Source organism: Euleptes europaea, chromosome 3, assembly GCF_029931775.1.
Source record: "Euleptes europaea isolate rEulEur1 chromosome 3, rEulEur1.hap1, whole genome shotgun sequence".
NCBI classification, from domain to species: domain Eukaryota; kingdom Metazoa; phylum Chordata; class Lepidosauria; order Squamata; family Sphaerodactylidae; genus Euleptes; species Euleptes europaea.
Window position 1 is genome coordinate 20,773,742 of NC_079314.1, and position 131,081 is coordinate 20,904,822.

Here is a 131,081-nt window from a genome sequence, read left to right on the forward strand (position 1 = left end):
CAATGCCATAGAGTCCAATTGCCAAAGCGGCCATTTTCTCCAGGTGAACTGATCTCTATCGGCTGGAGATCAGTTGTAATAGCAGGAGATCTCCAGCCACCACTTGGAGGTTGGCAACCCTAGTATCAGACTACCATCTGGTACACCCAAGTTTGAACCCATACTCTGCTTTGGAAGTTTGCTGGGTGTCCTTGGGCCAGTCACTCATCCTAACATACCTCACAGGTTGTTATGAGAATACAATTGAGGAGAGAACCGCAGTGTAAGCCCCCGCTGGGGAGAAAAGTGGGGTATAAATATCTCAAATCACCCCCAAATGGGTACATGTTTGGTCAATAGGTTGGGTGACTGTAGCTATCCAAGAAATGTGGTGCCAACGTTTACCAGAAGCAGGGTGAAGGGTCTTTTCCTCATATGGCTGCTTCTCCTCACATTATAGAGTCGTCTGTGTCCAAAATAATGTGCTACCACTTGGTATCCTTCATGGCTACAGGCTAGTCAAACAAACACTTTATTACGGCCTTGCCAGAAAAATACATATGGTTAGTTCAACGGGCAAATATACTCATATACATACTATATGCTGTTACAACATAATCCTTCTTTCTGGAAAAAGGTAAAGGTCCCCTGTGCAAGCACCGGGTCATCCCTGACCCATGGGGTGACATTGTGGGAATTGGAAGAATTGAGACGAGGCATTATGACATCACATCCCAACGTTTCCTAGGCAGACTTTGTTTTACAGGGTGGTTTGCCAGTGCCTTCCCCAGTCATCTTCCCTTTACCCCCAGCAAGCTGGGTACTCCTTTTACCGACCTCGGAAGGATGGAAGGCTGAGTCAAGCTTGAGCCGGCTACCTGAAACCAACTTCCGTCGGGATCGAACTCAGGTCGTGAGCAGAGGTTGGACTGCAGTACTGCAGCTTACCACTCTGCGCCACGGGGCTCTTTCTGGGAACTCAATCCTAAATAGTCTGAATACATAATTACATAACCGATGGATGCCCTATTGAGGTTAATCCTTACACTCCTTAGGAATACTCTTAGATTGACAAATTTTAATCACTAGTGCACAGAACCCGGCAGTGGAGGATGTAACCTCCACTAGTCCTCTACCATTAATTCCACCATTTTGTTATAAATGGAGCTAGCTGGCAATTATCTTTTTACCAACATACTCCACTGACTGGAATCATAGAGTTGGAATGGACCCTACAGGCCATCTAGTCCAACCCTCTGCTCAATGCAGGATCAGCCTGAAGCATCCCTAACAAGTGTTTGTCCAGCTGCTGCTTGAAGACTATCAAAGGGGGAGCTCACCAACTCCCTAGGCAGCCGATTCAAATGCTGAACTATTCTTACAGTAAAAAAAATTCTTCCTAATATCCAGCTTACTTTCTGACCTTTCTGTCCGCAGTTCAAAGCCATTATTGCGAGTCCTATCTTCTGCTGCCAACAGGAACAGCTCTTCACCCTCCTCTAAGTGACCGCCTTTCAATAGACGGCAGGCTATCAATAGATGGCATTTTAGTACCTTTGTAAATATATTAACCAGTGGAAATAGTATATTGTGCCTTTCCAAAACAAGGCCTGTAAAGAGTTATTAAAGGGCTTCGTCCAACTATATTTTGTCTTTCTACTCTTGACATTTTATTACATGTATATGTACTTTTCTGATTCAATACCATTTTTAAAGACTGAAGAACACCATTTAGTTTACCACCTTTGCTCTACATGATTTTTATCTAAACATGGTCTTACTTTGTACGAGATTTTATGTTTCTAACTTATATGTCTTGTGTATTTATTAAGACAGAATTGTTTTACTGGCCCTATATATCTTCTCGTAACGGATTTTATCTGTTCCTCAACCTTTCTGAATTATTGTGTGGTGTGCTGTGGATAGGTTGCAACCACCTTTTTCTGACTCTACAAAATAGAAACATGCACAATTTTAAATAAAATTAAACACATAAATTAGAATATATCACACTAAAACAGCAACATGAACACTGCCAGCTGCCAGAGAACTTCATTCACCATTGATATTGTACTTACATAGTAATTTTTTAAAATATTAATACCAGGAAGATTATTTGTTTCCACAGAAGAAGAAGACTTTCTCTACCACTTAAGGGAGACTCAAACCAGCTTACAATCACCTTCCCTTCCCCTCCCCACAACAGACACCCTGTGAGGTAGGTGGGGCTGAGAGAGCTCTAACAGAGCTGTGACTAGCCCAAGGTCACCCAGCTGGCTTCGTGTGTAGGAGGGGGGAAACAAATCCAGTTCACCAGATTAGCCTCCGCCGCTCACGTGGAGGAGAGGGGAATCAAACCCGGTTCTCCAGATCAGAGTCCACCACTCCAAACCACCGCTCTTAACCACTTCACCATGCTAGAGCTTTGGAGGTGTTGGAATAACTTCATGCAATTCCTTACTTCCTTTTAACCAAAACTTCTGTTTATCGGGAGCTGTCCATCAGCTTTTAGAAGGAGATTGACCGGGCTTATTTACAGATCCCTTAATGTATTTGCTACTAATTAAGGTTTCAAACACAAGTTCTATCTCTTCAGTTGCCATGTTTTCTGAGGAGAGGATGTTGTAATTGGAAATATCGACAAAGTGTTGATCGATAACTCTCCCATCCTTTTGACTGACTCATCATCAGGAAGACTTTGGGTATGTCCCTTTTAGTCTCTTCTGTTACTAGATATTTTCCCCCAGCCAGATAAACCCCTTAAGATATCGTCAATATTTATACCTTCATTATGCTAATGGAGAGAGGACAGATCATAGCTCTGATGGAAGCGATTTGTCACGAAAGCTCGAGGGCAACTAGGGAAGGATTAAGAGTTGTTTTTGGACCTGCTCCAGCATCCTGACTGCAGGAAAGTTTGCTTTAGAGATACGTTAGAGCAGAGTTGTTCCAATTTTACTCCTTCACCCATTTCTGACCAATAGGAGAGCTCTATTTTTCCCCCCAATCTGTGTGACGTCAGTGTGGTATAGTGGTTAGAGCATAGGACTAGGATCCAGGAGACAGGTTTGACTCTCCACTCTGCTATGGAAGCTTGCTGGGTTATTTTGGTCGAACCCTCTGAAACCAACCTCATTGGGGCCAAAGGAGATTGGAGAATTGGAGCGAAAATGCATGGTCGCTTTAGCCTCCTTTATTCCCTGTTTCAGCTAGGATTCAGCCAGGATCAAACGCATGCATTTTGCCGAACGTGCATTCGATCCTGGCTGAATCCTGGCTGAAACAGGGAATAAAGGAGGCTAAAGCGGCCATGTGTTTTTGCCCGGTCTCCTCCTTGTACCCTCAGAGCTGGAGAGAACTTAGAAACCTCTTGCATTCTTCAGAACATTAAGGGAAAAGAAGGGAGTGTTTCTTCACACAATGCATAGTTAAATTGTGGAACTCCCTGCCCCAGGATGTGATGATGGCTGCCAACTTGGAAGGCTTTAAGAGGGGAGTGGACATGTTAATGGAGGAGAGGGCTATCCATGGCTACTAGTCAAAATTAATACAAGTCATGATGCATACCTATTCTCTCCAGGGTCAGAGGAGCATGTCCTTTATATTAGGTATTGTGGAACACAGGCAGGACGGTGCTGCTGCAGTTGTCTTGTTTGGGGGCTTCCTAGAGGCACCTGGCTGGCCACTGTGTGAGCAGACTGCTGGACTTGATGGGCCTTGGTCTGATCCAGCATGGCCTTATGTTCTTATGAGAAAGGGAGAATTGCAGCTTGGTAGTAGACTACATTCTTGGCATGCAGAAAGTCTAGGGTTTGATCCTTGTCATCTGTCACCAAAGTATGTCAGGTTGAAGGTGTTGGGAAATGCCTTTCTCACTCTGCAGTGATACTGCCAGTCAGATCAGACAATATTAAGTTAGATGGACCAATGGTCTGACCGGGTAGACGGCAGCTTCATACGTTCGAAAATCCCTCTCAGCCCCATCTTAGGTATATGGGGATAATGCTGCTAGCCTCTTTATAGGATTGTTAGGATTGCTAGTTCCCTCTTCGCCACCGGCGGGAGTTTTGGGGGGCGAAGCCTGAGGAGGGCGGGGTTTGGGGAGGGGAGGGACTCCTGCTAGGTTAGTCTTTACAGATCTTTAGATTTCTATAAATTGGTAGAAATGTTGCCAAAGGGAAACAATTTTCAATATGAAAATGGGGGCAAGGGGAAAGACACCTCTTCTCCTTCAAATTGCTGCTTTTAAGGCTGTGAAAATAAAAATTAAAAACTCTTTAGAAGAAGAAGAGTTGGTTTTTATATTCCGACTTTCTCTGCCACTTAAGGGAGAATCAAACCGACTTACAATCGCCTTCCCCACCCCACAACAGACACCCTGTGATGTAAGTGGGCCTGAGAGAGCTGTGACTAGCCCAAGGTTACCCATCTGGCTTCATATAGGAGTGGGGAAACCAACCCAGTTCACCAGATTAGCCACCACCGCTCATGTGGAGGTGTGGGGAATCAAACCCGGTTTTCCAGATCAGCGTCTACCGCCCCAAACCACCACTCTTAACCACTACACCACGCTGGCTCTAGGGGAAAGATCATGGACCTTTACATCAAGTCCCACCCTCCCCATATAAACCCAAGGCTATTACGTTTCTCAGAGAGATATTGCAAACAACCCCCCCCCCTCTAGAAGCCTGCTGTTCTTCTCCTTCTGCCCGTTTGTGTGTCCCAAAGATATTTTGTTAGAAGGAGGGAGGCCAGAGTTCGTTTTATGCAGCCAATTTTATCTTCCGCAATATTCAGCCCTCTGTCCTTGCTGATCCCCCCTTTATGCACTCTTAGATGGGACTTAAAACCCCGGTGAAATATACACTCTGCCTGCAGCGTCTTTCGGCTTTATTAGCCGTTGCCGAAGGAAGAAGCCCTTGAGACCGAATCCTTCCCATGCGACCGTGCCCTTGCGAGGCAGCTGCCTTTACGAGTAATTACCTGATATAAAAACATAACAACCAAACAATAAATGTGAACAGTGTGCATCTTATTAATTAAATCACCCGGACAGGGACTGCAGGAGTAATTAACTGCTGAGCGGGAGAGGCAGGTTTAATTCAAGTAGGCTCCAGAGATACTGTGCTAAGAGCATCCTTGGCGCAACAAGGCAAAGCTTGGTCAAAGATAGGATTGCCATCCTCCAGGTACTGGCTGGAGATCTCCCGCGATCTCAACTGATCTCCAGCCGATAGAGATCAGTTCCCCTGGAGAAAATGGCCATTTTGGCAATTGGACTCTATGGCGAAGAAGAGGAGGAGGAGGTTTTTATATGCTGACTTTCAATCGTCTTCCCCTCCCCACAACAGACACCCTGTGAGGTAGGTGGGACTGAGAGAGAGTGACTAGCCCAAGGTCGCCCAGCTGTCTTCGTGTGGAGGAGTGGGGAAACAAATCCAGTTCACCAGATTAGCCTCTGATGCTCATGTGGAGGAGCGGGGAATCAAACCCGGCTCTCCAGATCAGAGTCCACCACTCCAAACCACTGCTCTTAACCACTACACCACGCTGACTCTCTACACTACACATCGGGAACTGAACTCCCCGCCATTGGAAGTCTCCACGTCTCCCATACGACTACACCATGCTGAAGTCCCTCCCCTCCCCAAACCCTGCACTCCTCAGGCTCTGGCCCCCAGTGACGAAGAGGGACCTGGCAACCCTAGTCAAAGATGGTGTATCTGTACACAGCAGCCCAAGGTAACCAAACCCTTGCCAACCACACATGGGGGCCCCTTCATTGGCAGAGGTGGGGAGTATTCTCTGAGTTCAGGTCTATGAGTTATGGACACCAAGGGAGGCCTTTGAACAGTCTTCAAGGGCGGCCCTCCCCGAGGCTGTAGTCAAGCTGTGAGCTTATGAAGCTTTGGTGCAGGCTGAGGAGGTAAAGAAGTTTCTTAAAGCCAAAAGCCATGTGGAATATTTTAGCAGTCGCATACTGTATTATACAATGGGCACCAGACGCCCATGTGTTCCTGGGCATTGACCAAAGTGCTGATTTTTACCTTTAGAACCTTTTAACCTTTAGAACACATGCACATTCATAAAAAGGAAAATATGCAGGTGTGCTTTGCCGCATGTACTATGGGTAGGGTTTGCCAGCTCTGGGTTGGGAGATATCTGGAGATTTTGGGGGTGGAGCCTGAGGAGGGCGGGGTTTGGGGCGGGGAGGGACTTCAGTGAGGTATAATGCCGTAGAGTCCACCTTCCGAAGTGGCCATTTTCTCCAGGCGAACTGATCCAGGGAAATCAGTTGTAATAGTGGGAGATCTCCAGCCACCATCTGGAGGCAGGCAACCCTAACTATAATGCATGAGTTATAACCACTGTGCAGTTCCAAACTGTCCTTTTAAAAAAGCCTCTAACTGGGCCTACAATTGCTTATCCTGTAGTCCAGTCGCATTTGAAGTCCACAAGCTACCCATTCCTGTTAATATTTTTTTGTAATCTCCAGGAAACATGCTCAAACTCATGGCTGTGGACCAACGACTGATTTTAAGGTCTCTCGGCTACAGGTAACGTAGTCCGTCGCCTATGCAGCGAATGTATGAGGCTCTTTCAGAAAGCGGGGGCAATTATCAGGGCCCGGGACGGGCCAACATTTTGTTACGACTCCCCGGAACAGCATCATGCCCCTGCGCACGGCGCGAGTTATTCTGGGCCTGGAACCGTGGGAGGAGGTTGCGTGGGAGTCGATAAAAGGCAGGATTGGACTCTTTGCTTATCGTCTGAATTCTTGACAGGATTCCTTGTCAGTGTTTTCTGTTTTATCAGCCCCCCCCCTCCTGGGACCACCGGCTCTTCAGAATAATGGGCATCCTCTCCGGCTTGTCCATTCTCAAAGCGGCTTCCTCGCGCTTTGGCTCGCAGCGAAGGAGCGGCGTTCGCGCCGGCAGCCTGGGAGGAGAGATATGTCTTGGTTGTCATCCGAAACAGCCGTTCGGAAATCTCCAGGGGCCTTACAGCCGCAAACTGCTCAATGCATAATCCCGGTGCAGAGAAAATTGTTTTCTTAAACAGCTTGATTCTTTGAAAGGGAGGCATTTGTTTAAGAGATTTCCCACTATAAATTAAATCTGTCGAGGGATCTACATAAACGGCTGGTGTGGCTGGGAGCGACTTCTTCAAGAGCTTGCCTGCTATTAACTGCTTGCTATTTCAAGAGTGGGTTTGAGTGTCCCACTGACTGTCTGCCCCCTCTCTCCCCTCCCTATTACACACCCGCTTGCAGGAAGGTCAGGGCTTGCTATGCAGTGTGGCGTAGTGGTTGAATCCCCACTCTCCCATGGAAGCTGGCCATAGTCCCAAACACATATACAGTACGCTAATCCAACAAGTAGTGTTCTGTGTTACATATATTGTTCTGTGTAGTATATCCTCAAATCACAAGTCAAATAATATATTCCAAAATAATTTCCAAATATAATATACCTGTTGGATTAGCGTGCTCTATATATGTTTGGGACTGTCATTGTATTAACTCTGATGTGTTATCTGTAAGTTTTCTGTTTTAATTATAAATGTAAAATAGCTGAAGTTGAAGGTGTATTTTAAGTTGGAACGGTCCCTGGTGAATTAGCAACCTGAAAATTGGTAATTTCATTTAAAGAGAGTTATTATAAATTATTAACAAGCTACATTCCTAGACAGAAGGTACTACTTGACATTGGTTAGGTCTCTTGTTATAGCAGGAGACCTCCTACTGGCAACCCCCTGAACCCTGGCACTGCTCAGTAACCTAGAATTGATGTCACACCGCTCTGGAAGTGATGTCTAGGAAGTGAAGTCACACCACTAAGAGTTTCTGCCGAATCATAGAGCAGCGTGAACTCACTTCTGGGTTCTGCCCAGAAATGATACCATACTATCAACATGATGGTGCAACCCCAAGGTTGCCAGGTCCCTCTTCGCCACCGGTGTCCGGTGGGAGTTTTGGGGGGCGGAGCCCGAGGAGGGCAGGGTTTTGGGAGGGACTTGAATGCCATAGTGTCCAAATGCCAAAGTGGCCATTTTCTCCAGGGGAACTGATCTCTATCGGCTGGAGATCAGTCGTAATAGCGGGAGATCTCCAGATAGTACCTGGAGGTTACAAGAAACCTATGCTGAAATAGTATAAAAAGGTAAAGGTCCCCTGTGCAAGCACCAGGTCATTCCTGACCCCTGGGGTGACGTCACACCCTGACGTTTCCGAGGCAGACTTTGCGGGATGGTTTGCCAGTGCCTTCCCCAGTACAGACTAATGAAAAATGAGCCTCGTGCTGCTTTTTTCATTAGTTAGTACCTGGAGGTTGGCAACCCTATGCAACCCCCCCAGACTCCTGCTGGGTGCCAGCTGCTGGCTGGTAACGCTGCCCGGGTTGGGGGGGGGGGAGAGCTGTCCCTTTAACAGAGGATGAATTGGATGTTATCTCCCTCCAAGCCTTGAATAGTTTCAGTCGCCCATTTCCACAATTCAGCTTTTATTCAAGGGGCAGGGCATTCTCCCCCCACCCTGGCCTGTTGCCAAGTTAGGTCGCCAGCTCAGCTGCTCTTTGCCCTGACAGCACGTGCCCTGGTATCCTCCACACTTAGAGTTAATAAGCGACCCTGTCCAATTATCATTAGGTTACAAGGCCTCTTGGCTAGAGAGAAAATGGACAAACAAGCTCCAAAGGGCAGGGAATATTGATTGGTCTGAGTTTCCGTGATGGATGGCGCTGCTTCTCAGCAAGCAGTTCCTCTGCAGTGATTAAACACAGTCAAGGGTAGGCAGACAGAGGCGTTAAAAATAGGGTTGCCAATCTCCAGGTACTAGCTGGAGATCTCCTGCTGTTACAACTATCCAGCCGATAGAGTTCAGTTCCCCTGGAGAAAATGTGTAGCGTCGCCGGTCCCTCGTCGCCACCAGTGGGAGGTTTTTGGGGCGGAGCCTGAGCAGGGCGGGGTTTGGGGAAGGGAGGGACTTCGGTGCTATAGAGTCCAATTGCCAAAGCAACCATTTTCTCCAGGTGAACTGATCTCTATTGGCAGGAGATGGGTTGTAATAGCAGGAGATCTCCAGCTAGTACCTAAACTCCTGGGAGGAGGAAAGTGGGGACTTCGGGGTATGGAGGGTGCAATTGGTGTCGTATGGGAGACGTGGGGACTTCCAATGGCGGGGAGTTCAGTGCCCGATGTATGGTGTAGAGAGTCAGCATGGTGTAGTGGTTAAGAGCAGTGGTTTGGAGTGGTGGACTCTGATCTGGAGAGCCGTGTTTGATTCCCCACTCCTCCACATGAGTGGTGGAGGCTAATCTGGTGAACTGGATTTGTTTCCCCACTCCTACACATGAAGCCAGCTGGGTGACCTTGGGCTAGTCACAGTTCCAATAGAGCTCTCTCAGCCCCACCTACCTCACAGGGTGTCTGTTATGGGGAGGGGAAGGTGATTGTAAACAGGTTTGATTCTGCCTTAAGTGGTAGAGAAAGTTGGCATATAAAAACCAGCTCTTCTTCTTCTTCTGGCATGACCCAGAAAGTTCACCATCAGGCAGGGGACAATGCTATAACATTCGCCCCAAACTCTGGGTCAAACCAGAAGCAATATCATTATACCAAGGATGCCCCGCCCCCAATTTTGCCCTGATGTTTTGTCCTGCTGCCCAGATGAGGAGCTGGGGGCAACAGGAGCTGGTACACCTAGTAATAGGTTTGTCAACCTCCAGGCACTAGCTGTAGATCTGCTATTACAATTGATCTCCAGCCAATAGAAATCAGTTCCCCTGGAGAAAATGGCCCCTTTGGCAATTGGACTCTATAGCATTGAAGTCCCTCCCCTCCCCAAACCATGCCCTCCTCAGGCTCCTCCCCAAAAAAACCTGTCGCTGGTGGCGAAGAGGGACCTGGCAACCCTACTTAACAATGGCCCATCTATTCCAGCAGTCTGTTTCCCACATGGTTCTCACTATTTTCTTCCTTCTTGCCATCTAGACAGGAAAGAAGTCGTGAACTTTAACTAACAGACGGTAAAAGAGTGGAAATGGGCAGCTGAGGCTTTGCATAGCATGAAATTAAAATAACGTTACCTGATGATTGCTGGCAGATCAAATTGATATTAAAGGGACGATCAAAAGCCGGCAACCCTAGGAAGGAGGATTTTAGGATTGGCTGGCCATAGAGTTCTGATTCCAAACCGTCTGACAGACGAGGGACTATCTAGACATCTGTGCCTATAGTTCTCCTTTAGGGTTGCCAACTCTGGGTTGGGAGATTCCTGGACATTTTGGGGGTAGAGCCTAGGGAGGGTGGAGTTTGGGGAGGGGAGAGACCTCAGCGGGGTATAATGGCATGGAGTCCATTCTCCATAGCAGCTGTTTTCTCCAGGAGAACTGCTGTCTGTAGTCTAGAGATCAGTTGTAATTCTGGGCAATCTCCAGGACCATCAGGAAGTTGGCCAACCTATTTTTCCAAAGTACTGACCTCTACAACTTTCTCTGAGCTATCTATGGGAAGTTTGCAATGACTTATAAATCCTCCAGAAATCCAGGGGCAGTTCTCCCCCCCTTTGCAACCAACTGTAGATCATGCAAATCTGGCGAGTACTCACTTTAGGCCATGGGTTCTCAACAAGGGGATCGGGGGGGGGGGGATTGGGACCACTCTTTAGCAAAGTGTGATGTCCTGTAGATTATGTACAATCTGTAAAAGCGTAGTTTGATTTTTAATTTAATCTGCGACATTCAATAAAGTTTATGACTATCTTGGGAAGGGGGGAATTATATTCTGAACCATGGCAAAAAAAGTTGAGAACCACAGCTTTAGGCACTGTCGTAACCAGGAACATGGTAAGCAGTGTTATAGACTAAGCTTTGCTCTCCTTTAGGCCCCAGGTCAAAACCTAGCCCCCCCTTAAAACTGTGGGGTTCCATCTTTTTAATCTGTTTTTATGGTCTGCTTCTAGCCTGAGGATTGTTTAGGCTTGCTATAGCGGGTGATCTGATGGCACACCTGCGCTTTGCCAGCTGGCATATGAATGCCAGCAGGAGGAAATAGGGGAAGGGGGATTCGGGAGCGGGCTGGCATTCTGCTGGCATGCGGACGTCACTTCTGATAAAACCCAGTGAAAAAAGGAAGGCTGAGCTAAGTTGTTCTCTGGGGGAATCTTCTTTTCTGCTTCCAGTTATCTTATATCCAATAGTAAAATGTGAGCCCATCTGCGGATACTTAAATCTGAAGATCGGGACCACTCTGACACAAAACGGATAGTTCTGCAAACTTGAGGAACCTCTGAAAACCTGAAAGCCGTAAAACATTAGATTGGCTGCAGCAGTGTACAGGAGCTGCGCTGGGCCGTGAGGCATTTTCAGGAGGTGCACCTCAGCTCAATGAGCAAGGGTGGGGGGAGCATGGGATTCCCCCCATAGGTTTTGCAGGACCCCACTTGTGCTGGTATATATGTAAATCCAGTACAAAGATACTACAAGTCTTCAGTGTTCTCTCTTGCAAAAGGAGCTAAGCATGTTAGTAACTATCCCTGGAATGTGTGACTATTCAGGGAAGCTAGGAGCAGGTTGTATTTTTTTCTACCCAAACAAAGTAATTTTTCGTTATGAATTAACTATATGTATTCATTTTAATTCTGACGTAGGACTTCTCTGTTCCAGGAAATGTATTAACGTTCCCTCTTTCCTTCCATGGGCATAAGCAGAGATTGTGTGTTTGCATCTCTCAGTGATCCATGATCGATGCCAATGTGCGCTTAAAATTTCCTGTTGTTTAGCACAAAGGCTGAGAGCAATTAAAAAAGCATGACAGATGGCAGTGTCCCCCGTCCCACCCCCCAGCACACACACACACCATCTAAATCTGGCTAGTTTCAAACCAGCCCAATGATAACTCTCATCCGCAGCGTGGAAACGAGGCTGAGATCCACAAATGTTCCCTTCATACCATGATTTTGTCAAAACAACAACTGAGTCTATGCCGAGCAGCTCGAGAAAAAAACCTGGACAGTCTATCAACCTTAGTCCCAGTAGGTTTTCCGCAGGAGAGGGTCTCGAGGCAACGACGTTGAACGACTTGGCCAGCTTTTATTGTCTCGCCCTGAAATGAAAACCGCATCGAACTGAAGACATATTTCATTCCCCCTGCTAGGGGGAAGAAATGAGGAGCCTTGCCCAGCAGACACCTCCGTGCCAAAGATGTCTGACAGATGGAAGCCTATGCAGATGCCGTTGCCCGGAGTCCGTGGATGGACAAATACAAAGCAAAGATTAACCCATCCTAGCATCAAGATGCTCGGGGACACTCTGGGGAGTGCATGCCTCTAAGCCCCCATGAAATCAGGTTGGCAGCTTATGAAAGATGCAACATGACTCACATGTGTGACTCGCGCAAAAAAAAAAATTGCAACCCACAGCACAGGAAATCACACTCTATATTTATTCTGCAAGGCCTGGTCCGAATGAACAAAGACTTCAGCCTGCCGCCTTTGCTGATATTACTCAAGGGACATTGCTAAGAGAACCTACTGACTCAATTAACTTTCCAGTATGACAACATACCCAAGACAGCCAGTGTGGTATAGTGGTTACAGTGTTGGATTATAGAATCATAGAGTTGAAAGGGACCACCAGGGTCATCTAGTCCAACCCCCTGCACAATGCAGGAATTTCACAACTACCTCTCCCACACACCCCAGTGACCCCTACTCCATGCCCAGAAGATGGCCAAGATGCCCTCCCTTTCATGAACTGCCTAAGTTCATAGAATCAGCATTGCTGACAGATGGCCATTTAACCTCTTCTTAAAAACCTCCAGGGAAAGAGCGCTTACCACCTCCCGAGGAAGCCTGTTCCACTGAGGAACCGCTCTAACAGTTAGAAAATTTTTCCTAATGTCTAAATGGAAACTCCTTTGATTTAATTTCAACCCATTGGTTCTGGTCTGACCAGAATCAGTTAGGAGCTAGAGGGCCCAGATTCAAATCCCCTCTATGACACAGAAGGACACCCAGTGACCCCAGGGCAACCTCACAAGTTTGTTGTTGCAAGGATAATATGGAGGAGGAGAGAAAGTTGTTGTAAGCCACTTTGGGGAGAATAGCAAGGAATAATAATCTAAGAGCGAGATTTTCCTACTTCTCCATCCCGATGCAACCCACCAGACCCCCCTGAAATTTTGTTCTCAGGAACAGCATCGATGGCAAATCGCAGAAGAGGCGAATGGCAGAAATCACCGCCTTTACTTCCCCAAACAGAAATGTTGTTCTGCTAAAGGAGCTGCCTAGGTGGATACATGTCATTGGCTCCAGTAAGAAACCCTAATCCACTTGCTATTATTCAGGGTGAAAGCTAAGCGGGATGCTAGGGAATCTGTCTTCCGATTCCTCTGCAAGCATAAATAAGCTACAGATATCATCTTGAGGTGGTGATGATTTGTATCTTGGCCATGATGCTAGAGAAAAGAGGCTTATCTCTTTTCTATGCACTATTTCCCCAATCAGAAATTACCTCCCCAGGCTACTTGAAAAGGCAGTCACAACAGCTACCTGTCTTTTTTCCCTTGTAATGGTTAAAGTGAGGAGCCCCCGTGGGGTAGAGTGGTAAGCTGCAATACTGCAGTCAAAAGTTCTGCTCACAACCCGAGTTCGATCCCGACGGAAATCTGTTTCAGGTAGTGTTAGCCGGCTCAAGGTTGACTCAGCCTTCCATCCTTCTGAGGTCGATAAAATGAGTACCCACTTGCTGGGGGTAAAGGGAAGATGACGGGGGAAGGCACTGGCAAACCACCCCATAAAACAAAGTCTGCCTAGGAAACGTCGGGATGTGACGTCACCCCATGGGTCAGGAATGACCGGGTGCTTGCACAGGGGAGTTTTACCTTTTTTTTAATGGTTAAAGTAATCCCAGGGGAGGTATACCCTATCAGAGAAATAGAATATGTTTGGGTGGGAGGAACGGCCCCTTCCTTTCCCAATGCCACAGCCCTGATCAATTTCACCCTCTGTACCACCATGTTACTATGTATTCCCTTCACAGGAAAGATACTGGGGCTTGCACATCCCCTCCAAGGTCTTGTGGAGTTGTGTTCAGATACACTAATCAACCTGAGTTAGTGCAGGAAATGTATAACAAAAGTGGGTCGGGGAGACAACGCGCAAAAGAGGTCACGTGAAGGCGAGGCCAGAAGCAAGAAATGTGTTTATATGTTCTTGACAAAAAACCAAAGGTTATAACCATCTCAGAATAGTACAGAACAGCCCCCTTCAGCAATGATCTCCATAACAACCAAACTCATTAGCGTCCCCTCGTTTTTTTCTTTGTTCGTTAGGTTTATGTTTTGATTCCCAACCGTGAAAGCCAACCTCCCCCAGCACAATCCAACACAGGGATAAACAAAATATGTTAGGGAGGTGTGTGCGTGTGTATACGGTGTGCTGTTTTAAGCCATTGGGGACCTCATCTGAGTCCTAGGCTCTTTCGTCCCCATGGAGTAGGCAGGTGGACTCATGGCGAACCTAAGAACATAAGAAAAGGCCCTGCTGGATCAGACCAAGGTCCATCAAGTCCAGCAGCCTGTTCACACAGCGGCCCAACCAGGTGCTTCTAGGAAGCCCACAAACTAGACGACTGCAGCAGCATCCTTCCTGCCTGTGTTCCACGGCACCTAATCTAATAGGCGTGCTCCTCTGATCCTGGAGAGAATAGGCATGCATCGTGACTAGTATTCGTTCTGACTAGTAGCCACGGATAGCCCTATCCTATGGCGGGTGATGGTAAAGAAACCATGGAGTTTCTGGGACTCTGGCATAGGGTCATCTGAGTGGCTGCGCAGATTAAAAGGCATCCTGTTAAACAGAACTTCTACCTGAAATGTTGAAGAGGTACTATTAGAGTTATATATAACCTTGCTCCCTGATGTTTTGTACTTGGCTCCACCTCCTGTGGCAGCCATTTTATTACTGGCTCCACCTCCTGTGGCAGCCATTTTATTATTGGCTCCACCTCCTCCTGCAGCCATTTTTGTTATTGTGCCCATCCTCTGTCAGAATCCCACAGGTGCCTGCAGGCTCAAAAAGGTTGGGGACCCCTAGACTAGGTCCTCTTCCTTATGAGCAACTTAAATAGGCAGGGGTTTTTTAATACACACACACAAAAAACAGAAGGTAGATATGACTATTTGGGGAAGAGAATCGGAGAATGAAGGCTTTTTATTAGTTCCAGAGGGGTAGCCGTGTTAGTTTGAGGTAGCAAAACTACACGGGAGTCTGATAGCATCTTACAGACTTACGAAATTTATTTCAGCGTGAGCTTTCCAAGGATTTTATGTTCAGCCTGGCATCCTAGTAATAACTGCAAATTCCCCAGCCAGCAACTAGTTTTACTGGAGGGCCGTTTCGAGGATCCTTAGGCTGCTGAGCCAGTACATAACACAACGCTTAATAGCTATGTGCAAAGCCTTACGTGATGTTTCATCAGCATTATAGCGCTATTTCCCCACCGTCGCATGCAGATATGCCAGAACAAATGTTTCATATTCAGGTCCTATCATATCAACCGAATATCTCAGTGATCATTGTTTTAGCTGATGTGGCTCAGGTTTTTTTAATGAGGATATCATGTGGATCTAGACCAAAAGACAACGTCTAGGTTTCTCTGCATTGTCTTTCTACTAAGATATCTTTCCAGTGTTGGAAGCCAAAAATTTCCAACATCACTTGCTCCTGGTATAACAACCCTGATTACCTTTCCTTTCCTTCTTTGCTCCTATGACCCATAGGCTCTGATCAGTTATTTCGTAGAGGAAAATATGATGGGGAGATATTTGGCCACGGCCAGTGTTATATTTGGATCTCTCTCTGTGTGTGAAGAGCCGAGTCACAGACGACTTATGGCGACCCCTTTTTGGGGTTTTCATGGCAAGAGACTAACAGAGGTGGTTCGCCAATGCCTTCCTCTGCACAGCAACCCTGGTATTCCTTGGAGGTCTCCCATGCAAATACTAACCAGGGCTGACCATTTGGATCTCTATCCATCAGCAAAAAGGGGACTATTTTATCTCTTGCTATTGGGGCAGGAATTCTCGCCAATATGGGGGTAATCCATTAATATCGGTGGTGATTAAAGAGGGGGCATTCCATCATCTTATGAGATAATATGTCACTTTTATTTGAATTGCATGGGCAAAGTCTGTCAGAATATGGTAGATTTCGATATCTTCCGTTTAATACTGCTGAGGGTGCAGCATTTAAATGTGCGAGCATAAAGGCTCTTCGGAATCCTGATTACTAACAATTAGGGTTGCCAGGTCCCTCTTTGCCACCGGCAGGAGGTTTTTGGGGTGGAGCCTAAGGAGGGCGTGGTTTGGGGAGGGGAGGGACTTCAATGCCATAGAGTCCAATTGCCCAAGTGGCCATTTTCTCCAGGTGAGCTGATCTTTATTGGCTGGAGATCAGTTGTAATCACAGGAGATCTCCAGCTAGTACCTGGAGGTTGGCAACCCTATTTGGAAGTTCAGGGTAGGGTTTGGTTGCAGAGTGTGGGGGAATGAGCATAGAGTAGGGTTGCCAGCTCTGGGTTGGGAAATACTTAGAGATTTTTGGGGTGGAGCCTAAGGAGGGCGTGGTTTGGGGAGGGGAGGGACTTCAATGCCATAGAGTCCAATTGCCCAAGTGGCCATTTTCTCCAGGTGAACTGATCTCTATCGGCTGGAGACCAGTTGTAATAGCGGGAGATCTCCGGCTAGTACCTGGAGGTTGACAACCCTAGCATAGAGACAGAAATATATAGAGTGCCACGCACCTTTCAATTTCCAGTTTGGGTTGGGAAAGGTCTCAACCTCTGCCTGCTAGGGGGAAAAGGTGGCACAAAATGGCAGGTGGGGCTGGCTGGGATTGATGTGATAGTGTAAACCAGGGGTGTCGAACTCAATTGTTTGGAGGGCTGGATATGACATAAATGTGACTTGGTTGGGCCGGGCCATGCCTTGCCAGCCCAGATCGAAAGTGGAGTGGGTGGATGGCTGCCTCATGGGCCACAAAAGAACTCTCCAGAGGCCGGATCTGGCCTGCGGGCCTTATGTTTGACACCCCTGGTGTCAACTCAGCAGTATGAGGGCACTGCTGTTCACTAGTCACCTATGACCCCGAACCGCACATCCCTGATTCTCCTGGCTGTGATCTCTGTGCCTTTGATTTGCCCAAGGAGCTCATGCCAGGATTTTGGATGTATCAAATCAGCCACAAATGTGTCACGAAAATGGCTTTTTGACAACGGCTCCTCTCACCCCGGATTCCGTCTCCACACTCTCCTCTGCCTTGCTTTCTGTCTTCCACATCTCTTCGCTCAGGGGTGTTGCTTGCAAGGCAGAAGCTGTCCTCCCTCTCCCTTGGGACTCCCCCCCAGCCCATTCATTGCTTATCCAGCTTGATGGAGCGTGGCCGCGCATTAGCCTTAACAGCTGCAGCAGCGCAGCTGAGATATAATGCTTAGGGTGGGGGAGATCTTGCAAGCTCCCCTAAGATCGCCAGGTACCTAAGGGGGTTATGGAATTTCCCAGCTCCTTGTTGTTGTTTTTAATTGCTTTTCATCTCCGACTCACATTTAAGAGGCAGGCTTATTTGCATATGTTTACTCCATGGCTGGCTTGCAGAACAGTCCCAAGTAAATGTCTCTGTGCAGCCATGGTAACTCAAACTGCTGCAAACTCCACTGTCTTCCAGTCCTTTGGCAAAGTCTAGATCCAACGATCCATCCTGGAGACCCGCTGGGGCTGACAGCCAGAGATGGTGAACTGCTGGTTCCATATCAGAAAGCTTAGGGTTTAAGGCTGTCAACCTCTGGGTACTAGCTTGGGTAGGGCTGCCAACCTCCAAGTGGTAGCTGGAGATCTCCTGCTATTACAACTGACCTCCAGCCGATAGAGATCAGTTCACCTGGAGAAGATGCCCGTTTTGGCAATTGGACTCTATGGCATTGAAGTCCCTCCCCTCTCCCAACCCCACCTTCCTCAGGCTCCACCCTCAAAATCTCCAGGTATTTCCCAATCCAGAGCTGGCTACCCTAAGCTGGAGATATCCTGCTATTACAACTGATCTCCAGCCGATAAAGAACTGGGTGTGATTCCCCACTCCTCCACATGAGTGGTGGACATTAATCAGGAGAACCGGGTTTGATTCCCCCTCTCCTCCACATGAATGGCGAACACTAATCTGGTGAACTGGGTTGGTTTCCCCACTCATATACATGAAGCCAGCTGGGCTAATCACCGCTCTGTTAGAGCTCTCTCAGCCCCACCTACCTCACAGGATGTCTGTTGTGGGGAAGGGAAGGGAAGGTGATTGTAAGCCGGTTTGATTCTTCCTTAAGTGGTAGAGAAAGTCAGCATATAAAAACCAACTCTTCTCCTCCTCCTTGAATTGTCATCAGTAAAGTCCTTCTGATCACTGTGAGCTGCTTTGGGGGCCATTTTTGAGTGGGAAAGTGCGATACAAATCTAATAAATAAATGCAATTCAGATGGATGAATTTGTAAGGCCACGAGGTTGTGCTGTGACAGAATACAGATGAGGAGCTGTATTTTTAAATGCTCTCCTTGGGGGTGGGGGGAACCACAAATGGAAAACTAGCACAATAAGAAAACAGCTACACTAGAAACCTTATTCTGCTATTTTGTTTTTTTACTTGCACAGTCTTTAACATGAGGGTAGCATTCAAAAATTCTTCCTTCCTTCCTTCCTTCCTTCCTTCCTTCCTTCCTTCCTTCCTTCCTATCTTTATCTCTCCCTCCCTCCCTCCCTCCCTCCCTCCCTCCCTTTCTTTCTTTCTTTCTTTCTTTCTTTCTTTCTTTCTTTCTTTCTTTCTTTCTTTCTTTCTTTCTTTCTTTCTTTCTTTCTTTCTTTCTTTCTTTCTTTCTTTCTTTCTTTCTCTCTCTCTCTCTCTCTCTCTCTCTCTCTCTCTCTCTCTCTTTCTCCCTCCCTTTCTTTCTTTCTTTCTTTCTTTCTTTCTTTCTTTCTTTCTTTCTCCCTCCTGTGAAACCTTGCGCTGTCTCAGGCGAAGAACCTTTTCAACCCCCCTCCCTTTCATGCCATCTTTGCGCGTCTTTCTGGAGGAAGCTGAAAACATCTTTATTCCAGAAGGCCACTCTGAATTACTGATCCACGGGACGGCTTATTGTTTTATCCCGTGACCTTTTAAATTAATGTTATGTACGAGTTTCTGTCTCTGTCCGTCTGTTCGGCGTGTGTGTGTTTCTCTGAACCGCCTGAGGTTTCTTTTGAGGAGAACAAAGGCGGCCAAGAAATAAGCCGTGTACGTAACAAAATATTTCTGTCGGCTGGTCAGACCATTTGTGTCCCGGAGCAGTTCCTGTCAATCAAGAGGGACAGACCCTTGCCCTCTGGCTGACAGAAGACAAAGACACATGAGGGAACAGGATGGGGGGGGGGGAGAGAGACTGGATTAACAGTGACAGTGACAGGAAAATGTTTGAATGTTATATCCTGTTGCCTTGCTTGGGCTTTTCCTCATGAGGAACCACCAACCTTTTCAGGGCAACCAGGTTGTTTCCTTGCCCGGCCTCTCTTACCTTTGCCGTAGCAATGGCGTCACTTTGGGCAGAATGATACTGTTGCCCTAGTAATGGCAGACGGCCTTTTCCGTCTGCTCTGCGTTTGCGGATAGGTCTCCTTACACTCCTGAGAGCCACCTTTCCTCCCCCCACAAAGATTCCCACTGAGCCCCCTCACGTCACTGAGACCCAACCCAGACATTGCATAGAAACAAGTTACGGGGGGTGCCCAGCTCCACGGACTTCCCCAGGGTGACCATTTCCTCCAGAAAAAGACCCTCCGGTCACATGAAGCTCCTGAAGTGCCTGTATTATTGTATTAATTCCCAATGGCAATAACACAGTAGGAGGTTGAGAGTTCAAAGCAGTTTGTTTATTAGGCCCAATATACACACCGGGTGAGAACTGCCCCAAATGCACAGGACAATTCACACACCAGAACAAAGGATGGCAACAACGTTTATAACTTCTGGTCAGGTGTGTTACAAAATACGTAATATAGTGCGTAGAGACACAAAGACCCAATAATGGATACATTTGGATTGGCAGATCCTATCAGTGTGGTTTTGAGGCATGGGTTTAGGTGGCCATATGATCTCTAATGGAGAAACGAAACTTAACGTTCCTATCTGACACTCCTAAATCACTGCCTTGGGCCTCATTAGGGTGGCTAGCTGTACCAGGCCGGCACCTGATTCATAATGGCTGCTAGTTTATGCTAACTCAGTGATCACACAGGAGTGAATAGGAACCAAAGAATAATACTTGACCCCTTATACATGGGGTATTGCCATTATATATATGTGCAGAATGTGGTATTGTGCTAGATGCTAACCCTTATACCCCGGGCTTAGCATCTTTATAAGTGGGAGTATGCGGACTGAGTATAAAAGCATACATTTCCAGTAATCATAAAGATTATAGGCATTACACTCCCTCATACTGAATCAGACCTTTGGCTCATCAAGATCACTATTGTCTACTCTGGCTGGCAGCTGCTGTTCATGGTCTCAGGCAGAGGTTTCTCACATCACCTACTGCCTGGTCCTTTTAACTGGAGGTGCCAGGGATTGAACCTGGGGCCTTCTGCATGGAAAACAGAGGCTCTACCACTGAGCCATGGCCTCTGCCCTAAGATATTAGGGGAAAGGCAAGAAAATAAAGCTTGTGTCTTCTACATGGAGAGGATTGTACGAAAGCTGTTCTTAGGAGCCGTTTCCTCACATCCACCTACAGCGATACGTTCCTCTCTGTAAAGGTCAAAAATGCACGCTTTATTCCCTGTTTCAGCCAGGATTCACCCAGGATCGAATGCACTTTCGGAGAAAACACGTGTTCGTTCCTGGCTGAATCCTGGCTGAAACAGAGAATAAAGGAGGCTAAACGACCATGCGTTTTCGCCCTTTGTCTGCAGTGGAATTTCAACACCACGTTTGCTTTAAGAAAAAACTGAACAGAATAAAACATTTTCTTCATCTCTCTGTATTCAGGGTGTATATAATGTTACACACTCTGTTCTCTTCTGAGTGGTAAGAAATTCCCTGGGCTGTCCCTTGTGGGTTTGGGTTTCTGTGGATGTGAGTGTACTGGAGGCTTGAGATGTTTTGTAATATTTGCTTGGTTTACAAATGGTGTCGGTGGAAGCAAAGGATGGGAACAGATGAGACACTAGGAGACCTGTCTTTCTAGGACATTTTTTTTATCCCACCTTTCCTCCATGGAGCTCCAAACAGCATACATGGCTCTCCCTACCTTGTTTGATCCTCCCCACAGCTGTGAGGTAGCTTGGGTTGTGTACGTGTATGTATATCTGTGTGAGAGAAAGACAGAGAGAATGAAAAAACAAACAAATGGGGCTGGTCCAAAGTGTCCTAGGATGTTTGACTGGGGATTTGAACCCAAGACTCCCAGTTCTAAGCCAATACTCTAACTACTTCCCTCCCACAACACACTTTCCCCCATAGTTAAATTGTGGAACTCCCTGCCCCAGGATGTGGTGATGGCTGCCAACTTGGAAGGCTTTAAGAGGGGAGTGGACATGTTCACGGAGGAGAGGGCTATCCATGGCTACTAGTCAAAATGGATACTAGTCATGATGCATACCTATTCTCTCCAGGATCAGAGGAGCATGCCTATTACATTAGGTGCTTTGGAACACAGGCAGGACGGTGCTGCTGCAGTTGTCTTGTTTGTGGGCTTCCTAGAGGCACCTGGTTGGCCACTGTGTGAACAGACTGCTGGACTGGATGGGCCTTGGTCTGATCCAGCATGGCCTTTCTTTTGTTCTTAAGGATGCCGGCCTCCTGGAATTACAGCTCCTCTCCAGGCTACAGAAATCAGTTTCCCTGGAGAAAATGGATGCTTTGGAAGGTGGACTTTATGGTATTGTACCCTACTTAGGTGTCTGCCTCCCCAGGCTCCATCCCCAAATCTCCAAGAGTTTCTCAGCCTGGATCTGGCAACCCATACTCCCCACCCCATACCCCAGCATCTTTTTTTTTGTTTGTCTTTCAGGAAAAGCAGAAACATAGGAGCTGAAATGCCTACTATCTGCCAGTTAAGATCTGCCTCTCAAACCTTCCTCTCTGTGCCCTGGCCGTAACAGGTGAGGTGGGCAGCAACCAGAGACAGGGTCTTTTCTGTAGTAGCCCCTTGCCCTTGGAATGCCCTCCCCCTTCAGGCTTGTCTGCCACCTACTTTAAGGACAAAACACATTTATTGTTTTAACCCTGGAATTTAATTATGGGTTTTTGTCTTATCAGCGTTTTTATAGTCTGCTTCTGTTTACAGATAGTTTTTGTGCTGTTTATGTCTAATGGCTTATATTTTAATGTGGTTTTCAACTGTAAGCTGCCTAGAGCAGGACTCTGAAGAGGCGGCACAGAAATATTCGAAAGGAAGGAAGGAAGGAAGGAAGGAAGGAAGGAAGGAAGGAAGGAAGGAAGGAAGGAAGGAAGGAAGGAAGGAAAGAAAGAAAGAAAGAAAGAAAGAAAGAAAGAAAGAAAGAAAGAAAGAAAGAAAGAAAGAAAGAAAGAAAGAAAGAAAGAAAGAAAGAAAGAAGGAAAGACAGACAGACCCATCTGGAATCTAAAAACACAAAGACACATACCTTTTATTAGGACTAAACAAAATGGCACTGACTAGTGCGCAAGCTTTCAAGTTCACCAGAACCCTTCATCAGGCTAGATGTTACAAAAAAAAAACACCATATGTGCAGCCTGATGAAGAGTTCTGGCAAACTTGAAAGCTTGCACACTTTTTGTATTCATTTTGGTGGATCCTGATAAAAGGTATTACATGTGGTTTTTTTGCTCACTTTCTTGGAGTTTGCTTTGGAGCAATGCAGCTGCCTACAACTTCCTGCTGGGGTCTGCTTTCCGAAGCAACTTCCCCGTCTTGGGCTCGCTGCTTGAAGGTGCCCTCAGTTTTCTTCTGCCACCTTTCCGATTACCCCTTCTTGCCTTAAAGAGTTCCCTGCTCCTCCACTTTCCTCTGACATTCAAACTCCCAACCATTCCACTAGGTGTCGCTTTACAGATGTTTCTTTTTATTGTGACATTTACCTTGGTCCGGTTGAGTGTGATTCTCCCCTTTCAGTAAATTGGTAACCCTGGTCTGGTCAATTTGTGACTTTGCAAATGAAACACAGTGTCCTCTGGGGAGAAATCTCTTATTCAATCTCATTGCCTGCCTGGGACTTCAGAAAACGGGGGATTGTCAGCCATCAGGCTGGTCTACAAAATCCCACCTTGCATACATAAGTGCTGTCAAGTCACAACAAACTTTTGGCCAACCCAGTAAGGGGCTCTCAAGGTAAGTGAGAAGCAAAGGTGGTTTACCACTGCTTTCCTCTCCAAAGTCTTCCGTGGTGGTCTCCCATCCAAGTACCAACCCTGCTTAGCTTCTGAGATCTGATGAGATCAGGCTATACCATGCCACCATCTCTTCCCTACAGAATCGTACTCAAGCCTATTCAATGGGGCTTATTCCTAGGAAAGTGTTTTTAAGAATGTAAAAAGTCCCATTCTGGATTAGGCCGGTGGTCCATCTAGTCCAGCTTCTTGTTTCACAGGATCGCACCGTTTCTTGGGATTGCAATGTTAGATACATAAAGGGAAAGTCACTCTCTGCAAGAAACAAAGTCTGTCATAAGTAGCCCCAAAGATATATTCAATATTAATTATATCCGTATTTTGCAGGGACACAATTTGGTGCTGACAGGAATTCTACATGAGAGCTGATGCAAAAAGTGTGGGGACATCACATCTTTTTTGAAAATAGTGGGATTTCCCATCTATTGGCACAGGTGAGTTTATATATTATGGTAAATTTCCCAGTTTTTCAGTGCAATCTTCTGCAAGGCTACTCAGAAACAAATCCTGTTATGGTCAATTAGGACTTATTCCCGGGTAAGTGATTAGGATTGCAATCCTAAACAGCGTTACACCCTTCCAAGTCCATTGACTTAAGTGGATTTAGAAGGATGTAACTCTGCTTAGGACTGCACTGTTTGTTTCGAGAGATGTTTTTGAAAAGAGGCTTTTGGGGAGTATTGGGGCTATATGTGAAAAAAACATAACTGTTTTGCATACATTCTAATGCAGGCAGTATTAAATTATGTGATTTTGTGGTTTTGGGGGGTGATCGATTTTGGAATCTCTTAGAGAGGCAGTGTGGTTAGAGTGTCAGACTAGGATCTGGGAGATCCAGGTTTGGATCCCCTCTCCAGAGGGGTAGCTCTGTTATTCTGTTAAAGCAAAAATGAATGAAGTGTCTAGTTGCGTATGTGTAAAGTGCCATCCAGTTACAGCTGACTCATGGTAACCCCAGCAAGGGGCTCTCAAGGCAGGTGATTAAGCAGAGGTGGCTTGCCATTGCCTTCCTCTGCATTTTCCTTGGATTCGGTTTGAATTGTTCAGAATTCTAGTCCACCCTGTACTTGCCCACATTTCATGGCCTTGTGACCCTGCTGTTTGCCACACAATGCAGAGTTAAATTGTGGAACTCCCTGCCCCAGGAATGTGGTGATGGCTACCAACTTGGAAGGCTTTAATAGGGGAGTGGACATGATCATGGAGGAGAGGGCTATTCATGGCTACTAGTCAAAATGGGTGCTAGTCATGATGCATACCTGTTCTCTCCCGGATCAGAGGAGCGTGCCCATTAAATTAGGTGCTGTGGAACACAGGCAGGATAATGCTGCTGTTGTCTTGTTTGTGGGCTTCCTAGAGGCACCTGATTAGCCAGCATGGTGAAGTGGTTAAGAGCAGTGGTTTGGAGAGGTGGACTCTGATCTGGAAAACCGGGTTTGATTCCCCACTCCTCCACATGAGCGGTGGAGGCTAATCTGGTGAACTGAATTTGTTTCTCCACTCCTCCACATGAGTGGGTGACCTTGCTGGGTGACCTTGCTCTAGTCACAGCTCTTAGAGCTCTCTCAGCCCCACCTACCTCACAGGGTGTATGTTGTGGGGAGGGGAAGGGAAGGTGATTGTAAGCCGGTTTGATTCACCCTTAAGTGGTAGAGAAAGGCGGCATATAAAAACCAACTCTTCTTCTTCTCACTGTGTGAACAGACTGCTGGACTTGATGGGCCTTGGTCTGATCCAGCATGGCCTTTCTTATGTTCTTCTCTATCCCCCCTGGGGTCTGGAGACCAAGTCCTATGAGGAAAGGTTGAAGGAGCTGGGTATGTTTAGCCTGAAGAGGAGAAGACTGAGAGGTAATATGATAACCATCTTCAAGTACTTAAAGGCCTTCATATGGAGGATGGAGCAGAGTGGTTTTCTGTTGCCCCAGAAGGTCAGACCAGAACCAATGGGTAGAAATTAAATCAAGAGTTTCCGTCTAGACATTAGGAAGAATTTTCTAACAGTTAGAGCAGTTCCTCAGTGGAACAGGCTTCCTCGGGAGGTGGTGAGCACTCCTCCCCTGGAGGTTTTTAAGCAGAGGCTAGATGGCCATCTGTCAGCAATGCTGGTTTTATGACCTTAGGCCGATCATGAGAGGGAGGGCATCTTGGCCATCCTCTGGGCATGGAGTAGGCGTCACTGGGGGTTTCGTGGGGGGAGGTGTTTGGGAATTCCCTGCATTGTGCACGGGGTTGGACTAGATGACCCCGGCGGTCCCAACTCTAGGATTCCTCCGCAAAATGCTAACAGCGAGGAGTTCTCGCGTCGCATCTGCAGAAGCCCACCAATCGTTTCCGCTAGGCCAAAATCTGGTCCGCCCCAAAGAGTCGTGGGGGGGGGGGAAGCAAAGAGCCCAGCTTAATTTTGCATCCCCCTCCCCTGCTCCCCAGCCCCCAGGATGGCCAAGGGGCGGGGCTTCGTGCCATCCAATTCCTTTAATTGGGCGAGGGGAGAGGGGAGGCGGGGTCGCCATTTGGGGGGAGGAGGGGGGGAGGAGGGGGGGAGGAGGGGGGGGCTTGGAACTCGGCTCTTGCCCACGCCCCGCGATCCGCCGGAGCCACGTGGTGGTGGGCAGGGGCGAGGCGCGGCCGCGGGTCTCCTCCGCCCGGGCGGGGTCGGCTCCGGCGGCGCGGGTCTTCGCGCCTCCCCTCCCTCTTTTGTGCGCGGCGTCTCCAGCGACGGCGCCGCCCTTCCCCTTGCCCACCTCCGCCCCGGGGCACGGCTCGCGGGGTGTGTCCGGCTGGGAACAATGGAGCGGAGCCGCTGAGCGCTCCTGGAGGGAGGAGGAGGAGGAGGAGGAAGGCAACCCGCTCGGCCCGGCCCCTCCGCGAGCCATGGGGCGCGGGTCCGGCTGGGGAGCGCCGGCCAAGCTGGGGCTGCAGCCGCGCACTCCTTCGCCGCCGGGGCGCTGAGCGGAGAGGCCGGCCGCGGACAAAAGGTGCGGACCGACGAGCCCGTCCGTCCGGGCGAGGATGGCTGGCTGCCGGCGGGGGCCCCGGGAGTGAGGTTGTCGGAAGCCGGGGCGAAGAGCGCCGGGCAAGCCAGCCATGGGGAAATGCAGCGGGCGCTGCACGCTGGTCGCCTTCTGCTGCCTGCAGCTGGTAAGCCGCCGCGCCTCCCTCCCTCCCTCCGGGGGTGGGGTGCGCGCCCAGTCGGGTGTGACCTTGCTGGGTGGGGTGGGGGGGGTGCAGGAGCCCGCGCCCCTGCTTGGAGAGGGGTGCCCTAGGGGGGGTCGGGGAGGGGGTCACCGAAGCAGGGGCGATCTCGTGGTGAGGGGGTGGGTGGGCGGGGTGGCTCAGAGCCTCGCTTGAACGCACGAGGCTGCCTTCTGCCGAATCCGACCCTTGGTCCGTCGGAGTCAGTCTTGTCTGCTCGGACCGGCAGCGGCTCTCCGGGGTCTCAGGCAGGGGCCCTTTTACATCACCTATCTGCCTTGCACTGGGGATGCCGGGGATTGAACCTGGGACCTTATGCATGCCGAGCGGATGCTCTTCCGCTGAGCCACGTCCCCTCAAAAGTATTTGAACACATGAAGCTGCCCTATACTGAACCAGACCATCAAGGTCCATCCAAGTCAGTCTTGTCTACTCAGACGGGTAGCGGCTCTCCAGGGTCTCAGGCAGGGGTCTTTCACATCACCTATCTGCCTAGCCCTAGTCCCTTGCCCTGGGGATGCGGGGGACTGAACCTGGGACCTTCTGCATGTCAAGCAGATGCTCTACCACTGAGCCCCGACCCCTTTCAAAAGTATTTGAACACATGAAGCTGCCTTATACTGAACCAGACCGTCAAGGTCCATCCAAGTCAGTCTTGTCTACTCAGACGGGCAACGGGTCTCAGGCAGGGGTCTTTCACATCACCTGCTTGCCTATTCCTTTTAACTGGAGAGGCCGGGGATTGAACCTGGGACCTTCTGCATGTCGAGCGGATGCTCTACCGCTGAGCCACAGCCCTTCAACCAACCAGGGACTTCCTTTGGGGGGTCTGCGGAACCTCAGACAAAAAGGGTCTGGGAACACATGAAGCTGCCTTATACTGAACCAGACCCTTGGTCCATTGAAGTCAGTATTGTCTACTCTGACCTGCAGCAGCTCTCCAGGGTCTCAGGCAGAGGTCTTTCACATCACCTACCTGCCTAGTCCCTTTTACTGGAGATGCTGGGGATGGAACCTGGGACCTTCTGCATGCCAAGCAGGTGCTCTACCACTGAGCCACGGCCCCTTTCCTTGAGCTCAAACTTTAAATGGCTGGGGAGGGGTAAGAGAAAGAGGAGGAAGAAAAAAAGGACCATGTTGTGGGGGTTTGCAGTGGGGATCAGTGAGAAACAGTCGCCTTTTGGATCCAGAACGGAGCTCTGTCCTTTGGACAGAGGTTGCGCCCAGGGGAAGGAGGGAAGATGATTTTGGATCCTCCAGAATCCTCAGGGTGGATTTGAGAGTGGGCTAGAGGGAGGCGTTTTCTAGCAAGGCTGAGCGACACAGGAAGGGATCCCCATGAAGCACCGTGATCGCTGAGGCTGCGGTCCTAAGGATGGTTCTCCCGGGAGTAAGCCTCGTCGACTGACACAGGGCTTACTTGTGTGTAGGCCCGCTTAAGAGCGCTCCCTGAGCCAAGGAAATGCCTCATGGGGAAGAATTGTGGGACATCAAGGGAAAGCCAGGATTTGATTATAAATACAACGAAGCTTGCCCAAGGCAAGGAAATTGGGGATGATCCCAAATTTGACTGGAACCTGAATGTTTGCAAGTATGATGACTGGGGGTTGGTTGGTTTTTCAATGCCTTAACTGTTCGAGGTATTAAAAAAAAAAAAAAACCTTCCATCATTTGGCTTTGGCATAAATAACAGATGCAAACTTACAGTTGGAGTGGGTGGCAGATGGCTCTAGAAAGCTAAAATGAAATAAAAAAGTCTTGTGGCACCTTAAAGATTATCACATTTTGATGCTAATATAAGGTACAGTGAAAGAAAGCCTAGAAAGTTCATGATTCTTTTCTGCAGGGATTTGTACGGGCACTAATGCGTCCGGGAAAAGAGAGTTGCTTGTGATTTTATAAAGCGGTTCTGGGGGCTATCTGAGCGAATTGCTGGTCTATCGACCATGTTGCCAACTTGAAAAAATCAAAAGCTCCAGAATAGTCATTTAGGTGTACTTTTTAATGAAAGCACATGCAGGAGTCCTTTATTTCTTTCCTGTGCGCGAGCCACCCTTTTTGGACACGTCCTGCCTTGGTCTTGGATCAGGTTGATTGGAGACAACGTCCCAAGATTTGTGTAAGACGCAGAATGTTTTTAAAATCAGTTTGCAGTTCTGTGGTAACTTTTCTAAATAAAAAAAAAAGAGTCACCTGATTATATTTCTGTGTGTATAGGGTCATCAGGTTGCAACCAAAGGGAGGTAGTTGTGAATTTCCGGCATTGTGCAGGTGGTTGGACTAGATGACCCTGGTGGTCCCTTCCGATTCTATGAACTTATGGTGACCCCTGGTGGGGTTTTCAAGGCAAGTGATTAAGAAGAAGGTGGTTTGCCATTGCCTTCCTTGGTGTTTTCCCATCCAAGTACCGACTCAGCTTAACTTCTGAGGTTCTGATGCGATCGGGCTTCGCAGTGCCATTCCGCATCCGTGAACCTGACATTATACGCATTTTATAAATGGGAAAACGTAAAGGGCTGTTCAGACTTGGGGAGAAATCTAAATCTCAATGGAAGAAGCTCTACTCGTAGGCCCCAGGGAAATTTTACGAGCTGGAATCAGAACGAGTGGGTAGAGGCAAAATTTTGAGCATGTGCAAACCAGAGCCGTTGCGTGGGAGCAGGAGGGAGGGAGGGTGGAGGAGGCGGCAAACCTCTGTCAGCCAGTTGCTGCTAAAAATATTGTACAGGGGCTGCAAACTGTCATTTTTTACAGATGTAACTTCCGTGGATTAGATTTATCCTCCCCGCAAGAGACCAGCTATTCTCATACAGGGTGCATAGGAAGTAATACTAACTCGGAAGGTTAGCAACCTGAAGCACACCTGGTTGGAAGGAAGTCCCATTGAAATCGGTGGATTGATAAACAGGCTCAGAAATGAGCTGTGAGGCGTCTTCCCTGCAGGTGAAATTGCTTCTGTCGTGTACAGACTTGACTTAGCGGGGAGACATTGTCTTCCCGTTTGATTCTCAGCGCTGGACCAGCATCCTCGGACTGCAGGTTTTATTGTTCTTGGGAAACTGGACATCTCAACGCCCAGGGTGTGTGATTGGGGGTGGAGAGGAGAATTTCCAGGGGCCCGGCTCACCCCGAGGACAGGTCAAGGCACTTTTGGTGTCCAGCTATAAGTTCTATGGCTTTATCGGGGGCAAAACGGGTTAAGTGTAACCTTGAGCCGGTCTCTTTTCTCTCTGCCTAGCCTACCTCACAGGGTGGTTGTGATATGGGGGTGGGCACACTGCCCCTGAGCTCCCTGGAGAATGAGTGGGGAGATACATGTGAGGTATGGGTTAGGAGAACATGTATGATGCATCTGGGACGAAGCAGTAACTTTTCATGCAACCAGCAATGTGATGATTTGTTTTCAGGGGGGGGGGGGCTTGGGTTTGACCTAGGTGGCATGGGGGTGGTGGTGGTAGAAGGAATCTTTGCACATGTGTTCAAGGCTGCTCTCAGCAGCCCTGGTTGTGAACTTTTCTTCAAGTGTATGTTTGCTGCTGTTCTGGTACCTGTGTCCCCTCTCCATCAAATTCTTGACAACAGTTGGGCAGTTGTAGAGTCCTCCTTGTTGATTTTTTTTGTTATGACCCCCTTCTTGAAGAGGACTCTGTCAGAATGAACACTGTTATCACCCATGCACCAAAGAACACTCCATAAATGCACCAAAGAACACTTCTGCTCATAAATGCTTGGAGCCAGCATGGTGTAGCAGTTAAAATGCCAGATTAGGATCTGGGAGACCCGGATTTGAATCCCTCCACTCTGCTATGGAAGCTCACTGGATGACCTTGGGCCAGTCACTGTCTGTCAGCTCAACCTACCTTGCAGGGTGGTTGTTGTGAGGATAAAATGGAAGAGGTGAAGATAAAATGGATGAAGTGGGAACAATGTTGTAAGTCACCTTTGCTTGCTTACTTATTTAATTTATACTCTGCTTTCTTCCCAGTGGGAACTCAAAAGCAGCTCATATCGTTCTCCTCACCTCCATTTTATCCACCCAACAACCCTGTTGGGTAGGTTTGATTGAGAGTATGCGACTGGGCCACGGTCACCCAGCAAGCCTCCATGGCAGAGTGGGGATTTGAACCTGGGTCTTCTGGATTCTAGTCCAGCACTCTAACCACTACACCACACTGGTTTTGGATCCCTCTTGGGAAGAAAAGCAGGGCATACATATCTAAATCAATAAATATTAAAGAATCTGGAACGTGTCCAGAGGAGGGCAACAAAGATGGTGAGGGGTCTGGAAACCAAGTCCTGTGAGGAACGGTTGAAGGAGCTGGGTATGTTTAGCCTGAAGAGGAGAAGACTGAGAGGTGATATGATAACCATCTTCAAGTACTTGAAGGGCTGTCATATAGAGGAGGGTGCCAAGTTGTTTTCTGTTGCCCCAGAAGGTCAGGCCAGAACCAGCGGGTTGAAATTAAAAGACAGTAGGAAGAATTTTCTAACAGAGCGCTTACTCAGTGGAAGAGGCTTCCTTGGGAAGTGGTGAGCTCTCCTCCCCTGGAGGTTTTTAAGAAGAGGCTAGATGGCCATCTGTCAGCAGTGCTGATTCTGTGACCCCTAGGCAGATCATGAGAGGGGGAAGGCACACTGGGGGTGTGCAGGGGGTTGGACTAGATTACCCTGGTGGTCCCTTCCAATTCTAAGATTCTAAGGGGTTTCCAGGATGGGGATTTTACCAGCAACCCCTCTTGTTTAGCTGATATTGTGCAGAATTTTTATTTGTTGCGCAGTCCCACGGCATGGTTGTACGCTGCATGATGTAACTGCCTTGCTGAAGCTAAGCAGGCATGTTGCCCGGACAGCGCCTGGCTGAAAAGTTCCTCCTGAGAATCCTCTCTGTAATATAGTTTTGACGAAATAGCAAAAGCTGGTGTGGGTGTAGGCCTTCGGGGACTTTGAGCTCAGGTGCTTCCTCCCCCCACCCGTGCATGCCAATTAAGGAGTCCCTGAGCAAACCACATTGTTTAACCTTGGGGTTCGATCCAATTCATGGCCAGCCAAGTGAAGCTGGTGGAGTGGAACATCGCCACTTCTACCCTCTTGCTGGACCCCCTCCCCAACTTAGCCTAGCTGGCCTTTTTGCTCCTGGGGGAATCACTGGACACCCCCCCCCCAGAAGATTGTCTGTAAAGGGATGAGGGAATTGGCAAATATCATCCTTACTTGGGGGTCATTCCCCCCCCCCAAGTATAACCGCTGTTATGCTGGTAGAAGGGTACTTCCTTTGGATCCAACCCCGAGTTACAAGTACTGCTTCTGTAGGAGGAAGAAGAAGAAGAGTTGGTTTTTAAATGCTGACTGTCTCTACCTTTTTAGGAGAATCAAACCAGCTTACAACCCCCTTCCTCTCCTTTGTGAGGTAGGTGGCGCTGAGGGAGGTCTGAGAGAACTGTGACTAGCCCAGGGTCACCCAGCTGGATTCATGTGGAGGAGTGGGGAATTGAACCTGGTTCACCAGATTAGAGTCGATCCTACTCCTAACCACTTGTAGTGCCCTGACCTAGGTGGCCCAGGCTCTCCCGATCTCATCAGATCTTAGAAGCGAAGCAGGGTCGGCTCTGGTTAGTACTTGGATGGGAGACCACCGAGGAAGTCCAGGGTTGCTACCCAGAGGCAGGCAAAGGCAAACCACCTCTGTCAGTCTCTTGCCTTGAAAACCCCATCAGGGGTCACCACAAGTCAGCTGCCACTTGATGGCAAAACAAAAACTTGTAATAGCCCTGGAAGTTAAATACATACAGCCCCGGTTCTCCAGAATCAAACCCAGTTCTCCAGATTAGAACCCACTATTCTTAAACGCTACACCATACTGGAAACTGTGCAAACCCAAGATTTGTGGTTCACGCATGAAGCTGCTTTATGCCAAATCAGACCATCGATCCATCAAGGTCAATATTGCCTACTCAGACTGGCAGCGGCTCTCCGGGGTCTCATGCAGAGGTCTTTCGCGTCACCTGCTGCCTGGAGACGCCGTAGATTGAACCTGGGACCTTCTGCATGGAAAGCAACAGCTCTTTCACTGAGCCACAGGCCTTCGGATATGATGAGAAATTGTGCTGAGGAAGGTTTTCATTTAGGCCACCGCGTGGGGGTGGGGGCAAGAGGGAACATGCAAGGCGCACGACTCCCTCAGGCATGTTCACGAAGCTAGCATTATATCGGAACGATTGCCACTATTGATCTGTCTGGCCTGCTGCCGTGCGATCCTACTGGCAGCTTCTGCAGTCGCAAGCGGAGTCTGTGCTTTGCTGCCTGGGATCCTTTTTCCCGGTCATGGCGAACCCGGGGCACCACAATTTAAGAAGGATGTAGACAAGCTGGAATGTGTCCAGAGGAGGGCAACAAAGATGGTGAGGGGTCTGGAGATGAAGTCCTATGAGGAAAGGTTGAAGGAGTTGGATATGTTTAGCCTGATGAGAGGGGATATGTTAACCATCTTCAAGGGCTGTCACATAGAGGAGGGTGCCGAGTTTTCTGTTGCCCCAAAAGGTCGGACCAGAACCAACAGGTTGAAATTAGATCAAAAGAGTTTCCGTCTAGACATTAGGAAGAATTTCCTAACAGTTAGAGCGGTTCCTCAGTGGAACAGGCTTTCTCGGGAGGTGGTGAGCTCTCCTTCCCTGGAGGTTTTTAAGCAGAGGCTTAGATGGCCATCTGTCAGCAATGCTGATTCTGTGACCTTAGGCCGATCATGAGAGGGAGGGCATCTTGGGCATCTTCTGGGCATGGAGTAGGGGTCCCTGGGGGTGTGGGGGGAGGTAGTTGTGAACTTCCTGCATTGTGCAGGGGGTTGAGCTAGATGACCCTGGTGGTCCCTTCCAACTCTATGATTCTATAACCCGCAAAGTGCACGCTCCACCTATGAACTACAGTCCCCCTTCCGTATTTTGTGGGCACTTCGCGGTCACTTGTAAGGTTTTCCAAACTGAAACGTTGCCTTTGTACTCTCTAATGCTGCTGCGGTGAGGTTGACTGATCAAGGGGAAGAGGGAGCGTCGCTCAGTTCTGTGCACATGCCATGTCGCTTTGATGTTTCTCAGTCAAACCAAAACAGTTTTAATAACTGCTGGCAGTTCTAATCTAGCAGTGGGGTCCCCTCTCCCTTCACTGAGCACATCTGACATCAGAAACCAGTGGGGGAACATATCAACCTTCCAGGACATTCACTCGCTGATTTAAGAGTAGCAGTTCTCTTACAAAGATATTTCAAAGGGAGATTAGCGAGACTGCTGAATTACAACCAATAACGAAGCTCAAGACAGTGCGTTCTCCTGGACTGAATAGAGATCTGGGATTCCTGTCTCATTACCAACGCTGATTTCTCCACGCCTACTACCCCTCTGCATATCACACCTCATCCAATCGTGCCTGCTAATGTCAATTACTTGCTTTTGATATTTACATTGCCATTGTGTGTCTGATTCACTCTTCTCTACTTAAGGATAGATGGACTCATCACATTCCAGCTGTATCTGAAGAAGTGAGCTGTGGCTCACGAAAGCTCATACCCTGCCAGAAATGTTGTCAGTTTTTAAGGTGCTACTGGACTCTTGCTCTTTTCCAATCACATTTAGAATGAGTGTAGTAAGGGTTGAATTGTAATCCTGCGTTCCCTATCGTTTATCCTACAAAAAAGTCCATTGGCAGTTTCATTTGATGGCCTGTGGTCTTAAGGACTTGGAAGCCCATGATGGACTACCAGTAGTCCAAGCACTGCAGATTCCAAATTGCTATTGCAGTTGTACTTCTTTTCGGAGTGTACTTGATGAAAATAACAAAACTCAACTGGATGTACCCCTGAGGCGATGACGGCTTTTGTGATAAGGTTCTTCCGCTAGGGAGAGAACCAGTTTTGGGCAGAGATGAGCTGCGGTGTTTTTGGCTGTGTTTTGGAATTGTGAGATGCTGGTCAATAAAGTAGAACTCCTACCCTCGAAGATGTGAAGAAAATCATCATATCGGACTGGGCACATAGGCGCACTGGAGCCGTCTGCTGGAGCCATGCCTTCCAGTAGCGGTGTTTGGAGCTAGGCAATGGATTTTCCGGTCAGTCCCTATAGACTTTCTCAGGCGAACAAAACATTTTGTATTTTCCTTTAGAATGGCGGAAGTTCCAGGTCTCCTTGGACTGAGCCAAAATCTAAAAACGGAATCAGTGTACTGCTTTTCGCGAAGACCAACCGCCACGACGCAAAACAGTGTGTGGGCTTTCAAGTTCTCAGAAGCGAGAGAGGTGCTTAGAAGGATTTGAAGAGACGAGTTCTAGAGAACTCGAAAGCTTTTCAGTTCAGGGAAAAAAACGTTGGGGGGCATGATAGAGGTTTATAAGATTATCCAAGAGGTGGAGAAAGTGGACAGGTAGAGCTCGCTTTCCTCCCTCTCACATAAATCTGGCATTTATGGGCACCCAATGAAGTTGTTCAGCAATAGATTCAGGATGGACTAAAATAAATACTTCTTTCCTGGATGATTAAATTGTGGAATTCACTACAGTCAAAGTAGTGATGGCCATAAGCACGGATAGCTTTCAAAAGGATTAAACAGATTCCTAAGTGGGGAAGGGCCGTAGCTCAGTGGCAGAGCATCTGCTTGGCATGCAGAAGGTCCCAGGTTCAGTCCCTGGCATCTCCAGTTAAAGGGACCAGACAAGTAGGTAATAGGAAAGACCCCTGCCTGAGACCCTGGAGAGCCGCTGCCAGTCTGAGTAGACAGTAATGACTTGGATGGACCAGGGGCCTGATTCAGTATAAGGCAGCTTCATGTGTTCAATGTACTAGCCATGATGAGGGAACCTTCACGTTCAGAGGCAACAGTTCTGGATACCAGTGCTGATAGGCCCTGATTGGGCATAAGGATGGCACATATATCGTATAAATAAAACAACTAAGGCCTTGACTTCTATGCTCTGTTAGTTGCCCCAGGGCAACTGGTTGGCTGCTGTGTGTAATAGGATTCTGGGCTAGATGCACCGCTGGTCTGATCCAGCAGAGCTCTTCTTACGTATGGTGTTCTGTGTGATTTGAGTTGGCTTTAATGAAGGATATGGCCTGGATTTTCCTTTAGAAGGATGTCACTGATGAACATTTGGATTGCTTTGAAGGGGTGAGGTTGAAGGTCAAACCGCCGGATATCAAGTCAGCCTGGTGGTCCATTTTGCTCGGTATTGTCTACTGTGACTGGGATTGGCTGCCTAGGCTTTCCGGTATGGAAGGCCTTTCCTACCACCTTTTTAACTCCATATCCTGGGGTTTGAACCTGTGACATTCTGACGCAAATTGCTTACTCTACCACTGAGCCCGGACCCCCTTACCAAAAGAGGCAACCTCAAACACGTTGGTGCTGGAAAGTGCCATCATATGGCAGCCGACTTACGGCTACCACATAGGATTATCAAGGCAAGAGTTGAACGGAGGTGGCTTGCCATTGTCTGCCTCCACGTAGCAACCCAGGACTTCCCTGGTGATCTCCCATCCAAGTACTCAACCGGGCTGACCCTTCTTAGCTTCCCAGATCTGACGAGATTGGGCTATCCTAGGGGTGTCGAACTCAATTGTTACGAGGACCGGATATGACATAAATGTCTCTTGTTCGGGCTGGGCCATGCATTGCCAGCCCAGATTGAGAGTTGGGGTCGGGGGCGGCTGCCTCAGCTGGTTCATGGACCGGATAAGAGCCAGTGTGGTGTAGTGGTTAAGAGCGGTGGTTTGGAGCTGTGGACTCTGATCTGGAGAACCAGGTTTGATTCCCCACTCCTCCACATGAGCAGCGGAGGCTAATCTGGTGAACTAGATTTGTTTCCCCTCTCCTACACACAAAGCCAGCTGGGTGACCTTGGGCTAGTCACAGCTCTCTCAGCCTCCCCTACCTCACAGGGTGTCTGTTGTGGGGAGGGGAAGGGAAGGTTTGAGTCTTCCTTAAGTGATAGAGAAAAGCAGCATATAAAACCCAACTCTTCTCCTCCTCCTCCCCCCAGATCCGGCCCTCGGGCGTTATGTTTGACACCCCTGGGCTAGCCGTAACACAGGAATTACTATTTCAGTCGATTCGGTCACCAAAATTTTTTTTTTTAATTATGAAAGCTTGCAGAGATCTATATTAAAAAAAAACCCAACAAACATCCAACCCTTCTTGGTGTCTCTGTGGTGCACCAAATTGGTCTCAGCGTATCTTTTTTCCTCCTCGGCTTTTGAGCTACGCCAGCAAAACTGGCCTGACTGTGACATACTTTCTATGATTGGCTAGGGGGTGCTTGATTTTAGCAAAGTGTTCTGCATTGATCATGCCCGCTTCGAAATAACATTTCATCTGTGATTCAGCACAAATGTTACAGTGAAATAAATAATGAGGTAATTCTTCCGCCGCATCTGCTCTACAGAGGTTGATGTGTTATGATAACACCCTTGTGGGTTCTGAATAGGCATCATTTGGAATTTAAATACCCAAATGCCTTGGGGAATGGGCGGGCAAACCGGTTGTGCAAAATCATTATCTGATAACAGGAGTTACTTTTAAATGACCAAATGGAGAAAAACAGTGGACTCTGAATTGGTTTCTTCCAGTGTATGTATTCTCCATGTGTGTACGCAAAGTGACGTCACGTCACAGCTGATTTATAGCAACCCCGGTGGTGTTTTCAAGGCAAGTGATTAAGGAGAGGTGGTTTGCCATTGCCTTCCTCTGTAGAGTCTTCCTTGGAGGTTTCCTTTCCAAGTACCGACCCTGTTTATCTTCCGAGATCTGACGAGATCAGGCTATATCTTGCTGCCTTCCCTCCCTGTGTATTCTCCATAGTTTAAGTTAAAAACAAGAAATTCTTATCCAGCTTCTAGTGCTTTAAAAGCTTGGAATTATATACAGTCTCAGGTAGTAGTAGAAGAAGAGTTGGTCCTAATATGCCAACTTTCTCTACCACTTGAGGGAGAATCAAACTGGCTTACAGTCACCTTCCCCTCCCCACAACAGACATCCTGTGAGGTAGGGGAGGCTGGGAGAGTGTGACTAGCCCAAGGTCACCCAGCTGGCCTTATGGTGTAGGAGAGGGGAAACAAATCTAGTTCAGCAGATTAGCCTCCGCTGCTCATGTGGAGGAGTGGGGAATCAAACCTGGTTCTCCAGATCAGAGTCCACAGCTCCAAACCACTGCTCTTAACCACTACACCCCTCTGGCTCTCCTTTCCTATAGTAATTTGATATCTTATTCTCATTGGCGATTAACTGCTCCTGAGTGTCTTTCTTACTTTTGAAAATGAACTGAAAGTTCACAGACATCTTCAAGTTTATTTGACAAAAAAAATCCTTCTCAAACTTCCAAATGTTTTGGTGTCTTATACTTTAAAAGGGGGGGGGACTTTTATTTTTGTGTAATGACAGGTTAGTCACAAGTTATATTTAACAACAGGCCTGATATGTTATAAGCAGAAGGGGCTTAAAGACGTCTGTACAGTTTATATAAGACAAAAAGAAGCAAGAGAAAGAAGCAGTTGCATCAACGGTCATTAATAATTTTTAAAATCCGTTTTTAACCAAGAAGTTATATTCAGATGAAAAAGAAGGGTGCCTAATACTTTTATTTGTACGTGCATGTGTGAGTGAGATCTGAACCCTTGATCTCCCCAATCGCAGCTCACTTTCTGTACCTCTACGTTACCCCATTGCTGTTTGCTTTCAGTCCGTATGCATTAGTTACTCACAATTCCTCACTCTGAAGGCTTTTGGGTCACACATTAAGCAGATTTACAGTCATGGTTTGCAAAGCACCTTTGCCTTACTTAGGAGAATGTGGGTGTCTCATATCCTGTTCCCATGAATCAGAGCAGGTCATGGTAACGTTTCCATATTACAAAACAAAACCATGCTTCCTTTCACTTTACCACATATTCCAAAAGGAAGGGAAATATCTGATCGATGTTAAACAAAGAGGCAAAGGCAAGATGTAGAATAATAAAAAATAAGCCCGATAGTTTTGTTAGAATCTGCTCTTAATCACGATTGACAATACCATCTGTTTCTCTAGAAAGGGTTCATCTTGTTGAAAGTGTCCTGCAGAGAGACTTTGTTGATGGCCCATTTATTCCTGACCAGGTGGAGTTGCTGCTGGTGATGGTATATTCACCAAAGCAAAGTCTTATTTGGGGATCCCAGGGGTTTCCCTGAGCCCTTCCCAGTTGTTCAACAGGAAGGGATTTTATCATAATCTGCATTTGTCATAATCTAGAACCACTATGTTGCTTTTTCTAGTGCTTGTGCCTTTCTGTAGAGCCAGAGTTCTGGACAGTTATGGGGAAAGGAACTCTGTGCCCCAGGACGTGGTGATGGCTGCCAACTTGGAAGGCTTTAAGAGGGGAATAGACAAGTTCATGGAAGAGAGGGCAATCCATGACTACTAGTCAAAATGAGTACTAGTCATGATGTATACCTATTCTCTCCAGTATCAGAGGAGCATGCCTATTGTATAAGCTGCTGTGGAACACAGGCAGGATGCTGCTGCAGTTGTCTTGTTTGTAGGCTTCCTAGAGGCACCTGGTTGGCCACTGTGTGGGAATCACTGTGATCTACTGTGGCTCCAAGGTGACAGCAAAGGCAGCAGTGATGAAGCTCAGTCACAGGTCTAGTGGGGTAGCTACATACCTTGAGCTGTCAATGCACCTGGCTGGCCACTGTGAGAACAGACTGCTGGACTTGATGGGCCTTGGTCTGATCCAGCATGGCTTTTCTTATGTTCTGTCAACAGCTCTCCAAAATAGCTTTCCTGAACAGCTTGAGATGCTTTAAACTGGATACACCAGGGACTGAATGGGGGATCTTCTGAATACAAGGACTGCATTCTACTACTGAGCCATGAACCTTCTCTAAACGGCAAGATAAGACCACTCTTCCTCTTTACTACTCTGTTCCTTTTACAAATAACGGAGGCCAGCTGTATCTGCTCAGCTTGGGTTGGAAGTTGGTCCATCAGGTTGGCTCATCTTTTTTCTTCTTTGACAGGTTTTTAGGTTGGATTGATGAGAAGCAGAAAATTCTCTGATGTTTTCAGGCTTTTATCGGAGTATTAAATCTGAATTCTAAGTGCTGAATAGGGTAGTTTGGTTTTCTATGTTGGCTTTTTTATTTGGCAGCTGCCTTCTATTTATTGCCGTTTTATTTGTTCCTTTAGTGGATTCTGTTGCATCTCCCCCTCCCTTTTGAAAAAAAAAAATTCTGCTTCCCAGCTTATGGTTTTGTTTGTTATAAACTAGTTGTTTTAACATTGCATTGCAAGCCATCTCAGGAGGTATTTGAAAAGGTGCAAACACGAATGTTTTAAACCTAGAAACAATTGCTCCTGCAGCAAATATGCTGCTAGATGGCAAAATTTAGCTCCATGGTTGCATTAATTCTTCTATTCAGCTAACACTTGAAACCAGTCCTGCGCAGACTTGATTTCAGTGGGGCCTCAGCCTTGCAGGACTGTGGAGTGGAGTTAATATTGTCAGTGTGCTGTAAGCCAGCGTGGTGTCATGGTTGAGAGTGGCAGACTCTAATCCAGAGAACCGGGTTTGATTCCCTGCTCCTCCACATGAGCGGTGGACTCTAATCTGGTGAACCGGGTTGGTTTCCCCGCTCCTCAGCATGAAGCCTGCTTGGGTAGGGTTGCCAACATCCAGGTAGTTAAACAAATAATACGTATGCTGACCTAACTCAGTTGTGTAAACCAACAGCACCTGTTATAAATAATTGAGCTGGTGCTGTTGGTTTACACAACCTCCAGGTAGTAGCTGGAGATCTCCTGCTATTACAGCCGATTGCCAGCTGATTGAGATCATTTCACCTGGAGAAAATGGCCTCCCTGGCAATTGGACTCTATGGCATTGAAGCCCCTCCCCAAACCTCGCCCTCCTTAGGCTCCGCCCCAAAACCTCCCGCCAGTTGCAAAGAGGGACCTGGCAACCCTATGCTTGGGTGATCTCGGGCCAGTCACAGTTTTCTCCGAACTCTCTCAGCCCCACCTACCTCACAAGGTGCCTGTTGAGTGTGTGGGGGAACGGACGGTGATTGTAAGCCACTTTGACGCTCCTTTCGGTAGAGAAAACTGGGGTATAAAAACCAACTCTTCTACTTCTCAACACCTGTAGTGTTTTCTGTGAGGCTCCATTCCCACAGTGGTTGTGTGATCAAGGGCCACAACAATAACAAATCCAGATCTAGGACTAACATTTCTCATGGCAAGGGCAACTGTAGGAGGCCAATTATTTTTGGATAAGCACAAGTTCGTAATGTGTCTCCCCCTCCTCTGCCATATTTCCATACTCTTTATTCGTTTAATTGTTTCTACCATGCCTTTCTCCCCAGCAGGGACCCAAAGCGGCTTACATTTTTCTACTCTCCTTCACTGTATCCTGACAACAACTCCCATCATCTGGGAGACGCAGGTTCAAGTCCCCGCTCTGCCGTGGAAGCTTGCTGGGTTGCCATGGGCCAGTCACACATGCTGAGCCTTGCCTACCTCGCGGGGTTGTTGTGAGCATAAAATGGAAGAAGAGTTGGTTTTTATATGCCGACTTTCAAATCAAACCGGCTTGCAATCACCTTCCCTCCCCCTCCCCACAACAGACACCCTGTGAGGCAGGTGCGGCTGAGAGAGCTGTGACTAGCCCAAGGTTACCCAGCTGGCTTCATGTGTAGGAGCTGGAAAACAAATCCAGTTCACCAGATTAGCTTTTGCCGCTCATGTGGAGGAGCGGGGGATCAAACCCGGTTCTCCAGATCAGACTCCACTGCTCCAAGCCACTGCTCTTAACCACTACACCACACTGGCTCTCAAGTTGGCGTACCTCTCATCTGAGAGGTATACACCACCGTCCCCTGTACAGGTGTGATTTCAAGTGCTTAACACCTGGATGAAGAGCACAGCAACCATTTCTCCTGGCAATAAAGCCTGCCTCAGGACCCTGTTCACCTTTTCCCAGGCTCTACTGATTCACTTTGAATAGTGTACACCATTCCAAATGCCGCTTTGGAGTACTTCAGAATAATTTAGCAGCCCTCCAGGAAAATGAGCCCTAAGCAAATGCCAAGTCTCCGCACACCTGCAAACTAAGCAAGAGGCCTCTTCTGTTTGCAGGTGAATCAGGATGATATGATGTTGGGGGGGGGGGGCGGGGGCAAGCCTTCAAATGATAGGAAAGAGCTGGAAACAGCTGGTCCTAGAACATGCCGTCCTTCCCAACTCTTTCATTCTGGCTCACACACTCATGCCCAGCTGCATGATGTGGAGAGAGTAGACAGGGAGAAGCTTTTCTCCCTCTCTCAATACCAGAACACAGGGTCATCTGCTGAAGCTGGAGGGCGAGAGACTCAAAACAGATAAAAGGAAGTAGTTCTTCACACAACACATAGTTAAATTGTGGAGCTCCCTGCCCCAGGATGTGGTGATGGCTGCCAACTTGGGAGGCTTTAAGAGGGGAGTGGAAATGTTCATGGAGGAGAGGGCTATCCATGGTCACTAGTCAAAATGGATACTAGTCATGATGCATACCTATTCTCTCTGCTATCAGAGGAGCATGCCTGTTATATGAGGTGCTGTGGAACACAGGCAGGACAAAGCAGCTGCAGTCATCTTGTTTGTGGGCTTCCTAGAGGCATCTGGTTGGTCGCTGTATGAACAGATTGCTGGGCTTGATGGACCTTGGTCTGGTCCAGCATGGCCTTTCTTATGTTCTTATGTTGTTCATATACACACTACCTGTTTTGCTTTGCTGGTTTGGGTTGTGCTTTTAGTTTTCCCAAGGTCCAGATTAATAAGGTCTCTTTCCCCTTAAAAGCTTTCTTTTCCTTGGATAAAATATCTCTCCTGTCTGATGGAATGCTTCAATGGTCCTTGGCTTTGCTCCCAGCGAGTAGCCAGAAGTGATTGGGCCCCAGCATGCATGAACTTGAAGGAAGGCAGCATCCTCTTCTCTCAAGGACTGCTTTCTGAGAATCGCTTCTTGGCTGGGAAAGAGGATTAACGGCGTGGCTAATGGAGGGTTTTCTCTTGCTTGGTTGAAGCTGTTCTCCCTGTCACGGCAGGTGTGTGGGCAAGTGGGTTGGTTGGTTGGTCACCATTTTTCAGGCCCTGAACTGTGAACGGAAGACTATAGTAGGAGGTTATGAACAAACTCAGAGAGAGCATTTGGGCTGGCGCGTCCCCGTCCCCCCAGCACTATGTAGTGGTGAAGAGTGGTGGTTTGGAATGGTGGACTCTGATCTGGAAAACAGGGTTTGATTCCCCACTCCTCCACCTGAGCAGCAGACGCTGATCTGGTGAATCGGGCTGGTTTCCCCACTGCTACACATGAAGCCAGCTGGGTGACCTTGGGCTTGTCACAGCTCTTAGAGCTCCCTCAGCCCCACCTACCTCACAGGGTGTCTGTTGTGGGGAGGGGAAGGGATGGTAATTGTAAGCCAATTTGATTCTTCCTTAAGTGATGGAGAAAGTTGGCATATAAAAGCCAACTCTTCTTCTTCCTCCTCCTCTTCTTCCTCTTCCTCCTCCTCTTCCTCTCATTCCTCTCATTCCTCTTCTTCTTTCCCCACCCCCTTTCTGTGACAATGTTCGACCATGCTCAAAGGACAGGTGTTCAGTTGATAGAGGTTAACCTGTGTGCCCAACCCTACGGAAGGTAGGATCGTTGTTGCTAGCCTCGCAGAAGAAAATTCCTCTCTGTTGTGAGTTCCTCTCCTTACCGCTTTTTCTCAGATCCTTTATTGTGGGAGCATGTCTGCACCCCAAGGCATCAGAGCATTGCCAAGGAACCATCTGTGATTATCAGACCAGCCACACCTTTCATGGAGCTATGCTCTCAACTTGGGGCATAAGGGATTTGCCAAGGAAGGAACCCCAGGGGATCTTTAGTCAAACCGAAGGGATCTAGATGTGCCCCTTGGGCAAGACTTGCTTGGGCTTGCGTTAACAGTCTTGCTTGTGTTTTTCAAAACAGCTTGTTCTTCATACTCTTGTGCCTTTAGTTATATTTGCAGAAAGGTATTCCTTTTCCAAAGAGGCATTTGTAAAGCGCCTGCTTTGTAGGCAGAAGGTCATAGTTTCAACCCCTGGCGTCTCTGATGGAACGATCTTGGCTGAAGGTGTTGGGAAAGATCTTGCCCTACTTGAGACCATGGAGAGCCAATCCCAATCAGAGAGGACAATACCGAGCTTGATGGACAGGTTGGCCTAAGGCAGCTTCATGCGTGCAGAGGTTCTGGAGAATGGGTGTGGTTCAGGGGTAGAGTGTGCTTTTGGCATGCAGGAGGTTCCAGGTTCAGTCCTCAGTACTTGATTTTAAACACATCCAACACAGCATGTGTTAGCCCCTGCTGCTACAATACTGAAGTAGATAGACCATGACCAGTTCCAGGTTTTGTGTGTCCCTGAGCAGACAGAGAACAGGGGCCCACCTCCCTTTCCACCCCTACACACCCTCCGTCTACCTGTGCCTCCTACTCCCACTTGCAAGCTCTCCCGCTGCCCATGCAGAGCTGGTCAAACCTGAAGGTCCCTTATACTGAATCAGACCATTGGTCCATCAGTATTGCCTACTCAGATCGTTGGACCATTGGTCCATCAGTATTGTCTACTCATACCATTGGACCATTGATCCATCAGTGTTGCCTACTCAGACCATTGGTCCATCAGTATTGCCTACTCAGATCGTTGGATCATTGGTCCATCAGTGTTGCCTACTCAGACCATTGGTCCATCAGTATTGCCTACTCAAGACCGGCAGCGGCTCTCCAGGGTTGCAGGTTGAGGTCTTTCACATCACTCTTTGCCTGGTCCTTTTTAACTGGAGATGCTGGGGATTGAACCTGGGACCTTCTGCATGCCAAGCAGAGGCTCTTCCCCTGAGCCACGGCCCTTCCCCTCATCCACAGTTGCTTTCGCCGCCTGTACACCCTTTGTCTGACAGCACTGGCCAGTGTATGCGGGTGGGAGTGCTGCTTCCATTGCTACCAGGAGTGCAAGTGCACTGTACCATCCACACGCCCTTCATCAATGATGCTGGGCAGTTGGGAGCGTGGATGCGGCCAGGTGGCAGGGGAGGAGCCTGGGTGGGGGTCAGCAGCAGCACCTACACCCAGGAGCCCTGGCAGGGTGCTCCACCTCAGGGTACATTGACACTGGCCCTGAGATTACGCCGGTGGCCTGAGCTGGCCTGAGAAAGGTTCATCGACGTCCCGGTCCTCCTCGGCTCTTCCGAGAAAGATGCATAAGCTTTGGCAGCCAATAGGATTTTTCCTGGCATCCCAAATGTTTGCTGAATTGCAAAGCAGAAGAAAAGTCTCCCGCACGCAACGTTATGAGATCTTCCGAGCCTGCCAGGGCTCAGCGGTGAGGCTGTAGGCCAGCGGGCCAGGAGGTTGGCTCCTGTCCCCTATAGATGGTGTACATGGGAGGGGTTGAAGTAACGCCTTGCCAAATTCTATATGTGAGTTTTCAATTACACAATTAAATGCACAATTAGGTGTAATTACCAGCGCTCAAAGAGCCACGACTGCTCATAATAGGCGTGTAATCTACTGCAGTCGCTGTTTATACTGCTCCAACCCCGTTCCCTAATGATTATGGAATGCTTCCACATTTGCATTGTTGCCATGGAAATCGCGTTTTTGGAGCCGAGTAACGGATGGCAGGCCCGGAGATCTTCTTCACCGGGGTGGGGAGAAGCTGCAGAGGTGGGAGGGCACTAGGTCGGCAGCGGGACAGGGAATGACGGGGGTGGACTTGGCCCTGAGGCGACTTGCGGACGGGGACGGGGGTCACAGAAGCTCAGACCAGATGCTGGCGAGCGCAAGCAGCAGTGAGCTGAACGATGCACCCGAAAAATCAAAGGTTCAGCTTTGCAGTTTGTGACAGGGGCTGCCGCGGCTTGTTCTTTGTTCCTGCAAATGCATCGGAAGTGCTTCCGGGTGTCATAGAATAATAGAATCATAGAGTGGGAAGGGACTACCAGGGTCATCTAGTCCAACCCCCTGCACAATGCAGGAAATTCACAACTACCCCCCCACACCCCCAGTGACCCCTACTCCATGCCCAGAAGATGGCCAAGATGCCCTCCCTCTCATGATCTACCTAAGGTCATATATCAGCATTGCTGACAGATGGCCATCTAGCCTCTTCTTAAAAACCTCCAGGGGAGGAGAGCTTACCACCTCCCGAGGAAGCCTGTTCCACTGAGGAACCGCTCTGACGGTCAGAAAATTCTTCCTAGTGTCATGACGTTGGGCACCGTGACCACGTTTGAACATTGGCGAGGCCAGAAAAGTCCCACCTGCTTCGCCCACCAGGACATTTAGTTTCCCTCCTGTTCACGGAGCTGCATCTTGATTATGTTTTTGCCTCAGAATGGATTGGGGTGCCTCAGCAGCTATAACAGTCCCCCCCCCATTCCCAGGGTAGCAGTTCAGAGAGAGCACCTTTCGCTTGCCTCTTCACTGCAGGCTATGCATCTTGAAACAGGTTGGTTAAGGACAAAGCACAGCCCTGCTGGATCAGACAAGGCCCATCAAGTCCAGCAGTCTGTTCACACAGTGGCCAACCAGGTGCCTCTAGGAAGCCCACAAACAAGACAACTGCAGCAGCATTTATCCTTCCTGTGTTCCACAGCACCTAATACAATAGGCATGCAAATATTTACCATTCATGGGCAGCCTTGGCTCACATAAACCCTGAAAAATCCTGAGGTCAGATCCTATGTACTGATTTTCATGGTAAATGTGCTTATTGCCTCTTTTCACACAATGTGGCTATCTTGTATATTAGAAAGACTGCATGTAGCTCTTGATACACATTATTGTAACATCTCAAAGGTCTAATAGGTCACATCCAGCCAGCTTTTTCAGTTGTTCTTCATATAGACCCTGTCCATGCAAGACCTAGGATCTCTAAGATAGCCCTTTTGGATGACAAGTAGAGGTCCCTCCTCTAGTGTAGTGGTTAAGAGTGGCAGACTCTAAGCTGGAGAACTGGGTTTGATTCCACACTGCTGTATGAAGCCTGCTGGGTGACCTTGGGCCAGTCACAGTTCTCTCAGCACTCTCTCAGCCCCACCTACACAAGGTGTCTGTTGTGGGAGGGGAAGGGAAGGCGATTGTAAGCCGCTTTGAGACTTTTTAAAAGTAGAGAAAAAATGGGGTATAAAAACTAACTCTTCTCCTCCTCCTCTTTCTGACCAGCATAACTGGTTGGATGCCTAGTCCCTTTAACTGGAGATGCCGGGGACTGAACCTGGGACCTTCTGCATGCCAAGCAGATGCTCTACTGCTGAGCCACAGCCCCTCCCCGATGAGACACTTGAAAGAGTCATGAATGGATCTCTAGCTCATGTATTAAATTGCTTAATAGCGGCAACAGTTATGTCGTCCCCCCCAGTTCATATCAGGGCTAAGAATAGTGTGTTGATTATTAATTTTCTTCTCAGACGTGGCACCATTTTTCTGTCCTTCCCTGGGACTCCTATTTGCCCCATGGAGGGTAATGTACTGGTAGTGAGGGCAAAAATCAGCTCCCGGGTAGCCCTTGAGGTAGGGAAGATGGGGCTGGAGGAAAGGATTGAGGTCATGGCCTTCGATTCCAGTCCGGATGAGGTATGTGAAGAAGTGAGCTGTGACTCACAAAAGCTCATACCCTGCCAGAAATGTGGTTAGACTTTAAGGTGCTACTGGACTCTTGCTCTTTTCTCTCTCTGTGTGTGTTTAAGTTATCTGAAGAAGTGAGCTGTGACTCACGGAAGCTCATACCCTTCTAGAAATTTTGTTAGACTTTAAGGTGTTACTGGACTCTTGCTCTTTTCTACTAGTCCAGATGTAGGTCCTTCTTCCCACAGCTGCTCTTTAGCAATAAAAACACTCTGTGGTCACAGATCTTCAAGTGTCTCTTCTGCGTTGACCCTCCACGTTCAGGGGACATTTCCCCATGACCGAGTGGTTTATGCTGTTCGTGTTGGGGACAGAGCGTAAGCGCACAGGGAATGGTGTCCTCTAAATGTCAGCCCTGTAAGCACTGCCGTTTTTCATGTCTCTGTGTGTGTGCGCTTCTTGGTATATAATTTAAAGTACCTGGGGAGGAATGTGGAGGTGAAGGAGGCCTATAAAAGGCTGTTTTGTCTCACGAGGGAGAGGAGAAAGGCAGGCTGAAGGCAAAAAAATGAGGACGTTCTGAAGTTTTCCTGCTCTGGAATTGTGTTTTCTTGCGTCCTTGGTGAACTTGGGATACAGATCCTTCGTTCATGTTCTGTTGGGAAAAGTTAAAAAGCTGTGTGACCCGAGGCCATTTTGAAGTGGCCCAAATTCTATCTTTGCTGCTTCCTGTCTCTGTATCCTGTGTCTGCCCGCCCCCTCTTTATTGTGGTTTCAAAGTGGCGATCATTCTTGACAATTCAGAATTAAGTTCTCAATGGAGAACACCCAATCATAAGATGCCCTTGCCTCAGAGGAGAAGCAGGGAAACAAATCCAGTTCACCAGATTAGCCTCTGCCGCTCATGTGGAGGCGTGGGGAATCAAACCTGCACGAGCAAGAGAATAAGATGGGGAAGAAGGGGTGGAATGTTGAGGTGTGTCAAATTGACTGCACCATTTCAGAGTGCAGCTGGAGTATCACATTTTGGCGTATTGCCCTGTGTGAAAAGCTCCCTGCAAATACTGAACTGGCACCGTAACAAAGAAGAGAGGGCGACACATTTCTCCCTGCTGTGCGAGTTTTGTTTTTGCCTGACGTTTTTATGGAAAGGGATCTTCAGAGTTGGAACTCGGTCCAAAGTGGTTCGCCCTGTCCTCTCAACGTTCTGCCGTCTCAGCATTCTTTCGTCTCATTCTTCAGCACGCGCTTGTGTGTTAAGTGCCGTCAAGTCGCTTCCGACTCATGGCGACCCTATGAATCAATGTCCTCCAAAACATCCTGTCGTTAACAGCCTTGCTTTGGTCTTGCAAACTGATACCAGGTCTCATTCACAGCCTGAGAAACAAGCTTGGAGGACATTGCAGGTCTGAACTATTAGAGGTGGGTGTGGCTTTGGTTAGAGAGGAAGGTTGCTATCTTCCACTGTATCCAATTGCGGACAGCTGCAGTTGCAAAAGGTTTGCAGATTAGATAAGAGCAGCACGTTAATTGTTGTTTGCCAGTTGCTTTGTGTCTGCTCTGGGTATGGTTGCCAACCTCCAGGTAGAGCCTGGAGATCTCCTGGAATTACAACTGCTCGCCAGATGACAGAGATCAGTTCCCATGGAGGAAATGGCTGCTTTGGAGGGTGGACTGTATGGCATTATACCCTGCTGAGGCCCTTCTCCACCCCAGATCTTCAGGAATTTCCCAACTCTGAGTTGGCAACTCTAGCTATGGGGAAGAAGAGAAAGAGTTGGATTTTACATGCCAACTTTCTCTACCACTTAAGGAAGAATCAAATCGGCTTAAAATCACCTTCCCCTCCCCACAACAGACACCCTGTGAGGTAGGTGGAGCTGAGAGCTGTGACTAGCCCAAGGTCACCCAGCTGGCTTCATGTGTAGGAGTGGGGAAACCAACCCAGTTCACCAGATTAGCCTCCACCGCTCATGTGGAGGAGTGGGGAATCAAACCTGGTTCTCCAGATCAGACTCCACCGCTCCAAACTACTGCTGTTAACCAGTACAACATGCTGGCTCTTCCACCCTGAACTACCACAAAAAGTTAGGAAAAAATCAAATTAAGTTGTCTTTTTTTTGCACTGTGTTTGGCTTCTGTTTTAAAAGAAAGCTTGAACAAAGCGTATTGGTTAGATAGAGTGCATGCATTTCTGTCACTGCTGTGATTCCTTATTGGTTGGAACAACGGCAGCCAGGAGTGGGCATTTTCTTTACTGAACGTTTGAACAGGATACTGCTTCCCACTAGGTGAGGGGCTGTGGCTCAGTGGTAGAGCATCTGCTGGGCATGCAGAAGGTCCCAGGTTCAGTCCCTGGCATCTCCAGTTAAAAGATCAGGTAGCCCTGACCTGGATCGCCCAGGCTAGCCTGATATCGTCAGATCTTGGAAACTAAGCAGGGCCAGCCATGGACAGTATTTGGATGGGAGACCACCAGGGAAGACCAGAGTTGAGATGCAGAGGCAGGCAATGGTAAACCACTTCTGACCGTCTCCTGCCTTGAAAACCCTACGGGGTCGCCATGAGTCGGCTCCAACTTGATGGTAGGTGATATGCAAGACCTCTGCCGAACACCCTGGAGAACTTCTTCCAGTCTGAGTAGACAGTACCTACCTTGCTGGACCAATGGTCTGATTCAGTGTAGTTCAGTATGTGTTCATGTGAATTTGCTCAGTATCCACAAAGGCTAGATTGACATATCAGGAAGCAATAGGGTGATAGAATTCTACAGTGCTAGAATGGATTGTAGGAGGGAAGGCAGCATAATACAGCCCTATCTCATCAGATCTTGTAAGCTAAGCAGGGTCAGCCCTGGTTAATATTTGGATGGGAGACCACCAAGGAATACCAGGGTTGCTATGCAGAGGAAGGCACTGGCAAACCACCTCTGTTAGTCTCTTGCCATGAAAACCCCAAAAAGGGGTTGCCATAAGTCCGCTGTGACTTGACGGCACTTTACACACACACACACACACACACACACACAGAATGGATTGTACCACTTCAGGCTGCAGGTGGAAGGTTATGGAGGTTCAGATTTTGGAATATTCCCCTATGTGAAAAGTTCTCTGCAGAACTGGTACTGTAAGCAAAGGGAGGGGATAGAAGCTTTCTCCTTGCTGTTGTGTTTTTTGTTTGTTTGTGCAGATGTGAAGGAACAGAATTGGAATCCAGTCAGCTGCACTTTGAAATGGTGCATTCTTTTATACCCAGGGCCGGATCTACATTTTTTTTGAAGGGGGGCAAAAGTACAAAATGACACCCCCATACTTTATATACATTTTTTTTAGAAAAATGCTCCTGTGATTCCTCCACTGCTGCTGCCCCCTCCCAACAAGCGACCTGGCCTCTTTTAGTTGGTTTATAAAATCAGCAGTTGTATCAGTATAACCTGAATCAGTTTGCAAGACCTGAGTGGACAGGGAGAAGCTTTCCTCCCTCTCTCGTAATACCAGAACGTGCGGGGTCAACTGCTAAAGCTGGAGGGTGAGAGATTCAAAACAGATAAAAGCAAGTATTTCCTCACACAACGCATAGTTAAATTGAGGAACTCCCTGCCCCAGGATGTGGTGATGGCTGCCAACTTGGAAGGCTTTAAGAAGGGAGTGGACGTGTTCATGGAGACTAGGGCTATCCATGGCTACTAGTTAAAATGAATACTAATCATGATGCATACCTATTCTCTCCAGGATCAGAGGAGCATGCCTATTATATTAGGTGCTTTGGGACACAGGCAGGACAATGTTGCTGCAGTGGTCTTGTTTGTGGGCATCATAGAGGCACCTGGTTGGCCACTGTGGGAACAGACTGCTGGACTTTGATGGACCAAGGGTCTGATTCAGTATAAGGCAACTTCATGTGTTCATGTGTACTCTGCAACCTCCATTGCTATGCCACTGCTCCTGTTGACAAAAAATAGTTTAAATGGTTAGAAATCATACAAATCTGTTATAAATATTTAAACAAAGGGGATCACTAAGTTGTCCTTACCCATGTTGTGTGTGTGTGTGTGTGTGTGTGTAAAGTGTTGTCAAGTTGCAGCTGACTTAACGGAAACCCAATAGGGTTTTCAAGGCAAGAGACTAACAGAGGTGGTTTGCCGGTGCCTTCTTCTGCATAGCAACCCTGGTATTCCTTGGCGGTCTCTCATCCAAGTACTAACCAGGGCTGACCCTTTTTAGCTTCTGAGATCTGACAAAATCAGGCTAGCCTGTGTCTGCCCACAAAAAGAAATGGAATCGATTGAGCACCTGTTATTTGAGCGTACATTGCACAATAAAATTCGTAGTGGAACTATCAGACTGTTGCTAGAAAGGTTTCCCGGAAGATCTAACAAAATTAGACTTGAATATCTTCTGTCAGATAAGAACCACCAAACGACACGATTGGTTGCCTGGTTTCGTATCCAGGTCTGTAATCACAGAAAAATTGAGAAGGGCCTTTAATCCTGTAGAGTGGTATAGATTTTAGTTTCTGAAATGACTTGATTTCTAGTATTTGCCCAGGAGAATGTCGAAGAGTTAAACTGCTGACAGAGATGTGCAGTTTTAGCTGGTGTCTATTAGGACTATCCTGTGTTTATCAAGATCATTTGTAAATAAATGTTATTCTTTCTGTAATTAATGCTTCTTTTCTATACCTACTGGTCGTGGACTGTAATAATAAAGAACTGAAGGCCAGCCTTCACCATCCAGGTCAGGGCTTAGCCGTGTTAATGGCTGACCATGTTTTTGGAGGGCAGCGTTGTGACGCGTGGCTGGTTTGGAAGTAACAAATACCAGTGTGTTTAGCAGGCATTTGAGTTGTTTGGCGCAAGTCTGAACGTCACAGTCAAACATGGGAGTTCGACTGTTGATCACCTCTGTGGGGAAACTTGCAGAATCCCTGCCCAGAGTTCAGGGAAGCAAAATCTGTCCAATTCGGCCCTATGGCAACACTAGTCTGAGCGTCAGATGTGTGACGGCTCTACTTATTTGACACCCACACCTGCGGCTCTTTTTCGAACCGCTTTCAGATTCCTGTTCCCTCGCCGCCGCCAGTGGCTTAGTCCGAGGCCGTTACAACAATTGCATCTTCCTTCTTGGTCTCTTTGTTTCTTGTACCGAACAGGGGCGAGAGATGTCACCTCCGAGATTTACTGTGTTGACTTGCGGATCTCGGATGCAGAGGGGAAATGGTTCACTGAGGGCCATGGGAGGATGAGTGCCGTGAAATAAATGCTTGTGTCTCTGTCAAACCTCTGTCAGCCCAAACGCATTTGTCTTTCTGGTGAGGGCCCCAGGACGTGTGGGAAGGAGTTGGGATCGCTCAGCCTGGACAGGTAGCCTAGCGAGGATGATCTCGCTGCTGCAGTCTGAAGCTAACACCGATCTTCTGTTCTTTGCTACCTGTTTGGCATTTCCTTCTACAGAAAGCGCCACTTTAATGATTCTGTATTAGAGAGCCTCTCCTGTCCCTTGTATCTAGCAGCTATTTCTTTCCTAGTAACAATACGAGATTTTCTCTCTCTCCCCACCCCCCACTCCAGCATGTCCTACATCAGACATCTTGAGAGCCAGCATGGTGTTGAGAGCCAGCGGGGTGTAGTGGTTAAGAGTGGTGGTTTGGAGCGGGGGAGTCTGATCTGGAGAACCGGGTTTGATTCCCCACTCCTCCACATGAGCGGCGGACGCTAATCTGGGGAACTGGATTTGTTTCCCCACTCCTACACATGAAGCCGGCTGGGGGACCTTGGGCAAGTCACACTCTCTCAGCTGCACAGGGTGTCTGTTGTGGGGAGGGGAAGGGAGGGTAATTGTAAGCCGGTTTGAGTCTCCCTTAAGTGGTAGAGAAAGTCGGCATATAAAAAACCAACTTCTTCTTCCAGTCTCCTGAGCTACCAATGGCCATGTAAAGACACCGGTGAGGTCATAACTCTGGCTCCGCTCCCTTTTTGTCATGAGAATCTACTGTCATATGCTTGCAGCTCAGTAACACCTAGGTTTGGAAAGGCTGAACACACCTGCTTTAGATATCGGAACGGACAGTCCATTCATATAAAACACATCCCAAAGTCAACATTATTGTTTTGGCTACCTTTCTCCCCAAAACTATCCACCTGTGGTGAAAATAATTCACAGTTAATAATGGACGTTTCCAATACCTGATATTAGTTGTACTCATAGAGCTTAATTTTTCAGAAGTGATTTGTAAAAAAAAAAAAAATCATGTTTCAGTTGATTATATATGAAGGGCCTTATGTTATAACTGCATATCCATCAATTCTCTGATAACCTCATACCAGTATCTTACTTCCACCTTCTTGTAAGATAGATGAAAATTTGCTTTTGATGTGTCCCTTCCCGTAAAAGGAAAAACAAAACTCTTACAAGACCTCTTGGTAGAGCATAAGTCTTTCCTACTTAAAATTTAGTTCTTGTAACATCAGAATGAGCCACAATAAAAATGTCTGATGTGAAGAACTTTGAAAGAATTAAGCGTTCTGATTCATTTTGTTGCATATTTCTCTTGAGAAAGCATAATCACATCTTTATATTAAAAAAAATCACCAATTCTAATTAGATTGTCTCTTTTCCATAACCCAAAGCCTTCGAAACCATTATCTCAATTAAAATGAGACATAAACGTTCGTTTTAATTGAGATGGTGGTTTTAGGGGGCCTTGGGTTACGGGAAACATACAATCTAATTAGAATTGGTGATTTTTATAAGGATGCAATTACGCTTTCTCAGAGAGAAATATGTGATGAAACAAATGGCAAAATTGGCAAACCAGGCCATAAACGACACTTCTCCCATAGATGCCTCCAGCATCTCACACAGTGTCTGCCTTTAAGAAATAAAGGGCATTTTTATTTTTAGCTGCAATCAGTACAAAATTTCAGAACTGCGTGATTATTTTCCTTTAAAATAGTTCTGCTTTGATTTACCAAAAATACCTTTCAGACCAAGCATCATCATTTTATAATAATTTATATATGCTTCCCTTGGTGGGGGGCGGGGCGGTGGCGGCACCCATGTTAAAACTTATTAAGGCACCGGGTTGGAGGGGGGGAAGATGAGTGCTTCAGCATGCCATGCTTCGGCCATCACATCTAGCTTGGCCCTAATCTGTCTGCCTGACTTCCCGGCTCAAAGATTCTTTGTTCTGCAACGTTTCCCCCCCCCGCTTTTTGTAGTTGAAGACCATCCAGATCTTTTCTCGCCTGCTGCAAGTATGTGAATTTTCGTTTACGGCATGTCTGTTTATGTTCTCTTTCCAAAGTACGGATAACTCCGTTTATTAATTTTTTTTCTGCTTTCACGGTTTCCCCATCTTTAATTCAAAATCAACATTTCTCATTTTGACCCTTAGTCGAAGCTTTACAAGACTCCCGTATCACTGATATAGGAACATCTGTGGTTAGATGTACTTTGAAGAGAAATCAGGTCTTATTTATTATCACATTCTGTAGAAGCCTGTCTCTGAAGATATAGGATTGTCGTTTATGATTACTTACATGTGAGATTTGTGTACCCAAAAAGTTACTTCACAAAAACAAGGGTATGTGGGCTTACATAGTCACAGTTTTTGTACTTACAACAGCAGATCCTGTACCGCAATTCAAACTGCTTTTGAAATTTTCCTGGGCGGCAGTAGTTTAGTAGATTCTCAATTATGAAGCAGTGTGAGAAGGTGCACAAAACATACGCAGTACGATTTTGAGAGCTTTCCTACGGCTGCCCTGACCTCTCCCTTATCCGTTATTTGCCCAGCCCACCTGAGAGAAAACCAATAATAATGTGTAGGGTGGGTGTTTTCTTGGTTGTCTAGATCAGGACTTCTTAAACTTTTTCCACTCGCGACCCCTTTCCCCCTGAGAAATGCCACAGTGCCCCTCTGTTGCCAGGGCCGTGATGACATTGTTGTTGCATCACCGGGATACCTAGGTCTTCCTTAGCTGCTGGTAAGTCCCCACCTCCACCCCCTGGTGTTGCCAGGGGGTACCTGGCGACCCGGCGTCTGAGAAATGGTTTGCAGAAAGTGAAATAGGAGTGATGAACAGGTGCCAGGAATCCAAGTGGGAACCGTGTTCAAATTTATGCCAGTGCATTAAAACAATTGCACAGGGTGCTTTCGTACATATTTATTCTTTATTGCGAGACCTCGTGGGTATCACTTCCTAATAAAGGACTCACAACAACCAGTGTTTGGAGTGCAAAACCTTTATTGCAGGTGTGTCAAACATGCGGCCTGGGGGCCGGATTCGGCCCTTGAGCGCTCTAATCCGGCCTGCGAGTCAGCCAAGGCACCAACCCTAGCCATCCCGTCCCAATCTGGGCTGACAAGGCATGGCCTGGCCCGACCAAGTGACATTTATGTCCTATCCGGCCCTTGTAACAAACGAGATCGACACCCCTACTTTTGGGATTATGAATCTCCATGTCAATAATGTTGAATCATTTCAATTGTGCACATGGTCTTTCTTATACTGGCTCTTAGTTCATTCTTCGCTCTGAATTTTGATATAGTTTGGCTGTTTAATTATAAAAAGTTGCTGACCCCTGTCCATTGGAGTAAACACCATTGAACTCAGTGGAACTTCTCAGCGAGCATGTTTAAGAATTGCACGATAATTTTGTAGCCTTAAGACAGAAGGCACTTCACAATTGTGAAGAAAAAAGAAAAAAAAACCTTAGCCACCTCGAGCTTTTAACTGAAGTGAGCAACTGACAATTTTGAAAGATTGGCAGCACAAACAAAACCAGAGGAAATTCAAACAGACAGATGGATTTTATGTGGAAATCCCTCTGCTTGGGGCTGAGAAAATGGGACTGAAAATTGGAATTCCTCCTGCAGGGTTTTTCCACGTCGCTAATCCTAATAACCTAGTCTGGGTAGCAGCGACCCCTGCAAAAACGTTACCAGCATGTGTACACTCAGACGAGGCCGGATAATGTACATACTTAAAGGAAGGCAACAGTTTTCTCTCTTCCCAGCCTCCGAAACAGATGCAGAGATAGTGGTGAACCGAGATAAACACACCCCTTTAACTAATGTCGGCCTCCACGGTAGCCCGTGGAGCCGTGGAAAAAACGGGTCTCTTATTGGAGGAGACGTAGCGAGGCTTTTTCGTCTTCCCACCCCTTCACAACAAAGGCAAGGGACAAATACTGTTCCTCTGCTTACTCAGAGATTCTTTGCGCTATACTACTGGTGTAGTATTTTTTTTTTAATAGCAAAACTTCCTTTTTGTGGTGGCGGAGCAGGGTCGGTAAGAGTTTCCCTGTACGTAGACAAACTGAATAACCTCCGCGGGCTGCGACCGCTAATTATTTTTAATGCAGAGGCTCGAACAAAAGACCGCGGAGGCACAAGAGGTCAGGGGGGTGCCTCTAGAGCAGTGAGTACGTGGCAGACAAAGAGGAGGGAGACGCTAATTATAGATGGGGAAACAAAACCCCCAGAGTCCTCAATGAATTATACATGGAACGAGGTAGGCCGTGCCCCACTTCTTCCGTGACATCAAGGCCTTTGTCTGCACACCATAACCGGGTCTGTGTATTTTGCTGGTAACCTCTCCTCATCCCGAGAAGGCTCTGAGTAGATAAGTGTAATATTCAGCTGTAGAACATAGCAATGCCTGTCCCTTAAGCATGAGAGTTGTGTCCAGGAGGTCCCAGCAGTAGAGAGCAGGGTTTTTGGGTGAAAGGGAGTTAAAACTGAACCTGACTTGCTAGTTTGAAAAGGTGGTCTTTTTAATATAAATTTGTGGGCTTTTCTGGTCACGTGGTGCTAGAAATTCATCAAGGTTTTTTTTTGGGGGGGGCGCTAGGTTAATTTACCTTCAGGAGGTGATCCGTGCTTTCCAAATTATTTCAGGAAGGCTGCTGGAAGGTTCTGCATGCCTCGGATGTGTACGAAATGTGTGAGAACGTTTGTGAATGGCTCCCAAACATGGGTACCCCGCCATCCTCATTTCTCATGGAGACACAAGCCAAGTCTTCAGGCATGGGTGGGGGGGTCACAGCTTCTTGATTACTTCATTTTTTTATTTTGTGCTGTCAAGTTACAGCCGATTTATGGCAACCCTGTAGGGTTTTCAAGTTCAGAGGTAGTTTGACATTGCCTGCCTCTTTGTATTGACCCCGGACTTCCTTGGTGGTCTCCCATCCAAGCAATAACCAGAACTGACGCTGCTTAGCTTCTAAGAGCTGACAAGATCAGGTTAGCCTGGGCATTCTAGGTCAGGGCAGAGTAGCTCATAAACTTCTTTTCTTTTTATTGTCGAAGGCTTTCATGGTCAGAGTTCATTGGTTCTTGTAGGTTATCCAGGCTGTGTGACCGTGGTCTTGGTATTTTCTTTCCTGGCGTTTCGCCGGCAGCTGTGGCAGGCATCTTCAGAGGAGTAACACTGAAGGACAGTGTCTTTCAGTGTCAAGTGTGTAGGAAGAGTAATATATAGTCAGAAAGGGGTTGGGTTTGAGCTGAATCATTGTCCTGCAATGATTCTTTTCTTTTATTTCCTTGAAAGGTTGATCTGAGTTCCTTGTCTTGACTAAGATTAGCGTAGCGAAACTCCAGGTGGGGCCTGGAGATCTCCCGGGATTATAATAACGTATCTCCAACCAGCACAGCTCACTTCTCCTGGAGGAAATAGCTGCTGTGGAGGGTGAACTCTGGCGTTATACCCCGCTAAGGTCCCTCACCTCTCCAAACTCCACCCTCTCTAGGCTCCGTCCCCCAAATTTCCAGGAATCTCCCAACCCAGAGCTGGCAACACTAAGATGGAGTCTTCCTCTTAGTACCAGTGCCTTTTCTTGACTCTGGATTATGGGGTCCAGGGTAATACCCTCTTCCTGTCAGAAGTGACTTGCAGTCACATGCTTGCTGCTCACCAGTATTCAAGAGCAGGGCTTCTGAAACCTTTTCTACTCACGTCACGGCCCCTTTTCGCCTGAGCAATTTTTACACGACCCCAGGTGTATAGATATATAAAATAGGTCTACAAATCAAACATTTACTAATAATAAATCATAAAGAAATTTATTTTAAAATTTTTTGCAACCCCACCATTCAGTTACGCGACTCCATCGTTTAAGAATCTTTGTTCTAGAGGGCTTAAATCCAACTTCCCAAGTAACTTTAGTGTTGGTTCGTCTTTTATTGTTGCCTACTTCTAATTTCATAGAATCATAGAGTTGGAAATGACCACTAAGGTCATCTAGTCCAACCCTCTGCACAATATGTGAAATTCACAACTGCCTCCCCCCCACACCCCTTACTCCATGCCCAGAAGATGCCCCCCCCCCCCCAAATCTTCCAGGATCCCTGGCCAATAAGGCCTGGAGGAAAATTGCTTCCTGACAGTGGGTCACTGTGTGGTTTCTGTGGTTTGGATATTTAATGCATTTTTGTATGTTTTAACTGGGGTGCTTCTAACATTATTTTTATGCTGCCATGCTGATTTTTGTGGTTTCTTTTGTATTCTGTTTTTTTTCCTTTGTTTTTTTTTTGTAAACAGTTATTTTACAATTACAGTTAAACAATTATTGTTCCTTTTGCTTATCGTATCTTGCATACATTTTGTAGAATGCTGATTAGCCCTCTGTGGGTTGGATCCACTGCAACATATCCACAGGTGTGAGGACTTCTGTCCACTGAGCGCAGTTTTCTTGGCACCCTCCTTCTCACCGCTACTCCAGGGGCAAGGAACCCCCCAGGAATAGGATTTATGGGGGGGGGGATTTGGAGCTGTTATGTGTGTGGGGGCGAGCTGAGAAATTCATGCTTTTTGGGTGGAAGTCTTTGTGCCTGCAGAAATGCTGCATTGTATCCAACCCTCTGTTTGTAAAGATTTGGGCCCTTTGTGGAATATAACTTATGACAAACCTGCATTCAAAACCCTGAAATCAGTTTCTGGCAACAGAAGGATGCTTCTCTTGGTGGTATGTAGGTAGGGTTGCCAGGTCCCTCTTCACCACCGGTGGGAGGTTTTTGGGGCGGAGCCTGAGGAGGGCAGGGTTTGGGGAGGGGAAGGACTTCAGTGCCATAGAGCCCAATTGCCAAAGCTGCCATTTTCTCCAGGTGAACTGATCTCTTTTTGCTGGAGATCACTTGTAATAGCAGGAGCTCTCCAGCTATCACCTGGAGGTTTGGAAAACTCAGCAGCAATAATGCAAAGCCAATAAAGATTATTACATATATTCAACAATCATACCAAAGACATGTGCATAGAAATTTTGTGTACAGACATGCGCATAGAAATTTTGTGTATCACATGTAGAACAATAATACAGACAATATGCATACAATAAATATACAGAGTTAACAAAGTCACACTAACAGTGTGTGTTACATAGGCTGGATCCTCTTATTTAGTAGCAAATGTCCTTAAAGTGCTTCGGTTGTACAAAAGAATATTTTCTATATTGTCAGACTTCCTTTTTTATATATATCAGTCCCATAACATCTTAGGGACTTGTCATTCAACCGAGGAAACCAGCTCCAAAGGCTCAATCAACAGCCAAACGGACGAGCAGGCAAGTAGCCCTGCGAGCTAGCGGCTGGCTGCGTGAACGGTGGGCGGCACCGAAAAACCAGCAGTACTACAGGGATCCGGATAAGCCCCTGTTTCGACCCACGCCTTCCTCAGGGATCAACACTGGCAGCTGTCTAGCTTACTCCTGTGTTGATAGGAACAGCTTACCTTCATTCACACAGTGAAGATCCTTGTGCTGCAGTGACAGCTGCTCCCAAAGCAGTGTTCTTAAAAAATCTGCACAGCCAATCAAATCTCCAGTGGCCAGTCGGGAGCCTTTCTGAGCCAAAGCCCCACCTCCTTTATAAAAACACTTGGTGGGAACCAGGAAAGGTGTTGGTGGGCACCCTGTTGCTAGGTTGCCAATCTCCAGGTAGTAGCTGGAGATCTCCTGCTATTACAACTGATCTCCAGCCAGTGGCTGCTTTGGCAATTGGACTCTATGGCATTGAAGTCCCTCCCCTCCCCAAACCCTGCCCTCCTCAGGCTCTGCCCCTAAAACCTCCCGCCGGTTGCAAAGAGGGACCTGGCAACCCTACATGTTGCGCATGGGCACCACGTTGGGGACCCCTGCTGTAGATCCTCACTTTGCCTGGTGTGGTGTCCAGGAGAGTACCCTGACTTCCAGCAGCAGAATTTTTTGGTGGGGGATACTTAGTAGGCTTCAAAAGAAGGGGAGGCAGGAAAGAAGGGGAGGCAGGCTGTGCTCAGAGATGTATGGTACAAGCCGTTTGGGTTGGATTCAGCAAAGTACAAACAGAAACATAAATGGACTTAGCACAGTTTCCCTTGGACAAGATTTTGTACAACACCAAGCAGTCTTCTTCCTGTATATTATATTGTCTGGAAATCGGTTGTACAAGTGGAGATACAGTAAGTTTCACCTAGCACAGGCATCTACCACAGTCTTTTTCTTTAATTTCTGCTTTTCTTTAATTTCTGGCACAGGTGGAAATTGTGCACTGGAGCCAACCGGTTGTAACTAAATAATAATGTGCCTTCTGGGATCACCAGATACATGAAGGTTCTTCTCCCCCATCTTTTTTCTTGCTCACCTTACTTCTTGAATGAACATCATTAATTATTTTTTTTATCTAGTTGGGCTGCTTTATGCGCAGTGTGTCATGAATATAATGTTATGTTCTATTGGTAAAATGTGCATTGGTCTGCACCTGTGGGGGAGTAACTGAAAATGCCTCTCTGCTAGGCCTGCCACGACCCTGCCCCCACGGCCGGTGGGAGAAACGTAATCTAAAAAATTGCTGTCGGGTGATAGCATGACATCAGTTTGGGGAAAAACCTAGAAGTGCCATCAGTCTTGTCTAGGAATCACCAGAAACTCTGTGGTTTTACCATAGAAGTTTCTGATGATTCCTAGAGAGGTGTGATATCACTTCCGGAATTTTTTCCCGGAAATGATGTCATGTTCCTGTAGATGGCAGCCTCCATGTCCCCGCCCCCCTGGTCTCCCTTCTCTCTGCACCCTTTTGCAGTCCCACCTCGGTCCCTAGATTGCAAAAGAAAGGTGTGAACACATGAAGCTGTCTTATAGTGAACCAGACCTTTGGTCCATCAAAGTCAGTATTGTCTACTCAGACAGGCAGGGGTCTTTCACATCACCTACTTGCCTAGTCCCTTTAACTGGAGATGCCAGGGATTGAACCTAGGACCTTCTGCATGCCAAGCAGACGCTCTACCACTGAGCTACAGCCCCTCCCCAAACATGAAGCTGGCTTATACTGAATCAGACCCTTGGTCCATCCAAGTCAATATTGTCCACTCAGACCAGCAGCGGCTCTCCAGGGTCTCAGGCAGGGGTCTTTCACATCACCTACTTGCCTAGTCCCTTTAACTGGAGACACTGGGGATTGAACCTGGGACCTTCTGCATGCCAGGCAGATGCTCTACATACTAAGCCACAGCCCCTCTCCCAACTTTATGCTTCAACTTTATACCTAGCTGCGGTTTGTTTTTCATTGCCGGCACAGCATCCGGCGCATGAGTTCCTGAGCGCATTAATATTCACACCAGAAAGACTTTGCCCCACGATTTAAGCGAAGCCTAATTGTCAGCAGTTTAAATGCAGTTGCTAAAGAAAGTGATAATCAGGAAATATAGACATCTTAATTTAAATCAAATTAAGCAATCAGCTTGTCTTCCTAGCGTGCCTTGCTGTGGCAGTGCCGGCCCGTGAGTGGGAGGTGCTCAATCAGAAGAATTTCCCGTGTTAAAAAAACCTGTTTGTGCGCTACCTTTTTATTTAAAATTACATGTCCAGATTTCTGGTGCGTACTGGAAACGCTGGCATTTTCTTGCAAAATGTTGCCTGCTCTGTGTGAACAAAACTACACATGCTGAATTTTTCAGTTGCTAGGCTTGAGAGTATTTTAGAAGTATGGTAATAAAAATGTTTGACTGTACGACCTCTAACTGCAAAAATAATAGGGCAAATAATAAAACAATTAGCTTGCCGTCACCCCGGAGGAACAGAATGATGATTGTACTCAGCCAACGCGCATTTATTGAAAATGAATCATCCTAGACAATTCTAATGTCCTCCTGCTTTGATAAACTTGTTTACAGCCTGCACCAGTGCATTGGGAAGGGCAAAATGCATTCATGTTGCTTATGCTCCCTTTTTTAAAAAAGCGTTTTTATTAAGCACAATGCACAGCAAATAAAGTAATATTAAAATCAATGAAGAACAGATACAAAAACACAGAACATGGGCTGTGGAAAAATGTGCAAACTTCTAATTCACTCTGTTAAGAAGAATTCTCTAAATTCCTTAATAATAATAACTCGCGATGTATTACAATAAATGTAGGATTAAAACATGCAATTTTGAACCAATTGTCCAGTTTAGATTAACAAGATGGTGTCCTAACTTCATAACTGCTTCTTAGAAATAACAAGAATATCCGCGATGGTAAGGATGGTCTAGGGCCGTGTTGGCGAACCTATGGCACGCGTGCCAAGTCCGGCATGCCGAGCCCTCTCTGTGGGCACGCGTGGGGGCTTTGAAGGGGGCACGGAGCCGTTCAAAGCCCCCCCCTTCCCTGGACTCCCCGCCGCCCGGCTTTGAAGGGCTCCGCGCTGCCTGCAGGCAGCATGGAGCCATTCAAAGCCGCCCCCCCTTTCCTGGACTCCCCCCTTCCCTGGACTCCCCGCTGCCCCCCCCCTTGCCGAGCTGGGAGGAAACCTCAGTATTCAGGTTAAATTGCCGTGTTGGCACTTTGCGATAAATAAGTGGGTTTTGGGTTGCAGTTTGGGCACTCGGTCTCTAAAAGGTTCGCCATCATTGGTCTAGGGTGATACTCAGGAGACCAACATTGACCCAGAAAGTCCCACTTTCTCCAAGGACTAAGGACAGGAAGAGGGAACAAGGAATAAGGGGAGAAGGACAAAGAAAAGAAGGGGGGGAAAAGGAAGGAAAGGGAATAACAAAGAGGGAAGGAAACGAAAGGGAGGTCAGCTGATAGAATGGTAGAAAAAATTAGCCACTCCAATCCGAGCCAAGATCCCAACCATCATGCACATGCTTTTGGTACCTGACACTTGAAACATGAGGAACATGTTTATGCTCACTTTTGTTTCTGTGCAGGGGCAGCCCCCAGATTTTTAGAAGTGCCGCATAACAATTGCCACAGTCAACTGCCAGTGTCACAAATATTTATTTATTTACTTACTTCATTTGTACCCTGCCTTTCTCCCCAGTGGGGGGCCCAAGGCAGCTTATATCATCCGCTCCTCCATTTTACCCTCACAACAACCCTGCAAGGTAGGTTAGGCTGAGAGTGTGACTGGCCCAAGGTCATCCAAGCAACTTTCCACGGTACGAGTGGGGATTCAAACCCGGGTGTCCCACATACTAGTCTTAACCACTACTCCAGACTGGCTCTCTAATTATCTGGGGCAATAGAATGAAAAAGAAGAGTTGGTTTTTATATGCTGAATTTCTCTACCACTTAAGGGAGACTCGAACCACCTTACAATCACCTCCCCTTCCCCTCCCCTCAACAGACACCCTGTGAGGTAGGTGGGGCTGAGAGAGCTGTGACTAGCCCATAGTCACCCAGCTGGCTTCATGTGTAGGAGTGGGAAAACAAATCCAGTTCAGATTAGCCTCCGCCGCTCATGTGGAGGAGTGGGAAATCAAACCCGGTTCTCCAGATCAGAGTCCGCCCCTCCAAACCCCTGCTCTTAAACATTACACTATGCTGGAGCGATGGGAGGGTCTGGAAACATTCTTCCCGATCCTCCGGACCCGTTCTTCTTCAGAGAACTACAAGGAGATTGGGGGCAAAAACGCATGGTCGCTTTATCCTCCTTTAATCCCTGTTTTAGCCAGGATTGAACGCACATTAGGCGAAACGCATGCATTTGATCCTGGCTGAATCCTGGCTGAAACGGATTAAAGGAGGATAAAGCGACCATGCTTTTTCACCCTTGGATGGAGGCAGAGACCTCACTGTAGTAATGGTCTATCATCAATTGCCCCCTCTCTTCTCGCTGGATGATCCAGTGCAACTTGGCATCATCTTTAGTAGCTACTGTAGGCAGAACTAGGCTAGCCGGACGGGAGGGTCAGACAGTGAATGGAGGAAATTCAGTTGCCTAGAGTTCAGCTAAATGATAACAGTGATTACTAGCAGCCAACATGGATCCTGTTGAGTTTGTGACTATGGGGCAATCAGGAGAATGAATTGTTGTGTTCCTAAAACTAACTCTTCTTCCTTTCCTAGTTTGTACTTGATGGATGCTAGCGATATTAGCAATCATAATGGTTTTTTGGTATATATTTGTTTATTAAAATATATAGTATGGAGGAAGTGCCTTCAAAGATACATGAAAGTTCTTCTCTCCCATCCTTTTTCTTGCTCGCCTTACTTCTTGAATGAACAACTTTAATTAATTTTTTTTAATCTAGTTGGGCTGTTGTTTTATGCGCAGCGCGTCGTGAATATAATATATTCTATTGGTGAAATGTGCATTGGTTTTAACTGCTTGTGAACTACCCTGGAAGGTTGCTGAATCTTGGTTGGGCAATTCCTGGAGATTTGGGGGTGGAAGGGGCGGAGTTTGGGGAGGGACCTCAGCAGGGTATAACGGCATAGAGTCCATCCTCCAGATCAGCCATTTGCTCCAGGAGAACTGACCTCTGTAGTCTGGATTGGAGATCAGTTGTAATTCTGGGAGAGCTCCAGGCCCTACCCTATCTGGAAGCCGTTTTTGGAGAGATGAGACAGAAATCTATTAATCATGTGGTTTTAGGTAGCCACCCCCTGCCCCCAAAAAACCTACCTTCGCCACAGCCTCAAGACCAGCACTCAAAATTGCACCCAGTGGAGATTTTTCAACCCTGTTGGAACCTGATCAGCATGGCAGGCCCTGGGAATTAACCTGGCCATCCTGGGATGCTTGAAAATTGTGCCAGATTGGCTTGCTTCCTGTTAGCCAGTTGCAAACAGGGAGCTGATTTTTTCAGTGAACTGTCAAGTCTGTTCGTTTTGTTTGTGGCTGCTCAAACCTGTGAATGAACACAGCTATCTGATACTTAGGGTTGCCAGGCCCCTCTTGGCCACCGGCGGGAGGTTTATGGGGCGGAGCCTGAGGAAGGCGAGGTTTGGGGAGGGGAGGGACTTCAATGCCGTAGAGTCCAGTTGCCTGTTTTCTCCAGGGGAACTGATCTCTATTGGCTGAAGATCAGTAGTAATAACAAGAGATCTCCAGCTAGTACCTGGAGGTTGGCGACCCTACTGATACTGAATCAGACCCTTGGTTCATCAAAGTCAGTATTGGCTGCTCAGACTGGCAGCGGCTCTCCAGAGTTTCAGGCAGAGGTCTTCCACATCACCTGTTGCCCGATCCGTTAAACTGGAGATGCCGGGGATTGAACCTGGGACTTCCTGCATGCTAAGCAGATGCTCTGTCATTGAGCCACAGCCCCCCTCCCTGCTGGGCAGCTTGATTCACCCTGTTCCTTCCCAGCAAGTGCAATATCCTGCGCTGGTGTTTTATGCATACAGATATATATCTAGATTGAATTTTGCTCCCTCCCCCCTCCGTCCTTAATATGCTGCTGCTCTGTTTATCTGTTTAAATAGACGGTTAAGCAGCCACAAATCATATAAGCCAATCATAAACAAACACTGTGTTTTAAAAAAATCTTACAGTGTTTGTCTATGTAGCTCATAACGACATTAATGGCAGCTGAACCAGCATTTGGCAGCCTCTTTGCGCAGGCGCAGATCCGAAAATCCCCAATGCAAACCTATTTGACAGGCTTTTGAGTTTTCTGGTGCCAAACCAAACATAGCTAATGAATGGCTTACATCTGCTTGTCACACTTGAACGCAGTAAATTCTATCGCCGAGCATGTTTGGTACAAACGTTTATGTATCTCTGCAGTCTGCTCCTGCCTACGTAAATGCAGCGGATCAAGGTGGGGTGCAGTTTAGATCATACAAAGATGTCGTCCCCACCACCCACTTAGGTCAGTTGGAATCACTAAGGAATTTCCTTTTCACAGTGGCAGTATTGTAGCCAGTGGGGTTAATCTGAGACGAGATTATTGCTAATTGAAAACTTTTCCCAATACCCTGCCATGATGACTTGAAATATAGTTGGCATACTTAATTCAGAGGTGGGGACCTACCCTAAAGCAAGATATAGTTGCAAAGTTATTGGCTGATACTGATCCAAATGTAACCGTCGCCATGGCAAAAAAAATTATCTATGGTTTTTAATGATACCTCCTTTTAACTGTATTGCTTAGATAGTATATTTTTGTATGTTTGGTTATTTATGTATTATGGAATGTATTTGTTTTGCTCATGTCCTGTTGGTCCACAAGCATAAAGAATGGAATAAGGAAAGGAAATAAAGGAATTTCCTCAAAGTGAGATGAACTCTGGTCCAGCGAGTGTCTCCCTAAGTCCCTGGGGGCTTATGGGTTAACTGTACCGATGATCTGAGGCGGGTGCCCAATGGTGCTCATGGTTATCTCCGTGGTGGTTCCAGAAGGTTCGCAACTTTAGAAATGTCAATTCCAGTGGAGCTTAATTAAATGAAATCCCCACCGAGCTCAAGGCATATGGCAAATGAAATAGCGCAGCTGAAGGATAATAGTCCTTCGGGGTGCAATTAATCTCAAGGTTGCTCTGGGGCTGAGCAATAACAAAGGTGCAGAAGTAGAATATAGACGGGCTTCTGTGAGGGGCCTACAGTTTTGGAGGAAGTGTCTGAACATTCATAACACAGTTAATGAAGCTGCATCAAGGGTAGTGCCGGTGGAGAATTGCTCTTGGTGAGACTATTTTCTGTATTCCCTTGGCCATCACCTAAGGAGGTAGTAGTCATGGTAGCACCATTCCACATGTGACCCTCCTCCAGTTCTTGCCTGTATTAGAAGAAGAAAAGTTGGTTTTTAATATGCCAACTTTCTCTACCACTTAAGGAAGAATCAAACCGGCTTTCAATCACCCCCTCCCCACAGCAGACACCCTGTGAGGTAGGTGGGCCAGAGAGAGCTGTGACTAGCCCAAGGTCACCCAGCTGGCTTCATGTGGAGGAGTGGGGAAACAAATCCAGTTCACCAGATTAGCGACCGCTGCTCATGTGGAGGAGTGGGGAATCAAACCTGGTTCTCCAGATCAGAGTCCACCGTTTGAAACCACTGCTTTTAACTACTACACCATGCTGGCTCTCACATTCCACTTTCCTTGTTCTTCCTCATTTCCCGTTTGAGCCTTGAAGTTTCAGGTTATGGAATGTTTGAAGTTCTTTCTACCACATTGCCAGTATTGGGACCAGAGGTATTTCCCCAAGTGTTGTGCAGCCCTTCTCTGACAGGACGACTGACTGGGGAGGGGCTGTGGCTCAGTGGTAGAGCATCAGCTTGGCATGCAGAAGGTCCCAGGTTCAATCCCTGGCATCTCCAGTTAAAGGGACTAGGCAAGGAGGTGATGTGAAAGACCTCCACCTGAGACCCTGGAGAGCCGCTGCCGGTCTGAGCAGACAATACTGACTTTGATGGACCAAGGGTCTGATTGAGTATAAGGCAGCTTCATGTGTTCATGTCTTAGTCAACAGAGACAAAATCCTCACAGTGACATCTCCTGTGCTTGTCTCAGGGGTAGTCCTGGCCATAATATTTTGCTTTTGATTAGCAATGTCAAATAGAACCACTGCCAAGATCCACAGCAACTGAGAAGAATGTTTCTTGGGTATGGTTGCCGAATTCTTGCTTCAAAAATTCAGTCATTTGGTTGGGGTAAAGATGGCGCAGAGTGGTAAGCTGCAGTACTGCAGTCCAAAGCTTTGCTCACGACCTGAGTTCGATCCCAACGGAAGTTTGTTTCAGGTAGCCCGCTCAAGGTTGACTCAGCCTTCCATCCTTCCGAGGTCGGTAAAATGAGTACCCAGCTTGCTGGGGGTAAAGGGAAGATGACTGGGGAAGGCACTGGCAAACCACCCCGCAAAACAAAAGTCTGTCTAGAAAATGTCGGGATGTGACATCACCTCATGGGTCAAGAATGACCCGGTGCTTGCACAGGGGATCTTTATCTTTATAAAGGTGGAAGTAGGGTCAAGGAAGAGTCTGATAGAAGAAGGCATAAGTGAGCATTGCATGAACCTGGTATCTGTCTTCTCCACCACATAAACTACGTTCTCCACCACGTAAGAGATTACGTTCCACCTGGCTTCATCAAGAAGCCCTATTCACTAGGTCCGGTGACCTTTGTTTCCTGTGGGCACCTTTGAAATTCTGACACAGGGTGGTGGGGCTCCGTTACAAAATGACTTCTGTAGATGGTGGCAGCGACCACAAAATGCCAGAGCCAGCAACAAAATGCCAGGGAGGGACGATATGCTGAACTCTCACATTACCGCCTCAACATTTCAGGCAAAAGCTCAGTTTAACAGGCTGTCTTTTAATTGGCACGGGCAATCAGCCGCCCTGCTGGGCAAAAGCCCCGCCTGGCGCTGCCCACTTTCTAAAAACGCTTGACCGGCTCCAGCAAAGGTGATGGAGGGCGCCGTGGTGCCCACAGACACTACGTAGGGGACCCCTGCACTACATACAGCTATAATTCATGCTGTGGGGCAGAACACTTCCTGGTAGAGGGCGATTGCCAACAATTTGTGGGGCTGTTGTGAGGATGGGAGGGGTGGAACAGGTTCTGGAAGAGGAAAGAACCATATACGCCGTCGCTCCTTGGAGGTAGGGCAGGATTAAAAAAATGTCCTAAATTAAAACAAATAATAGGGGAGGAACCTTATTGCTATTTCTTTATTTAAAAATTTTAAAATCCTGCTTTTCTGCCATCTCAGGGCGCTTGAGGCCGCTAGCAAGAATAAACATTTAACACGAGCCAAATCACATTAAAATGCCACTAAATCAATTAATCAAAACAATTTGAACGATTAGCCATAAATGAAAAGCGGCAGAATAATGAAATACGGCTAAATACAATAACAAGTTGAAAAACAAAGTTTGCTAAGAAAACAGTACTCTGGACAGCCAGCGTGGTGGTGTGGTTAAGAGCGGTGGTTTGGAATGGTGGACTGTGATCTGGAGAACCGGGTTTGATCCCCCACTCCTCCACATGAAGCCTGCTGGGTGACCTTTGGCCAGACACAGTTTTTTTAAGAGCTCTCTCAATCCATGCCATGGCATGCAGTGGCAAACCACCTCTGTACATCTCTTGCCTTGAAAACCATGTGGGCTCGCACAGGCGCACACACAACGAGGAATGTCTGAAGTTTTACAGCAGAGGATTCCTAAGCATAAATCACCACCAACCCAGAGGCGTTTTTGTTTTGTTTTGCTGTTACCCAATATTGACCTCTCTCCTCTTCCCAAGAGTTATAAACACCCGTCTCCCAGGTTTAATGAGCCAGGGCAAAGCTCAGGAATTTCTTTCCAAGTAGAAGGATTCATCACTAGAGGTTTGACTCCCACCCCGTCTCAGTGCAGAAAGAGAGCTCAGCGGGGGAGCTGCTTCCAAATTAGGGCTGTCGCCCAATTCAAGGCAACTTTAGTTGACAAATTTCATCCAATTAGTTCAGTGAATTAAATCTGCATATGTGTGCCTCTGCATGAACAAAAAAAATAGTTCTGAAGGAAGGGAAAAAACACTCTTTTGGCTTTTGGATCAGGGATGCACAGCAAGCGCCAACCCAGAACATAACATAAGGAAGGCCATGCTGGATCAGACGAAGGTCCATCAAGTCCAGCAGTCTGCTCACACAGTGGCCACCCAGGTGCCTCTAGGGAGCCCACAAACAAGACAACTGCAGCAGCACCATCCTGCCTGTGTTCCACCGCACCCAAAATAATAGGCATGCTCCTCTGATACTAGAGAGAATAGGTATGCAGCATGACTAGCATCCATTCTAACTAATAGCCATGAATACCCCTCTCCTCAATGAACATGTCCACTCCCCTCAAAGCCTTCCAAGTTGGCAGCCATCACCACATCCTGGGGCAGAGAGTTCCACAATTTAACTGTGTGTTGGGTGAAGAAATACCTCCTTTTATCAGTTTTGAATCTCTCACCCTCCAGCTTCAGCAGATCACCCCGCTTTCTAGCATTATGAGAGAGGGAGAAAAGCTTCTCCCTGTCCACTCTTTCCATACCATGCGTAATTTTAAAGATCTCTGTCATGTCTCCCCTTAAACCGCCTTCTTTCCAAGCTAAACATCCCTAAGTGTTTTAACAGAAGAGGCATTCTTTCTTGCGAGCAAGAGGAGGAAGAATACCTCTTCTAAGAGGATACCTGCATCTCATGTTTTTTTTATAAGCAAGGTTGTCCAAAGAAATTAACCCAAAAAAAAAAAAAATCTGTTTCCTGCTTAATTGCAGCTGCCTTTTTAAAGGAAGCAAGAAAAAAAACACCTATGTTTTCTCTTACTGGTTAAATGTTGTAATCTTGCTGTTCACCACAGTGGCAGTTTAGCCCACAAGCCAGCCAGTGAAAGTAGGTTTGAAAATTGAGACTACAAACCAGGAGAACTACACAGGTGGGTAGGTTGTAGGCCAGGGTTCTGTGTTGCCAAGTGCCCAGTGGTGGCGGGTAAAATCCCACCAATCCACCGGGCTGCCCACCAACCAGCTGAGGGCCGGCGGGCAATGTGTGCACGATGCGCGCGCGTCACTTTCGGGTTTACCCGGAAGCTACGCGGATGCTCTGGCAACCTCGGCTAAAACTCTGCGGAGCTAGGGGGCCTGGCAAGCCTACCTATAGGCACCATGGTGACCCCCTATACTTCATTGGTGCCCGCCAAGGTTTTCAGGAAGTGGGCAGAACCATTGTAAGGAGGGCTTGTTATTGGCTTCCCTCAATCAAATGAAAGGGTTTCCCAGGTTGGCAAAGTGGGGAGGGAAGTGTTGAATTTGGCTCCGTCCCCTGCTGCGGCCACTTTGGTATTCCAACTCCTGCCGCAGCCATTTTGGGGTGGCTCTCTCCACTCCCTCTCGAAATGCCATTAGTGCCCGTAGGCTCAAAACGATTGGGGACCCTTGTTGGAGAGACTTGTATATTCGTCTCACTCCACTCAATGCCATTTCCTGCTCTTTTCCCCCAAACTCTTCAACGTTCTTTTTGAGACCTGGTGACCAGAACTTAGGTGCCCATCAACCCCCAAGCTGCTGGTTGTCGTGGTTGATTAAAAACCCTGCTCCAGTGGCGCTACTGGCAGCTTCTGTGTGTGTGTGTGTATAGCGGATTTCTGTTAAGAAAATAACAGCCGTATCCTAAGCAGAGTTATACCCTTCTAAGCCCATTAACTTCAGTTGGCTTAGAAAGATGTAACTGCTTACGATGGCATGTGATGTAGGGAAAGGGGTACTCCTGTGGCCCAGTTTAGATACCTTCCTCCCACGGATCTTCCTTGTAACATGCAGTTCAGGATTGAAATGTGTGCCAGTTTTTTTGGGGGGGGGAGGGGGGCTATTTTGTAGTTGTCATGGGCACGTTTTTAAAAAAGACCTTTTGAGCATCCGTGCTCCGATAGTTATTTACGTGTTTTTTCTTTTTGCTTCGAGTATTTATGGCTCCGTTTTTCCTGCCGAGGACCTCAAAGCGTGTTGCAACTCACGCACAATAAAATCAACAATACAATTAATGGTTTCAAACCAACTTGTCCATTCCACATGCCGTAATGGGAGACCATAGCCAGTGGTGGTATAGTGGTTAAGAGCGGTGGTTTGGAGCAGCGGACTCTAATCTGGAGGACCGGGTTTGATTCCCCACATCTCCACATGAGCTGCGGAGACTAATCTGGTGAACCGGGTTGGTTCCCCCACTCCTATACATGCAGCCAGCCGGGTGACCTTGTGCTAGTCACAGCTGTTTTAGAGCTCTCTCAGCCCCACCTACTTCATAGGGTGTCTGTTGTAGGGAGGTGAAGGGAAGGTAATTGTAAGCTGGTTTGTTTCTTAAGTGGTAGAGAAAGACAGCATATAAAAACCAACTCTTCTTCTTTTTCTTCTTCTCCTTCTGAAATAAAAGGGCTGCACCAGTAACAGGAGATAAAAACAAGGCCAATAATGCAAAATAGGTTTTAAAAAATTATTACTCAGAACAGAAATTCCCAATGTGCTTCACCCAAAAGGCTTCTTCCGGGGAATCTGTAGTTATTGCAGTAGTCCTCCAAATGAGCATAAATTCTATAGCACCGTTGGCCTTGGCCTTATTTTTATCTCCCATCACAAATCATAGCCAGCCCAATCTATCTAAATTAGGAGCTGCGCTTAATTATCTATAGAGTGGCAGATGTGGATCAAGATGGGATGTTACAGAGAGAGGTAGATGGAGGAAGGCAAAGGCCTTAAAAGAAGCAGAGTGGTTAATCTCCAGCTTGGTTTTCTTCAGAGAATCAGTGGAAGGAAAAGCTATGGAGGACCTTTGTGGTCGGCGAGGCCCTGAACTCACCAGCAGCTCCAGTCTTTATATCTAGCACATTTCTTTTTACCCCACTTTTCCTCCAAAGAGCTCAGAACAACATACGTGGTTCTCGGTTCCCCATTTTATCCTCACAGCAACCCTGTAGAGTAGGCTAGTCTCAGAGAGGTCCAAGATCAGCCAGCGAGCCTCATGGCTGAGTGGGGTTGCGAGCCCAGGTCTCCCAGATCTTAGTTCAACACTCCAAACACTACACAACACCAGTCTGATGAGAAGTGACTGGAATCTGGACCATATCATCAGCTTCCAGGAGCCAGAACTCATACAGATGTCTTTAAGATTCTCAAGACCTTATTTTTGTGTCTTTGTGATGGATAGTGGTTGTCGTTTCGGCTGAATTGTTGTGAAATGTCATCGCTGGCTGAAAAATAGGATCAATAAGAGACGCAGTATGAGTAAGGAGCAATTCCTTTTTTCTTTTCTATCAGGACAGGTATTGCAAGCAGCCACTGCTGCTTGGACCGGAAGGCAAGTTGGAGTCCTAGCGAGAGTACGGACATTGGTCAATATTTCTAGCTGTAGTTTAACATGCAAAATAGGGTATTTTTCTTTGGGGGGTGGGTGGGAGAAATAAAAATGAGGCCATGTAGCCAAACTGCTCATTTTGCTCCTCTCGTAAAGTGGAAATGCTAAATACCCAGGAGAACATCTGGTGAATTCTTATCAGTGGCAGTGGCGGAATTGGCATGGGGCAATGGGAACCTGTCTCCCAAATTCAGACTGGGAAGGGGGGCACACACCAGGGGCCTGAAAAGTCAAGTCATATACTTCCAGATGTGTTGAACAAAGAAATGTTTTCCTTACGGGGTAGAATAGTCAGCAGTGAATTCATGGCGGTAGATTAAATACCTGATGTAAGCTTTTGGTGGATGGCATAGAGAGGGCAGCTGGTGAAACAGGATGGTAATAAGGCATGAACTGCCTTATATCCTTAGATCATACAAACGTCATCCTTCTCTAACTGGGAATTGTGAGGGTTACGTGGTGGGACTTTTTCAGTCAAGTGATTCCCTAGATAAAGTCTCTCCCTGCGTGGTGGGCTTGCGGATTTCGCCTGACGGTCTTAACATGCCTGGGCATAGACTGTGGAGGAATTCTCCTTCCCTGAGCAGATCCCATCCTGTTCTAATGCTCAGCCCAGGGCAGGTCGAGAACTTTGGGACCCAACCCATTATACACTGGTTTTACTGCACCTTTTAGCATTTAACATTTTCGCCAAATGCTGATTTTGATGAGTTTTATGGGCAGTCTGCTGCGGAAGCCTACGGGTGTTAAGCAGGGTCTAAATCTTCTAAAATAAATAAATTGGCAGAGGTCTCCATGTCAAGAAAGCGGCAGGCTCTCAAGGGAAGGGGGGACAAAAATAAATCGACCTCAAGGGAGGCGACAGCTGGCACATAATAATAATAATTTTAAAAAGGACGGGAAAAGATGCCACCCTCTAAAGTGACGGCCTGGATTTTTGAAAGGGCCGAGAATGAGGCCCGCATCTCGATAGTTTGGCTTTTTACTAGCTCAGCCGAAACCTTTATTACGGCTCGTAAATGGAAAGGGGCAGGGTCCGCCGGTCTCGCTTGTCATCTATTCATCACGGCCCACTGAAATAAACCACCTTGGCGACAGGGAACCCGTGCGGACATTTCTCTTCCCTCCTTCGTCTGATCTCAGCCAATCTTCCTCACGAGAGCAGCCTGACAGGAGGCCATAAATCACCCGGCACCGGCGGCTTCACCTTCTATATTAGGCTAATTAGGTTCTTAATGGCCCTGCGGAACACAGATCTCCACTCCATATGCCCCCCAAATCATTCTGTGCTTCAGAATAAGCTCATGTGCATTTTTCCGGCCAGGTTCCCTCTCCCCCACCCCATTTTTGGAAGCTGGGAGTAGATAGCTCATCCACAAGCTCTGGGAGGGGCCTTGCTCAGTGGAAGAGCTCCTGCTTGGCATGCAGAAGGTCGCAGGTTCAATCCCCGGCATCTCCAGTTAAAGGGACTAGGCAGGTAGGCGATGCGAAAGACCCCTGCCTGAGACCCTGCAGAGCCGCTGCCGATCTGAGTAGACAATACTGACTTGGATGGACCAAGGGTCTGGTTCAGTATCAGGCAGCTTCATGTGTTCATAGGTACTTTGAAATTTGGGAATATATCTCTGCCATATTGTCAGTATTACATATTTATCCCACCCTTCCTCCAAGTGGCTCAAGAGGGAAGGCACAGTTTTCTCCTGGCCGGGGCGGGGACCAAGACAGGTTAGTGATTTATAAAATAGGGGTGCTGACCTCCAGGTGGTGGCTGGAGATCTCCTAGAATTACTACTGGTCTCTTGACGACAGAGATAAGTTCTTTATGGCTGCTTTAGACAGTGGACTTTCTGGCATTATACCCCACTGAGGTTACCCCCCAACCCCCTTCTTTCCAGGTTCCACTCCCAAATCTCCAGGAATTTTCCAACCTAGAGTTTCCAACCCTATCCAGGTGGGGCCTTGAGCTCTCCCGCTATTACAGCTGATCTCCAGACAACAGAGACCAGTTCCCCTGGCGAAAACTGCTGCTTTTGAGGGTGGATTCTATGGCATTATACCCTACTGAGGTCCCAAACCCCATCCTCCCCAGGCTCCATCCCCCCCAAATCTCCAAGTATTTCCCAACCCAGAGCTGGCAACCCTATTTATGAAATTATCCATAGGGTGGAGACAGTGGATAGAGCGAACTCCCGCCATCTCCTGTGATAATGGAATGGGGGGGGGGCACCAAATGAAGTTGATGGGGCAGTAGGTTCAGGAAAGAGAAAAGGAAATCCATCCTTCTTTACTCAACCAATAACCAAATTGTGGAATTCCCTGCCTGTAGATGTAGTGATGGCCACAAGCATAGATGGCTTTAAAAGGGTATGGAACAGATTCTTGGGGAATAGATCCATCAACGCCCTACTAGTCATTGGCGAGTAAAAAGGAAACCCCATGATCACAGGTGATGTGTGTGTGTGTAAAGTGCCTTCCAGTCGCAGCCGACTTATGGCGACCCCCTTTTGGGGGGTTTTCATGGCAAGAGACTAACAGAGGTGGTTTGCCAGTGCCGCCTTCTGCACAGCAACCCTGGTATTCCTTGGTGGTCTCCCATCCAAATACTAACCAGGGCTGACCCTGCTTAGCTTCTGGTATTCCTTGGTGGTCTCCCATCCAAATACTAACCAGGGCTGACCCTGCTTAGCTTCTGAGATCCGACGAGATCGGGCTAGCCTGGGCCATCCAGGTCAGGCGATAAACCTCTAAATACCATAGGTGTGAGGGGACACCATGGTTGTCAGGCTTCTGTGCTCTGTTTTTTTGATCTTCCTGTCTAACTGTCTGGCTGGTGCATGAAACAAGCTGTTGGACTACATGGACCATGGGTCTGACTAAGCAGGGTTCATCTTATACTCTAACAATAATTATATTGTTAGACAGTGTCATCCAGCCAAGTTCTGAAACCACGATCTGAAGCTGATGAATTAACTTCAGCTAGTCCTAACTGCAGTTTCATTCTACATATCTAAGGGGCACACTCACCCCAACCGTTTTTTTTTTCTCCTGCAGGCTTAGAGGACCCCCTAGGTCTGCAGAAAAATTTGAAAGGAAAAAAAAAACCCTGGGAGGGGGTTAAATCCCCCAATTTTCGAAAGAACATTGTCTGCACATGCACAGACAACATTTTCTCAAAATGGCGGTGGCCGCTGCTGTGAGCTGGGGTCAGCCGCCAGGGGAGGCCGTGGCAGCGGAAGATGCTGGGAGCAGGTCCCTGGCGGATACCTCGGGCCGCTCTGCATAACAAATTATAAATCATATAAACAAATAACTAAAAAGAAAAATACAAAAATACAAAAAGAGCACTTATTCTACAGTTTTATATCTTCTATTACAATATTATGGAATAAACAGTGCCCATACCCACCACCCACCTTAAATGTGTCTCCCACCACCACTGGACTTCCAGAGAAGTATTCTGACAGTATTAGAAATTACCTTATACTAATATTATATAAACTAAATTACATTTTATCTATAATTCATTAACTATACTTGTAAAATTCATTTTTGCCATATCATCCCAAAATGCGATGGCCTTTAACCAAGTTTTTTTAAACTCTTCCATATCTTTACCATATGAAGAATTTGTAAGCTTGGCCATTCGCATATACAACCACATTTTCTCTCTCCAGTCCTTACTTGAAGGTTTATTTACTTGTTTCCATTTTTTTGCTATTGTAATTCTTGCTTCTGCAAAACTATATTGGCATATAACTCTATCATATTTATCCATATTCTTCATAAATGCTTACATCTTGACTTAAGCCTGGCTTGTTCTACAGTGCAGCTTTGCGTGCTATGGAGACGCCTGGCCAGAGTGGTTTAAAACTGAAAACTCTTTTGCCTTTCACCACCTCTCGCTAGCCGTCTCCCTGAGCAATGAAACCAGCTTTGGTCAAGGTATAACAGGCTCGAGTGATCATCCGTCCACAAGCTGAATCCTGGTTTTATAAACCATAGTTAAAATAACCAGTAGTTTTGTGTTGTGCCTGACCTTGTCCATTGACTGGGCCAAGGTCACACCCAGGGAGTTCAAGGTGAATTTGAACACAGGTTTCTGACAACCCCGTCTGACGTTTTAAACCACTGCATCACAGTGGCCAGATTCCAGATTTTCCACCCAGGATGTAAACTGGCCCGGATTCCCAGCTCCATTTACTTATTGTCCCTAAGTATGTTTCAAGATTTCATTGTTGCAGAGTTATGAAATAAATCCCAGGAAAAAATAAAGTCTTGTTTTGCTCCAAGACTGCTTTTGATGCTGTCAGCCTTCCATTTTCTTATTCAATCTGTTGCTAGTTTGGGTGTTTTGGAGGGGGCTCTGTTATTTCTTGGTCTCGTTCCTGTCTCTATGGCTGTGCTTTTTTATGTTTCTACTTTACTTTCTTTGTCCTCCGCACTCTCTGTTGGCGCCCCTCAGGGCTCAGATCTTGGTTCTCTTTTCTATACTATTTTCTTGGGATTCTTCAATCCCTTTGACGTACTTTTTTCAGTGTTATTTTTATGCTGGTGGTTATCCTGTTATATCTTTCAGTTCCTTCCAGAAAGTACCCCTGCTGTACTTTCACACACCTCTGATGCTCTTTCTTCTGTTTCCACATTGTCGTCTAATCATCGTTCGATGCTTAATGTGTCTACAATAGAATTTCTGGTTATTCCACCCAAATATAACCTGTCTTATCCTTGAATTTTGGTGATGTTTGCTCTGTTTTTTTTTCTTCTTTTGTGGCAAATACCCTTTCCCCCTTTATGATATTTGAATATAATATTTATAGTCTGATATAATCTTCATAATATTTCTAGATTCTGTTTCATCTGTTGCTACTGCCAAAACCCAGATTCACAATTTGACTCTTTCCCACGCTGTTTATATTATCATTCTTTCTACCCAGCTTCCCGTTTCACAGCTTCCTTATTGAATTTCTGTCATTAATTCCACTGCACGTCTCATTTTCCCTGCCCCTCATTTTGCTTATATCCCTTTTTTCTGCCTCATGTCTGCTGCCCTTTTTGTGTCTTGTCAGATTGTTAAGGCAGTGAAAAGCACTAAAAAGAATAAAAGCTTATTTTATTTTATTTTTGGGTCTCGATTGCCATGACAAAATGCAATAAATTAATAATTTGTGGGTAATGGCTTGATTGGGGAGGGAAGGCGACATGGTAAAGCCCGATCTCATCAGATCCCGGAAGCTAAGCAGGGTCAATACTTGGATGGGGGACCACCAAGGAAAGCTCTGCAGAGGAAGGCTATGGCAAGCCACCTCTGCTTCTCACTTGCTTTGAAAGGCACTTGCTGGGGTTGCCATGAGTCGACTGTGACTTGATGGCACTTTACACACACACACACACGCACACGCATACACGCTTGATTTCCACCTTTCTGTTTTCTATCCTATCATAAGGAAGCATGCAAAACAGATGCTCCACTAGTAAGCCACATAGGGTTGCCAATTGCCAGGTAGTAGTAGCAGATCTCCTGCTAATTCAGCTAATCTCCAGCCGATCTCCACCCCCAAAATCTCCCACCGGTGGCGAAGAGGGACCTGGCAGCCCTAAAGCCACAGCCCCTCCCTGTAAAAAAAAAAACTTCAAAAACTGAACACATGAAGCTGCCTTATCTGAGCCCTGTTCACATAGTACAGTGAAACCTTACATGGTCTGGGACTACCTCTCCTGGTATGCCCCCCAGAGAGCATTATGTTCTGCTAATAACAACCTCCAAAGCTAGGGTTGCCAACCTCCAGGTCCTAGCTGGAGATCCCCTGCTATTCCAACTGATCTCCAGCCGATAGAGATCAGTTCACCTGGAGAAAATGGCCACTTTGGCAATTGAACTCTATGGCATTGAAGTCCCTCTCCTCTCCAAGCCCTGCCCTCCTCGGGCTCCGCACCCAAGTGAGACTACACTTGGAATACTGTGTACAGTTCTGGTCACCACACCTAAAAAAGTATATTACAGAGCTTGAGAAGGTGCAGAAAAGAGCAACCAAAATGATTAGGGGACTAGAGCAACTGTTCTATGGGGAGCTGTTAAGACGCTTAGGGCTTTCTAGCTTGGAAAGAAGGCGGCTGAGGGGAGACATGATAGAGGTCTATAAAATTATGCATGGTTTGGAGAGAGTGGACAGGGAGAAGTTTTTCTCCCTCTCCCATAATACTAGAACACAGGGTCATCTGCTAAAGCTGGAGGATGAAAGATTCAATACAGATAAAAGGAAGTATTTTTTCACCCAACGCATAGTTAAATTGTGGAACTCCCTGCCCCAGGATGTGGTGATGGTTACCAGCTTGGAGGGCTTTAAGAGGGGAGTGGACATATTCATGGAGGAGAGGGGTATTCATGGCTGTTAGTTAGAATGGATACTGGTCATACTGCATACCTATTCTCTCTAGTATCAGAGGAGCATGCCTATTATCTTGGGTGCTGTGGAACACAGGCAGGATGCTGCTGCTGCAGTCGTCTTGTTTGTGGCTTCCTAGAGCCACCTGGTTGGCCACTGTGTGAACAGACTGCTGGACTTGATGGGGCTTGGTCTGATCCAGCAGGGCCTTTCTTATGTTCTTATGTTCTCCCGCTGGTGGCAAAGAGGGACTTTTCAGCCCTGGCCCCAGCCTGGTAGAACTCCCTTTCTAATCAGACCAGGGCCCTGCGGGACCTCAAAGACTTCCGCAGGGCCTGTAAAACGGAGTTATCCCACCAAGCCTACAGTTGAGAGCAGATACGGTTTTCCATCAGAGCTGGCCTCCCTACTTCTCCCCCGCCCCGGCTGCTGTAAACAGTTTGAGCTAAAATGTGGAGGTCTTGGCTGTCCCCCCCCCCCCCCAAGCCCTTCAGTGGTCCCTATGCCTCAGAAAGCGAGCACCGTATTTATTATTCCAATATGATGATTTTATGGGGCGGTTAAATTGTTTTGTCTTTATTTCGTGATTTTAGTGTATTTTATTGCATTTTATGTATTTAGTATTATGTTGTTAGCTGCCCTGGGCCCGGCCTAGCCCGGGGATTGAAGGCGAGATAAAAATAAAAATGAATGAATACATGAATACAATCTGTGTACAGTGTACACTTGATTTTCTATGTGTGTTGAGTAATTCTCACGTTGCACCCAACAAGACCTGTACAATGGAATGTGTGACTTAAACTCCACGCATCCAGGAACTATTCCGTGGTTTCATTTGTAAAGTGAGTGTGTGTTGACTTTCTTCCAAACAGACTTACACAGGCGGGGATGTATGTGCATTCACTGTAACATATGAACAAGTCAAGTCCTAAGTCAAACCATTGGTCTGTCGAGTTCAGTACCATCTACTCAGACCGGCAGCGGCTCTCCAGGGTCTCAAGCAGAGGTCTTTCACATCGTCTCCTACCTGATCCTTTTAACTGGAGATATCGGGGATTGAACTTGGGACCTTCTGCATGCAGAACAGTTGCTCTACCACTGAGCTACAGCCCTGCCTGAATAATGCTAAGAGTTTGCATGCTTAGAATCTGCCCATGATTGAGTCGGTTGTGTTCACAATAACAGTTTATCGCAGGAGTGTCTTCCTTCCATAAATAGCTTCAGACGCTAAGCCATTTCTGTAGATGTTTGCAACTTCATCGGGGATTAAGCTACTGCTGTTCCTGTTAGCGTTGCCTGCAGGCTAAGGGGGGAAAAACCTGCTATTGATCTTGTATTCTTAGTAGTGACTGTAGAAGATCAGAGCCAGCTCCAGGTATGGGGTGGGTGGGCAAAATAACCTTCTATGGGGCTCCCGTATGGTGCACATACGGGCAGGTCTCTGGGGTAGGGAGGTTTCCTGGGGCTTGGTTAGACAAGATTCTGGATTGCGCAACTTCTTTTTCTTGCTGTTCTGGAGAATTTGCACACCAGCGTGGTGTAGTGGTTAAGAACGGTGGTTTGGAGCGGCGGACTTTGATCTGGAGAACCGGGTTTGATTCCCCACTCCACATGAGCGGCGGAGGCTAATCTGGTGAAATGGATCTGTTTCCCTCCTCCTACACATGAAGCCAGCTGGGTGACCTTGGGCTAGTCACAGCTCTGTTGGACTAGTCACAGTGATAGAGAAAGTCGGCGTATAAAAACCAACTCTTCTTCTTCTCAACCTGAGACCCTGGAGAGCCACTGCCGGTCTGAGTAGACAGTACTGACTTTGATGGACCAAGGGCCTGATTCAGTATAAGGCAGCTTCACGTGTTCCTGTGTTCAAGTTGTACGGTTGTAAGTGGTAGAGAAAGTCGGCATATAAAAACCAACTCTTCTCCTTCTTCTCTCTATGCAGCCTTAAAAATTAGCCCTTTGGTCAGCTCTCCCCGCAGCGATGCTTCGGTTTACAGGATGGGGGGAGGTGGTTGAAGGAAGGAGAAACAGCCAATTCTTTTGGTGGGTGCCTCCAGTGGGAAATAGAAGCCGGGACCCCCACAGGTGATTCTTCCTTTTCTGCCTGGGAGGGACACTTCAAGTGAAACAACTGGGTGTGTTCCTCTTCTCCTCTTGCCTTGTGTATGCTTCTTTAAACTCCCCCCTCCCCGGACCAGTGGTGGGATCTCCTGGAGCTACAGGGGAGGGGCTGTGGCTCAGTGGTAGAGCATCTGCTTGGTGGGAGGAGGACAGTTCCATTTTGTCCTTCTGAAAACTTCATCTGGATCCAACCCATAGCACACAGAGGGCCAGTGCAGCACAACAGTGCAATGCTGTGGGGAGGGGCCATGGCTCAGTGCTAGAGCATCAGATTGGCATGCAGAAGGTCCCAGGTTCAATCCCCAGCATCTCCAGTTAAAGGGACTAGGCAGGCAGGTGATGTGAAAGACCCCTGCCTGAGACCTTGGAGAGCCGCTGCCGGTCTGAGTAGACAATACTGACTTGGATGGACCAAGGGTCTGATTCAGTATATGGCAGCTTCATGTGTTTATGTGTACAGGGCCCCCTGCTAGGGTTGCCAACTTACAGGCGAGGCCTGGAGACCTCCCAGAATTACAACAGATCTCCAGACAATAGAGATCAGCTCCCCTGGAGAGAAGGGCTTCTTTGGAGGCTGGACTCTGTGGCATTATAGCCCACTGAGGCCCCTCCCCTCCCCAAACCCCTCCCCAAACTCTGTGGCATTATAGCCCACTGAGGCCCCTCCCCTCCCCCAGGCTCTACCTCCAAATCTCCAGGAATTTCCCAGCACAGAGTTGGCAACCCTAGCTGCCTGACCAAGCTAACCCCAGATGCTGACTGGCTTTGAAAAGGACGCTCTACCGCCCAGGAGGAATGTTAGAATTGCTTGGATGGACTCCCCATTCTCCAATACTTCCTTATTTAAAGTATTTATATCTGGCCTTTTTGTTCTAGCAGGGTCTTTGAGTCAACTTGCAGTGATATATTAGTGTAAATTTTTAAATCATATTACCTGAAGAGGAGAAACCTGAGAGGTGATGTGATAACCATCTTCAAGTACTTGAAGCGCTGTCTTATAGAGGATGGTGCTGAGTTGTTTTCTGTTGCCCCAGAAGGTCGGACCAGAACCAACGGGTTGAAATTAAATCAAAAGAGTTTCCGTCTAGACATCAGGAAGTATTTTCTGACAGTTGGAGCAGTTCCTCAGTGGAACAGGCTTCCTCGGGAGGTGGTGAGCGCTCCTTCCCTGGAGGTTTTTAAGCAGAGGCTAGATGGCCATCTGTCAGCAATGCTGATTCTGTGACCTTAGGCAGATGATGAGAGGGAGGGCACCTTGGCCATCTTCTGGGCATGGAGTAGGGGTCACTAGAGGTGTGTGTGTGTGGGGAGGTAGTTGTGAATTTCCTGCACTGTGCAGGGGGTTGGACTAGATGACCTTGGTGGTTCCTTCCAACTCTATGATTCTACCCTAAAACCACAAAACAGTTCAACAGAAACCAGTGGGAGAAAACACAGCAAGTTGTCCAGCAAAAAAAGAGAGATCCAAAGTCCGCCAGTTCTTATTAGTTTTCTTAAGAAAAGAACTTACTCCCAGTGTGACTGACTGGAACCGTTTTATGAAGAGACCCCCATGAATGGTTTTGAGTGTCGCAATCCAGGAGTCTCCTCAAGACACCTCTATTTTATGTGTGATGTTGATCAGATCTTCCACAACTTTTATTAGATCACATTTCAAATACATGAATCCGTGTTTTCCTTTCTTAGAAGCGAGATTCAAATTGGGGACTTCTTGATTTGCAGTTAAGCCACCACACGCCTGCAACCAGTGTGGGCGCATCCATCCGTAAATTGCCCACGACCTACTTAGGGGTGGGAAGTCTTCGCTCAGTTTATTTATACCCAGCTTTTCTACCCATTGGGAATCCAAATTGGCTTGCAACATAAGTATCTCCTCCATTTTATCTTTGCGACGACACCCCTGTGAGGTAGGTTAGGCTGTGGGTGGCTGACCCAAGGCCAGTCAGCGAGTTGCTATGGCAGAGTGGGGGATTCGAACCCGGGTCTCCCAGATCCTTGCCTGACAATGTAACCACCACACCACACTGGCTTTCAATTTAACTCTGGATGTCTCTTGAAAAGCCTTGCAGCATCTGCCCCCTTATCTTTTCACCTGTTCTCCTATCTTGTCCTAAAAACAGGAGTTTGGGGAAGGGACCTCTAAGAAGAGGAGAGCTCAGGACCACAGACTCTCCCAGTTGTGGAAAGCAACAAGCGCCCCTTTCTGGGTGAAGAAGCCTAGCAACCTTCTGCTGTTGCCAGTATGGCATTTTTAAAAATTGCGCACATTACCGGGCAGAACTCATTCAGTAAGAAGGAGAAAAAAATAGACAATAAGGCCAAAGCCGCAATTTGTTAGCCTCAAGGTTCATCCTGATGGGCAACAACACAGGGACAGCTAAATCTGAGATCGCTGCCTGTCTATCTGCTTTTGTAGCTCCCTCTTTTAGCGGGATGCCCGTCTGGATATGCTTGTGTATTGACACACGTTGCTGCCCTCTACTGGATAAAGCAGTGGTTCCCAACCTTTTTTTGACCAGGGACCACTAGGACTTTTTTGTTCAGTGCAGGGACCCCAAGGTTCAAAATAAAAATTCAGAGAATTTGAAAATAAACTTTAATCATAACTGTTAGTTAAACATTAAACTTACAATAATATTTGAATATATATTTTTATAATAGAGAACTTTTAATTGAAAATATTAATTTATTCTGGGTTTATAACTTTGTTTCACGGACCTTAATTTAGTTTTCGCGGACCCCTGGGGGTCCACGGACCCCCGGTTGGGAACCAGTGGGATAAAGGGAAGCGGAGACTGGCATTTTGAAAATCTTCCCGTGGCATTTGCCAGTGCTTAGGAAGATGCATGCCCTGACCTGGATGGCCCAGACTAACCCAATCTCGTCAGACCATGGAAGCTAAGCAGGGTTGGCCCTGGTTACTACTTGGATGGGAGACTACCAAGGAAATCCAGGGTTGCTATGCAGAGGCGGGCAATGGCAAACCACCTGTGAAGACACTTGCTTTGAAAGCCCTAGAAGAAAAAGAATTGGTTTTTATATTCCGACTTTCTCTACCACTTAAGGGAGACTCTGAATAGCAGAACGAAAGCAGTGGTTCTCATCTACTTTCGCCCCACAGTAAGCAATATTTAGAGGTATATTGCCTCTGAACATGGAGGATCCATTTAGCCAACATACCTAGAGTTGGTTTTTATATGCCGACTTTCTCTACCACTTAAGAAGAATCAAACCAGCTTACAATCACCTTCCCCTCCAACAGACACCCTGTGAGGTAGGTGGGGCTGAGAGAGCTCTAAGAGAGCCGTAACTTGCCCAAGGTCACCCAGCTGGCTTCATGTGTAGGAGAGGGGAAACGAATCTAGTTCTCCAGGTTAGTGTCCGCCGCTCATGTGGAGGAGTGGGGAATCAAACCCGGCTCTCCAGCTCAGACTCCCACCGCTCCAAACCACTGCTCTTAACCATTTACACCACGCTGGCTCTCAGGGTCACGGTACATTGGCTGCGACTTGACAGCACATGCTCTCTTCAGCAAATCACATTTGATTTACATCTCCGCCCATGCTTCAGACTAGTTGCCTACTCTGTTTTTTTTAGTGCCTTCTCTAACTGACTTAATATTTGATTAGTGTCTTTAAAACACACACACACACACAATTTTTAAAGATTTGGAAACTGCTCCAGAAAGGGAGTTTGTGACGATACAGGCACCAGCCAGTCAGGGCCATGCACAGCCAGTTTTCGATTTCAATGCAAATCCTTGGGTTTTTAAAAATTATTTGGTTTCCCTTTTTATCTGTACATTTTGGTTTATTTTATGGTATGGTGATCACACAGTGCCGTCGTAAACCATATAATTTATTACAGTCAAGTAGCGGAGTCTTGCTGTGTTTGTTTTTCGTTCAACATGATCCTCTGGGACAGGCAGGACCCAGATTAGCAGGGAATTGGTTGCTCAAGTTCTCTTTTAACAGAATTTGAGTAGTTATGACAGGGTTCAACCTTCCCCCCCCCCCCCCAGACAATCTTGGTGCCTTTAACAATGATACAACAGAAATTCTGCAGGCGGAGTTCTTTGTAGAACATGGGAAAGCTTTGCCTTTGATTCCTGCCTGTTAAGCTGCCCATCCTAATCCTGCAGGGGGTCTTGGGCCTTCTCTGCCTCCCCAGCTCCCCCTTGCTCAGCTTCCAGTAGCGGCCAATGAATCCTCTTGCACCATGATCTATTTGTTCGACACCGGCCAATGAATCATGCCAACGTCTCTGTCTATTGTAACTAATAGTCCGTGGGGTTTCTCATTAATTATGTGATATACTTTTGACTTCTTTTCTTTCCCTTAAAAATGTACTTTGGGATACTGCGGAACAAGTAATTCTCTGCTCTATCCCCTTTTGTTTTCTTGCAGGTTGCAGCCCTGGAGAGGCAGATCTTTGACTTCCTGGGTTATCAGTGGGTGCCCATCCTGGCTAATTTTTTACACATCATGGCTGTCATCCTAGGGATCTTTGGCACCGTTCAGTTCCGATCCAAATACCTCATACTGGTAGGTACCAACCAAGCAGGGCAGCTCAATCTTATAGCTGCTCTGTTTCTTTGCTGGGGGTGTGTGAGTGTAAATGGAGTGGTTTAAAAACTGGGCTCGTCAAAGCTTCCCACTCAACAGCAGCAGTGAGAAGATAGCATAGCTCAGGTGTTGGTGGGGCTGAGCGTGTGTGACTAGCCCAAGGTCACCCCGCTGGCTTCATGCATAGGAGCGAGGATACAGATCTTGTAGAGAGCTTTCGGGTGCTTCCTGTATGCTTTCACAGTAATTTGATTTCAGTGGAAGCTTTTTCTATGGGATGGGCTGGCTGTAATCCGTGCTGGGCGCGTCCGCTGAAAGGAAACCTTTTTCATGCATCATCTGATCTCATGAATCTTATATCGTTAAAGTTTGGGGTAAACCGGTTTTGTTTTATAGATGTTTGGCTGCTGCCCCACAAACATTAGTATGGGACAATCTGGAGGTCTCATAGCGGATTGCTCTGTGTGTGTGTGTGTGTGGGGGGGAATCCAAACCATCATCAATACCTGCTTATAATCAATTATGAAGCTGCCTCTTAAGGGACTTCTAGTTGTCATGGAACAAAAAAAATTGTTCAGCATTCTTCAGTTCCTTCAGTATCTCAACTGTGCTGGAAGTTCGATGGGACCACCTCTCCAGCCACTGTAATTCTCTCCGGCATGGCCTGATCCTGCGACCGCCATTGCCTCCAGTCATATAGTTGGGGTGAAGGATGTACGATTGGGTATGGTGTGGGTCTTGGTAGACCAGTGATCCCCATTAAAGCACCCATGATCAGCCTGTTTCCTAGAGCCCCCTTGCTTCTTCCCCAAAGCAAAAAAAAAGCCAATCCTGGCTTTCCTCTACTTTGTTGGTGTAGAGGTACTTCAGAAAAAGATATCATCTTTGGGTCTGCAAGGAGCATCCATTTGGAAATAGCTGGCCCCCTCATAGGAGGATACAATCAATCAAGACATTTATTGGCATATTGGTTACAATAGTAATTGTATAAAAGGATATCCAATAAATAAAATATACAAGTAAATACAATTCATTCATGGTAGCCATCAGGTAAGTTATGCTTAGTTCCTTGAATTCTCATGGCCGCTAGAAGAAACTTCTCTGAGGTACAAGAGTGCCGGTCAGCCGAAAGGAAAGCCACTTTTGACTTTTGCAGAGAGATGTGAAATGTCTTTTATCAGCGGTTCATAGGAGGATACTGGGAACTTCCCAATATTTTGTACTGCCCTCAGGGGAGCCATTTTGTGATTAGTCCCATCTCCCGTGGCAGCCATTTTGTGGTGGTGCCCTGTACCCTTTCTCGAAATTGCAACAGGGACCACGGGTTCAACAAGGCTGGGGACCTCTGAAACATAGAACGTGGGGTTGGATAGACTGTGAGTGAGACCCGTAATCCTGGGGAATCGACCAGCTCCTTCTGTTACCGGCTTCCTTTTTAACACACAACGATTGAGGTCAAGACAATGCCTTGAGGCATTCTGTCTCGTCTGCTGTTAGCCGTCTCCTCCGTACGCCGTTCTTGACTGTCACTCTGCCTCTTTCCCGCTCTCTCTCTCCCCCCTTCCAGTATGCAGTGTGGCTCGTGCTGTGGGTCGGATGGAATGCATTCATCATCTGTTTTTACCTGGAAGTGGGACACCTTTCACAGGTAATTACCTCAGTAATCATGCCGGGTGCATGCCCTTCTCGAACCACTGATCCACCCGACAATCCAAGGCTTTCCATCCATCATCTTTGCGCCGCGATGGCTTCCGCCAAATAGAGATTAGAGTTCAGGAGGAGACTCTGTGTCATAAAGATGCCACGGCTGTTGGAAGATGTCTTTCTTCCTTCCCGTGCACCGCCGGTGCCGTGCAAAATTGGCGTGTCGGGGCTGATGGGAAGGATGCCGGGAGAGATCTGAAATGGTGCGCCGCACCGCAAATTGAGGAGGGGGGGCGACTGTCTCGTTATCTTTTGAGAAAACGTGTGCCTTCCAGCCGAAAGTGACACACCTCTTTAATGGGAAATGTACTTTTGGGGAGGAATTTGGGGGGAGAAACCCCCCTCCGAAATTGCTGTGCCTGCTTACTAAGAAAACATAAATGGATCATGCTGCTGACTTTCCGTTTGGTTCTGCAAACTAGGGAGATACTGGTGAGCGGGAAGGAAGAAATCGAGACTGCTTCTTGGTTGTGGATTAGTAGGATGCTTAGATGGCACAATTTGAGAGGCTAGAGAGGAAAGGTGAGCACCTCCGCCACCAACTCTCCAGTTGAATGTACAACCTCCCCATGGCTTCTTTTCATGAAACAAAAAAATCAGGAGAGTGCCATGTGAAGTCTATTTTGGCCCAAAATCAAACAGTTATGAAGACACTTCTATATTAACTATCAAGGATGCATCAGTTTCCCCCTTAGCGCACATTGAGTTATGAATTCCTTTTGGGGGGTGGGGGTGGGGGGTTAGGCAAGCTACATTACTTCAGCCCACAGGTCATGTGTAGAGCTAAAAGTACTGGCCTAACTTATGAAGAAGAAGAAGAAGAGTTGGTTTTTATAAGCCGACTATCCCTACCACTTAAGGAAGAATCAAACCGGCTTACAATCACCTTCCCTTCCCCTCCCCACAACAGACACCCTGTGAGGTAGGTGGGGCTGAGAGAGCTCTAGGAGAGCTGTGACTTGCCCAAGGTCCCCCAGCTGGCTTCATGTGGAGGAGCGGGGAAACAAATCCAGTTCACCAGATTAGCCTCCACAGCTCATGCGGAGGAGTGGGGAATCAAACCCTGTTCTCCAGATCAGAGTCCACTGCTCCAAACCACCGCTCTTAACCACTACACCACGCTGGCTCCTCTGGCAGGTTGTTGTTTAGTGCCATATCCCAAAAATTCACAGCAGGATATCAAAACTAATATATATTAAGCGTGCACATACACAGACACACACACACAGAAAGAAAATAACATATCCGAGTAATAAATAGGAAAGAGGCTGAACAAATGAAGGCAAGAGGTACCGAATTTGAGATTGTTACCATTTTTTGTAATCATCCTGCGGAGGACAAGAGAGGAGGGGAAATAAACAAAAGCCAAAAGGAGTTGAAAGTGTGATATTGCTACATATCACAACTAGATGCAAGGGAACTGGAATTAATTTGCATTAACATGAAAAAGCGAATGACGGCATTGGAGGAGATGACTACTTAGTACCTTCATTGTTCAGCTGGAACCTATACATGCTTTCTTGGATTAGCTGAAGTAGGTTCTACTCCCAGGTTAAGGTGCAGAGGGTTAGCCCAGTGGTTCCCAAACTTTTCAGGCCACCGCCCCCTTGGTTCCACAAACTCAACCCCAGCACCCCCTACCCAATCAAACAACACAGTTGAAGGGGCCCACCTCTAGCACCCCCCTGCTGCCCCCATGCCTCTTAGTGCCCCCATAGGTAATCCCACTGCCCCCCAGGGGGTGGTAATGCCCACTTTGGGAACCACTGGTTTAGCCAATGGACGCATCATGTTCCAGGGTGCTGCTTTCAGTGGCATCTGTCTTGAGGCAGTGTATTTAGAGGTGTTTCTTTCTTCGCTGATGAGTAAGGGGGTGCTGGATCAGGTTCCAGGTTTTGTGCAGACGTTTTCACGAAGCCAGGCTTTTTGCAAGCAAGAGCAGTGCATGCAACACCTAATGAAGAAGAGTTGGTTTTTATACGCCGACTCTCTACCTTTTAAGGAGAATAAACACTGACTGACAATCAATCTCCTTCCCTTCCTCTCCCCGCAATGGACACCTTGTAAGGTAGGTGGGGCTGAGGGATTTCTGAGAGAAGTGTGACTAGCCCAAGGTCACCCAGCAGGCTTTATGTGGAGGAGTGGGGAATCAAACCTGGTTCTCCACAGTAGAGTCCGCTGCTCCTAACCACTACACCACACTGGCTGACTGACCCACATGCTTATACGTGGAAAGAAGTGGAATGTGGTGTTGGTTTCTGGTGGTCCAGCCTATTATATTGAACACATGGAGCTGCCTTATATTGAATCAGACCCTTGGCCCATCAAAGTCGATATTGTCTACTCAGACTGGCAGCAGCTCTCCAGGGTTTCAGGCAGAGGTCTTTCACATCACCTACTTGCCTAGTCCCTTTAACTGGAGATGACGGGAATTGAACCTGGGACCTTCTGCATGCTAGGCAGAGGCTCTACCACTGAGCCACAGCCCCTCCCCTTATCCTCAGAGGTCTCTTCTACTAGCGTTGCTGCTGGTCAGGACATTTTCCCATTGAGTCCTGTACTGCCTCTTCACCTCTCCAAAGCCCTGGGTCGAGACCTTTCATTGCCTTGCTTCCTAAGTCTCTTTAACTCGAGTCGCTAATGAATGAAAAGGGGGAGAAGCCTTGGCTTAGTGGCAGAGCATCTGTTTTGTATGCAGAAGGTCTCAGGTTCAATCCCCAGGCTCTCGATTTAAAAAGATGGGGTAGTAGGTGACGGGAAAGACCTCTGCCTAAGACCCTGGAGAGCTGCTGCCGGTCAGAGTAGACGATACTGACCTTTATGGACCAGTGGTCTGGCTCAGCTTAAGGCAGCTTCATGTGTCCATGTTAGGGGGAGTGGCCGAGGCTTAGTGGCAGTGCATCTGTTCTGCATGCAGAAGATCCCAGGTTCAATTCCCAACATCTCCATACTTAGGTCACATTATGAGAAGACAAGAGTCACTGGAAAAGATGATAATGGTAGGAAAAGTTGAAGGCAGCAGGAAAAGAGGAAGACCCAACATGAGATGGATTGACTCTATAAAGGAAGCCACGGCCCTCAGTTTGCAAGGCCTGAGAAGGGGAGTTAATAATAGAACATTTTAGAGGACATTGATTCGTAGGGTCGCCTTGAGTCGGAAGTGACTTGACGGCACCTAACACACTCACAGTAGGTGGCGGGAAAGACCTCTGCATAAGACCCTGGAGATCTGCTGCCAGTCAGAGTAGACGGTACTGACCTTTATTGACCAGTGGTCTGGCTCAGCATAAGGCAGCTTCACGTGTCCATGTTAAGGGGAGTGGCCATGGTTTAGAGGCAGTGCATCTGTTTTGCATGCAGGTCCCAGGTTCAATCCATGGCATCTCCAGTCAGGAGGATTAGATAGTTGTGAAAGACCCTCCAGTGTGGCGTGGTGGTTAAGAATAGTGGACTCTAATCTTGAGAACCGGGTTTGTTTACCCATTCCTCCACATGAAGCCAACTGGGTGACCTTGGGCTAGTCACAGCTCTCTTAGAGCCCTCTCAGCCGCACCTACCTCACAAGGTGCCTGTTGAGGGAAAGGGAAGGCAATTGTAAGCTGCTTTGAGATTCCTTAAAGGTTGAGAAAAGCAGGGTGTAAAAACCAACTCTTCTTCTTCTTCTGCCTGAGTCCCTGAAAAGCCTCTGCTAGTCAGTATGAACACTGACCTTGATATAGATTAAGGGTCTCTCTCAGTATAAGTCAGCTTCTTATGTTCATGTGAACAAGGGATCTTCTGCATGCCAAGCAGATGCTCTACCATTGGGCTACAGATACTTGCAATCTGGAGGTCCAGTGAATCAAGCTTAAAAGATTCTCTTGCAGGCACCTACTTGTAGACTGTTCATGGGACGTTTCTGACGACCCCAAGACGTGATGTGAAAAAAAGTACTTGAGAGCCAGAGTCGTTCGATGGTTAGAGAGTCAGACTAAACCCCGGAGTGACCCTGGTTCAAATCCCACTCTACAACAGAGAAAACAAGAACACCCTGAACGAATTCAAAAACAGTACCTAAGTGTGGTAGAAAGTGCCATCAAATCACAGCTGACTGTGAACCCCCCCCCCCAAGTAGGGTTTTCAAGGCAAGAGACTGATAGGGGTGGTTTGCCAATGCCTGCCTCTGTATAGAAACCCTGGATTTCCTTGGCAGTCTCCCATCCAAATACTAACCAGGGCCAACCCTGATCAGCTTCTGAGGTCTGATGGGACTGGGCTAGCCTGGGGCTGCCCAGTTCAGCACAAATATGCAAGAAGGCATATCAAAAATTGGGGTGTATTGTAACAACACCTGAACCTACCATATGGAAAAAAATGTTTTCAAGCATGCACTTTTAAGCAGTGTTACAGTACCCCATTAACAAATGTGTAAGTTACACGGGCCCTGACCTGGATGGCCCAGGCTAGCCTGATCTCGTCAGATCTCAGAAGCTAAGCAGGGTCAGCCCTGGTTAGTATTTGGATGGGAGACCACCAAGGAAGTCCAGGGCTGCTGTGCAGAGGCAGGCAATGGCAAACCACCTCTGTTAGTCTCTTGCCATGAAAACCCCAAAAGGGGTCGCCATAAATCGGCTGCGACTTGAGGGCACTTTACACACACACACACAAGTTACACGGACACGTGAACAGTGTAATTGTAGAAATATAAGCCACACGAAAAAGGAAGTTAACACACATGACAAATTATGGATTGCCAGCCAAACTCCGTTTCTGATGGATCTTAACCAGACCATTTCTGTGCATTCGATTTAAAAATAGCTACCGATTTGGAACTACGAGCTAAAAAGGTTGTGACACCCCTACCCTCTGTGGCATGTTCTAACGGCCCCATTGCATGCTTCCGATTTGGCATCTGTCCTGACACCCGCTGTTGCAGAATTCCCCTGGGCGAAGAGACTTCAGACATGTCAGTCGCTGCATCTGAAGCGAGAGCAGCAGTCTCAAGCGGGGCTTAAATCCCTTCCTCGATTCTATTGTCAGCGCGGCCAGACATATTGATTATAGCTGCTCAGTCCTGGAAGGAAGTCCAGCACTGGCCAGCAGTTTCTGTTGCATGTCAGATTAGTGCCGCGTGCATCTGGTGGCGGGAGGATGTGGGCTGTAGGCTAGGAAGATGTGGGAGCCAGAGACCCCAAGAGCCATGCCGAAGGGGAGAAAAAGGCATATTGCCTGTGCAGTTTATATATCTAAACTGGGAGGGGCATTGGTTCAGGGCAGAAGATGTGGTTAGGATTAAACAGCAAATGGTGTAGGGCCGGCCTAGACCAGTGGTTCCCAAACTTTTTGGGCCACCCTCCGCCTTAGTTCTCCAAACTCAACCGCAGCGCCCCCAACCCTATCCTATAAAAAGCATTATTCAAAATAGGGGTTTACATGATTCACTAAAGAAGACAATAACAATAACATTTCAAAAAAGTAACAATTAACTGCATATCTATTCAAAATCAAATTAAAACTTTTTAGTTGAAATTTATTCAACAAAACTGATGAACTTGATCCAGAGTGGTACCAGCTCTTCAAAGTCTGGAAAAAAAATTATGATAGTTTCCACCAAATTTGCCAGCATGGTGCCATAGCTTGCTCTATTGTAAATTAGTGAACAACATAGTTGAAGGGCCCCACCTCTATCACCCCCCTGCTGCCCCCTTGCCTCTTAGTGCCCCCCCGGTAATCCCACCGCCCCCCAGGGGGTGGTACTGCCCACTTTGGGAACCACTGGCCTAGAACATCTTTGCCCTTACATCACATAATCTACTCACACTATTTTCCCAATTGGAATTGGTCCCCATGGGCCAGTTTAAGTTCCAATGGGGTCAGATGATAGGGACAATAAGGGTCTTTTTTTCTAAGCTGTGCGTAAAGGAATCACCAAGAGCATTTTGATAGGGTAAATGGCACCAAGGAAGAAAAAGAAAAGGTTGGTTTTTATACGCCGACTTTCTCTACCACTTAAGGAAGAATCAAACCGGCTTACAATCACCTTCCTTTCCCCTCCCCCCAACAGACACCCTGTAAGATAGGTGGGGCTGAGAGAGCTCTAAGAGAACTGTGACTAGCCCAAGGTCACCCAGCTGGCCTCACGTGTAGGAGTGGGGAAACCAACCTGGTTCAGCTGATTAGCGTCCGCCGCTCTTGGAGGAGCGGGGAATCAAACCCGGTTTTCCAGATCAGAGTCCACAGGAGAGGGGTGAGCTAAATCCTCCTTTCTCCAATGCTGTGACCTCCATCCAGAATAGAGCCCACCATAGCTGTTTTTAAGGGCGATTTATTTATTTAGATGGGAGGGAAAGTGGCACGGTTTAGTCCAATCTCGAAAGCTAAGCAGGGCCGGTACTTGGAAGGTAGACCACCAAGGAAGAGACTGCTGAGGAAGGCAATGGCAAACCACATCTGCTTCTCTCTTGCCTTGAAAGCCCCTTGCTGGGGTCGCCATGAGTCGGCTGCGACTTGACGGCACTTTACACACACACATTTATTTAGAAACTTATTCCCCACTTCCCCCCCCCCCCTTGATAGGGACCTAAAGCATCTTGCAGCATCATTCTCTCTTGCGCCGTTTTATCTCCACAAACGCCACCCTTCAAGGTAGGCTAGGCTGAGAGTGTGACACCCCAGGTCACCCAGTGACCTTCCATGGCTGAGTAGGGATTTGAACGCAGGTCTCCCAGATCTTAGGTTTGACACTAACCACTAAACAATACTGGCTCTGACACATCAAGGAATTCCAGCAAATATTGAGCAACAAACTGAGTGAGTTATGGAGGAATCTGCAAATCTGATCCCTGGAGGTGTTTTATTCATTTTTCTTAAACCTGCTGCCGGGAGTATCTGAAGCTGCAGCTTTAGTGGCTATTGGTTTGGGAAACAGTGGGGATTTTCTTTTCCTGTTGCTCCAAACCACAGGAGCGGAGGGCAGAGTGAGCATCAAAATAAATACATAAGCAGCGACTTTTGTTTGGTGTGGTATGCCCATTATTAGGCCTCACATTTACCCACCTAGAGTGGGGAATTCCCAGCCCCCAGTCCCAATTTCCCACCTCCAAGGAATTGAGGAATAGGAGAAAAATGGTCTCCACATAGTGACGCTCTAGGAATTTCCCTTAGTCTCTATGATGCTGACCACAGAGACTAGGGGGCAGCCTAGAGCGTCACCCAGAAGTAACAGCACACCCTCCCCAGACTCCACATTCTAAAGGTGCCACCCCCAAATCTCCCAGCATTTGTCGAGGGAGTTTTGCGAACCCTGCTTTCTGGTGCTCTCTTGTCATGACTTTCCTGAGCACATGAAACTATCTTAGACTGCGTCAAAGTATTGGTATATCAACATCATTATTGTCTCCTCTGACTGGCCCCTGCCTTTCTGCATGTAGAGCAGATATTCTACCAGTGATCATGCTAATAAGTTGCTCTTCTCCCTGCTTGGACATTTCGCTCCTGGAACATACTGGGTAGCTGGGGAGAGGCTGTGGGCTGGTTTTCATTGGCTCTAGCTGGCCTTTCAGCTTATCTTCATGATGCCGTCAGTTGTGCGCAAGAGAGCCATCGATTGCCAGACCTCAAGCTTGCCTCACTGCATTTCCCCCTTAGGACCGAGACTTCATCATGACCTTCAATACATCGCTGCATCGTTCGTGGTGGATGGAGAACGGACCCGGTTGCCTGGTGACGCCCATCATGAACTCGGACCTGGCGATCGAGGACCACCATGTCATCACGGTCACCGGGTGCCTGCTGGATTACCAGTATATCGAGGTGGTGAGCAGTGCGATGCAGATATTCCTTGCGGTAGGTGACGCCCGCATCTCTCCCCCGTCAGCCCTACCCCTGTCCTACAGCGACAGTAGAGATGCTGGACGTGCTTCTGCTCTTCCTGTAACAAGCCCATATCAGCGTATGCTAGGTTTACACAATGGGTTTTATGTCTGATTCAGAAACCGGAGGGATCTTTTGAATAAACTGAGACTTTTTTCCACCACATGAAGCTGTCTTGGGTTGAGACAGGCCATCAAGGTCAGTATTGTCTACTCTGACAGGCGGTTCTCCTGGGGCTCCGCTCGTCTTTCATATCACCTGACCCTTTGAACTTGAGATGCCAGGGATTGAACAAGGGACCTTCCGCATGCAAGGCAGATGCTCTGTCACTGAGCCATGGCCCTTCCCCTTAACTAGAACACATGAAGCTCCCTTCTACCGACTCAGATCCTTGTTCTATCAAGGTCAGTCTTGTTTACTCTGACTGGCAGCAGCTCTCCAGGGTTTCAGGTCAAGGTCTTTCATATCACCTGCTACCTGATCCTTCTGACTGGAGATGCCAGAGATTGAACCTGGGACCTTCTGCATGCAAAGCAGATGCTCTGCCATTGAGCCACAGCCTTTCCCTGAATACCTGGAATATTTTACATCCAATATCTACATAAAAGACCTATTTACACCTCTGTGGCATTTCCTATTAGTATCTCCCCGTTTACTGTGTTTTGATTCATGTCTTACCTCCAAAAGAGCTTGGAGCAGCACACCCAGTTTTCTCCTGCCCAGATTTTATCCTCATAACAACTCAGGGAAGTTCCTGTGAGGAAATGGCTGGCCTACTTTGTTTGTTTGTTGGATTTGAACCTAGGTTCTCTTGCTTTGACAGTCTAACCGCCGCAGCACACAAACTGTTTCATGCACACTGAGTGTAAAATAAGTCATCATAGCAATTTGTTGTTGGGAAGATGAATCTGGAGGCAGTAATAGTAATTGGGGAATCCAGGACTCCAACTGTGTACAGTCTGTCCTTTAAAAAGAAACCCTTAAAACCCTAAATGGTTTCTTTCTGAGATCTGAAACTCATCTCTTCAATCCTGAAAGTCTGCAGGGCAACTTACAATCTCAAATAAAACGAATTAAGGTTTCCTTCTAAAAACACCATTAAAAAAAACCCTCTTATTTGGTTGTCACAATAATTACTCTTGTTAATTATTCAGTATACTAACTATATTAATTGCATATATTGAATAACATTAATCGCTCAGTTTCCCAACTAGCCATAGTAAAGCTAAACATGCACACGAAAATGAAACAGTAAAGACCACTGATGGTATTAAAAATAACTGAGTACTAAACGGCGTCAGATGAGCTCTTCTGGGAAGGGTTTTCCGAGAGCTGAGGTGCCACCACAGAAAAGGATATGTCTCCAGTCACCATCTGTTTAACCTCTAGTGGCAGAGACCTCAGGGCACAGAGTAGGGACCTCTAAAGATGATCTCAGGGGCCAACATGTCCTTTTCCCACTCGTTGAGACACCAAGGACGCTTTCACACATGCTAAATTATAAATAAGGTTGCCAGCTCTGGGTTGGGAAATACCTGGAAATTTTGGGAGTGGAGCCTGGGGAGGGCGGGGTTTGGAGAGGGGAGCGGTTTCAATCAGGGGAGCTGATCTCTGTCACCTGGAGATCAGTTGTAATAGCGGGAGATCTCCAGCCACCACCTGGAGGTTGAGCAACCAAAATAAACACCTCTGTACTAGTACCACAGGTAAGGAAATGAGTACAGAAGGCTGGTATATATTACTAAAACACAGCTAGTGTATAACAAGGTGTATTAGGTGCACTAAATGAGATACAACAATAACAAAGACAAATAACTATGTACCACCTGGAGGTTGGCAACCCTATCAGTAAACCAGGCCTCAGACCATTGAAACAGGAGGAAGGAGCTGAGCTCCTTGTGAGCAGTTCTCAGGATGGCGGTTTGGCCACAGAAGAGAACACGGTAACATTTTTCATAGGGAAAAAAGTAAACAAAACATACCCTTGTATTTTCTGACAGACGTTGCCACCGTGACTTGAAAGTATATTCATGCAGGTCTTACTAAAATTTCAGAAGCCCAAGACAGGCTTGTGGAGTGTGCATCAGCGATCACTGGAGTTTCTTGCCCAGAATAAATAATGCAAAAAAAGGGGGGGAAGCATACAGATTTGCATAATCTATACCAGTCTCACCATTTTGATTTTTTTTTTAGCCAAGAATGTACAGAGGGCCAGTTTTAAGTGCATTCCATTTAATTGCTAATAATGCCATTTGTTTAACTCTGTCAAGTGTTTTAAGCACAGTGCAGGCTTTTTATTTTCAGAGTGCTTCTCTGTAAAGTTTCCTGCGTACACGTTGGCGTGTTTATGAGCGTTCGTGCCCTGATGGGTTTTCTGTAAGATGTTCTTAATGATACCGCATCAACTGCCTTACAGCACCATCCTAGCTGTGATGACTAAAGGGAACCTCCATGTTCAGAGGCAGTCAACCTGTACTCCTTGGGCTTAAACTGAAGTGAGTTTGCATAGGATGGCACTATAAGGACAGTGTGTGTGTAGATAGATAGATAGATAGATAGATAAATAGATAGATAGATAGATAGATAGATAGATAGATAGATAGATAGATAGATAGATAGATAGATAGATAGATATTTGAAAATAAATCACATATATTATCTGGTTGTAATCCTTACACAGCCCTGAAAGGTAGGACAGTACTATTCCTGCATTGAAGAAGAAGAAGAGTTGGTTTTTATATGCCAATTTTCTCTACCTTTTTAAGGAGAATTAAACCAGCTTACAATCACCTTCGCTTCCTCTCCCCACAACAAACACCCTGTGAGGCAGGTGGGGCTGAGAGAGCTGTGACTAGCCCAGTGTAACCCAGCTGGCTTCATGTGTCAGAGTGGGGAGACCAACCCGGTTCACCAGATTAGCCTCTGCTGCTCATGTGGAGGAGTCGGGAATCGAACTCGGTTCTCCAGATTAGAGTCCACCGCTCCTAACCACTACACCACAGTGGCTCTGATGAAAGCGAGGGGACAGCAGGAATACGGCTTGCTTTAAGGTCACACACTTTATTCATAGTACAGGCAAAATTTGACTTCTTGATTCCTAGACTGTCTCTTACGTACAGCTTCGTCGCAACAGTTTTGGATATGCATTTGTTTCCATATATTCAAATAATTAGCTTTCTCTCTCTGTCTCTCTTTTGAAGCTCTTTGGATTCGTCTACGCCTGCTACGTCAGCAAAGTATTTATGGAAGAAGAGGACAGCTGTAAGTATCCCGGCTGTGAGTCATGCTGGTGGCAGTGCCAAATGAACAGATGCTGGGGCGTGAGGGTTGACACGGACAGGAGCAGCGGCAGCAAAGCTGAGGACAATGAGGGGGGCATACAGCCAATTCCTCCCGCATAAATTCTTCCATGAGGGGAAACTTCTGTAAGGAAGTTTTCTCCCTCCATATCTTGCCAAATCCCTTTCTCTAGATTTAACGGCTATTGGCTATCCATCAACCACTAAACACTTTAAAAAAGGGGGAATGACATTTAATTTTACCTTGACGCTATAAAGAGAAAAGTTGCCACATCTCTCACCCAATTGACCGATCTGCTGGACAGCAGATAATGCAGTGTCCGCTTCTCAGAAAGTGTCGCTAGCTGTTTTATCCAGGGAGTGAAAAATGTATTTCGTGCAGTGTTATTTTGTGGACATGCTAAAACAATGTGGGCTAGGGAGTCTACTGGATAGGCAGTAGTAGAAAAGGGCAAGAGTCCAGTAGCACCTTAAAGACTAACAAAAATATTTTCTGGTAGGGTATGAGCTTTCGTGAACCACAGCTCACTTCTTTGAAGAAGTGAGCTGTGGCTCACTAAAGCTCATACCCTACCAGAAAATATTTTTGTTAGTCTTTAAAGTGCTACTGGACTCTTGCCCTTTTCTAGTATCTGAAGAAGTGAGCTGTGGCTCACGAAAGCTCATATCCTGCCAGAAAATATTCTTGTTAGTCTTTAAGGTGCTACTGGACTCTTGCCCTTTTCTACTACTGCAGACAGACTAACACGGCTACCCACTGTGAATTACTTGATAGGCAGACAGGGTGGGACAGACAGGATGGATGGGTGGGTGGGCCTTTGAATCTGGACAAAATGGGCCTTTTCGTTCTTCTGAGGTAATTTTATTGTAGAACGAAAAGGCCCATTTTATCCAGATTCAAAGGCCCACCCATCCATCCATCCTGTCTGTCCCACCCTGTCTGCCTCTCTTATCTACCAAGCTAGGGGCCGTCACAACATCTTGTGGCAGTGAGTTCTGTCTGTTAAGTATTGGTTTCATGAAGAAGCGGTTGTTTCTGCACCTCACGAATCCACTGCCGTTCAGGGACCTTGGCATCTTTCCATAGCTTGGATGGTGCCCTAGTAAGGAATCCCGCCACTCATGTCCAAACGTCCTTGGAGGAAAGATGAACACCAGCGCTGGAAGTGAATTAAGTAAATACATCCCAGCGAGTAGCTTGAGACATTTCTCTGAATAAAATCCAGCTGGTGCCCTAGAGCTCGTGCTTTGACAAGGTTACGAAACGGATATATTGGAAAATTAAAAAGCCTTTTGCGTGAAATAGGGCTCAGCCTATTGTAATAAGTTGCTTGTGTGCATTGGGTACCGGCCTGGGCTTATTTCCTCCTGACGGCCTGCGATTTGTATTGTATTTGACGGAAAAAAATTAATAAACTTTCCGCATGAAAAGAACCCATTTACGGAGCAGCAAATTACAAGAATTATCATATCCAGCGTCCTAGAGCTCGGAATGCAGTCCGAGACCAATCCCTTCCCATTCCTCATGCCTGGCTCCCTTTGTCTTTTCTAACTTAACATTCAGGGAGCTCCGATTTTTGACAACATTCATTCATTTCCAAACCTAATAAGATACTCCATTAAAAAGATGAGATTGAAGCTCGGCACCGGCAAAACTAATATTAAAAGCGTATTAAAAGCATCTTTGACACAATGCAGTATGGGTGGGGGGAGGCAGCACCTGAAAGGACACATAAGCTGGGAAGACGGGCTTTTTTTTTGCCTGCGTTCCAAGCAGGGAAGGCGCTGGATACGATCATTTGGGTCATTTGCTGTTCTCAGATTTTGTTAAAAAACCCAACAGATTATTAATATAATTAATAATATTGATCAAATGATACCTGTTGCCATCCAGCCGGAAAAAAATACTCAATAAAAATGAAAGTTGAGAAACTCATGAAGCTGCTTTATACTGAATTAGACCCTAAATCCATCAAGCTCAGTGTTGTCTACTCAGACTGGCAGCGGCTCTCCAGGGTCTCAGGTTTTTCACGTCACCTATCGCCTGGTCCTTCGAACTGGCGATACCGGGGATTGAACCTGGGACCTTCTGCATGCAAAGCAGAGGCTAATTTGTTGAGCCACAGCCCTTGCCCTCTTTCACGCAAACAGATTCATATTTTATATGCCCAGTTTGTCCTCTTCTTAGAATGACTGGTACAGCGTGTTCCCTTCTAGGTAGTTCGGAACACTTCCTTCTCTGATGATATAAGCCTGCTCTGATGATATATTTGTTTACATCTCAGAGAGAAATCCTGTAAACAGATATCATCGCCTTTTAAGCAGTGTTGCCTCATAGCCCCTTACTAAGTGTGTTTCCTTGGAAGTAAGCCCTGTTGGGTTTGTTGTTATTACTCCTAGGTAAGTGCAGTGGACTACAACTTTAGTACAGTTGGACTTGGCATTTGTGAGGTTTGCTTTCCAAGTGGACGAGGAGCATGGATCTCTTGAGTTTCCTTATCCCAAGTTTGTTTTCCGACCGTGCAAAGTAACTTTTGGCAGCAGAAGAAGAGGAAGGGCTCCCACAATCCTCTAAGGATTCAATTCACCCAGTACCTACGACCCCACATTTACTTGTTCTCCCTTGCCCAAGGCCCCACTTGGGACCTTAGATTACTGGACAATTGTTAGCTCAAGTTCTCATTCAACTCGTTGAGTGATCTTGGGCCAATCTCTTGACCTCATTTGCCTCCCTGAGTTATAATGGAGGAGGGGAGAACCATCTATGTCTCCACAAGCTCCTGGGAAGAAGGAAGAAGAAGAAGAGTTGGTTTTTATCTGCCAACTTTCTCTACCACTTAAGGGAGCATCAAACCGGCTTACAATCACCTTCCCTTCCTCTCCCCACAACAGACACCCTGTGAGGTAGGTGGGACTGAGAGAGTGTGACTAGCCCAATGTCACCCAACTGGCTTCATGTGTAGGAGTGGGGAAACAAATCCAGTTCACCAGATTAACCTCCACTGCTCATGTGGAGGAGTGGGGAATCAAACCTGGTTCTCCAGTTCAGACTCCACCGCTCCAAACCACCACTCTTAACCACTATACCATGCTGGGCAGCTATACTATATACTGGACAGGAGGAAATAATAAGATATCAATGTTGGGTGGTATCCTGCCATTTCCTGGAAGATGTTTCTCCAGCCTAAGGAGGCTCCTGTTGGAAGAAGAGCTACTTAAGTTGGAAGGCTGGAGGAAGTCTTCAAACATTGCTCAGACAAGTTGTAGGGCTGTTGTGTTTGAGATGACGCACAAGCGCTTTTGTGTTGGCACACAAAGTTGTTCTTGTGTTGACTCTAATCTTGGGGGAAGTATCCCATTGACCAGAAAGTGAGATTTAGGAAGCAAGGGTTCAAAGCTTCCCGAAACTTCTCGTAGCAGATATAAGACTTCTTCGTCCGTGGACCCCAAGCTCCTTATTCAACGGCTCTCCTCTCCCCTTTCTGCCCCTCAGTTGATTTCATCGGAGGATTCGACTCGTACGGCTACCAGGCTCCACAAAAGATGTCACACTTACAGCTACAGCCTTTGTATACGTAAGCAACTTGCGCGTGTGGGGATCAGGGATGCGCGCGGATAAGCTGAAGATGGGGGCAAGGAGATGTTAAGTAAATGACCAAGAAAGGAACTGGATCTCCATCTTTTTAAGTTGAAAGTAGCTGTGGGGAGGGACCAGTGTCCAACTGGGTTGGTGGTACTAAAGAAGGGGTACTCTAAATATATACACCCTTATGGTCAGGCCTTACTCTGATAGGACGTGCCTTTGCACATCGGAGCCCTGTCTTTTAGAATGTAGCCTGTTCAGGCACATAAGGAAGAAATTTATTTCTCCCTGTTTGCAAAGAGATACCGATGCACCTTTTGGTGACAAAGTGAAAATTTTGCTCACTGGGTCAGATCTTAGTATAACCTTATCAGCTGCAAAATTCTTTTCCAGGGTAGAAAATGAATGATTAATTTTAGCTCAGGAGATTTTATTGTGATTTAGCTCATGGTCTGTAGGCCGATAGAGCTGTATCATTAAAGCAAGTACACACTTATGATACTTGTATGTCTTTCCTTGTTCAGAAAATTGCAAGTTGATGTGTGTGTGTGTGTGTGTGATATTTATATCTCGATTCTCCCTTCCCCAGCATTGCAGATCAGACTCTTCTCCTCACAAGCAATTTTCAGTTTAAAAACAAGAATACATGAGATCTGAAAATGGACTCCCTCTAATTTAGAATGGGGAAACAGTGTATTTTATTTTATGCATTAAAATATTTTTATCCTACCTTTTCCTCTCCTGCAAGAGGGGACCGAAGGCTGCTTAGTGAAATTAGCAACAATCCATTAAAAAAATCCATAAAAACTGTAATAATGTACATCATCATAACAATAACTCCCAGCTGCTGTTAATCAAAACCTTCTCTCCCATTGCAGTGGTCCCATTCCCCTCCTACCTCATTGATGCTTTTAACTTTTAAAGCCACATTTGTAATTTAGACCTCAGTTAAGAATATAAGAAAGGCCATGCTGGATCAGACCACGGCCCATCATGTCCAGCAGTCAGTTCACACAGTGGCCAACCAGGTGCCTCTAGGAAGCCCCCAAACAATACGACTGCAGCAGCATTATCCTGCCTGTGTTCCACAGCACCTAATATAATGGGCATGCTCCTCTGATCCTGGAGAGAATAGGTTTGCATCATGACTAGTATTCGTTTTGACTAGTGGAGGAGGAGGAGAGTTGGTTTTTATATGCCGACTTTCTCTACCCCTTAAGGAAGAGTCAAACTGGCTTACGGTCACCTCCATAAGAAGAGCCCTGTTGGATTGGACCAGTGGTCCATCTTGTCCAGCATCCTGTTTAAGGCAGTCAACCAGTCACCTTGGATGGCCAACAAACAGAGCACAGAGGCCAAGGCCTTCCCTTGGTGTTGCCTGCTAGTGCTGGGATTCAGAGGTTGACTGCCCCGGAAATAGAGGTTCCCTTTTGTCGCCATGGCTAGTAGCCATTAATGGACCTGTCTAACCTCCTTTTCCAGCCATCCATGCTTATAGCCATCACTTTGTCCACTGGCAGTGAATTCCATTGTTTAACTACTCATTGAGTAGAGACCCCTTTTGGCCACCCCCAATCTATTGCCTGTCAGATTCATTTGTTGCCTCCCCCCAGGGTCCAGTTTTAAGATGGGGGTTCACTCTATCCATTTTTCTGCCTCATGCATAATTTTATAACTCTTTTATATTCCCCTTAAAGGTAATGATAGTCCCCTGTGCAAGCACTGGGTCATTACTGACCCATGGGGTGACGTCACATCACAACGTTTACTAGACAGATTATGTTTACGGGGTGGTTTGCCATTGGCTGCTTCGGTCGTCTACACCTTACCCCCAGCAAGCTGGGTACTCATTTTACCGACCTCGGAAGGATGGAAGGCTAAGTCGACCTTGAGCCGGCTACCTGAAACCGACTTCCGCTGGGATCGAACTCAGATCGTGAGCAGAGCTTGGACTGCAGTACTGCAGCTTACTACTCTGCGCCATTGGGCTCATGTTCCCCCTTAGCTGACTTTGATCTAAACTGGAAAGCCTCACATACTTTAAAGACTTTCCTTTTAGGAAGTCTTTAAAGTATGTGAGGTTTCCCGTTTAGATAAAAAGTCAGCTAAGGTGGAACATGAGCCCAATGGCACAGAAGGAGGAAGTTGAAGGCAGTAGGAAAAGAGGAAGACCCAACGCGAGATGGATTGACTCGACAAAGGAAGCCACGGCCCTCAGTTTGCAAGACCTGAGCAAGGCTATCAATGATTGGGCATTTTAGAGGTCGTTAATTCATAGGGTCGCCATAAATTGGAAGCAACTTGACAGCACTTTCTAAAGTCCTCTAACACTTAATCATCTTGGTTGCCCCCTTCTGTACTTTTTTACTTTTTTTTGGGTGCAATTTCTGCAGTATTATTCCAGTCTGAGCCCCTTGAAACCAATCTGTTTAGTCTAGAATCAATGGATTTACCCTGGAATAACTCCTCAAAATATTGCATCATCTTTTGAGATGTTTATGTGTGAGTGTTTGTGCACATGCTCTTAAGGGGTCTGCTTTGGATTCTGCAAAGACACATGAATAGCATTGAAACACTGCTGTGCTTAACTGCTTTCCTGTATGACAAGCCTTTGCTTTCTTTTGTCCTTTCAGCTCTGGATAACAATCAACATCGCCTGCCATGAACTGGTCTTTGGGACCCGTGCAACAGCGAAAAGGCAAGCAGGATGCCGAAGCCGATGTATTCATCCGGAGGCAAATGGCGGACATCCCCGCCAGAGATTTTGTGTGTCCAGAGGACTGCTGGGAGACAGCGCATGGACTCCGTCTTGCTTTCTTGATCGCTTGTTGTTTGAACTCTTCCGCAGAGTCACACGAGCATCCATGCGCCAGGCTGAGACTGCAGCGAGAGGCGCTTCTCCTTCGCATGCTCGCTGCTGTTCCGCTCGGGAACCCAGAAGAGGCGCGACTGTCTACCTGCTGGCCAGTGTTTGTGTGCTCCTGATGACTGCATCTCGCAAAGAACTTCAAGCTTAGGGCAATATTCTTTTCAGGAAAGGGCAAGGAAGAGCCGTTCCTAAGGAGGATCTTTTTCAGTGAAAAAAACAAAAGGGGAAAAAAGAAGAACCACGTCTTGTTCTGGATCCGTTACAAACGTCTTGTTTTGCTGCCGTTCAAAATGATTTTGCAGTGTGGTATGGCAGCAAGGGATGTCATAGTAGAGAGTGGAATTTGGGGAATCTGGAAAGAGAAGGTTTGAATAGGTTCTGGAATCTGTTGATTGCTTTCCTCGTCCCCTAAGGGTTTTCTGTCAGTTTGACTATTTTAATAAGCCTCTCTTTTGTTTTTGTTTTTGTTTTTAATTTAGTATCACAAGAAGACCAAGTTTTCTCTGTGATCATCAAGACAGGCATATTTGGGCAACATCTGGGTGTCTGTGGCGAAGCCCCCATTTTGCATGCAGAAGGTCCCAGGTTCAGCCCCTAACGTCTCCAGGGCAGCAGGGGTTAAGGAATGGCCTTTCTCGGCCTGAGAACGAAGGCCAATCAGAGTAGACCATACTAGATGGACCAACAGTCTGACTCAGTATAAGGTGGGCATATACTGAGTTGGCGTGATATTTCTGGAAGGCCCCAATACCCAATTTCATATTACTAGATACTTCCCAAAAACTCTTGAAAGCTGTCTTCCTCACCCCTACCCTGCCCGCTTCCGGTCATGTGGCAAATAGGGTCAGAGGGCCGCAGAATCACTGCTGTCTTTTTTGTAAATTTGTGATAAATATCCCTATTCTTCAGAATTGTAGTCTGCCTTTGTAAGTTTCTGGGTGCTTACAGGACTCTGCGACTGAGTTACAAATCCATGCATTTATCTCTTTTTTAAAAAAATTCTTTTTTTAAAAAAATTGTATTTTTTTCCTACTTAAAAAGAAATAAATGCAAGTCAATAAGGGCCATATCAGTTTAGACCAGAAAAAAGGGAGAGTTTCATTAATCCATTAGGATGTATCTAACACTCCATTGAATATTCCTACTGCTATGGGAGACATCCGTTATTTCTGAAAATAGAAAACCTTTATCCCAGGGGTGTCGAACGCAATTGCTATGAGGGCCAGATATGACATAAATGTCATTTGGTCAGGCTGTGCCATGCCTCGCCAGCCCAGAGTGGGGAGGGTGGCTGGTTCGCGGGTCGGATAAGAACTGTCAAGGGGCCGGATGAGACCCTCGGGCCTTATTTTTGACACCCCTGCTTTATCCTGTTATAAACCTAGTAGAGAAAATCTTTAATGGACGAGCACTTCCAAAACATTAGATAGCCATGCCTTTAATTCTGGTTATATCTTTCTGGATCCCATTTTCTAGCTATTACAAATTTGGCAGAGGCCAGTAAATTTAAAAAAAATCTCAGCATGTGGTATATCCCAACCCTTTGGACACGCAATTAGCACGATAGATGGATCCACGGGAAAAACAGCGCCTGGAATCGGAATGGGACAACTTTAGTCCAAATGTCTTAGGCTGGATCCACATGTCACCGGATGCTCCTTCCTGGAATTTCTAGAGAGGAAATAATTTCACTTCCCCAAATTTCCAGACAGGAAAATTCAGGGAGTGTAGAATTACAGTAGCCCCGACCTGGAAGGCCCGGGCTCGCCTGATCTCGTCAAATCTCAGAAGCTAAGCAGGGTCGGCCCTGGTTAGTACTTGGATGGGAAGACCCCCAAGGAAGTCCAAGGTTGCTACGGGAAAGCAGGCACTGGTAAACCACATCTGAATGTCTCCTGCCTTGGAAACCCTATGGTGTTGCCCCACCTTGGCTGTAACTTGACAGCACTTTCTTACCACCAAGATCACAGTAGCACAATATCCATTGATAAATGGATCCCACCTTACTTTTTTGATATATCAAAGTCAAATCTTTAAACAGTCAATGACCAGTAAATACACATACAGAGCATAGTAACCTGTACCTGTTTTCATATTACAGCTCTAAACGATCAGGTTAAAAATGCAAGACATCATAGGCTTAACTTTGAGCCCTTTATATAGTCCATTGAACTGCTCATTCTTTTTTAGCTGGGTAGGCCAGATTTTAATAGCCGTGGTGCAGAATTTAGCAGTCTGGAGAGAAACCTGAGGTTTTTCATCTTTCAATAACAGCTTGGCCAGGGATAAATCCGATCGGCCAGGGAAATTAATTTTTGACCAGTGGAAAAAAATAAATCTTATAGGGACTTCCTGATAATATGGGCATCTAATCAGGACATGTTCTGTGGTTTCAACATCCCTTGACCTGCAGGGGAAGAACCTTTCCGCTACAGGAACCTTCTTGTAATTTTGATATATCCATTCTCCCACATTTTTTGATTGCCCCTGTTTGGGTTCCTGCCTCCACTTATACGGCATAGGCTTTTTAATGAAAGTCAGCCCGGAATATGTTGCAACTGTCTCATCCCGATACCGGGCATGTATAGCTAAATCCCTGCTTTACCTCTCTTCCTTGAGGCCCACGGCTACCAAAGATTTGTACAATCGTTCCGTTTTCATTACAGAGATCTGTTCCTGGCCTCGCAACTTGGCTGTGCTACAGCCTGGAATCTCCCTTGCATTTATAAATGTCCCATCAGCACACATTTCGGTCATTCTTCTGGATTCACTTGTTCTTAGAAGGCTATGTAGAAATGTACCACTACAACAGCAGTCGCTGGGATTTTTGTTTCCCTCTCTTGAGGGACGCTCCCAACTTCCTCCCAAATTCATCATCCAGCTTCGCATCTATTTTAAATCCCACTTCATGGAGCAGGGAAGGGTGTATAGTGTTGGACTGCCACAAGGCATGAGCAGAAAGGAAAAGATTCTTAGTGCAGTTCCGCTTGCGCAAGCAGTAACACCATAGCTGCAGCAACACATAATGCTTTAATAATAATAAGAAGAAGAAGGAGAAGAAGAATTGGTTTTTATATGCTGACTTTCTCTACCACTTAAGGGAGACTCAAACTGGCTTACAATCACCTTCCCTACCCCTCCACACAACAGACACTGTGAGGTAGGGGAGGCTGAGAGAGCTCTTAATAGAACTGTAACTTGCCCAAGGTCACCCAGCTGGCTTCATGTGTAGGAATAGGGAAACCAACCCAGTTCACCAGATTAGCCTCTGCCGCTCAAGTTGGAGGAGTGGGGAATCAAATCCAGTTCTCCAGATTAGAGTCCAGTGGTCCAAACTACTGCTCTTAACCACTACACCCCGCTAACTCTCTAATAAAGATTGTTTACAGATTACAATGTCCATCTGAAGCAACGGAATGTCCAGCAGTGTGGCATAGTGGTTAGCATGTTGGACTAGGATCTGGAAGACCCAGGATCAAATCCCCATTCTGCTTTGCAAGCTGGCTGGTGACCTAGGGCCAGTCACGTGCTCTTAGCCTAAACTACCTCACTGGGTTGTTGTGTGCCTGGCTCTGGCTGGAAAAGGGCAGAGTATAAATATAAAATAAAATAAAATGGAGGAGAGGAGAATTATGTAAGCCACTCTGAGTTCCCATTGGAGGAAGAGCAGGGGTTGAGAGCCAGCATGGTGTAGTGGTTAAGAGCAGTGGACTCTAATCTGGAGAACCGGGTTTGATTCCCCATTCCTCCACACAAGTGGCGGACTCTAATCTGGTGAACCGGTTTGGTTTCTCCTCTCCTCCACATGAAACCAGCTGGGTGACCTTGGGCTAGTCACAGTTCTCTCAGAACTCTCTCAGACCCACCTACCTCACAAGGTGTCTGTTGTGGTGAGGGGAAGGAGACTGTTAGCCAGTTTGAAACTCCTTAAAGGTAGGAAAAAAGAGGGTATAAAAACCAAACTCTTATTTTCTCCTTATATATGAAGCTAAATAAAAGCTTTTGATTTGGTTTTGAAATGGTATCAAGAGAAATACCATGCTGTGTCTTCAGCGTGTGGAAAAGATAGTCAGAATACAGCCCACTTAGCACAATCAGATAGCGAGGAGTAAATTTCATTTCTGCTTGCGTAAGAACACTTGCACGTGCAAAACAAAATCTTCCCTGAGCTCCAACCCATAATTGTTGCCTCCCAGTGTCACAACCCTGAAAGGTAGGCTACACTGAGAGAGAATGGCTGGCCCAAGGTTACTTGAAGACCAATCCTAGGCAGGTCTACTCAGAAGCAGACTCAAGGTCAGGGCAAAGCAGTTCTGTAAGTCTGCAGCAAAAAGCCAGTTGTGGCACAGCACTGACAGGCTAGTTCCTATGAGGTCATGAATTCAGGCAGGGTTTACCAACCTTTTCTTTACTGAGAGCTACTTTTGAGTATGAAAAATATCCTAAGCTATTTCCACCCCAGCTTGCTGGCATGGGATCAAGGTTGGTTGGTTTTTTTCTGTCCTAGAAGCTGAAAACAGCTTCATGTCAGGTGCTCTTCATAATCTATCAGCTAAGCAGCACACAGAGAGAAAAACAGAATAATAAAAGTTTTCAAAGTGCCTAGAACAGATCTTTTCACAGTCTTTCCTCGGGGATGCAGATGCTGCTCTGTGGCAAGCTGGCAAACTACCACTAACTTACATGATACCTGTTGGAGACCCCTGCTTTACAGCATTGAGACAGGGAAGGTCTTGTATAGTCATGCACACAGCCCCTGACCTATTAGATTCGGGTCTAGTAGCACCTTAAAATCATAGAGTTGGAAGGGGCCATAGAGGCCAGCTAGTCCAACCCTCTGCTCAATGCAGGATCAGCCTAGATCATCCCTAACAAGTGTTTGTCCAGCCTCTGCTTAAAGACTGCTAGTGAGGAGTGAGCTCACCACCTCCCTTAGAGACCCACAAGATTTTCGGGGTATAAGCTTTCAAGAGTCAAAGCTCCCTTGCTCAGATACGAGTAGGAAAAGGCAAATTCCATGCTGGCCATAATGAGATGAGGAATAGAAAATAAAACTGCTGCTATCATACTGCCCTTGTACAAATCTATGGTGTGACCACACATGGAATACTGTGTCACCACACCTAGAAAAGGATATTGCAGAGCTTGAGAAGGTGCAGAAAAGAGCAACCCAGATGATCAGGGGACTACAGCAACTGCTCTATGTGTGTGTGTGTAAAGTGCCTTCAAGTCGCAGCCGACTTATGGCGACCCCTTTTTGGGGTTTTCATGGCAAGAGACTAACAGAGGTGGCTATGAGGAACAGTTAAATCGCTTAGGGCTGTTTAGCTTGGAAAGAAGGCAGTAAAGGGGAGATACGATAGAGGTCTATAAAATTATGCATGGTATGGAGAGCATGAACATAATACTAGAACGCAGGGTCATCTGCTGAAGCTGGAGGGTGAGAGATTCAAAACATAAAAGGAAGTATTTCTTCACACAACACATAGTTCAATGGTGGAACTCCCTGCCCCAGGATGTGGTGATGGCTGTCAACTTGGAAGGCTTTAAGAGGGAAGTGGACATGTTCATGGAGGAGAGGAGTATTCATGGCTACTAGTAAAAATGGATACTAGTCGTGATGCATACCTATTCTCTCCAGAGGAGCATGCCTATTATATGAGGTGCTGTGGAATACAGGCAGGATGGTGCTGCAGTCGTCTTGTTTGTGGTTTCCTAGAGGCACCTGGTTGGCCACTGTGTGGACAGACTGCTGGACCTGATGGGCCTTGGTCTGATCCAGCGTGGCCTTTCTTAGGTTAGGAAGAGAGCGTTCACTCTGGAAGGCTTATACCTCCCAAATCTTGTTGGGTCTCTGAGGTGCTACTGGACTCGAATCTAACTGTTCCTCTGCAGACAAACGTGGCTACCCTCTGAAATTACCCTCTGACCTCGCCAGTACCTTTGACAACTGAGTACAAATGCTGGGTGGGCTTTCAGGCTTTTCATTTCTCGAGGGCTGCAGAGGTGGCAAATCTAGTTATTCATTCTCACATAGTCCTGAAAAAAGGGGGGAGAAGTCCTGCTCAGCATGAAGGAATTAATAGTTAGAGTGCAGATAAACCACTTGCCTCTCCTCTCTGGAGAGCCAGCGTGGTGTAGTTGTTAAGAGCGGTGGTTTGGAGCGGTGGACTCTGATCTGGAGAACCGGGTTTGATTCCCCACTCCTCCACATGAGTTCCAGAGGCTAATCTGGTGAACCGGGTTGGTTTCTCCACTCCTACACACGAAGCCAGCTGGGTGACCTTGGGCTAGTCATACGTTCTCAGCCCCCCTACCTCACAGGGTGTCTGTTGTGAGGAGGGGAAGGGAAGGTGAGTGTAAGCCGGTTTGATTCTTCCTTAAGTGGCAAGAGAAAGTCGGCATATAAAAACCAACTCTTCTTCTTCTTTAGTCTACCAGAGTTGGCAGAAAACTTTGCACAGCAGAAAACAAGCATTGAGCAACGTTTCAAAATATTTTCAGACTTCTTTTTTCCAGATTTTACTTTTACTTTTTTAACTGTGAGGGCTATTTAAATAAAAAAAACAACCTCAAATATTGTTGGTGAATTCTAATGCAATAATGTTCAGTTTCACGTAGATGAGTGCAACAGATTCACCTCCTTTGGGGGGTGGTTTTCTCTCCAGCCGTATCCATTTTTGAGAATATTGCCCAAAAAAGGGAAAAGGATCGAATTGTAAATCTTTAAAGCAAATTTGAATTGATGCTCTGCGCTCAGCCACACAAATTAATTTTAGCTCGATGGGACACTCGATGGATTTTTGTAAAGAAGGGTCTTAATTCCCTTCACATCGATTCCTCGGGTTGTTTCGGCTGATTTTTGTAATTTTATGGAAATTGTTTCCATTGATTATACTTCAACGATCAGACAGGAGCAGAGCTATGGCTGCCAACTCTCACTTGGGAAATACCTGGAGATTTGTGGGTGGAGCCTGGGGAAGGTGGGGTTTGAAGAGGGAGGGACCCCATCAGGGTGGACTCTGATCTAGAGAACCGGGTTCGATCCCCCACTCCTCCACATGAGTGGCGGAGGCTAATCTGGTGAACTGGATTTGTTTCCCGACTCCTACACCTGAAGCCAGCTGGGTGACCTTGGGCTAGTCACAGCTCTCTTAGAGCTCTCTCAGCCCCACCTACCTCACAGGGTGTCTGTTGTGGGGAGGGGAAGAGAAGGTGATTGGAAGCCGGTCTGATTCCCCTTAAGTGGTGGAGAAAGTCGGCATATAAAAAAACCCAACTCTTCTATAATGCCATACAGTCCACCCTCCAAAGCAGCCATTTTCTCCAGGGGAGCTGATCTCTGTCATCTGGAGATCAATTGTAACCCCAGAAGAACTCCAGCCCCCACCTGGAGGATGGCAACCCTAAGCAGAGCTGCTGTCTGGGCTCTGATCAGGCGGAGTCCTGCTTAGCTTTTACAGGGTGACAACATCCGCCCTTTCCAAATGTACTAAGGAGATATAATAAACTCTTTTGTGGGGTGGTGTGGGGGGAAACAACAACGACTGGGTTGCCCCAACCTCTGTTCGTCGCAGCGCGTGTGAATTGAAATGGATGTTCATTCAGCATTCCCTGCCCCAGCAACTAATGTGGAGCGGTATACTGCCTCTGACCACTGAGGTTCCATTGGCATGCACTCGATACACATATTCTCATGTACGTTTCTCTCCATGTGATTGGGAACCCTGCTTTTTCAGAGCAAGAGTCCTATGCAGTCCTATACAGGAAGTATTTATTCACACGACGCATGGTTAAATTGTGGCACTCCCTGCCCCAGGATGTGGTGATGGCTGCCAACTTGGAAGGCTTTAAGAGGGGAGTGGACACGTTCATGGAGGATAGTCATGATGCATACCTATTCTCTCCAGGATCAGAGGAGCATGCCTAATATATTAGGTGCTGTGGAACGCAGGCAGGATAATGCTGCTGCAGTTGTCTTGTTTGTGGCTTCCTGGAGGCACCTTGTTGGCCACTGTGTGTGGACAGACTGCTGGACTTGATGGGCCTTGATCTGATCCAGCATGGCTTTTCTTATGTTCTTATGCACACAGACAACTGTGCATGTGTAGGCACCATGCATACATTCCATGGAATGCACTTAAGTCAAAGCCTGCTTCCACAATCCCCATGCCCCTCCCCAAAAACACTCATTCCACCCTTTTAGAACATCTGGAAAGGTCTATTATCAAGGACGTAAAAGCTGCCCTGGAACAAGATGAGCCAAATCGAGCACCACAGTAGCTCAGGCTTCAATGACGCATGGATGTCGTCAGAGTCTCTTGTGGATAAGCAGCTCCCACAAGATTGGGAGGACCTGATTTGATCAGTGGGCAGTGGTAAGAGACCGGCCAGTGTGATCCTGAGTAACAAATGGGAGGCTACATTGGGGAGCAAAGCCCGTAGAGTTGTGCCAGAGGTGGGATCCCCGCCATCTTTCCCCCCTTTTTGGTGGCCCTGTCTCTCGGCTATGGAAAACTAGAACTGGGGTGTAGGCAGAGTTCTGGTGTAGCTCTTGGGCCCCCGTTTCTGGGGGGACTGTGTAAAGATCCTAAAGCGGTGATGAATTTACCGCATTATTTGCCGTATTGCCTGCTCCGGGTTAGCTCAGCCATTAAACAAGGGAAGAGGAAGCCGCATAATGGTATTTATTCCGCAGCCATCTCCGGATTGCCCGAAAGCCTTTGGTAGCCTGGTTCAAAAGAATTCAGGCCTGTTTTGACTGCCTCTGTAGAGTGATAAGGAAGGAGAAGGGAAAGGTTATTTCATCCTTCATGGGATTAAGATTTGTCGAGCTGCTGTTCACAGCCTTCCTGGGCGAAGTCATTGAGTTTGTGTTTGCTTAGATTGCACACAGTGCGAGATTTATCTCTGGGTGCTGGCCTCCCTTCCTGAAAAGTTCATTCCTGGGCAGAGTAACCCCACTGAATTCAACAGTTTTAGAAGGGTATGACTGTGTTTAGGATTACACTGTTCAAGGCCTACCCAGTGGGAGAGAATTTGTTTTTCTCCCAGGGCTGTGATCTTTCTGGGAGCACAGCTGCAGACAGCCTCTTCTGAGCATTTCCTCTACTGCAGGGCACCCCAACATGATGCCCATGGGCTGGGGTTGCCAACCTCCAGGTAGTAGCTGGAGATCTCCTGCTATTACAACTGATCTTGTTATGCAAAAGGCTGCCTGCTACCTCCCTCCCAAAAACAGATGCAAACTGAAGCTTTAAAAAGCAAGGCTCCCAGGGATGCAACTAGAACAACCTCCTAGGACAACTCAGCCTTCAGAAATCAAGTCTGTATTTCCATGGGGCTCGCTCCTGGATAAGGGTATTTTGGACTGTGATCTTAAATGGAACGTCGGTTTTAAATCCCAGTTGAAAAACAAATCAAAGCACGAGGTGCTGGTCAATCGACGGTCTTTAAAAATAAAAATTAAGTGCTCCAATCTTCCACTGTTTTTTTTTTAGGTGTGTATGTACATGTATATTTATTGAAGGATGGCCTCAGAATTGCTGTGATTTGGTAGAAAATTAAATCCGTACACATGGACTCCCCCCCGTTAAAGAAATTAGCAGGTTTACAGCACAATTCTAAAAAGAGTTGCACTCTTCTAAACCCATTGGAAGGGTGTAACTCTGATTAGGGTAGGACTGTCCAGAACTGGTGCTCGGAAATCGTTTTTCGCTTTCTTTTTTAAACAATAAAATACAATTGTATTTGTAATGTCAAAACCTTTTTTTTTTTGTTCTGTAACTCGAAAAGTCAAACATGTTTCAACTAATGTTGGCTGTTTGGATTTGGTGTACTTTAGAATTTTGTGCAGTTGAATTTATTAAAATGGGTGGATTTTTTTTTATTTACACTTCTTTCCCGCAAGACCTTTCTCTCTTGACTAAGTTAAAGATATTAAGACCAAACTGTAACTCCTTCTCCGTGAAATGTATAGAGAGGCCAGGATAACATAAGGCTAGAGACAGTGGCAAAGCATTTGGATTGTCTATTTCGTCCCAATGTCTCCAGTTGAAAAATCTCAGGTAGCAAGATATGTGAAAACCTGCCTCTGGCTGAGATCCTTGAGAACTCCCGCCAGCCAGAATGGCGGTGAAAAGTGCCGTCAGATTATAGCTGCTTATGGTGACCCCATGGCGTTTTCAAGGCAAGAGATATTCAGAAGTGGTTTGCCATTGCTTGTCTATGCGCAGCAACCCTGGACTTCTTTGGTGGTCTCCCAACCAAGTACTAACCAGGGGTGACCCTGCTTAGCTTCCAAGAGCCGACGAGATCGGGCTAGCCTGGGCCATCCAGGTTATGGTTTGCCAAATGCAGGTTGGGAAATTCCTGGATATTTGAGGGTGGAGCCATGGGGAGGGTGGGGTTTGGGGAGGGATGGGACCGCAGCAGGGTATAATGCCATGGAGTCTACCTTCCAAAGCAGCCACTTTCTCCAGGGGAACCGATCTCTGTCATCTGGAGATCACTTGTAATTCTGGGAGATCTCCAGGCCCCACCTGGAGTCTGGCAACTCTAATCCAGGTCAGGGCCCAATCCGACTAGGCGATGCTACACTGGATGGAACGTTAGCCTCGCTTAGTGGAAGGCTCCTTCATACATTAGACATCAAATCATTTCTTACACTTTTAAAGAGAAGCGTACCCTGGTCCAAATAAGTATGCATGTACGGGGCGGGGTGGGGGGCTTCCACATGTAAACGGCTTGTCGAATTGCGAACTGTTGGGGGAAATTTCATGCCGGTCCCAAAGCCAGGTAAAATGCACAAGTGAATGTAAATGTCTTTGCAACAGGGGAAAAAGACATCACAAAAAATACTGCATGCATCCAGCTGTGCCCATTGAGAGAGCGCAAGTCTACACAGACTGACAAGGAGACCGCAGAAGTAGGTTTTTCCCCTCCTTCGTGGCCGGTTTCCCCGAGAAGATAGGTCACCATGGCAGCGGGGCATAATTTCCAACCAGCTCCCACGGGCGGGGGGTGGGTGGGTCTGCAAGCGTTTGTAACCAAAGAGCCAAACAATGTCAAAATTCAGAGCAAGAGATCAACGGGAAGCCCGTACAAGAAAGCCCACTTGCGTAAGAGAAATTATTCCCTTTCGACATTATGGATAATTGGCATGTGGATTAATAATCCATGAGGTTTCTGCACCCCAAACATGGCTTGTTATGAGTCCTTTATTCAGAAGTGGCACACATGAGATTTCACAACATGTCAGAACTATATGCTAAAGCAATTTATGCAATCATCATAGTGCAGTGGTATAAAGAAGAAGAGTTGGTTTTTATATACAGACTTTCTCTACCACTTAAAGGAGAAAGTTTCCACATGTAATCAAACCGGTTTACAATCTCCTTCCCTTCCCCTCCCCACAACAGACACCCTGTAAGGTAGGTGGGACTGAAAGAGCTCTGAGAGAACTGTGACTGGCCCAAGGTCCCCCAGCAGGCTTAATGTGGAGGAGTGGGGGAACAAACCCGGTTCACCAAAGTCAAGTCCGCTGCTCATGTGGAGGTGTGGGGAATCAAACCCGGTTCTCCAGATTAGAGTCCACCACTCTTAACTACGCCACGCAGTTCACAGTTGGATCACTGGCAGCTGTTCATCTCTTATTTTTTGCAAAGCATCCCTCAGAAGCCCTTTAATCCCGTAACAATCTTTGCCTGCCATTCCCTTCATACGTGGGTCATTCTAGCATCCTGCCTACCTCTCCAGTATACCTTAGCTCAGAGGTCCCCATTGTGGTACCCATGGGATGCCTGCCGATATCTTTCCTGGTGCCTCCCAAGAGTTTTTAGAAAGTGGCCAGAGCCAGGTGGGTTTTTTTGCCCGGCAAGGCTCCTGATGGGCTGTGCAGATTTTTTTTAAAATGCCGCTTTGCCAGCAGCTGCCACAGCAATCGCTGTGTGACTGAAGATAAGAGGCGGCAACTGTTTTATGGCTGTCTCTGCCTCCTGTGGCAGCCGGCTGTGCCCAACACATTGAGTCAGAGTTTCAAAGGTGCCCGCAGGCTCAAAAAGGTCGGGGACCCCTGCCTTAGCTTAAAGTGTTTGTTTTCTCTTTGAATAGACACAATTGGCTCTAGAGCCATAGGTTGCACACACCGGCTTCTCCAGCGGCAGCCTTTTCTTTCTCACTGAGAGGTTTGGCCCCTCACTAGGGTTGCCAGGTCCCTCTTTGCCACCGGCAGGAGGTTTTTGGGGTGGAGCCTGAGGAGGGTGGGGTTTGGAGAGGGACTTCAATGCCATAGTGTCCAATGGCCAAAGCGGCCATGTTTCTCCAGGTGAACTGATCTCTATCGGCTGAAGATTAGTTGTAATAGCATGAGATCTCCAGCCACCACCTGGAGGTTGGGAATCCTGCTCCTCACCATGTCACTGCACTACTACCATGAGTTCTGCATGGGATATCCTTGAAGGCAGGTGTTTTCCACCTGCTGCAGGCCTGGATCCCAGCAGCCTTTGGGAGTATCTTACACCAGCGCCTCTGTCTAGAGATCAGCTGTCTAATCCCCAATGTGGGAGCTGTTTCATCCTTTACTTCCTAGCCTGGGAAAACAGCATGTTTCATATGTAGGGTTGCCAACCTCCAGGAAGTAGCTGGAGATCTCTAGCTATTAGAATTGATCTCCAGCCAATAGAGATGAGTTCACCTGGAGAAAATGGCTGCTTTGGCAATTGGACTCTATGGCATTGAAGTCCCTCCCCGAACATCACCCTATTTAGGCTCCGCCCCCTCCCCCAAAATCTCCCGCTGGTGGCGAAGAGGGATCTGGCAACCTTAATTCATCTGACAATACGAATGCAAAACAAAACAAATAAACAAAATTTAAAAATAAAGCAATAAAAGCAGCAGAATACAGCAAAAAAGAAATTCCAGATTAAAAAAAAATCAAAAATTTCCTACAGGATTGTGGCTTTCTTTTCTGCTAATGGATTCCACCACTTCAGATTGCAGGGGAGGCAAGTTGCCCTGCATTAATAATCCCCTGCCACCTGAAAACCAGTACCACATTGCAAAGGTCAAGGCTACAGCCTTTCTCCCTGATGCACTTAATTCACAGTGGGTAGCCGTGTCAGTCTGTCTGCAGGAGTAGAAAAGGGCAAGAGTCCAGGAGCACCTTAAAGACTAACAAGAATATTTTCTGGCAGGGGGTGAGCTTTCGTGAGCCACAGCTCACTTCGAAGAAAAGGGCAAGAGTCCAGTAGAACCTTAAAGACTAACAAAAATATTTTAGTAGTAGAAAAGGGCAAGAGAGTCCAGCAGCACCTTAAAGACTAACAAGAATATTTTCTGGCAGGGGGTGAGCTTTCATGAGCCACAGCTCACTTCGAAGAAAAGGGCAAGAGTCCAGTAGCACCTTAAAGACTAACAAGAATATTTTAGTAGCAGAAAAGGGCAAGAGTCCAGTAGCACCTTAAAGACTAACAAAAATATTTTCTGGTAGGGTATGAGCTTTCGTGAGCCACAGCTCACTACTTCAGAAGTGAGAAGAAGTGAGCTGTGGCTCGCGAAAGCTCACACCCTACCAGAAAAGATTCTTGTTAGTCTTGAAGGTGTTACTGGACTCTGGCCCTTTTCTATCCCTGATGCACAGTATTCCATTTTTATTTGCAGGGTGGTTGTTTTTTTTTTGTTTGATTTAAGCATGGGGGAGCGCATTCAAACGCCCCCCCCCCCCCGCGAGCTGAAGTTGGCCACTGCCCATGGCTTCTCACCCCCTTGGTTTCCAAAGCGCCTCTACGCCCGGCTCGAGAGGCCGCCGCAGCGCCCCCTGCTGGAGACGGAGGAGATTGGAGCCCCCTTTCCCCCCAGGTCAGCTCCACCTTCGTTGTCCGAGACACCTTTTTGCAGCCTGGGCTCCAGGTGCGCCTGGCTCAGTTCCCTCCCCGCTTGCTTGCTGCTTGCTTGCTTTGCTTGCTTGTTTGCTTCCCACCCAGCCTGGGGAGGGGGAAAAAATATGCTGGCCTTGCTTCTGCAAAGTGAGTAAATGTCTCGCGCTGGTTTTTAACGTTTTGCAGGAACCGAAGCACGGTAAGGGAGATCCTCACTGGTTGCAACGTTTTAGCTCCCTGGAAGGCAGGGGTCCTGTCTTCCCTTACTTGCAGGGGTCCCTGTACATTTTTTTAAAAAATATTTTTTTATGTTCTTGATTTAAAATGTCAACATATAATGTGTGTTAAGTGCCGTCAAGTCGCTTCCGACTCATGGCGACCCTATGAATGAAAGTCCTCCAAAATGTCCTATCTTTGACAGCCTTGCTCAGGTCTTGCAAATTGAAGGCTGTGGCTTCCTTTATTGAGTCAATCCATCTCCTGTTGGGTCTTCCTCTTTTCCTGCTGCCCTCAACTTTTCCTATCATGACGGTCTTTTCCAGTGACTCTTGTCGTCTCATGACGTGACCAAAATACGACAGCCTCAGTTTAGTCATATAATACACTTATACAATGTTAAAGAAAGCTAATAATACTTTAAAAAGTCAAATAATATTGCTAAATTAACCACAAATGGACTTCCCCCTCTCCCTTTTCCACCTAAAAATAAATTGTATAATCTTTTGCTAACGGACCTAATCCCAATACTGTCGAAGGCTTTCACGGTCAGAGTTCATTGGTTCTTGTAGGTTATCCGGGCTGTGTAACCGCGGTTACACAGCCCAGATAACCTACGAGAACCGATCCCAATACTATTTTAATTAATATATTCTTATCCTATCTAACATTATTAAATCACTACCTAATATAAAATTGATAAAAAGTGTAGATAAGGGATTGGATCAAAGAATATCTTTTAAATGGTCCCATTAAGAATTAAAATTTTCCAAAAATATTAATTACATAGTTTAACAATTGACAAAAACAATAAAAGATACAAAAGGAACCATTATTAAGAATTTATAGATAATGGTATATTAATTTCCCCTACACTTCCCTCCATTTCCATTAAAAATTAATTATCCTGTAAGTCCTTAATTTCTCCCTAAACTCATTTAAAACATATTATGATTGTAGTAAGTTAACATATATGGTTCTTCCATTACAGCCAATCCTTTTAACCAATTCCTTTTAATCCTTTCCACAAGAGAAGGAGTCCCTGTGCATTTTGAGCCTGGGAGCTCCTTGAGAGGTCTGACGTGGTGGGCACACAGCCACAAGATGGCTGCCAGGCTTGCCTTCCATTGAACACATGAAGCTGCCTTCTACTGAACCAGACCCTTGAGGGTCCATCCAAGTCAGTATTGTCTACTCAGACTGGCAGTGGCTCTCCAGGGTCTCAGGTAGAGGTCTTTCACATCGCCTACCTGCCTAGTCCCTTTAACTGGAGATGCCGGGGATTGAACCGGGGACCTTCTGCATGCCGAGCAGATGCTCTACCACTGAGCCACGGCCCCTCCACAAACATGAAGCTGCCTTATACTGAATCAGAGCCTTGGTCCATCCAAGTCAGTATTGTCTACTCAGACTGGTAGCGGCTCTCCAGGGTCTCAGGTAGAGGTCTTTCACATCACCTACCTGCCTAGTCCCTTTAACTGAAGATGCCGGGGATTGAACCTGGGACCTTCTGCATGCCAAGCAGATGCTCTATAAACTGAGCCATAGTCCCTCCCCAAACATGAAGCTGCCTTATACTGAATCAGACCATCAAGGTCCATCAAAGTCAGGGACCATCAAGGTCCATTGTCTACTCAGACTGGCAGCGGCTCTCTAGGATCTCAGGCGGAAGTCTTTTGCATCACCTACTTGCCTGGTCCCTTTAACCCTCCCACTTTCAAAAAACACTTGGCGGGCACCAGGAAAGGTTGGTGGGCCCCATGGCACCTACAGGCACCATGCTGGGACCCCTGCCTTAGTCTTTTCCTCCAAGGGAAGCACACCCAGGTCTTCTTCACAAGGCCTCCCCCACATCCTGGTGTATTTGCCTGGATTCGATTTGAATCAGACACAATAATATTTCACCCTTGGCTTCCTGCATTTTGTAGCTCCTCGACCCTGCTGTTCTCTCACAGCATACCTCCTATGGACCAGTGTGATATAATGGTTAGAGTGCCAGACTGGGAGACCCAAGTTCGAATCCCCACTCCGCCATGGAAGCTTACCGGGTCACCTCGGGTCAATTACCTCACAGGTAGGGTTAAATAAATAGATAAATGTATTTAATACAGTCCAAGACCAATCAAAATAGAAGATATAATAATTCAAGCTTCCAGTATATCAAATAACGTTTGAGAAAACAAACATTTTAAAATTATAGATTCACAGAATTATACATTATCTTTATAAAAATTATAGCCATAAAGCCTGTATATGGCTTACCCAAGTTTTCCTAGTCTTATAGGCTGTCCATCCAAATTTGGCGACTTTGAAAGTGATCTCTTGATTCTCATCTGCTAACATAACTGAGAGAAGAGTCCTTCTATTTTTGCTGGGATGGCGGGAAATTATGGGGGTAATCAGAGTTTCCCAAATATGACTATAGATGTTATAAGATATGCTCTAGGGTCTTGATATTCCCATCTCCACATAAACATACACATTCTTTAGATGGTAAACCTCTACATCTACCCTCAAGAATCGCTGAGGGCAGCATATCATACCTTAATAAGGTGAAAATCCTTCTATGATCAGGGCTATCTAAATGCTTAACATAAAGGCATCAAAGCTACCTTATTTAACGTGCCTGGATCATAAAGAAAGCTCTTAACTCTATTCAAATCGTGCTGCCTTTCAATATCCAGAATCCTCTGTTTAAACAGAACCTGAGCGTAGTCCTTGTGTGTGTGTGTGTGTGTGTGTTAAGTGCCGTCAAGTCGCTTCTGACTCATGGCGACCCTATGAATGAAAGTCCTCATGGCGACCCTATGAATGAAAGTCCTCCAAAATATCCTATCCTTGACAGCCTTGCTCAGATCTAGCAAATTGAAGGCTGTGGCTTCCTTTATTGAGTCAATCCATCTCTTGTTGGGTCTTCCTCTTTTCCTGCTGCCCTCCACTTTTCCTAGCATGACTGTCTTTTCCAGTGACTCTTGTCATCTCATGACGTGACCAAAATACGACAGCCTCAGTTTAGTCATTTTAGCTTCTAGGGTCAGTTCAGGCTTGATTTGATCTATAACCCACTGATTTGTTTTTTTTGGCAGTCCACGGTATCCGTACCACTCTCCTCCAACACCACATTTCAAAGGAATCTATTTTCTTCCTATCAGCTTTCTTCACTGTCCAGCTTTCACACCCATACATAGTAATAGGGAATACGACATAGTCCCTAGTCAGGAGAAATTGTTGTGATAGACCATAATATCTCAGTTTTAGCTCCATTATCCTCTGCCATGGTAGGGTTGCCAGCTCCAGGTTGGGAAATACCTGGAGATTTTGGGGGCGAGCCTGAGGAGGGGGGTTGGAGAGGGGAGAGACTTCAATGCCATAGAGTCTAATTGCCAAAGCGGCCGTTTTCTCCGGGTGAAACATTTATTATTTCGTGTCTACGGACTCCGGTGTTATTTATTTATTCTGTGTGTCACATCCACCACGTTGGATGTTGTTTTGTATTAACGTTGTACACCAGTTTATCTTGGCGTTCTTGTCATTACATAGTTCTGTTTGGGTCCTTGTCTTCATTAATAGAGTATTGGATGTCCTGCTTGGAGGTTGGCACCCTTACTCACTGGGAAGGTATCTCATAGGGCTTCAAATTCAGGTCTCACAGAACCTAGTTCAACACTAAGCACTGGGGAATTTGTGACGCGGGCTCTCCAGCCCCGGGCCAGAGTGATAAAGTCTGCACTGCGCAAGGGTATTTTCGGCCCGGTGTATTATCCGCTTTGATTTGTGAGGGTGGGACCCACAAAACCCAGCACCCCCCTGCAAACCCGGACAATTCGGAGTGTGCTTGGCCACCTATGGTGATGCTCACTCGTGTTTGTTCTCTGTGGGAAGTTGTTCCCGTTGCAAGTTTGTGGTTACACTTTATGAAAAGAAGCCGTAAAATAAAACAGAATGAAAGAGCACGTCAGAGATTTAGGGGAGTTACAACATAGAAAGAGAATATGGTTTAATTTCATACGGAGGTGAAGGATAGATCGGCTTTGATGTTGGAGAGGAATTATTCTGTTTCGTTGTCTTGTGAAAGTATCATCCCTTTCTAAGAAGAACGGGCATGATTTCCATCCTGAGATTTGTTAGGTGACATAAACACCCTGGAACCGCTAGAAACGTTTTGCAGAAGCCGATTATCGAAAAGAGCCGGGGAGTTTACAGAGTGTTACTATTTACTACCATGCTTGGATGGTTGCGGCCATTAGCCCGATGGGTTTTTTTTTTTGAGGCGCTTGAATCCCAATGGAAAGATTTGGAAGTGTTCCACTGCCCTGCCAATTAAAATCTTTCTAGAGAGAAGTATCACGCATGATGAGAAGAATTTAATTTCTTTCTTTAAAGCCTTAAAAAAAGCCACCCAACACTCAGCGCTCCAAAGCAGCGGCTTCCCCATGGAAAAACAACAAAAGAACCCAATTTAAAATAGTAATGTCAAATCAATAGTGAATTAAAAATTGATACCGGTAGAGAGTCACAAATACTGAGACTTGGATCTACTTCGCAACAGGCAGAGGCTGCTGGGGAGAGAATTCTAGATAGGTAGCTTTGTAGCGGCAAAATAAAACAGGACTCCAGTTACTCGATAATAGTCAAGTGAGAAAAAAAAACACCCCAACTCCCAGTGACTGATTTATTTATTTTTATTTATTTAAAACATTTATAACATTTGTTTGTAGCAGCAAAATCAAACAGGACTCCAGTGGCACCGTAAAGACTAAAAAAAAGATTTATTGCTACGCACGTTTTCATGAGTCAGAGTTCAATTCTTCAGATGCGTTCACTAATTATGCTACTGAAGATTGGTAATGGGTTGGGACTTCCAGGTTTTCTGTAAAATAGTTAATAATAGTTAATAACAGTTACTCGATAATAATAATAGTCAAGCGAGTAAAAAAACTCAACTCCCGGTGACCGATTTATTTATTTTAAACATTTATAACCAGCCTTATCTCCTCGGACAGGAGGCAGCTTACAATGCAACCCCAGTTTTTGAGGACACCAAAGATAGCAGTCCAGTTAACACGATCTGAAAAATGCACAGATGACCAATTAAAATGTGCTCAAAATCAAAAAGCACGCAGAATTAAAACAGAACAATTCACAGCCCTTCCTTGGGAATGCATAAACATAGCCCCGCTGTGGAGTTTTGAGGGTTACATATTCGGTCTTTCATTCAGGAGGAAAAAGCAATTTGTAAAAGTAGTCGCTAAAAAAAATTGTTAGAGAAAATCAGTCCAAAATCCTTACTAGCAATTGCTAAATTTCAGGGTAGGGGGAATGGTTCTTTTTTCCTGGAACATAGAAACATGGGAGTGGAAGGGACCTCAAGGGTCATCTAGTCCAACCTCTGCACAAAGCAGGGGATTCACAATTTACCCCCCACACACATTTCCCTAGTGACCCTTGCTCTACCCCGGAGGAAGGCAAATAGCCTTCTTATACTGAGGTTAACAATTCAAGTGGACTGTTCCTTTAACAGCAATGTATTAAAGGCAGGAACTACAGTACCCAGAATCCACAAGGGGGATGTAATCGTAGTTTACTGGGAATCCGGGGGGGGGGAGAAGCCATGCATGCTGGGAGTTGCAGTTTGTTCTGTTTATTTGTCTGGACCTTATTGAAGATCTTACCGGGGTGCGTGTGCGTTTGTAGCAACTGGAAACTCGGATGCAATAAATGCAAAGCGTATATTGCAATTTGTGACGCTGGCTTTGTCAAGCTCGCTTTCCAGGCGGGTGTCGATGCGATTCCTTCGCGTTGGGGCGGATCGCTTTCCTATAAGCCGGTTTATAATTTTTGCCATTATTCCCTGCCAGAAATCTTGGGGAGGGGCCGGGAATGTGGTTGCCAACAGGCCTGGGGACAAAAACCCTGCTCCTTTAACAAGAGGCTTAACGGGTGGAAACGAGGCTTTTCTTGCAAGGAAGCAAGCAACATCCCCTTAAGCCTCTTTCAAAAGGGCAGGGCGCTTTCCTCCGGGCTTATTGGCAAGCCTAATTAGGGAAAGGATAGGCCAGAAATAATTTACCTATGGTAATTATTAATTCCTCTCCACCACCCCCCCTTCGGAAATCTCCCATTCTCAGGAAATGTTAAAGGCTATGATTTAATCCAATTCAATTGATTAATGTTGAAAGGATGGAAGTATTTTACAATTAAAGTATATAGGATGATAATATGCAGTTTATTGAAATGATACGATGAACTATTGAGGCAGCAAGGTAGACTTCCCCTGACTATGGAAGATCCACTGATTTAGCAATTTGTAATAATCTCTTTTCCTTTCTGCAAATGTATTGAAATAACGATCTCAGGTCGCTCTCTCCCCCCACGAGCCCCCGTTTACCACATCACTATAATGAATTAGAAAACAAATACAGAGGGGATTACATCGATATTAATTTGATAGAGGAGGGGAGAGGGGGAGTCAGAGAAAGTCAGTACTGGTTAGGTTGATTAGTTTGAAATTGTTTTTTTTTATGTAACGCTGAAGATGACAAATATTGAAATGGCATGTGACTTAATAAGAAGATAAAAAAAATTAAAATAAAATAAAATAAAAAGGAAATCTCCCATTCTCAACCAGGGGCGGTGGGAGGAGACCAGGTACTCTCCTTAATGATCCAGTAAGGAGGAGGGAAACTCCGCCGAGTTTCTTGGGGCTTACTCCCAAGTAAGTACCCTCCACGTAGAGATCTTAAAGAGGGGGGCGTGGGATGCAATTAGGCGTAAGTTTGGCGCCTGCTCCAGAAGGGGGGCGTGTGTGTGTAGCGACGTCTGCACGTGGCTTCTGGGGAAGGGAGACACGTGTCGTGAGGAAGTGCAGATGGGGCATGCTGGAGGCAGGGGAGCGGCAATCGCTTTTGCGGCGGGTCAGAGCTCTCCCCTCCCCGGGTGCGTGAAGCAGGACTCGGGTGCAATTGAACTTAGAATTACAGAGTTGGAAGGGGACCGCCGAGGTCATCTAGTCCAACCCCCTGCACAATGCAGGAAATCCACCACTACCTCTGCTCAATTCACAACTGGTGTGGGGTACCTGGGTTCAGTTATGGGGAAGGGAAAAGAGCGATCCAGCCAGTTGCCAAGTTCTTCAGATTCCAGGCAGCAGGCTACCAGTTGCATGAAGAATTGGATCCAGCAGCCCCCTAAGGTGATGCCAACTTTTTCTTGTGGCTGGTCTCCCACGTCTCCAAACTTCAGGGCTGTTGGTAGAGAGTTGACACTGTGTTTTTGCAGTGTTTCCATAGCTTTTGAGACTCCTGGTGGTAGCGGAGCTATGTTGCCAACTTTATTCTTTTTTTATTTTTTATAATTTTTTTATAAATTTTTATAACATAAAACAAAAAAACAAATACAGTAAAAATAATACAAAAAATATAACAAAAAATAATACAAAAGAGTATCTATATATGTGTGTGTGTAAAGTGCCGTCAAGTCGCAGCCGACTTATGACGACCCCTTTTTGGGGTTTTCATGGCAAAAGACTAACAGAGGTGGTTTGCCAGTGCCTTCCTCTGCACAGCAACCCTGGACTTCCTTGGTGGTCTCCCATCCAAATACTAACCAGGGCTGACCCTGCTTAGCTTCTGAGATCAAGCGAGCCTGGGCCATCCAGGTCATACTTATTAATAAATTCGTAGTTACCAATTTATTAAGACCAAAAAGATACCCCTTCGACCCTCCACCCACCTTAAAAATGTGACCCATCACCCGACTTCCGAAGAAGTGTCCTAACAGTTTTAAAAATATTAGATCCAGCAGCCCCGAAGGTGATGCCAACTTTTTCTTGTGGCTGGTCTCCCACGTCTCCAAACTTCAGGGCTGTTGGAAGAGAGTTGACACTGTGTTTTTGCAGTGTTCCCATAGCTTTTGAGACTCCTGGTGCTAGGGGAGCTGTGTTGCCAACTTTATTCTTTAGTAGGGGATCCTGTGTCTTGAAAGGCTTTCATGTTTTTTAGTGTTTTCAACTGTTTCCCTTAGCAGTTCTCCCATGAATATGTGAGGGCTTTTTGGAGAGGCAGGGTAGTGCTGCCGGCGTGGTATAGTGGTTTGGAGCGGTGGACTCTAATCTGGTGAACCGGGTTTGCGATTCCCCACTCCTCCATATGAGTGGCGGACGCTAATCTGGTGAACAGGGTTGGTTTCCCCATTCCTACGCATGAAGCCAGCTGGGTGACCTTGGGCAAGTCACGCTCTCTCAGCCTCACCTACCTCCCAGGGTGTCTGTTGTGGGGAGGGGAGGGGAAGGTGATTGTGAGCCGGTTTGATTCTTCTTTAAGTGGTAGAGAAAGTCGGCATTTAAAAACCAACTCTTCTCCTCCTCTGCCGTGGCCTTTTATTACTTCAGGGCTTGAGGTGTTGCCAGCTCCTATGTCTGGCAGGGCTCCTGTGTTACTCACCGCTTCCTGTCAGACACAAGGTGAACCTTTGCTTCCCTGGGCCACACCTGCTTTGACCCATTATGCAGACAGGAATGTTAAAACACAAAAAACAACAACAGCCAAGCCTTGGTATGTGGAGAGAGTTGGATTGTTGGGCAATGGCTCTGCGCTTTGGTTGCTTATATGTCAGACTTGTTCTCCCTGGCACTGTCTTAATTTGCAGTGGGCAAATTGCACTTTTATTTGGCGTGTGTAGAACGGTGCTTTTTATTGCCTTGCAAACACGGGAAAAACCCCCCCCCACCTGATGCTTGTTATTAATGTTATTAATTATTTATATCCCAACATTTTCCCCAGCAGGGACCCAAAACACACCTACATCCTCCTCCTCTTCTTCATTTTATCCTCACAACAATTCTGTGAGGTAGGTTAGGCGCAGAGTGTGCGGCTGGCCCAAGGGTCGCTCCGCGAGCTTCAATGGTAGAGTGGGGATTTGAATCCAGCGCTCCCAGTCTGACGCTGTAACCACGACATTGCAGTGGCTAAGTGGGACCATCCCTGACAGGGCCAGGATTTGAACCTGGGTCCCCCCAGAGCCCAGTCCGTACAATACACCATGCAAGATTTCCGATGAAGAGTCCTGGAGAGCTGGGAAGCGTACACGAGCGTGTTTTGGGCCCGTTTGGATGGGTATAAAGCGATTGCGTGGACTGTGTTGGTTGGATTGTAGTACGAAGTCTTTTTGACTGGTTGCCCTCTCCTCGATGAATGTACACACTCCCCTCTTAAAGCCTTCCAAGTTGGCAGCCACCCCCCCACATCCTGGGGCAGGGAGTTCCTCAATTTAACTATTTGCTTCCTACAGTTCAGATAAAGAACTCGCGTGTGCCCCACAAATGAGAAAACATCAGCGGTCCAACTATTGGTATGGTAGTAGCATTGAGTGCCGACAAGTCACTTCCGACTCATGGCGACCCTATGAATTATTGTCCTCCAAAATGTCCGATCTTTAACAGCCTCGCTCAGGTCTTGCAAATTGAGGGCCGTGGATTCTTTTATAGAGTCAATCCGTCTCTTGTCGGGTCTTCCTCTTTTCCTGCTTCCCTCCACTTTTCTTAGCATGACTGTCTTTTCCCATGACTCTTGTCTTCTCATGATGTGACCAAAATACGACAGCCTCGGTTTAGTCATTTTAGCTTCTAGGGTCAGTTCAGGCTTGATTTGATCTAGAACCCACCGATTTGCTTTTTTTGGCAGTCCACGGTATCCGTAACACTCTTCTCCAACATGACATTTCAGAGGAATCTACTTTCTTCCTATCAGCTTTCTTTATTGTCCTGCTTTCACACCCATACGTGGTAATAGGGAATACGATGGCATGAATTAATTTGCTACATCCCCTCATATACCTCATACCTAAATATAAAGGGGGGGGGGATTCTAGGGCCATTTATGCACGGGAGGTTTTGCCTTGGGTTTGCTGCTCTCAAGATGCACGCTTCCCCCATCCGAATTCCCAGAACTTAACAATACCCCCCCATGCAGAGTTTTGAGAATTCGGATCGGGAAAATGTGCACCTGTGTGTGTGTGAAGTGCCGTCAAGTCGCAGCCGACTCATGGCGACCTCTTTTTTTGGGGTTTTCATGGCAAGAGACTAACAGAGGTGGTTTGCCAGTGCCTTCCTCTGCACAGCAACCCTGGTGTTCCTTGGCGGCCTCCCATCCAAATACTAACCAGGGCTGACCCTGCTTAGCTTCTGAGATCTGACCAGATCAGGCTAGCCTGGGCCATCCAGGTCAGGGCAAATGTGCACCTAGAGAGAAGCAAATCCAAGGCAAAACCTCGCATGCATAAATGGCCCATTTCTCTGGGTAGACAGACAGGGCAAGCCTCAGAGTCACACACCCTTTCTGACCCCCAGTGAAGTCTTTACTCAGCCCACCCCCTCCACCCAGTCTTGCGCGTGTACATTTTGCGCGACCCCAAAGGGAGAGAAAGTGCCAAAGCAGGACTACAGCTGATCATCAAGAAAACAAAAGTAATGCCTACAGGAGAATTACACAACTTTAAGGTTGACAATGAGGAAATTGAAATTGTTCAAGACTTGCTATTCCTTGGCTCCACCATCAACCAAAAGGGAGACTGCAGCCAAGAAATCAGAAGGAGATTGAGACTGGGAAGGGCAGCCATGAAGGAGCTAAAAAAATATTTTGAAGTGTAAGGATGTGTCACTGGCCACCAAGATTAGATTAATTCATGCCATCGTATTCCCTATTACTATGTATGGGTGTGAAAGCTGGACAGTGAAGAAAGCTGATAGGAAGAAAATAGATTCCTTTGAAATGTGGTGTTGGAGGAGAGTGGTACGGATACTGCGGACTGCCAAAAAAACAAATCAGTAGGTTATAGATCAAATCAAGCCTGAACTGACCCTAGAAGCTAAAATGACTAATCTGAGGCTGTTGTACTTTGGTCACGTCATGAGACGACAAGAGTCACTGGAAAAGACAGTCATGCTAGGAAAAGCTGAAGGCAGCAGGAAAGGAGGAAGACCCAACAAGAGATGGATGGACTCAATCAAGGAAGCTACAGCCCTCAATTTGCAAGATTTTTTTAATATAAAGTTTTATCAATTTTTATAACAGAACATAAAAAACAAACAAATACAATGAAAATAACTTAACAAAACATAACATAAAAAAATACAAAAAGCAAAAGCAAAATACAGAAGGGTATCTATATACCTTAATTATTACATTCATGATTGCTTAATTATAAAGTTCAAAAAGATACCCCTTCCCCCTCCACCCACCTAAAAAAGTGACCCTTCACCCGACTTCCGAAGAAATGTCTAAACAGTATATACTTAATAAC

General features: G+C 46.8%; 1 protein-coding gene and 1 non-coding gene across 2 annotated transcripts; both read left to right on the plus strand.

Annotated features, from left to right (window-relative positions):
• Positions 1-26,483: 26,483 nt before the first annotated feature.
• Positions 26,484-102,817, plus strand: NKAIN1 (sodium/potassium transporting ATPase interacting 1). The gene is made up of 6 exons (XM_056845782.1): positions 26,484-26,559; positions 86,226-86,363; positions 87,952-88,032; positions 95,715-95,912; positions 99,140-99,200; positions 102,732-102,817. Exons 1-6 carry the CDS (start codon positions 26,506-26,508, stop codon positions 102,815-102,817), a joined length of 618 nt encoding a protein of 205 aa, XP_056701760.1. The 5' UTR covers positions 26,484-26,505.
• LOC130475883 (U4 spliceosomal RNA) lies at positions 66,339-66,474 on the plus strand. The gene has a single exon (XR_008933256.1). It is a non-coding gene; the product is annotated as a U4 spliceosomal RNA (small nuclear RNA).
• Positions 102,818-131,081: the final 28,264 nt, after the last annotated feature.

What these genes read in the sequence shown, in the direction of transcription:
- NKAIN1 (XM_056845782.1), top strand. Translation starts at nt 26,506, where the DNA reads ATGGGGAAATGCAGCGGGCGCTGCACGCTGGTCGCCTTCTGCTGCCTG. An exon ending in GATCCAAATACCTCATACTG is followed by an intron (nt 86,364 to 87,951) that starts GTAGGTACCAAC and finishes CCCCCCTTCCAG; the next exon opens with TATGCAGTGTGGCTCGTGCT. An exon ending in TATGGAAGAAGAGGACAGCT is followed by an intron (nt 99,201 to 102,731) that starts GTAAGTATCCCG and finishes TCTGCCCCTCAG; the next exon opens with TTGATTTCATCGGAGGATTC.